The sequence below is a fragment of the Meleagris gallopavo genome, chromosome 7, assembly GCF_905368555.1.
Source record: "Meleagris gallopavo chromosome 7, MGAL_WU_HG_1.1, whole genome shotgun sequence".
Taxonomy (NCBI): Eukaryota; Metazoa; Chordata; class Aves; order Galliformes; family Phasianidae; genus Meleagris; species Meleagris gallopavo.
This window is the reverse complement of record NC_139410.1, coordinates 17,015,330-17,134,432: the sequence shown is the minus strand read 5'-3', so window position 1 is coordinate 17,134,432 and position 119,103 is coordinate 17,015,330. Positions and strand designations below refer to the sequence as shown.

Sequence of the window (119,103 nt, the reverse complement as noted above, 5' to 3'; positions counted from 1 at the left end):
GACAATCCCTCTTGTCCTATCGCTATTAGCTGGGAGAAGAGGCCAACCACAACCTCCTCTCAGGTCACTGTAGAGAGTGACAAGTTTCCCCTGAGCCTCCTCCAGCCTGAACAATTTCAGTTCCCTTGCTGCCCCTTTCAAGTCTTATGCTCCAGACCCTTCACCAGCTTCATTTTGAAGCAGAGCCCTGAAGATCAGAAGGATTCATACTAGACAAAAACAAAAAAACAAACAACAACAACAAAAAAAAATACCAAATAAACTAACAACACCCCAAAACAGTATTTGTTGTTACAGAGATAGCTCTGCAGCTACAGTTAGAAGTTGCTGCTCTTGGATCACATCAAAGATACAATATTACTACAGGCAGGCTGCTTCCACAACGAAATCCACAAACATTTGTCCACAACAAGAAACAACAGACTTGAAGGAACAGTTAAATGATCTCTTAACAACTCTGCTGGATGGCAGAAGAAAGGCAGGACAGTGATCATCACCACCACAGGCTGTGCCAGCACCACAGCACCAGGCAGGGGCTGAGGGCAGCATGGGTGTGCCCAGATCCCCTATGCAGATCTTCTTCCTGTAACACTGAAATGTGCCATGGAAAACGAATGAAGCCAAATTCTTTTGTGAATAGCTGACCTAATTACTGATACACTTAAGTATAGTATAAAAAAAAAGTACTGTATATACACACACAACATATGTTTTAACATAAATGAAAGCATCATAGTTTAACCAGCATTCTATATGTTCATATTATGCACACAGATACTAGGTAATAAATATATACACTGGAGTGCCACAGATGGTGGCGTATGTATGGTAGCACAAGTGTATAGAATCTGTACTCGTACATACGTATTTGCATCTGTATATGTAATGCATCTATATGAATATATATACATACACAAGGCCTAACGTGTGCACACTGTGGAGCCTGAGGTACACGACTGAAATTCTAGCAAACCACAGCACTTCACTCATGGTTAACCCACAGCACGGCAGACGCAGCTTACATCAGATGCTTTCAAAGGACGGGGCCATGCTGACACATGTTGCGGAGAGCAGCTGATAGGTGGGAGAAGGGCAGGCGCAGGGCACTCCTACAAACACCTCAGGCATCACAATGTAAGCTGAGGTGAAAGCTTTTAAAGATGACCCTAGAACACCTCCCCCATTCTGACCTCACACTGCAGCGCTGTCCCTGCACCAGTGCGTCTGAACAAACAAACAAAAATCCATAATGCAAAGGGCCCGAAAGCTGCTGGCCCACAAACACGGGGCACGTTGGGGAAAGGGGCTCAGGAGCCTGGACCGGCAGCACGAGGCCGGAGATCCCCTGCAGAGACCCTGCCCAGTCCAAGCCCTGCTCAGCGCGGGTCCAAACCGGAGCAGGTTGCTCAGACCCAGGCCAGCTCTTTAACAGCTACTTCTGCAGCCTCTCTAAATGAGCAACCTACACCAGTGGCTGACCAGCCTCACAGCAGAAGTCTTCCTATATTTAAGGAGGATTTCCTCCGTACAGTGGCCCTGTTGCCGGTCAGTGCTCTTATGTGGCTTGGCCTCCATGGTGCCCACTCCAGCAGGAACTTGCATGCTCTCAGGATCAATCCCAATCCTGCTCTCCTTGGGCTGAGTACGCCTGCTCCAGCTGCTTCTAGCACGCATATTACTCCCAACCACTCACCCCTCACAGCCCTCACTGCCCTGTGCAGGGAGCCTCCAGTGCCCCATCTCCTCCTCTCAGCATGAAGCAGCTGCTTACTGCCAGCTCACTTCTAAGGAGCACAAAGCACCACACTGCCCACATTGCATTACTATACCCCATGCACAGCCAACTGTGATCCTCACAAGAAGAAAGCAGCAGTGCTTCACCCCTCCTCATCCCACAAAAACAAGGGTGCAACTGCAGTATAAGCTTTGTTTTTCCGACAGAGACACCCACCATCATCAATTCCAATTTCTGCTTTCTGACCCTGACTCACAGGGATGTGGCAAAAATTCACAAACTCAAATTTAATTGCATACTGGATAAAGAGATACAAAGACATCCCTATGCTCTTCTTGAACCATTGGTAATTTGATACAAATTCATACAGATGACACTCCACATTTTAGATCAACCTTGTTGCTATTTTTTATACACTTTTAATTCTACTTGTGTAAAAAAGTAAGGGATGAAAGCCACAACAAACCAGCAGAACTCCGTGAAATGTTCCTAGCATAGCAAAAGCAAGGAAAGTTATTGATAAAAATGTGAGAGCAAAGACAAGCCTTTGTACAGAGGAAGTGCACCAGCTGAAAAACCATGGGGGCACACCAGAGAGCATCAAAGGAAAGACTATAAGTTGTTGAAAAAAAGAGAGACCAATATATTCTACCTGTGCCCAGAAGCGGGACAATTTGGGATTTGAATCTACAACGTAGCTAGTCTGGAAAAGGGAGAAAAAGAAAAAAAACACAAAACCAGCAGTATGTGCAGCAGCCGGGCACAGTGACTTCCACTAAGTGTTGTTTACAGTCTGACCATAACAAAACAAAACTCTTCCTATGAAACACTCTACAAGAATGATATGCCCTCAATTATCTTTTTAAACCTTAAATGCTGTTAAATTTTAGATTGAAATTGAAAAGATGCAATTGGTTAGGTTAAAACAAAAGCTTACGCTTCAACTATCTTAAAACCGACTTCGCTCTATCCTCTTTAAATCATGAAACCAGGTGTATTACATGCAGGCATACCAATAAGCAGGAGCAGGAGACTAGAGAAATGCCAACTAACAGAAATAACACCTTTGCATAAGAACTCACAGAAATTAGCACATCAGAAATCCAGTTAGCATCACACTGGAATAGGTTAGAGGAAGTAGCACTCCTTTGAACAGCCTCTCATACTTTCATGCCCTTCTTCTACTAAGGCATCCCAACCTGCACCAGGAGGCCACAGCAGGCAGAGCAGAGCAGGACAACCCCTTCCCTTGCCCAGCGCCAGTGCTGGCTCTGATGCAGCCCCAGGTGCGGTTGGCTCCTCTGGCTGCCAGGGCACACTGCTGACTCAGATGCAACTTTTGCCAACCAGAACACCCAGATCCCTTCCCGCAGGCCTGCTGTCCAGCCCCTGCTCTCCCAGCCTGTACACAGAGCCCCAGGGCTGCCCCATCCCACAGGCAGAATCCAGCACTTGCTCTTCTTCATGCACATGGTGCATGAAGGCGTCGGCTGATGGATGTCAGTCCACCTGCAGGCGACACCATTGAGCCCATGGAGGTGGACCCACCTTCAGAGGATGAGCCAATGGAGGTGGATCCACCTCGCTCAGGGCGGAGCAGGCACCACAACATCGTGCATGTTTGGAGACGGTGCTACATCTATTGGTGTGCATGGGGCTCTCGATTTCCATCTTGGTGTTGAAATGTGACCATCCACCAGAGAGCCCCTGCGCCAGCAGCTGCTCCCCATCACTCTTCCTTCCCGTCCTCCCTCCTCATCCTTCCCCAGGACCTCTCTCCTCTTCTTTCCCGAGCTCTGAGGAAATGGGAAAGCCTGAGCCTGGGTCCTCTGAGCACAAGAAGAAACCAGTGGACAGCTGTGAGCTGTGAGGAAGGTGAGCCCTGAGGAAGAAGGCAGCACTGGAACTGGGTCCTCTGAGCTCTGCCTGGACAAGAGGAGTCCAGCAGATGGCCCTGAGTTCCCTGCAGCCTCTAGGTGAGCTCTGAGGAAGAGGGCAGGACTGGGACTGTTATCCTCTGAGCTGCTGCACTGGGACAATGGGAAGAGTCCAGCGGTCAGCCCTGAGCTCCATGAGGCCTCCAAGTGAGCTCTAAGGAAGTAGGCAGGACTGGGACTGGCGTGCACTGAGCTGTGCCAGGACAAGAGCAAAAGGCCATCTGATGGCCCTGAGTGCCCCGTGGCACTCCAGTTAGAGACAGAGAAACTCCAAATGCAGCTGTTCTTATGTAGAAGCAAGGACCGTGATTTGCATGGGAAGAAGGGTTGGCAGTCAGCATGAAGGCTCATTCCAGTTGTTCCTTCAAGACTTTTTTTTACAAGTTTGGACCATAAACCATTTAAAAGGACAATACAAAATCATAATTGTAATAAAAAAGCTAAATCAGTAAGTGTGTCTCCATTTTTGGTACAATAGTGTGCACTGGGACTACTGTGACCCCTCTCGTTCTTCCCAGCACCAAATGACTTTGCTCTCTGGGGTGACAGCCCAGCCAGCAGCCCAGGACACACAGCAGCCCAGGGGAGACTGCAGGCTTGGCCTTTGCTGAGTCCTGGCCACACAAGGCTAGGGGGGAGCTGTAGGGCAGCAGAGGTGCCCCCTCCACATCCCCAGGAGTTTCCGTAGCTGCAGGAACTGTGATGGCTGCCAAGACAGAATTCCCAGCCCACCTGTGGCAGGCATCACTCCAGCTGCTGGATGGGCTCAGCACTCTGTCAGTGCCCAGCACCGCTGCAGGAAATGTGCCCAGGCAGCAGCAATAGGCATGAGTAGCCACAGAAGGAGATGGCTTGGAGCAGCACAGAATCCAGCATTTGTTTAGATGCGGCTGGCAACCCCAAGCTCTGCAATTTCCTAAGAAGGTCTCTCTGCCCTGGAGGGAGGTGATGGCTCCTCCTGATACAGAATACATACGCGCAATTTTGAAATAGGACAGTTATCTAAGGACAAGGGGTTTAAAGCTCATGGTTTTGTTTTTTTTTTTCCTCCCCTTAACACAATCTTTCCATTATGATAACCTGACTACAAACAGCAGATGTGTTTGAGTTACAAAGCAAGAAACTCAATGATGGATTTCAAATATAGGCCAGAGACCACAACACAAGAACACAGCTCCTGGGAGACTGTACTGTTCTATTTTCTCAGGCTTATAGTCTTAAAATGTGGAATTTTCCAGTCCAGTGGGGTAGGATTGTGGCAGTGGGCATGGGAAGTGATCGCAAAAACAAGAAGGATCATGTCTGCAATTGTACTCAAGCTCAAAACTGACATTATAGAATATTCTGAGCTGGAAGGAATCCTTAAGGATCACTGAGCCCAAATCCTGGCTCCACACAGGAACATCCAAGATTCAAACCCTAGGTCTGAAAGCAGCGTTCAAATGCTCCTTGAATTCCAGCAGCTCACGGCTGTGCCCACTGCCCTGGGCTGCCTGTTCTGTGCTCACTGAACTATGGTGAAGAACCTTCTCCTAACACTCACTGATCCCTCTGACAGCTCCATGTCATTCCCTCGTGCCCTGTTGCTATCACTCTGCTCCCCTGTAAGGAGATGTAGGCCTCCATAAGACCTTCCCTCAGCTCCTCTGCTCTGGGCTGAACAAACCCAGGGAATTCTCTGATATTTAACAAAACATGTTTTCATGGATTGGTATGCAGTCAGCAGTTCCAAAGTGACCAAGAAAAAGCTGACACCTGGGCACTAGCATGCAGGTGGAAAAGATGAAACCAGCCCAGAATTATTTTGAGCAGCTGCAACAAATTACAAACACCCAATTTACTGCCTGTGGGTACTGCTTTAAACTGCTACTAGCTCACAGCTGAGACCATTATAAACCAGTCTTTAGAACAGCAGTATGGAAGCCAAGAAGGAGCCTCAAACTGCTCTAAGACTGAGAAGCGGATGATCTCCTGTAAGCAGCCCACAAGCAGCACTGCAGCACAGTGTCATTAACCTGTGTTTGTACAGAGACAGAAGTGTTGTTGGCTTGCCCCGTTAGCCACTGCTGCTAGTCAGAGTAGAGCCAGGCACCCAGATTTCAAGAAAAGACAGAAGTACAAGTCTGCCTACAAACAAATCAGTTTAATCCTGAACCAGCTCCGTCCTTCCTCCTAATGTTACTGCTCAGAAAATTGCCTTTGGAGGTGGAGCAAATCAGCATGCGTTTTACACTTCAGTGCTACATCCAAAACGAAAAGAAACACCACCATCACATAAGTAACGATGCCATCCTCAGCACTCTTGCAGGACCAGCGACGCGCTGAGCAGGGTAACGTGGCAGAAGCAGCAGAGCGACTGCCGGGCTGGCACGGGACTTCGGCCGCCTGTTCCCAGCACAGCCAAAGGGACGTTCAGGGGAGAACAGGCCGCGTCTGGCGGTTAATTTCATGAGGAACAACCACAAGCATCCATATAAAAGCAAGCAGCGCGGGGCCAGACCCACCACAGCACCGCTCCGAGCGCCGTGCGGAACGGCAGGGTTCAACACCCCCATCACAGAAAACGCGTCAGAACGCCCACGATCACTCCTAATGACTTTTTCATCGATGTTCCGAGGTTTTCGCTTGAGTAGAGTAAGAACCTACCAAACACATCTCGTTGCCTCACACGCGCCGGCACGAGAGCCCTCACAGCCGTCGGCAGACCCACTGCGCGTACCTCCCGATTACACGTGCATCGCCGCCCGACCACACGTACCTCGCCGCCGCAGCATCCCGGCTTCGTTTCTGCCCCATCGGAGCACAGCACCTCCAGAGCTCACTTTCCCTCAGCGCCGCTCCGCTCCTTGCCTCCCCGCGCCGTGGGGTCCGAGGAGGTGCCCCTCAGCCCTGCCGCCATTTCCCGCTTCTCCCCCCTCGCCGTTCCCCCGGCCCCGCCCGCAGCCCCTCAGCCCTCCCGAGCGCAGCCGCCGTACCTTGCCGAGGTCGGGCTTTTCCTGGAGCGAGCGTCGCCTCTCGCCGGGACGGAGATCGGCGGCCGCCTCGGTAGCGCCGGGCGGGGTCTCCTCTCCTCGGAGCCGCCCTCTCCTCCGCCCCGCCGCCGCTGCGTGGGGCCGGGCCGGGAGGACGCGCGCCGCCTCGGGCACCTCCCCCGGCCGCGCGGCGGAGGAGGCCGCGGTGCGGGCAGGGGCCGGGGGAGCGGCGGGAAATGGCGGCCGGGCCGGGCTGAGCCGAGCGGGGCCGCACGGGAGGAACCATGAGGCTGCTGCGCGCCCTGCTGCGCTGCGCCTCCCCGGGCAGCATCCCGCAGCAGGTAGACTTCTACTCGCGCTTCTCCCCCTCGCCGCTCTCCATGAAGCAGTTCCTGGACTTCGGTGAGTCCCGCCAGGTGTCCCTGAGGGGCCGAAGCTCGAGACGGCCTCGCGCGGCCGACTGCCGCCTCTCGCGCGCGTGGAGGAGCCGCGGGCCTCGCGCCTGCGGCCCCGGGGCGGGAGGTGCTCGGCACGGGACGGCGGGCCCGGCCAGCTCCTGCGCTCCGTGCCGCTGCTTAACGCCGGCCTCGTGGCAGAACCGGCTTCGGCTTCTGCTTCCTTCCTCCAGAACAGAGCCCAGACGGCTCCTTACCCAGAGACAAAAGTGAGGCAAGGTTTAAATTCAGCTGGAAACTCGAGATCCGGCTGTCACAGAGGTGGTTTGGTGTTCCGCCAAGCTGCAGCGCTGGGGAGGAGCTGGGGACAGCTGGTACCGATGACAGCTGGTACTTGCTAACGCGGCGACCGAAAAGACACGCTGGTGAAGCCTGCTGAAAGCTGGCGGCACGCGGGCTTTACGGAGCGCAGGAAACTGGAACGCTGGCGGAGCGGGCGGCTGGAACCATTGCGGCTGCTCTGCAGTCACGTGCCTGTCCCCGGCATAAACACCAAGGGCTGCGTGCTTGGGAATGTGTGCGAGAGGGAGCAGAAAGCAAACGCCAAGAGCCAGGCTGGGAATCTGGCCTTGAAAATGAATAAATTGGCAGCGGGATGCTCAGTCTGACTGATGCTCCATGCTAAAACTGCAAATATCGCTCCCAGGGTTGAGGAGTACTTGGAATGAAAAGGAATCTATTGTAGGCGCTGCTCTGCTTCCAAGGCCGTGCAGAGGAAGATCTGCAAGTGATACTGGAAGGCCTTCATCAGTCCTCAGTGTTGAGCCATACTGCAGTAGGTCCTGTTTCTGTAAGCAGAGCAGCGTCATAAGCTGTATGTTAACGTATAACTAGTAAACAGCTGTACTGATCTTTATATTTCTGTAAGTAAAACATAACCGAGAACTAACTCTGGAACCCCAGACTTCCTACATAGGAAGATTTAAACAGATTCTTTTAAGTATCCTCTTGCTGTATCTGGCCATTCAATGTTCATACATTACAATAAAATGGACCCATGTTTACCGTTCCAGATTTTTACAGGAACCTCGCTGTAGTCTTTGCTGCTATTCTATTAAGCAAAGAACCTTGCAATTCGAAGTGAGTTTTGACCTCTATTGTTTTACTACTAGAATACCAACAAGATCATTTTTGCCTTAATATCATTATTTATTTTCAAGGTGTGGTATTTACCATGTCAAAAGGGAGGCCACTTTCTTGCTATTATTACCTTGACATAAGGTAATCTTGAAGACTGTTGTTTTAAAAATCTGCTTTTCTCGTTTTTGTTTCAATCAGTCTAGTAAATGAAGTATTCTGTAAGCAAATTTTGGTCTTAATTTTACACGTCAGTTGTATCTTGGGTTGTATCTGCGCAGTGTTTTCTGTAGGGGCCTCATCAGTTCTTTGCATAGATAGATTGTAACTGCATGGGGAAACAAAGCCATTTGCCCATTCACTGAAATCTTGTTTACCTTAAGCTGTCTTCTAATTTTGACCCAGGACTGTGATGTGACCTCTAGAGGCAAAGCTACTTTGCAGAATGTCATTTGCCAAGTGCGTGGGGGCAATTAAAGATTTTGGTTTCATTCTTATACTTTCAATTGCACTAGTTCATGGAATTTTTACCTGAGAATAGGGAAAGGCCAGTAACAGTCATGTCAGAAATGCAACCTGTCTAGGGAAAAGAATGAGGCTTCTGGGCAGAGCTTGTATGTAAACACTGTGTAGTACTAGTAAGCGCCATCTTCTTCTCCAACTTCCCCTTATCATATTGAAGGACTGAACTGAGCAAAAACACCAAAGAGATAATTCTTAGGAGTTCCCCGTTGTGACACACCAAAACTGAGGTAGGTACTTCACAGCAGTACACAACCTAGTTAAGCTTAGATACCATTGATGCGGCATTGCTGAAATGTCAGCATTTCTTACCCTCTTTGCCTCCCCCCTCCTCCTTTCTGACTTAGTAAAACAAGCGTTGTGGAAGTGAATTTATGCCTTGACTTAATAACTGTATATAAGTGACATGTAGACAGACTCCAGCAAGTAGCCTCCCATGCTGGTTTCATTTGCTTTTCATGAATGACGTATCGTTTCATCAGTGGTAGTTAGTCAATGTTCGCTACACATGAAACAAGCAATTTAATTAGATAGAAGTCTTATTTAAAGTTGAATGATACGGGGCCAGCAGTTCTTGCTGTAGTTACTCTTAAATATTCAAGATTGTCCTTATCTTTACAGAGCTGGTAGATTTCATTATGAGTTAATAGTTTTAAATCCAAGTGTACTGCTGCCTTGAAAGAAACATTGGCATACCAGACTGTCTGAGTCAACTTTAAAACCTAACTAGAGGCCTCTTAGGCAAGAACATAAGGGTATGTGTAGCACTTTACCATAAATGCTGACTTTAATGTTGTCAAACTCTTTTTTTTTTTTTTGGTCCCAGGATCTGAAAATGCCTGTGAAAAGACTTCATTTATGTTTCTGCGACAAGAGCTGCCTGTAAGATTAGCAAACATAATGAAGGAAATAAGCCTGCTTCCAGACAATCTTCTCAGAACACCTTCAGTTCAGCTGGTGCAGAGTTGGTAAGAGGTGTTACTTAATTCCTTCAAGGGTAACTTTCTTTATATACACAGCTGGAGAAGCAACTCATTAAATTCTACAGAAAGAAGTACTTAATGTGCTCTTCACATGAACATTATATAGAATGAGTAAATATCCCAATGGGACAGAAACTAAATTTGAAGACTTGGGAAAAAACAAACAAAAAAAAACCCTGCAGGAGCAATTAGATAACTGACAAGGGAATTAAAAATCATTAACTATTCATACTGTCGTGTATGAGAATTCAGTAATAACAAAAATCCACCAGAGCAGTGCTTAATAGAGAACTTACCTAAAATGAAGAAGCTAGCTGGAGAAACCAACAGAAGTGTCTAAATGCACAAAATGCTTGCAAAAGGGAATAGAAACTTGTCTAAAAGACAGGTTATTGCAGACTGAGAGTAAGGATGGAGAAAATAAAAACAATAGAAAGCTCCCGAAACCAGAGCACAGCAGGATCAATACAAGGCTATTAAAATTAAAAAACTGTCCTTTGAAAAGTAAAATTTGCTTTTAAGTAAGGAGTTTAAGCATCAATTTTTGCTAGATGGAAGTAAAACAAAGGGATTGCTTGGCAACTGCTAATGGCACGTAGTGTTCTGGAAAAGGATTTTAACATTAGGAGAACGGTCTGCCATTGAATGAGTAGGGTTGATTTGGTGACTGAGTATAAAAAGAGATGTCAGTGTAGATGAAGGCTCTCAAAGAAACATGAAAGCTTAAATTCTTGTGGTACTAAATTATATTGACAAAATGGAGAATTAATTCCACTTGGACAAATACAAAGCAGAGAGCAACCTCCTCCCCTTCTATGCTTACTCACAATCAAAAATTTTGGTGCAGCTGTGGATATTTTTCTGAATGTCAGTTTATGGACAAGAAGGCAAATAGTGTTAGGAGCTAAGTAACCAGTGTGGTAGAGGAGAATGTAACTGCACCACTATGTTAGTTCATTATTTCTCTGAATCACATGCAGTTTTCGTCACTCCATCCTGAACAGAAAAGTCCAGCAGGGATAATCAAAGGGCTGGAACAGTTTCTGTGCATGGGGAAATTCTTTGGCTTGGAGATGGCAGAAATATTTAAATCATGAAAAGGATAAATTGGATAAATTTTCTAATAACAGGAGCCAACTAGGGCTGCAAATAGGTGATCAGACAGTGGGTTTAAAATGGAAGGAAGATTGATTATGCATTTTAATTAAATTGTGGAATTCATTGCTCTGGAAATTTTGGAAGAAAACATCAGGAATGCATTCAGAAATATCTAACAAAATTCACAGGTGATAGATCTGTGGGATATATCAAACAAAATTACTTAGATGTGGCCAGTCTTAGAGTATTGCTAACCAGAGGGAACCAAGGAGGTATATTAGCACTGGTCTGTGTCATGTTTCTTTCATTTAAAGGTATGTCCAAAGTCTTCAGGAGATCCTTGACTTTAAAGACAAAAGTTCAGAAGATTTGGGGGCTATTCACAGGTAAGGACCTGTCATATATATCAATTCTAATGTTATATATAAAGACTGGCAGGAAAAAAAGTGGCTTAAAGAAATTTCAGCTATCTTCAGTTATCTAGGTAAGAATCACAGTAACGTTATCCCTTACCCCCTGGAAGGATGGAACACTCAAACATGGAACAAAGCACTTTTATGCCATATCATTCTGCTCTTGGGGCTTTTTTTGTTACACTGAGGAAGCTATGAATACATTAAATTTAACCAAATTTTTACCAGTTCTTTGCAACATTGTCAGTGCTGTATGGAACTTTTCATCTGTGGATTGGATTTCATGATTATTGGCTGACCATAGCTACCATTTGACAGGCATGGGATGATTTGCATGAACATGGTTGGCACAGTTTTCTCTGCTTTTGGCATTAATCAATAAAATAATGGTAAGTAAACAGTAAGTGTTTAAATCATCACCACTGGTGGCACCATTATTGACTGAGTGCAAGTTGCATGGAATTATTTATATGCTATAAGGACTGGGCTGTCTTCTCACTGCAGTAGGCAGACCCGTGGTACTTCTGTACACAACCGTCTTCATTTTCACGGGCAGATACTTAGTTTGCCAGAGGATTAAATTCACTTGAAAATGAACACCTAACAACGTATTAATTTTAGTTTTACAGATACCGTGATAAAAATACGCAATCGGCACAATGATGTAATTCCTACTATGGCTCAAGGAGTAATAGAATACAAGGAAAGCTTTGGCATTGATCCAGTGACCTCACAGAATGTGCAGTATTTTTTAGACCGTTTCTACATGAGTCGCATTTCAATTAGAATGCTCCTTAATCAACACTGTAAGTGCTGTTGTTGAAGGGAGGGGGACACAGTACCTGTAGTACATCAGTATTTTCCCTTCATTTTTAAGTGCTTAATACTTCTTCAACACTTCTTAAAAATATTTATTAATGAGTCTTTTAAATACAGTAAATATTAGAATTACAGATTGTCTTTAAATTTGTGTTTAGCAAAAATGAAGATATAAACTAGAATTGTAGAAATTATGTTGGATATTAAAAAATACTGTCTTTTTTTGGCAGCTTTACTGTTTGGTGGAAAAATTAATCCAGCTCATCCAAAACACATTGGAAGCATTGATCCTAGCTGCAATGTTGTTGGAGTTATTAGAGGTAAATCCAGAGAAGAACAAGAATTCTGAAAACTTGCATGAACAGAGTCTGAGAGCCAATATGCATCTTGGAACAAAAATTTAAATTAAAGGGTTTTCTCCTAGAAAACATTTTTGTGAGAAGATACAAAGTCTCACTGGCAGTGCACAGTGTTTTCAATTATGGTTTTCTTCTTTGCAAACTGTAAAGGGGAAAGGAAAAACCAGAGGGGGAAATGTAACTTTCTGTGTATTTATTTCTTACAGACGGCTATGAAAGTGCCAAGAGTCTTTGTGATTTATATTACATGAGCTCTCCAGAACTTGTCCTTGAAGAGTTGAATAGTAAGTGAATGTGGGATGAGACACTTTCCTGAATGTAATGATAGCTGCTTCTGAATTAGCTGGTAAAATGTTCTCTTTTCACTTTTTATATAGTTAATATGTAGAAATCTAATATACATTTGGATATTATGTCCTCTACTGCATACTTTTTAAAAAAAAAAACCTGACAGAAGGCTTCCCCTTTTCCATATTACACACTTATACTTGCAGTCAGATACAACATAGTCAAGTCACTTTAAAAAATTACTTGAGCCCCTTGTTTGTGACTTGAAAACATTTGCAACTGTATACCTGTGACCTCAGAGGTCTGCTGCCCTTCCCATAGTCCTGCTGAATGCTAAAGAGCCTTTCTAACACTGCTTCCCAGAGTGCTTCTCAAGTTAGTACAAGTTCAGACAGACCTACGAAAACAATCTAAGTTGCTTCTACAAGTAAATGAAAAAGCCAGTGTACTCTGGGCATTCCCATCTAGTGGAAGGTGTCCCTGCACGTGGCAGTGGGGTTGAAACTAGATGGCCTTCAAGGTCCCATCTAACCCAAGCCATTCTATTAAATTTTCTTTCTCTTGCAAATTCTCTTAACAGTACATGTATACATGCTGAATTACTACATAGAGGTTGCCCAGTTTTCCTTTTAAATATTCAGACTTTTTTTTTCTGCAGTTAAATCACCAGGACAGCCCATGCAAGTGGTGTATGTACCATCCCACCTCTATCACATGGTTTTCGAACTTTTCAAGGTCTGTTGAATTACCATTACACAATTCTTTTACACAATTTGTTTGTTTAGTAAGATTGTATTTGTTTGACTTTCTGAACCAATTCTAGATAGCAGAGTATTTTTGCAAATGCAAGCTTTTAACATTTTAATGGTGGGAAAATAATTAAAAGCTGTACTATTTAGACAAATAATAACTGCATAGGAAGTGACTATCTTTCTCCTTTGCCTAACAACTGAAAACTGACATCTCGAGTAGACAAAAAAAAAGGTCTTAAAGTGTATAGAGTTAATAAAGCAAGTGAGAATAATATTCGTAACTTTGGGGACACTTCTAACATTTGTAGCAGGCCCTATATAAATTTCTTCTAGGAGATACTTCTATCCTAGACATTTCTTGGATCTTTGTGTCCTATTGCATATAGAACGCATTATAAAGATTTCTACAAATTTAACATTTAGATGTTTATTCTAAACAGTTTTAATAACTCTAACCTGCGTAATTCTAATAAATTATACAAATCTTGATACTGAATAAACCAGAAGTATTCAAAAAATTATTTTAAAACTATATTTTTTGTCCCAATTCTGAAATACATAATAAAATTAACTTACTTTCCTAAATTGATCTTTGTCTTAAAATAATAAACTAAGAGGTAAGAATAGCCTTTAAGTTCTCATACTTGAAAATTGCAGAACGCAATGAGAGCCACCATGGAACATAACGCTGATCGATGCATTTATCCTCCAATTCATGTACATGTCACCTTGGGAAACGAGGATTTAACTGTTAAGGTACTTACTTCTTGTTACTATTATATCAAAGGTTATTTTGATTATTGTTTTGCTCGTGCCTAGCTTATACATGACCATGACTGAAAACAAAGCGGCATCTTTCTGTAGCTGTCATGGCAGCATTCTGTAAGCCAAAATGCTCTACTGAAGGTGTGAAACAACTCAAAAAAGAGAAATAAGCATTGTATATTCCATGCCGACTAAATCTGCCTGAAGTACGGTTTTGCAGACTAATATATTTTTCATATGTACGACATTGATTTGGATTTCAAAGATCAGTAGCAAGCACTGGCTTAGGTTTAACAAGCCTCTAGTAAAACAACTCTTTGGACTTGCTCCTTCAGCAATGAGTTTTAATATATTGTCTTTCATTGGAAGTAGTTCTAAATAATAAAGATGAAAAGTGATGACAGTACCTGTCACTTGTTGAAATCAGTAGATATAAATATTAATTTCAGACGAAAGAGTTATGAACAAGATAAAAGCAACGCAAAATTTAAGTAGAACTTTCAAGAGATTCTGGATATTTTTAATGATGGTGTTTTATTCAGTTGGTTTACATAAGGAATGATAGGGAAGAATTCATCTGTTTCTTGCTATAGCTGAGAGGTGGGAATTTAAGAAGACCATCATTTTCTAGGGACAACTTTGTATTATATTTTACCTGAATTTTCTCTGGATCATTGTTTGAGAGATGCTGTCTTTTATAAAACTCATTGAAGAACATAATGCTACGTGTTTCTTCTTGTTCCAGATGAGTGATCGTGGTGGAGGTGTTCCTATGAGGAAAATTGACAGACTATTCAACTATATGTATTCAACAGCACCGCGTCCACGTGTTGAGACATCTCGAGCTACACCTTTGGTATATGAATCTTTTATACCTTGTCATTTTGAATGTGAGTAATAATCACAAAAGAAACCATTCAGCCAAAGTCACGAAGTACTGGTTTTATACAATGTGTATGACCATTTGGATGTTACAGCTTAATTCAAATATTTTCTTGAAAAATCTGGTAATTTTATGAAATCCTAAATCACTAACAACTATTTAAATGTAAATACTCTGTTCTTCTGTATCAAACATAGAGACTAACTACATCAAGCAGAACAACTAGCTATACTGCATACAAATGCAAGACTCTGAATTCTTCTAATGATCACTGGAAGAAAGGGGGAAAAAACACTATAGCATCAGTTTTGAATCAAATCCATAGTTTCAGCTGTGCCATGTAGTCAGTGGTACCATTCCCCAGTAAGAATGACAGTACACAGATATGATGGGGTAGATGAAGAATCTACTTCAGCCTCATGGTCTCATGTGAACTTAACATATGCATGTGAAATACAGTAAGAAGCTCTGAACAGCTTTCTTGAATTTGTTCTCTCTGATAGTAGCACTGAAAATGTAGCACTTGTTAAGGAGTTTTAACAGTTTTCTGCGCTTAGATGACTGTGCAACTCACTAGATAACAGATCTTGACATAAAACCAGGGTAGTATTCTTAGAGAAATTCTTTCTCAAATACAGTAGATTAAATACATATATGCTTAACAATTCAGGCTGCATCCTACTGCTACAGACAGGGCTTGACAGAATTGTAGCACAAGCTATAAATTCTCATTAGTTTCTTCTTGAACCTTCTTCTGTATACTGATGATGAAACATACCTGACTTAAGAAACACTTAAGATCAGCAGCGCTGTAAGGCACTCAATACAGTTTATTCTTGAAAAAAGCTACTAAAATACAAGAACTGTTATCTAGCAGCTCTGTCTGTCTAAGGAATAAAACAGTTTTCTCCTCGTACTCACAGGTTAACAGTGTTTTTTTCCTCTTTCTGGGGTGAATTTCTTACTGTCAAACATTACTCTTAGACCCTCTGTTTACCTTTTAAATTAAAAGCTACCAAAACCAACCACTGACTGATACTGTTAATAAAAATATACTTTTTCTCCTGAATCAGGCTGGATTTGGTTATGGCTTGCCCATATCACGCCTGTATGCACAATACTTCCAAGGAGACCTGAAACTGTATTCTTTAGAAGGTTATGGCACAGATGCAGTTATTTACATAAAGGTATGATATATCATTTCACTTTACCATTCTAATTTTATCATCAATACTATTAGTGAATCTTTGTTCTGTTATTTTTTCATTAAAAAAAAAAAAAAGTTTGTTGTGGTCTTACCTATTTACAGGCCTTATCAACAGAATCAGTCGAAAGACTTCCTGTGTACAATAAAGCAGCCTGGAAACATTATAAAGCAAACCATGAAGCAGATGACTGGTGTGTGCCAAGCAGTGAGCCAAAGGACATGACTACTTTTCGCAGTACATAGCTTTTTGCTCAACAGTTCCTAAGGTGTATGTATGTCACGTGAAGGGAATTTAAAAGTCCCTGGTTTATATCAAGATGCTGAGCCACGTTTGATCTGTGAAAATCATTCTAAAGGGAATAACAAAGCTTAAATCTACTACTTTCTTTCCTGGAATTTAAGAAAAAAAGTAATAAGCTGTTCATACTTTTTACAAAGGTCATGCTTAATTTGTTCCACCTTCTATTAATGACTACGTTCTGTAGTTAAATCAAGGGAGCATTACTTTCAAGTTTTATAGAGACCAATGTAACCTATTTCATATCTACTGAGAAATGTATTAGGTCATATGATTACAACATTTTTTTTAGTGGAACTATTGAAAAAGCTTGCCAGAGTATTTTTCCATTATGCAGTGTTAGAAGATTAATGAATCATTCATTTAATAAACATTAAGGAGCTTGTTGCTGTACCTTTGCACCTGTATGGAGCTTTCTGTTTCTTGATTTTAAATATGCTGAAGCCTAATTTTGCAAAGTTAGAAATGTTATCTATACACTAAACATTTTTTTCCACAGCTTTAGAAACCACACATAGGTCTTTAGGAATAATAGTTTAAAAAAAAAGTCAGTTCTAGCTGCTACCACTGGTATAATGTATCTCAGGTCAGTGGTATCAGTAGTATTTCTTTGGTGGTAATGTGAATATTTAATGTGTGATAAACTTACCTTTCCTTGATTATTGTGAATTAGTAAGTAGCGTTTGCTTGTGTACAGTAAAGGTTTGCTGTCTTACATTTGCTTATATTTCTATAGGTAATATCAAACCACAGTATCAGTGTTCTAGCCCTAGTGAGATCTCAGACTCTGAGGTATGTCAGGTTACAGCTGTAAATTAAAAATATTTTTTAATAAACATTTTTTAAACGTTACTGTTAGTAGGGAATCTCTATTAATTGGATAATAGAAACTACTTTCTCAGGAGTATTTTAAAATATGTGGAATTAGCAGGTTTTGAAAATACCTTTGTAGTTGTGGTGGGCTTCTGGCTTCATTTATCTAGTAGCTCGAGGTCATACTATAATGCAAATAAGCTAAGCAGAACATGTTCATCAGGCAAAGGCAAACTGTCAGAACACTGGGGATTGACCAACCATTACATTTCAGGTACACAGTCTTTCAGTAAGGGATTCAGCTTCTCTTAATGGCTAGTATTCCAGCTTTGTTGAAGTCAAACTCATCTGTATTGTATTTTTATATCATTCCTGAGCATTTTAGGAGTGAAACAGTTAAAGACCTTTAGAATTAAGCCTTTTCCCTCAGGTAACTCATTGCATATACTCTTGTAATTTAGTCATGCAGCAGACATGCATAATTGCTCTCAGAAAGTGTGAGCCTAAATTTTACTAGGTTACTTGTGCCGTGCAGAGCACAAGGTGAGATACCACAAGTGAAGGGCATAGCTGGTACATGAGAACTTGCAGTCACGCTGTTCTAGCTGTAGCTGAGCCGGGCTAAAGATTATCACCTGCTACTCCCTAGTGTCAATTTGCAAAACAATAAAATGCTTTTATACTCTTTTCAAGCTAACATGGGTCACTTTAACAGGAGGAAGTTACAAAATGGCTACATATGTAGTTAAACTAACACTCGGAGGGAGGATTAAATAATCCTAACTAGAACAGTACAGTTAGCTGCTCTCCACTCAAGCTTGGGGACACTTACGTCCCTGTTTTATTTTCTGACACGGACATGAGTTCATGACTGAAATCTCTTTCAGTCTGCATGGCTAAAACGAGGGGAAGATAGAGCTGCTCTCTTCAACCCTGTAAGAGGATGAATGTGAGAAATTCTACATATTGTAGAATGGGCCTTGTACAAAAGTTAGAGGGAGTGTTTGCAGCTATTTGCTGAACTAAAGCTTAAGGTTACAGCAACAGTTTTTAAAAACAGCTCTGAAGCTGAACATTCTTCTAGCTCTCTTGCAGTTTTAAATATTTAAATAACTAAATTGAGCAATTTTAGTAATATCTGGGAATCAAAAACAAAATCACTTTTTCCCTGTGAAGTTCTTTAAACATTGGTATTGAATGGTGGTATTGAAATAAAAGCTCTTTCATGCTCTCAGCTAGCTACCTATTGAATTCTGATTATTAGAAAGATTTGCCCTGTAATTATACTCCTCTCTCCTTACCCAACACCCAAGTGATTGTGGTAAAAACACAAATGTAGCAGTGTATTGCTTTACAGCATTTAACCCTACTCATGAGTTTGATCAATTAGTTTTGATTTATATAGAAGTTCAGAAGGTGATATTTTTGTTTAACATTTTCATTGCTGTAACTGCAGTCATCATTACCACAGTTTACAGTGAAGTGGTGTGCTAGCTCAGCAATCAAAGTGCTGAGATTAATAGTTTTGTATGAAAATGAGCTCAGTCTTGCACTGTAAAATTAATCTTTCTTTGTGTTAATTTTTCTGAAAGAATCACTACACTTATTCATTAAAAATGTTTTTAAAATTACACTTTTGGTTGGGTGATTTTGTTCATAACTAAACAAGTTCTGTAGAAACAGACTTCCTATTCAGCATCTCACAGATGTTGAAATCCGTGGTCTGCGATAAGCTGTTCTTATGCTCGGGTGCCAGGTGAATTTAGCATCTCTGCTATAGCCCCGAGTTGGCTGCAACAGCCCTGTATGCAAGCAAGTCATCATTTCCACTAGTCTTCCTGAGAAACAAGCTCTTCACTGAGTGCAGCACTGAACTCAGAAGACTTAAAGAAAAGAGATAACACACAGATGTATTCCCTGCTCTGGCTGAAAGCACTGAATTGAGAAATAGACATCCTTGACGGGACAACAGAAAGCACAGTTTCAGTTGTGCAATTCTAAGCATTTGATAATTCCGTACTTCTAGTTCCCTTTATCAGTAGGGCAGCGATCCTCCCTGGTTCAAGGTCTGAATTTGGAGTACAAACTCAAAGCTACAAGAGACAAAGTAAATAAGTTAATTACATTCTCAAGATTTCTTAATGAACACAACTGAAAATAGAGCCTTTCTTTAGAAGTAATTATTACCAAGATTCTTAAACTTTATTTTGGAAATGTATAGTGTGCAGAAGCATTTTCACACCATCCCTTTGCTGGAGTTCCCAAGACAGTTATACAAAAAAAGGAAAATAAAGACTTGTGAAACACCAACAGTGAAGTTCATACATTTAATTACAATGAAAAACAGTCCATAGATTTAAAGGAGAACTTGGTCCACATACACAAATGATATAAGTTTTGTTCTAGTCCATTTTATGGTGGAATTGATACTTTGTTTCTGAAATAATCTAATTAAAGAAGTGCTGTTACAGTATCTATAAAACAGTATGTAAATATACAAAACACCCAATTCATGTTCTAAACTACATGGCGTATCAAATCCTCCTTTAAAGAGAAATAATCTGTAGTCTACAATTGAACATATTTAAATACAATGCAGAAACCCAGTGCTTCAGTGATAGTTTTTCTACCGTTCTTCCCTTGATATTTTAAGTTTGAAAAACAGTAAAGTTTAAAATTAGCAAATATATAAATTTGGTCCGCAAAAAACTTGTAGCAAGTAGAAAAGAGAAATACATGTATTGCAAATCGATCTTATTTGTAGCATAAATCTATAAAACTATGTATTATTTAGGAAAAAATAGGTTAAAAAAGATCTTATTTATAGGTTTAACCCTTGTCCCAATATCATAAAGGTAGTGTACAGAGAAATTAATATTATGATTAGTGTATGTAGTTTGTGAAAACTACTTCATACTTCTTGTTATTTTCTCAGTAAATTGCAACACATGGAATTCAAGAACAATGTGCTACTTCAGTGGACTTAGTGTGAAAATGAATCATCCCAGAAATACAGGAATTTAAAGAAAATACTCCATAAATTTGAAATACATGCTTTCTTAAATTAATTTGACATTACTGTTTTTTTTTTGTTTGGTTGGTTTGTTTTGTTTTTGTTTTTAAACACTTTTCTCTATACATCTTTAGTGGCAACAGATCAACAGACTGTCACAAACTGAATTTGTTGGCAGGATTTTTCTATTGTCCCTCTACCAGATTCAACTCTATTAAATGCTAGTTGAGTAATATTGGAATGATTTTAAATATAGTATTCTACTTTCCACAAATGTGTAGAAACTTCAATTAAGAAGGCTTATGAGATCTTAGAAGCACAAATATTACTTAAGGCGGGAAGTTAAATTACTATTAGTACAGGCAGTCAACTAGAAATGAAAATACTGAAAATATTTCATTTTATTGGGTTGTAATGGGGAGGGACTATAATTAAAAAGTAAAAAACAAAAACAACAACAACAAAAAAAAACCCAACAAAACAAACCTAACATATTAAACTGTTGCACTTTCCCTTCTCCCCTTAATTGTACAATTATATACAAACCTGCTGGATTTCCTCAGAATGATACAAGTATGAACTAAGATTAAAGGCAGGGTCACATTAGCAGCTGGATTCAAGAGTGGTTACCACTCTGGCAGTCTTGCGTACTTCTCTCTCTTTCTTCTGAACTTTTTCCTTCTGTTTTTCCAGTTTTTCTTGTGTTTTCCTAATATCCTTAATTTTTTTCTTTATTGTTGATCGGTCATTTTGACTGGAAACTCCCAAAGCCTTTAAGGGTTAAAAGAAAAAGAGCACTTTGTTATTAGTTTTTCCAACAGCACTATCAACAGTACTTAATCAAGAACAGTTTAAGGAGGGTTTTTTTTGTTTTTTTTTTTTAAATATATACTGCAGAAATTTATATTCAGTTACTACTCTTAAACTTCTGTTAAACACTTTTATTTTTTTTTTTAATTAGGAATGCTGTTGAACTCAGTCCAGCCAGCAGTGTTTTTTAAATACTTGAGAAAAATCCAGTCCATGAAAGCTCATTCTAGGAAGTTCATGTTTCTTTTAAGGTTGCATCATGTAGATTAAAAGAAATAAGTAAAGCAGCTTAGTAACTAAAGACATCTTCACTACCGATGGTGAAGACTTTAAGAGTGTTAAAAATGAAGACCAAACCAAGTATTCACATAAAAGGAAGATGGGTCAGCTCTTTAAAATCTGAAATCTTTGGAATCTTTGTGTCATTCCTGAGAAGAAAAATTTGGAGGGGAAAAAAAAAAAAAAAAAAAGGGCAACCACAACAGCGGTTGAAAGTCTTTTCTGGCATATAATTCATTCCTTTATGATAACAAAGATCCAGTGAGGGCTAGTGGTAAATAGAAAATAATTGCAACAAATTTCCACCTTTCCTAGACATTTCTTGTTTTGATGATGTAATACTGGAATTGTGTCTGTTAACACCAGTGAAACATGTCTATAAATGTTTGGTACGCTAACACTGCACTCCATACCATGGCAATGCTTTTCTTTAGCTCAACCTTCATTCAGAGATTTCTCTTCTGTTTACTTGTTTGCGTATTCTATTGTCTGCCAAACTTGATCACTTACAAGTACTGAAGATTTTAAGGTGTATTATAAAAAGCATAGTCAAGTGCATGGCCAGTAATAGTGCACTTTGATATTTGATCAGCAGATGGCAGCATCTGATTCCAAGTTATAGGTAGCAGTATTGCACCTTTTTGGAACTCCTAATAACATGAATTGTAAACTGAGTTACAAGCATTACCATCCCAAATTCCTCAGTCAGACATTCATTTGACAGGCCAGTAACGGTATTTCTTCTCTGTCCGAGGAAATATTTGATTACAAGATACAGGACATTGAGTGTTGAAAGTCTATTCTAAAAATACAGGTGCATTTTAGAGACTGAAGTTGGACACAACTTTTCCTCCCTAAAACACTCAAAGCCTGTTACTACTACTGATCATTAACAATACTTTGCCTTATGCTAGGATAGGCAAATAAACCTCATTTTAGTTGCACATCTTGCCTGTCAGTAAGACAGGTAATCTACTGAGAAATAAAAGCTTAAAGTATTTTCTAGCATTGTAAGGGACTCAAACCATGCAGCTTCCACAGGCAAAACAACTAGAAAAGGCTTAAAGGAACGATTTAATGTTTTAATTTTTACTTTTTTTTTTTTTTTCCCCAGCAGAAGTAAAAAATTAAAAGCAGTTAAAATGTCATCACATGCAGTTTTTGTTTTCGCGTTTGAAGAACAGATATGAAAGAAATTTAGATTTCTAAAATTGCATCCTGCAATTCTATCCATTTTACTTGGCTTGATCTTGTTTTGATGACCTTATACTGAGATTGATTGTACACGTATCAAGCTCTCCCTTGGGGATATTTGCTGATTTTTATTTCCTTAAGATGAAGCCAGGAAGATATACCTTGTAAAAAGTCAAGCTCTTATTTATCAGAAAAATACTATCAATTATTAAATTCTCATCTAACTATAGTCTCAAAGTATTTAAAAACCAAAACTCTGTCCCTTAAAACAAGAGTCATGAAAACAGTCACAAGAACAGCTGAATAAGCAATGAAAATCATACAGTTACAAAACTATCCTGAGATATTCACATACCTTTAACTTATCACTGTCGAGTTGCATTAACTGCTGTCCATCTACGTTCATAGCTGTAAACTCTGTAATGTACTGCTCCATGTTCATTCCCATTAGCCAGTGGCAAACTTGCTGTGTGGTCCATTCAGAGATCGGTCTACTGTGCCACTGGTTCTGCTTCCCTGTTGTTGTGAATTCATCATCTAACGCCTAGTCAATTGAAAAAAAGCCACTGTAAGCAGTATTTTACTTATGCTGGTTTCTAGTTGTCAATTGAATCTGGGTAACAAAGTATATTTTTAAACATACTGTAGCTTCAAAGGGACATAAACTGTTGAGGTCACAGCTTATAGTCAGCTTGCCTAGGAGTTTGTTATAGACAAAAGGACAATGCAACAACATTCAACACAAAGTAAGTGAGAAACAGAGAACACAAATGGTTTTCTCTAAGAAACCACATTTTCATGAAAACCATTCTCAACAAATAGCAAAGCATTTGCTAAACTCAGTGTATGCAAACAACCAACACGTTCTATTAGTCAGTCAAAGTGGCTCAGTCCCAATACTAGATACTGGCCTATACAGTGTCAAGAAGAATCAGTCAAGTAGCACTCAATTGTATTACTGACTGTTTTTAAGGAAATCCAGAATACAATTCTAGCAGTCAAGAAATCTGACAACAATTCTAAGTACAGTTTTACTAAATGTGGAGCACTTCTAAGGAGCAAGAACAGTTTGTTCTTTCATCTGATCCCATCATGTCATCAGTGTAAAGGGTCTGCCTAGTAGGCCATCTGTGAAGAGCCTATAGCATTCCACCGATACTACATGTCTCCAGCACACAGAACAGCTCACAGCCTCCCTTTCAAATTGGCTTCTGAGGGGGAAAAAGGTACTGCTGCTAGTCCTGAAGCACTCTTTCACTACATCACAAGAGAAAAGCTACATAAAACAGAGCTTAATATCTCTACAGCAGGAATTCTAGTGTGACACTTGAATGAGATCTCTCACTAGCTTTTTATTGAGTATGGGCTGCATTTAGAATTGAAGATGGCTCTGTTAGGTAGCTTCCATAACTTATCAAGGATGTTTGTAAAAGCATCTCAAAGCACACCTACTTTGGACATGTAGGTCAAAACACATCACACAACATTCGTAAATGTGAAACATGACAAAAAGCATCTTTCTACAAATGAATTTGAGACGTGACCCTGTATGTTTCAGGTGAGCAGCTAACTACAGCTTCAAAATTGGAAGCTCCTTGGAGAGCTAACTGCATGAACCTAAATGATTCCAGCAATCACATGAAAGGTAGTAAGTCTTAGGCCCATCACACGGTCTGACACACAGTCAAAACTGGACCTGAGAGATCAGAAAGGCATAATTGATGTACAAGCACAACTTAAAACTTCAGAGGACTTCACGCAATTAGAAATGCTTTCGCTTTGTCTGGCCTATGAAACAAAGGAGAGTGGTAACTTTAGGAGCTAGTGCAGATGCACAGGAACAGAGTTGTAGAGCAGAACAGTTTAGCAGAGGTCCTAATTTCTATAGTACAAGCATTTCAAAGGATTTTTTCTTTTTTTAACCTCAGAATAGCTCGAATCTGGTCACAGACTCAATGGCCACTAGCAGTTGGAGCACACTGGGAACATTCAAAGTGTGTGCTGATTTCCAAGGTGAATCAACGTAAGACAAATGGGACAATCCAGAAATTTGCTTCAAAATGGAACAGCTAATCAAAATGCTAATGCAGACATAACAAATATGGATACATTGGCCCTCCTGATGTTCAGAAGAACAGTAATTTTCACAAAATCAAAAGGCTTTAGGGAAGGCTTTGCTTGAAGTGCTCTGTGCAGCACTTCTATCAGGAGAACTGGAGAACGGTGTTTTCTTTGCAGGCTACCAAGATTGGGGTGCTTAGCACAGAAAAAGAAGATAGAAATTACAACAGGAATTTGAAAATGCCCATTTCTTTTTAAAATCATTTTAGATAACAGTACTCCTCAACCTATAGCTGTAATACAAAATATATAGTGGTAACTTCTTTTGTCTTATACTAGCGAGTATTTATGAATAACATACAAAAAATACAAAATTTTTACACTTCATGTTTGACCTTTATCTCAGTACTGTGTGGTCTATCAGCAGTAAGAAAGAACAAAAAAAATATACTGCCAAAGTTTTTTTCTACAAAGGCTAAAAATTATACACATTATATTTACTATTTTATTCCAGTTGGAACTTATTAATTTTACTAGAGCTATGCTAGCCATTAAGCTTCAGTTACGTACTTTCAGAGTACTGCAGATTCATTCCTTTCTCCAGCTGAATGCAGTCCCCTACAGAATGCCAAACAGTTCTCGGCACCAGCTCCTCCATGCAGCATGGATTGCATCAGCTAGCAGTCTGCACCACAGAAGTCCTCCAGATGGTGCTAATAATTCCAACCATACTTTCAACATACTAGCAAACCCTGTATTTCATATTAGTAAGGACACAAGCTAACATCATAAAAAAAATTGTAGCAAAAAGACAATCTGCCTTAAAAAACACATAATCATCTCCTCAGATAAGTGAGGGAAAAAAGGAAAACTTATACAGTATAAATAAGACTTTTTCCTACTGCACAAAAGCACAATCATAACTTTTCTAGGTGTATAAACAGGAATGAGAGAAGTGTGGCGGAACAAGATTCAGAATATTGATTTTTGAGTAATGCCTACTGGTCATTAACTAACACTCTCCCCCCTAGAACTGTTTACCTTCCAAAGGTAGTACTGTCCCAAGCTATTTGTACATCAGTGAGTTTCCAAAACAGTCACTGCTGCAGCTGCCACTACACATGAATAACTTCAAATTCAGAAAGCAGAACTAGACCTACTTATGAAGAGTGGAAGCATGAAAGAGCAATGTGCTCTCCTGCATGAAAACGTTAGTGATTCAGTAGGCAAGTATGGATGGACACCCTGAAGGTATTTAAGACAAAAAACACAACCTGAGGAAAAATAAATGCCATCACACAATTTAAGAAGTTAAAATCTTTGAAAGAATAAGACAGGTTACCACTAGCTCGCTGGACAACCAAACTGAGGTGCCATTGCTCTGCCTAGCTGACTGCTGACCTGTCACCACCAGGTCACTTTCCCAAACTGTACGAGAGAGTCTGCCCAGAAGAGGCTGATTCTTCAGTGCTGTTCTCTTCTCCACTTCAAAGAGGTGTGTCCATCTCTAGTCCTTTAACGATTTCAGGATTTGTAGGGCAGAATGCAGTGCTGCTTATTTATAGCCTTGTTTTAAGACTGTTTTGACTTCTACACATTACCAGATTATTTTCACCAAAGCCTACTTTAATATAGCTAGTAGCAAACTCATTTATTAATTACTATTTTTTTTCTTTCAAACATTGTCACTATCAGTTTGGCTAGCCCTCCAGCTCATTTCTGGCTGCATTCAGATTTAACAACTCCTAGTCTATAAAGCATTTAATTGATAAAGACGTCTATCAGTCAAACACCAAATGAGACAATAAATGAAAACTGTTATTATATTAGTAGATTTCAGGTTTCATCTGTACAAAAGAGGTCTCCACAAACCTGCGCTGAGGTGAGGGTACAGTCAAAAATGTAGTTTTCGTTCATCCAGAAAGTGACTTCAAATTAGTGGAACAGAAACGTGTTATATTGTAAATTAAAAACTGCAACTTGATCATACAGGGTTCATTCCAGTTTTTGTGATACAATGGGGATCAAAACACAAAGGCCAATATGGGGCATTCCAGTACATGTTCAATAATGACTCAGGATTTTTTACAGCATTCTTCAACATTAAAATATGGAAAGAGTCATCCAGTTTCATGTTAAAAAAACAAAAAAACAAAAAAACGGGATTCTATTAAACATGCTGTAGTATGAACAACATCAACAAGACACAGATACACACTTTGAAACTCACCTCATTTGAAGAGAAGGTTAAAGTGTGTGAACGACCTGACAGATTTGGTTCTGTCACTAACCCTGAAAGTTCACAACTTGGCTTGCTATGGTATGTATCATCTATGACAATTCTACTCTGCAAACAAGTGGAAATAATGTTTTATTAACTCACTCCTTGAAATAGCAGATCATAAGATGATATTCTAGTTATTTTGATTTTTGTAAAAAAAATATAAAATAAAATACTGTGAGTATTATTTTTAGATCACATGTGAAAAGCATTCACTGGAACATGCTTCAGATCGTTTTTTGTTTAACTTCTGAATTCAAAACCACCACAACAAAATAAAAGCAACATCCCCGATAAGAGGACCTTGTGTGGAGAATCAGTCATAAACTGAAGTTATATAGAAGTATATAAGGAAATACACACAGTTACTCTGTCAGTAGGCACAACACTCTTGGGGAGAAGCAATCTAAGATTCAGGTAGTGGAACTGCTTGTGGTGGGTTTGTATTCATGTGAAAGCACTACAGATGTGCTTAAGATGTTGTTCTATCAATGAGATAAAAACTGAAGTTCTAATTGTTTATGGTCATGAAGACTTACATATCGTATTTGCCCACATCCAAACTACTGTCGTAGGCAGTGGAACAAACTGGCTGTCTTTGCCGAGTGTGCAATGAGAAGAGGAGTAGCAATGAGCTTTCAGCAGTTTACAGATCAAGGTTTAAATTAGTTCATGGATACAGAATGCAAAGCTTGCCTAAGGACAGAATCTATAGGACTCCCCTGCTCTGTGTTGCTGTTTATTATAACAGCTTCAGTTTTGGGGTGGCTACATTTGAGACACAGAATCATGCCATTTGAAAATCACCTTGCTATGCAAACCTCCTATATAGATATGAAATATCTTTAGAAGCGTTTTTTTCTTAAGTAATACACTGTGTCACAAGCTATATTAAATCTTCTTCATAATTAAAATACAAATTGTAAAAACATCATTAAACTCCAATCACTAAGATGTGTTTACAAAAAAATGGTTCAACTCTAACTATAATTATGCAGTTCAGCAATCTGAAAAAGTTACTTTCAAAAGAGCAAGTTCTTCTGAAATAAAAGATTTTGACAAATATAATCTTTTTACAAAGGAATAAATTTCCAGTTTCAAGAATACTACATTGCATGTAATCAAGTTAGAAATATAACTAATTTAAGAAGTATCATATTGAAAGAATGTAAAATCTTCATAGCATTTACTGTTTACATTCAGTGATTACTCTTGGTCTTTCTTGAAAATCTGGATCTCCCTGTCTCGGCAATAGCGGCAGGATCTGGGTTCAAACTGAGTCATTAACAGCCACGAGCTGTTCAATGGCCCCAGGTTACCTGGCCAGCCTGGGACTCCAGCTGAAATCTATGAAAAAAGCCAGATGCTAACCTGAAGACTTCACATCACCTTGGTAAGAAAATCCTTCTAAAAGAAAACAAACGTGTTTTGCAGGATATTTTCTAATTTCACTACCTCAATCTCTATTTCTCAGATCCCAATTTCTACCTTATTTTTCCTTTACTGAGTGAAAAATAAATCTGTTGGAAGCACGTTTCATATTTCTAGCTTTTAAAAATCTTTAGCACTCAGTTTCACTGCCTACAAACCATAAGCAATTATTTACCTTTATTTCTGAAGTCTCTACTCAACTATCTAAACTTTGTAAGGATGCCATACCATATATATGTGTAAATAATCTGAAAACCCAGATTAAGTTGATTTTAAATATACTTTTCAAACATAATTTATGCATCTATAAAATAACTTTTTTGAAGTTTTCTTTATTGAGCACCTTCATACTTGTTTTCTCATTTCAGTTTAACCTGAACTCTGAATTTTCTAGATTATTCTATCTTTGGGAGTGGTAACTCAATATTTTCCCTAAAGTATTGATACACACTTCCCACTCTTCACACAAACAACGACCACAAACAAAACAAACCACAATTTGACTCTTTTTACTATTCCATCATGCAGTGTGACATTCTACATGATTAGTAGATGTTTAACTTGCCATGTAGATTATTATAATAACTAATTACATTAGTTAGTTTAGGTGATTTAAATCTAATAATATAATTAAAATCTAATTGTACTCGATGTTAGGAGCTTCTTCTGTCTTTTACATGCAAAAATTATTACCAGAAACAAGATTATCTTTTGTCCATCAGTCTAATCTGAGCTACTCTCAACTCATAGAGAAGTGTATTGAGGAGCTCTTATTTTAACCTCCCTTTTTTCATTCCTTGCAGAGAAATTGTGAACAATTCAGAAACAAAGTTGTATTATGGGAAAAAAATAAAATAAAATTGAAGAGAACAGGATAACAGTCAAGCCTCAATGTTTAACGAGAAAAAAAAAATAAAAAGAAGAAAACATAACCAAAATAAAAGTATTTCAGTGTGTCAGCACCAGTTGTAAAGCATTCTCTCTTCTCTTCTTCCTGCCCCAGCTCAGGCTTAGATTTCCTTTTAAAGACTTAGAGCCAGTTGCAAAGACTTTTCATTTCTGAAGAGAACTTGAATAGAAGAGATTTTGTGGGTACACTTCTCAAGATTTAAGGTACAGATATATAAGTATATATATCTTATATATACTTATATACAGATATATAAGTAATTTACTCCACAGCATTCTTCATTGCAAATAAAAATAAAACACTGCATACAACTTTACAGAAGATAATCTGGAAGAGTGAAGAATGCAAACAGTATATACATGTTTGTACTGTATTAGAGAACAGGCTGAAATCAATGGGCAGATTACGTGAAAGGATTTCTTCAAGAACTCTAATTTAGTTTTCTGAAGCTAAACTGTCTGCAAACAGATCACAGGATTTTTGTTTCCTGTGTTCCTACTTTTCATAAGTAACAAGAATTTGATTCAAAGCTTTGAGGGCAAAGTTTAGTATTATTTTAAGAGAACAAGATCTTCCAAGATGCAGTAATTCCAAGAAGTAAATTTCACAGAAACAGGAAACAGTTTAAGTATAACTACAGTTCTTACACCATCAATCTTAAAACACAAATACACAAATGAAACAATGCCAAAGACTCAATGGCTTTAGAGTCTTACATGACTTCTACTTTCTACTTCTACCTCCTCATTAAGAAGTGTTTTCACCTTATATATGATACCACAGGCATAAGAGCAGAAAATACTACCACCATGAAAAGGAATGTTCTTTCCTTAAATTCTACTAAGGTAATTTTGTCCCTACCACTACATTGTTTTAGTAAGAAAACTCACTGCTGAATGATCAGGCACATTTCCTTCTCAGTTTTCAAGTCTTTTCACCACCAATTAAAGATTTCTTATTTATAGCAGAAACATAACAGGTAGGTTAGAAACTATGAAGCTAAGTCTTTCCAAGCAGTGTTTACTGTTACATGTTAAGGAAAAAAAAAACAAACAAAAACAAACAAACAAACAAACAAAAAACCCACAGCAACAAAAAAACAACCACCCAAATGTTGCAAAGTGAAAACAGCTTGACTTTGGAGAGGCTGTACACGATTTTAGGATCATGCATGATAATCTGTTCTTTGACAGGGTCAGCTTTCTGTTTTACAAAGCAGACACATAGCTAAAGACTACTATATGATTCCAGCTGCTGATTTGTAACTGGCACTAAGGAAAAGAGCAGAGCAGCTATTACATACTGGAGCACAAGACAAAAGCTAAAAATAAAACAGTAGGCAAGAAACTAGCAGGAAGGTTAAAGTGATAAAAAGCCTGGAAAAGCAAACAGATGAGAAAGAGATGGTATTAATTCAGAGGAATGTGAAAGGGAAGAGAGAGGACTTAATTTGGTAAGATCTATGCATTTTTAATTGTTAACTAAAGTACATATAGAAACACACTAAGGGGTGCTTGTAGCAGAAATGCAACAGGGGGATTTTTACTATGTTTTGAATAGTTACTTGTATCAAGCAGAAAGGAGGAATTAAGAGGTGAAGAACCGGTTCTTCTGAGACAGTGACTCTTTGAAAGCTAAGCCACTGAATGTTTATCTACACAGAAAGTATCTTGATAACTTTGCTACAGCCTATTAAGACATTCTCTTCAATGTTGCTCTGGCAATTCTGCTATCTTTGGCTTATTTATGAAAATGTCTTAGCTTCAATAGAAACACAACACAGGAAAGTATAAATATACAAGTCACATGCACACACTGAACAGTATTCTGTAAAGGACAGCTCTACTTAAGGAATTAAAGGGTTCCTACTCCTATTAAGTTTTTATAATAATGCGTGGTTCTAAACCCACTGTTTGTATTTTTTGCAAGCTCATACACCATATATGTGCAAAGCTTAATCATATGACAGCCACTGTAAATTCACACTAAGAAATCAGACAGTAGTTTAAAAACTGTTTCATGATAGGATTTTAGTGCACTTTATATCTTCAGACATGGAAAGCCAACTTGTTATCTGGCAGTTATGCAAAACATCAGCAAACTCCACAAACTACAGCCCAGCATGTTTTTCTCTCTAATAACATTTAGGAAGAGAAGAAAGTGAAATAATTTTTTAGAAAATCAGAGTGAAGAAGTGTGAAACTTAAGAACAAACTTAGTTTGTGAGGTTACTTAAAATACTACAGTTTTGATTCTGACAAAATCCAAGGGAAACAAGAATAAAGGTAACTTGTTAAGAATATCAGTAACAGTCTCAATACTGAAAAAAGTTTTAATGAAACATTTAGACAGCAAACATATTGTTTGTGGGCATCTCTTTCATGTAATTTTAATCCCACTACTGCCAATGTGTAAACAAAGCTACAAAACTGGGACATTACTGAAGGTTTCACTAAACTTTTTTACTTTTCACAGCCATTTCTTCCACATAATTTAAACAGTACAGATGGGATTTCTATGGTTATATACTGAACCATGTAATCTCACTGTTAAAGTTTGGTTAAAGTGCTTTAACTTATTAGAATAGTTACTCAGAAGCAATTTTCTGGAAGAGAGTTCTATAGATGTTTCTCTCAGCTTTAAATACTTCTCTTAAATGGAATACTTGCACAGACTCAAGCTTCTGCAGACAAGTTTACAAGAGGTGATATCATCCAGGTCTGCCAACAAGATTCCACATACTAAGCACTATACATTTTACTTTGTCAAGATGCAGCACTTAAATATTCGAAGCAAAAATTAGTCGTCTTTACCTTGCTTCTGTTCTTGTCTTGACCATGTTCACAACTGTCCTGTCCACTCTGCGTAAAGTGCAGACTACTACTAGAAACCTGAGGCTCTTTGTGACTGTCTCCAAACCACGAGAAAGGCATGCAAGTGGGAACAGGAGAATCCGAATCTGATGCAGACAGATTGTTGCCAGAATCATCCAACAGTTCTCGAGAACCTCTAAAATAAGTTAAGTTGTTTTTAAATAAAGCAAAAATGAAAGCCCACAAGAAACAAGTGAACAAAAATATACACCACTCATTTGCACCTGTTTCATAGCACAGTTGTTATTAAGAATGAAAACTGAGACTTGCCTTTGAATATCCATGCAAAATAATTTGGGTTATTGGTTAATTTAAGATCCTTTTCAATATTTCACAAAATAACTGAACAGTTTCAAATATTTGATAATTCACACAACATTCTTTTCCTTTCTAAGTAAAATACAGTTTTAGTATTTAAGATAGGTTTTAAGACTAACTTGTTATGAGCCACTTTACTATGTAACCTTGATTTACTGTTTCCTATGCTACCCTTTTTACTTTAAATACTTTAAAAATTTAGTTCCACTTTTTCTTATGTTGTGAGATCAGAAGCTCATCTCCATTTTCCTATAATAATCTTTACAGAATTTTGCCACTGCTCTATTTGAATATACTTTAAGGTCAAATATTAATGATGAAATGAAATGATTTCAAATAAATTCTTAGTTAAAAACGCTAGGAATTCAGCACATATTACTGAAACAAAAAGAACAAATACCTGCTATCCAGAGAACCTCTTACACTTTCTTTCTCTTGTTTCTTGCCCTTGCCTCCGGATTTCCGTAATCCACTGAAGTGAGAAACACAATTTTCATGTAGCGTTTACATTTACACAGTGCAAAACTTTTTTCAGTCAGTTTCAACAGTTATAAATTTGTATTGTTACACAGAGCATGATTTTGTAGATTATGCATGCAATTAATATTGTCATTTATATTTAACAAACCATGACCAAATCCTGAAAATTCCTTTCAAAAAGTCACATATAACCAAGATAAATACAGAAAACACCCAAAGAAACTTAATATTCAGTGACTCAACAAAGAGAAAGAACATAATTTTACTGCTATATAAACGTCCATGAATCAGCACTACAAGATTTTCTGAACGTTTTCTTTTCAGAGAATATGATGCTACCCAAAAGCAACACTGAAAGCCATTGATTTCCAAACTAACACAAATCAATCTTACCCAAAATCTGGAAATCGCCTTTTGGACTTCCCTGATGATGTTCCTTCATTTGCCTCTACTGTTTTGTCTTCATTTTTTTTCTCTTCTGTTTTCCATAGGGGGGTGAAAAATAAAAACTTTCTAAAAATACTTGGAAGTTTCAAGTATTCATGATGAAAATGCTTCTAAATAAATAAGATCCTAAAACCTGAGTAACAGTATTTACAACATTTAGTTGTCCTTCTACACTTCTCTCCCTCCTCCTGGGTCAGCAGCTAGTCCAGGCTAGCTATTTGGAACTTGGGCTAATGTATGCCTGCTGCTAGCTACAGAAAGCACATCTGACCAGCACACTAGCCAAAACATGGAGAGTAGCATTATGAAGATTTTTAAGCATAAGCTAGGACAGAGACAATTTCTAACGACGATTATATCCTAGAGATATGAAATAAGGAAAGTAGGACGTATCTTGTATCCAGGGTATTAAAAGAAAACTTTTGTCTGAGCTGTACAGTAAAGACAGCAATTATAATCCAATGATTCTAAAAGATACATTAAGAAGCTTACATTTGTTATCTGATCCCTTTTTCTTGTAATTTATGAGAAAAAAAACAGCCAAATAGTTCTATCAAACAATGATTAGTAGTGAGTACAGTGATCATAGTCCCTTTAATCTCTTCCTAGTGAGAAACAAGACAGATGAACATTACGGGGATTGCTGCATTGTTCAAGATCTGTATGTTGTTTAAACATCCGCATCACATCTGGAAAAAAGGCCAATGTTAAGTTTTGCTGAGAACTGTATATCAGTCAAACATATATTACGTTGCTTATGGTGCCAGTGTTCTGCAGAAATATTTGAGGACCTTTAGTGACTGTAAATAATCTGTGATGTAGCTCTCCTCTATCTTATGTCAAGGCAACTATTTAGACTCTTTAGGTTTGTAGTTTGAGCTGTTATCAACTGCATAATTGCTTACATTTATTCTGTAAATGCCTTTTAGATCGGACTTCAAAAATGTAAAGTTGTCCAGCTTTTTGAAATATCAACATATACTTAGAAAGGAACTTTTACTTAGTCTTTGTTAAATACTCTGCCTTCTTTTGTTCATTTAATACCACAGGCATATGCTGTGCAATCACTATTGCTCATGCTAGATGAAGATTAGACTTTTTTTTCTTATAACAATTTACATAAAAATTTATGTTTACAGATTGTTCAAATTTGGAATTTAGTTTGAGCAATCCTAATATTTGAAAATTTCATGTAGTGATAAACTGAAAACAACATAAATAATAGTCAAGATCCTTGATTAGTCAAGATCTTTTAAGAATGGAAGCTTAAAGTAAGTATTCTAAGATTAAGACCTAGATGAAGAACGTAAGTAGCAAAAGCAATGCAGTGCTCCCATGAAAAAAAAAAAAAAAGACATTTATTTAAACTGGAAGAGTTTATGAATATCAGCTTAATATTTTCAGGAAATTTAAATATTCAAATATTTTTTACATTCTATTTACACAAAAAATACTACACAGATATTATTGTTTGATACTACTCTGATAAACATGTACATGAAAATAGAGTAAAAAATAAATTCTAGTCCTTAGCAGAATGCCTTGAAACGTCTGGCTGACATCCATTCAGATCTCAAAACATCTTACAAGTGTGATTTAAATGAATTTTAAATTTTTCAGACATTTAAGGGAGCCCGATCCCAGCATATTTAATGGACATACACAAGTGATTTTGCAGGTCTATTGACTATTCTCAAAAGCAACTCTTTTAACACAGACTACATTAGTTCAGTAGTGTCTTGGCAAAGGCCAAGAATTTGGCTCCGCTTCCAAAGCTGCTGTTTGTCATCAACAGACACTCTTCTCAAAGAAGAGGAACTGACTTGCTATATATAAAATGCAAGCAACAATAAACAAATTCATATCTCAGGTAGAGCTGACAAGAGAAAGTTACCATCTTGATGTCCATGCTGGAGGGCTTAAACGTGACATTATGTGGACAAACATTCAGTTTTAACTTCCTTTAAATCCTTAAAAACTTGCAAATTGCTGTGTTTTTTATTTGTTTTGTTCTTACTAATCATCAGGTTTTGAATACTATGAATGGCAGTCTCTCCATAACAGTATAATAACAGTTGTTAGTACTTCCTCCTCTTTTGATCCATTTAAAGAACTATGTTCACTTCAGTATATCTAATGGAAACTCAAATAAAAGAGAATAAAATGGTCTTACATACATTCTTGCTAACTTTAGACTTTCCTGAAGAGTTAAGAAATGGGTTTAGAACAAGTAATTAGTAGTCAGTTCCTTTTCTTACTAAATAGTTTATTGCTCAATAATAATTTATCTCTAAAACTATAGCTATTCCAAAGTATTAAAATAACAATAAAATCTTAGGTCTTACCCTTGGCCTCTTTTCCTTTCCCTTTTATTTCTCTTTGCTTAACGTTCTTGGTAGACCCTTGAGGAGAATTTGGAGCCATCTCTTCAGGAGTAGGTGAATGAGTGGTGGTTGTGCTGTTTTCACTATTTGGTTTGTGTACTGGAGAAGAATGTGTGGAAGCAGAAGGACTTGACTCTAAAGGACTTTCTGTACTTTGTGTTTGTTCAGGCTTATCACTCTTTCGCTCTATGTCATCCAAATGAGGCAGAGTTAATTTTTCACTTATTTCTGAGATCTTCGTTAGACACAGAGTAGAAACTTCTCTGCTGATAATAGCATCTTCTGAATCCTCATCCTTCAAGAAATTCAGAAGTCACTTTAAAAATGTGATATGTAATCATTTAATTTTATAATTTTTCATTTAATCTTTTACCATGATTTAAGGATATTATATGTTATGCACAAACTTGCTCAGTTCAGAAAATTACAAATACTTACAATTTTAGCTTGATGAGTTGCATCTAAATGACATAAAGCTAGTTTTATAGGCTTCTATAAGCTTTTGCACATTCCAGATCACCTTTATCTATACAATTTAGAAAGATTCTAGTATATCTTGCCTATTCCAAATTGGTTTTAAAACCCTTTCAAATCAAGTAATGCTCCTTCTGTGACAGGTTCTCTCATGTACCAGTTATGTACCTTTGTATCTACAACTGTTTTCCCCCCTTCACATCCTGCACTCGTGCTTATTCTCACATTAAAAACTCTTCAAGACTCTGTAAACTCATGAACCAGTTGTTTTTGGTTTTTTTTTCCCCCTCTTCTCTTTTACTTGCTCCATTAAAGGAGACTAACAGTTGATGCCTGGAATCTACTTCAATTAGAATTTTATTGGCTATGACACCAATGTGTGGATAAGTACTTAATCATGATACCAGCCAAGATGGTAGGCTTGTCATGGAAAAGAGCCATCTTCAGAGAGAACATAAATACAGACCATATGATTATCTTCTGTCAAAGAAAACTAGAATAGAATCACACTACAGGCAAACTTTTCTGGTTTTCTGTACTGCTAGCAGATGAATGAGAAGAAATAAAAATACAGATAGAGACTTTAAGAGCTATCAGTGTTACACTGCTATTTCATAACACTGAATTACATCCTTGAAAAAAAATTTATAACGTCTAACTTTCAGCTTTCTCAAATAGAATGAGAATGCTGCTATATATTTTTATGAAAACACAAAGTCAGTAAAATCAAATACAGAATTCATGAAATTGCAAAACCAAAGTCCCCAAGTTTAAATTCAACCAAGACGCCTGAAAAAGGGAAGGCTGAAAGTTAAGGGGACACACAAAAAGGAGCACAACACCAAGAGAAGTCCTAGATTGATACAATTATTATGAATGAAAAACCACGCTAAGAAAAAGTAACCATTGTATAAGTAGAAATAGAAACAGAGGAGAGAAGTAGGTATTGTTAGATGCACCATTGGGAATCTAAGTCCAGACAGAAGGACAAAAGTTAGATAGGGCCACAAATTGTGGTAGAACATTTTACTGCTACATTTTGTTATAGACTTAAGTGATTACATACAGAATAAAATATTTCAGGAAAAGTTTAGTTTTTGAAGAATATTTCTAATTATTGATAGCTTGTTTCAGATGAAGGGATTGCAGCACAAATAAGCACGTTCCCCAACATATCACTGGTACTATGTCAGAATTTTTCAGTAAAAACAGCATACAGTAAACTTGAATACCTCTTTGCTAACTTCAAACTAACTATGCGACAACAAACTTGCTAGAGATCACATACATGAATCTGAATAAGGCTTTTCCACTTGACACACAGCATAAAAATCTCATGCTTTGGCACAGTCTGAATGAAGCTTAGACATCACTTCAAATTGAGAAGACGAGTAAAACTGAATATATGTTCAGGCTTTTGAATGCCCAGTTTTCTACTCATATTGGTACCTGTATATTTGCAGTCTGTTGTCCAGCCCCAAGAGATTCTTTCAGCTTTGATCGAGAAGGTGGCTGGCGTTTTACTTTCAAAGCAAGCTGAGCTTTTGCTTTGTGGGCACTGGTGTCTAATCTGGGAGTATCCCCAACAAAAGCATCAAAATCTGTAACAAATACGTACTTCTTTAAAAGAGTATTAGCATGCAAGTTCTCCAACCTACAGTTCAGAAAAATATTCAGAAGCTAATCAGCAGATGGAATAATTCTGATTTACTAATATATGACAATACCATCTTTTATAGTGCTGTAATATTTTATCATTGTGGTTAAAAATAACTAATTTGAATTTCAACCAGATTTCTTCAATTTTTTTTTCTTAAAATAAAATCAATCAGGATACCATTGTATTTATGTCTTGAATACTTAATTTTATTCTCAAACTGATGAGAATTTATGCCCCAAATATACTTTCTTTTGAGATAAAGATCCTTTAAAAAGTACATAAGCACCAACCAAATCTTGTTAAAATATACGTCTCATTTGAAACACTGTCTGATATTTGATAAAATTCTGGGAATAAAATTACTACAAAACTTAAATCATGAACTATGGTTTATATAAAAACTTTCTACAACCAGCAGAACTGGACTTAAACTGAAGTATGTCAACAATTTAGCCTTGCTAATATTATTGGTTTCACTACTAGAGAATATGAGGAAAAGTAAAGGTAGTCATTTCCCCCCTCTCCCCCCCCTCCATATTCTACATAGCATTTAGGAAATTCTGAAAATGTTGGAGGACCTCTTATCCAGCAAGATTATGGTGTTTTTTAAATAAAGAAATCACCACACACATATTAACACCCCCTAAGTTCTGTTAAGTGCAAATCAAAGATCTAACACCTGCTTACCAGAAATTAACATCTCTGAAGAATTTAGTCTTTCCTGTACTGATTCTGTTTCTTTTTCACTCTCTTCTCTCATCTTAGACTGCTCATTATGCTGGCTTGGATTTTGACAACCGTCTTCCAATAAACTCCCACTTCCAAACATATATGGCATCTTCTCATAAACTATTAGTTTATTTTCAAGCTCTGAAATCTGTAAGAATTGAAGTGTAGAGGTGAGACAAATCCTCAAGAATGCAGATATTTGTTTTTAAATATAACACTGCGTTACCTTTTCCTGATACATTTTCAGCTGTTCTGCATATTTCTGGTCTCTCTCTTCAAGTACCCTTAAATGATCCTCCTCTTTTTTCATAAACTCTATTTCTCTGGTGAAAGAGAACATACATATATATGAAACAATAGTATGTAGAAAAGTAGAAAAATACAGAAAATAAATATGCCCAGTTGCATTTATTAAAAATCTTTCTGCTAGTAAGTACATTGAAAAAAAAAAATCAATCTGTACTGTGTCATAGATTCATTAATTTCAGTGTCACAAAGTGATGCATATATTTGTGTATATAATATTTACTTTATTCACAGAATAAATCATTTATGACACTAATTCACTCTGGGCTGAAAGAGAAATACTTTGCCTCAAAAACTGGCAACCAAGTTGCACATCAAATATATGCAGAACTCTAATAACTGGACCTTACTTCTACAAACATATGCACCTGCAGTGTACTACAGCATCTTCCTTCCAAAAGCTATGGTAGATTTTTTTTTTTTGTAGAGAAGTAAATAATATTTTAATTTTCTACTTGGTTTCTCCTAAAGAAATTGCAATGATAGGCTATACTAAAAACGAATAATGATTGCCATAACGAAATAGAAATAAAAGCTACTTTTTCCTGCAAGGTAGAGTCAAAAGCAGCAGCAAAACTTCTGAAAAACCTTTTCAGAAGTTGACTGAAGGTATGGAAGAATTGTGCATGTAAAGCCCACTGCCAAATGACAAAAAGCGTGTTAAGCAAACCACATCTTTACATATTTTTATTAGTTTTTCCTCATGATGCACAAAATACACAAGAAAGGAAGAGAGACCTACTTACTTTTGTTGGTAATCTTTGAGCAGTTTCTTGGCCTTGTTGTATTTCTTTTCAAGGGCATCACATTGTTCTTGAGTTTCTTTAAGATGCTCATTTACTGTTTTGCACAAACTCTGTGCTTCTAACCAGTATGTCTCCAACTTCTTAATTTTCTCTTTGCTTTCCTCTAAGTTTTGCTGAAGTTGGGCTCTATTTAATTTCCATTCATTTTTTTCTGCTTCAACAACTTCTAACTAAAAAGATTAAGAATTAATAAAGTAATCTAAACTAAAAGATGAAACAAAAAGTACATGTTTAGTAGAGAACAGTTAATAACAATATCAATAATATCAAAACAACACAGAACTTATAAAGAAATCATATCAACTCCTCCAAACCCTGCTACTCCAAGTAAGTTTTAGAACTCAACTCTCAGGTGTCTTTTACTACTTTCTCATTAGCATTGCTTCCTTTTAAAAGAGTTAAAATTAGTAAAATCTTTACTGTTATTTATGTTGACTTCTTAAATAACTTGCCATCTCCTACCATCCCTGGACAACATATTTTGACATAGTTGCAATCCAGCATTTACTTACTGCTAAATTTTCAACTTGCCTTAGATTACATAACTATAAATGGTATTGAAGGAAGTATCTTACCTAACAAATTCCTTAAACAATTAGCTATCCAATTAATTTTTATGGCATTTAGTACTAAACATCACCGATTTCTTACTCTTTGTAGCAATCAATATGGCACTCTCAATGGTTGGAGTTACAATTTCCCCTCCAAAATGCTTTTTGGCAGTGAATGTTCTTGTATGTATTTGAAACAGTATAAAGACAAGCTCCCCTTGGTACTACTTTGTTACCAACAGCTTGTTTAATATAGCTAATGAGAACAGTAGATCTTCCCCGCAAGTTTGATAAGACAAGGGCACCTTAACAAAGTATTATATACCCCTGGATTGATAACTAACAAGAAAAGTAAGCAATCCCTCAACAAAGGAAAGAAAAAAGCCCCCTTCAACTTAACAGCAGTCATGTTATAGAACTGAATAACTGAATGATAATCCATGTGAAGTTCTCTGGGCCTGGCCACCTATCTTGGGGATACTATTTGCACTAGGGAAACTGCTGCTTGTGAAATCAGATCACCTCCTGATGGAATAGAGATGTTGAAAGGATGAAACATACAGTGAATTTAAAAAAACAATGAGGCAAAAGAGTTATACTAATACCAACTTTTTTTTTTTTTTTTTTTTTTTTTTTTTTTTTTAACCAAACCATCAGGAATACTGCAACAAGAAATACCATCAGAAAGTTAAATCAGAACTATCATAAGAACACAAAGTTTCAGCTGCTGTGATTCTCTACATTCAGAGCTCTAAACTTTTGCAAAGTGCAGGAAAAACTCCAGTAGATACTGTTATTCAAATTATTGCAATCTGAAGCTTTATCTTTGCCCTATCTCCTGCCACCCTCCAATGGCATAGTGTGACTCATCCTAGAGCACACATTCCTTGTTAAGAAAACACTGAAGGGTAATGGAATAAAAGCAGCTGCTCATCTACAGCAAATATTTCTAGAAACAGACTCCATCAATGGAAAAAGTGGCAAAAAGAACAAGAAACCTTTTCTCAGATAACTCAGAAGTGTTGAATCAATCCTCACTGGGAAAAACAACAACAACAACAACAACAACAACCACCCTACTGGAAAAATCTCTTTCCTCAAAGGTGGTCAGAAATGTTGGAGAGGTTAAGATGGGAAAGAAGGTAACAGAAATAACTTTCTGGTAACAGGAAGTCAGGCACTAACCACTACCTACAAACACCAAATCTATACTCAAAAAAACAGGTTCTCTGCACTGAAAATATTCTCTCACTTGGTTGCAATCTTGCTTTATAGAGTGCCAGCTAAGTTCAGTTTGATGGTAAGCAGTAATACTGAAGCATTCATCTTAAAATGGCACTTTTCCCAGCCTCTATTTGAGGATAGGTCTTCAGAAATACCTGTCTTGCTGAACACAGTACACACAGCCTCAGTCCTAAAACAGATTGCTGTCCCTTGCATTCAGCTTATTCTTGGTAAAATTTGCTATTAGAAACAGTAATTAAAAAACAAACAAAAAAAGTTGCTCAGTCACAATTCTTTGAAAACTTACCTTCTCCTTCAGTTGATTCACTTCAGCAACTGTTACTGCATGTTTTAACTGCAGCTGAAACAAACAAATAGAAATTTGCAGGAGCACACAGGAAATGATACTTGAAATGCAAGTTTTAAGTATTTGTCTGATCTCCCTCAGAAGTCAGATAATTTCTTTGTCAACTATAGAAGAAGTAATCATGAACTTAAAAAAAGAAGTAAAAATTCATCATCACCTATAGTATAGAAAAAATGTTGAGTTTTTAACATTTAGATAAGTGAGGAGGTTAAGATAACATTTCAGTGTTCTAGGAAAATGAGAAGGCAATAATGCAGTTATGACAACAACTTGTACATAGAATCAAGTAAAAACGTAACAGTATCTTTTTTTATTTTTACCTTATCAGCACCGACAAATAAATACACAAGATTTGATTTGAAAGTAAGCTTTGTACTTGAGAACAGAAATCTTCATAGGATAGTTACAGATGGATAAAGGCTACACCTGAACCAAATGTAAAAATTACTTTTAACGTGACAAGGAAACAGCATGCATATGAGTGTAAAGGTTTTTCTGACAATTGTCAGTTATTTCTTATATTTAATTTTCCATCTATTACCCTGAGGGACCTTTTTACTTTTTAGTAAGGCATAATATACTGAATGTTAAAATAGATATATCTTAAAATGTTAAGATGTAACTTAAAATCCATAACTGAAATTATGTTAATAACAGTGTGGTAATGATTCTAGCTGGGAATTCAATAGGACCCCAAGTAAATATGACACTTTTAAAGATGCCATACATAGCAGCTGTGTCTCTCACAGAGAAGATGTAAATGCTCTCTATTTGAATTTTCAAACTGCTGATCACTTTCTCAACATCAGTATTATCCAGAAAACAAACTTGAGAAGGTCTGCAAATATTGATCTTTTATAAAAATAAGTATGTACAAACAGCTTCTGAAAGTGCCAAGCTGAGACCAGATAGCTTCTTTGCAGTGTATTTTTCTTCTCGAGTGAAAGTCACAAGTACTTAAAGCTACCAAAAAGACCACAGACCCCTACATGGCAAACAGTGCACCGCTTAAATCCCAGAATATAATCCACAGGCCTGAATAAGCCCAATAAGCTCTTTAATAAACCCACTGGGAAAACGGAAACCAGTTTTCCAATTGTGTCAAGTAGGGAATCATATAATGGAACATCCTACTGGTTCATAAGTAAGTTCTTTATTTCCAACCTTTCCCCTTCTCACCAAAATGCAACAAAAACAACAACAACAAGCAACAGAGGGAACAACTTGGAAAAACCCTCTGAACCAAAATCAGATCTATCTCCAGAATCAGCTACTTAGAAGTTGGTGACTCATCAACTTCAGCAACCCTCGCGATGTGGGAAGTCTATGTTTAAAGGGACATTTGTAAGAGAAATTTACTGCTGCCAGTGGGAAAACAAACTCAAAACCACAATGATAGGGACATGAAAATCTCATAATATTCAGATTCTCCCTAGTACATCATGAAGAATAGTTAAAAAAAACTGCTACTACTATACCTCTTTAAATTTAAGAAGAGATTGTGCTGAATCCATATCCAGTGGTAAACTGATATCTTCGTTTTCAGGAAGATCAAAAACTTCCACAGATTTTTCATGTAAATGTGATTCATACGTATCATCATCATCATCATACTCATCATCCTGGAAAAAAAAAAAAATAGAAAAACATGACATCCAATAACATACACAGTTTATAACACAAAGACAGGGATTTTCTAGGAAGAATCAGAGGAGGATGACAAAGATGATTAAGAGCCTGAGAGCAACTCCCACATGAGGAAAGGGTGAGAAACCTGGGTCTGCTCTGTTCAATAAGCACATGGCACCTAGGCTTCCCCCCAAACAAGGGTTGATGGGCAGAAACCAGAAAACAGGATGTTCACACTAACACAAGGAAGACCTTCTTTACTGTCAGAGGGATGGAGCTCTGGAGCAGGCTGCTCGGAGTAGTTGTGGAGTCTCCTTCTCTGGAGATATAAAGGATCCATCTGGATTCCTACCTGTGGACCTGCTGTAGGGAACCAGCTTTAGCAGGAGATTGGACTTGATCTCCAGAGGTCCCTTTCAACTCCTACAGTTCTGTGATTAATGCAAAGAACTGCAAAACTTCTTAACTAGTTACTAATCCTATTTACTTTCCTCTATCTGTGATAACTTTTAAAGGAGATTTGCAAATATTTTCATCAAAATTCCTCAAAAGAGAGTTAAGTAAGCCACGGACAACAAAATCCACAGCTTGTGTTTAAAAATATCTTTTGGATTATTGGTGAATATAGCAAGTAGTTATAACTGCATACTTTGATAAAGGTTGTGTATTAATTCTGTATTTTCTCTTTTAATAAGCTTGCCTGTTTTATCTTTTTTTTTTTTTTTTTTTGCTTCAACTTGATTCAAAAAACATTCAACCCATTTGCAGAAGTAATCGTATGCTTTAAACATATGTGTGTGTATATGATGTTTTACCTGCTCTGTATCATCATGAGCATAGTGCTGCTCATACAGACATCTCTCCTGCTCTAAAGTCTCACTAATGAGGCGGGCTACTTCACTCTGAGTCCCTGGCTTCTCTCTGCCAATCAGAAACCTACAAAAGAAAAACAAATTACTTTGCAGCAAAAACTTAAGAGATATTTAAGTGGTTAGTTTGTCATACTACTGCCCTCAGGAACTTTCCTGTAAAATTTTCAAGCTATAGTTTTGTAGTCCCCATTAATGAAAAACTACAATTAAACAGAAGGTATGACCTGTTAGAAAACAACACATACCTCACTGTGCCTTTGGTGTTTTTGAGTACAGTGGCTGCAAAGAACTGAGTAACTCCCACTAGACTTATGCCATCAACTTCCACAATCTGATCATTTACTTGAATTCTGCAAAAATAAATACTTTAGATATCAGTTCAACAAAAATATTTGACTAGATATATTTATCATGTCAGTAATCTCACTTAAAACTCCCTACTACCTATAATAAGAAACTTTGAGTACTAAGCATTCCATTGCTTAAAACTAATCTCCTGATCCTTAATTACTATGCCTATCAGCAATTAAAAATTATATATAGTGTTTGCCTTGATATTTTTATACTATCCACACACTGAATTGATTCTAAATCGCAAGCTTGATTTTGTAGCACTTCTACACGTGGACATTTTCTAAAATTTTCTCAGACATGCTGTAAGAAAACCTCTTGAAAAATGTCCTATATTAAGTAAAATAATTGCATTTTTAAAATTTAACATAAACCAGCAATGTAATATTTATTCACTTGAAGTCAGCTTTTGTAGCCTTATTCGCAGTATTTGGCATATCAGATGAAAATGACTGGAATCAGTCAGAAATGTGCAGAAAACCGTAATCAATTCAGTGGAAAACTCACCGTCCATCTCTCTGAGCAGCTCCACCATCTGTTATTGTTTTTACAAAAATGCCCAGTTTTTCCAGCCCCTGATCAGCACCGACTCCCATTCCAATAATACTGATGCCCAAACCACAGTCACCTAAGGGATTAAAATATTTAATATTAGCCACATAATAGATGATACAACACTAAGCAGTAGTGAGGGGTTTTGAAGTGTTTCAAGTCATTCCATGCAAAAGATAAAAATATGCACACATTTTAGGAATAAATATTTAACGCATAAATATATAACACATTAGATTTTTTTTCAAGTCCAGATATTACTGAAAGCTTTTATGTTTTGTAGTTATGACTTCCTATTAGATTCAAAGTTTCATGGAACCTGAAAGAGAATTTGAGTTCAAAGATTTATGAATTGCATATACTCTGGTGCAGACCAGCTGCTCATTAATGTATCCTTCCTAACTTCAATTAGGTATGACAGTTTGTCTTTAATGGAGGACTGTTCAATTAAAAGTCATTACATTCAACAGAATAGCTATGGATGAAAGCTGCAGCCTACATTCAAAAATTCAAGAACCAATTGCAGCAAAAATACAGTTTACAATTGCTTTATCTTTTCTTCCCATAGTATCTCTAATATTCAAGGTCTGATTCACACCTTTTTCAATTTCCACAGGAAATACTTCCATTTTTTCCACCCTTTTCTCAAGTTCATATTCAGCTGAGGCTGCCACAGGGTCAACTTCTTCGTTACGTCTATCATAATCTTCATTTGAGTAAGTACTGAAAACCTAAGAAAGGTGACAAAAAAAACTAGCTTAGTACTTTCTCAGTCCCTTCCAAACATGATGTAATGAAAGAAAAATCATAAGGAAATTAAAGTGGTATTTCTAGAGATCCCATTTTCTAAACAATCATCAATTTAATGGATACTGCTGCAATATAGTTTCCAGTTACATAACAACATTTCAGAAGTTTCAAAACAATCACTTAAACACTTTTTGCTTTGTAAATATAACAACTATATAAAAGAAGTCAAGGAAATCATAATCTCTTTTTGCTACAGAGTTAATTTTTAGGACTACATTCCCCCAAATCCTTTGTTTCTCCCTTCCCCCAAACCATCTGCCAATTACAGAGCCTCCACCAGATGTAAATTTCTGATTTTGCAGGGAATCATATGGATACCCAAGCAAAGGAAATGCCTTGTTACATACATTACTATTTTTAGTAGTCACTCCAACTGAATTTCTGAATTGTTAAAAGATAAATAAACAACAAAATGAATAATGAGTATTAAGACAAATCAAGGAAAGAAGAAGGAGCTACACGCAACATGCTTAATTTCAGTTATCAGCATGTTCATTAATCACACACAAAACCATACGTTAGAGGTAAGTCATATTCCCCCTCTTCAGCTATGGGAAAAACAAGGTTTATCTGCTCAAGTTTTTTGCAGGCACTGAGTGTTGTCCTCAGTATCCCTGCGAGACAAAACCAGTTACAAACTGCAGCTGCAATCTCCCTAATCATGAACGCATAGTGCTGACACAAAGTTCATTTACACTGGCCTACTAAGGTTTTGCAACTTTGCATTTTCACACTCGATAGCTACCTAAAATCATGTAAATATGACAGGATTAACTGTAATTAGATAGTAATAACATTTTGCCAGTGAATTTATATGCGGTAGTATACAGTGTTATGTCTTCAGACATAGAAAAAGAGATTACCAAAAAGTAAAACCAAAAGACTGATAATAACTCAGAAATAGCACAGGCAACCTTCCTGATGCACCTCCAGATTACAGCTGGAGAATTGTTCACAAACTGCTGTGTGCCACAAAATATGACTATGGATTTAATGGAGTAGTTCAGCAAGCAAGAGTAGATCCACTTGGTAGACAGCAGGAGAAACTCATTCTCAGAAGTCTCGTTTCTTGGAAGGCTCTCGTAAACAGGGAAATGAATCTTCCTAGGTCTTGTATACAGGTAAATAAACCAACAAACTCTTCCAGACTACCATCCAGACACTAGAGGGCAACAACTGGCAACAGATAGACAATGGTTACACTGAGGGTCTCCCTATTCTATAATCTTTACAGAAAAAAATGCAACGTAGACAAAGAAAGCCATCCAAGAAGCTTTATTTTACCACTACCAGAAAGAAGTTGATAGACTTCTTTGAATTAGTTTACCCCTAGCTCTCCAGAACAGTAAACAGTAGAAGAATTTGAGTTTCATGGAGTACAGTTTTCCTTTGGAGCAAGACCTGTCTACTTTGGTTCCTTTACATCCCTCCCCCTCCCCAATAAATAAATACATAAATAAAAATCAATGTCTCCAAAGTAGTAAGAGAGATTCTACAGTAATCATGAAAAATGAATAGTAAAAACAAAAATGAAGATGACTAATTATTTGGGAGACACTGACCATCTTTTTTTTTTTTTTTTTTTTAATTATTTTCTCACACACAGAGCACAAGATGGTGTGTGCAGTCACCAGCAAAGGGAGGACCACCACCTGCAGCAACAGCCTGGAGGCTGCTGGAGATTCAGGGGGAATAAAGTTACACTACTTAAAAAGACTGAATGACATACAGTTCATGCTTTAGGCTGCCCATCTGGAAGTTTTAAAAATTATGAAATATTTTTCCAACTCAAAAGTAATAGCTTTGTACTTGAGTGTCTCATGGAATTTGCCCAAGTTGATGCAAAGCTGATGCACTGTAACAATTCGTCACCTGATTGGAACAGATCATAGAATTTAAAAGCAGGTTTGAGTTATATTTGCTATTGTTATACATAGTATAAAAATGACACAGACATGTGAATGCAGATGAAGAACTACTAACACATCCTCAAAACAGCTCCTTGAGGAAAAACCTATCTGAAATCAATTGTGACTAATCTATTAAGAGAGAAAATCGTACTTGTCTCTTAAAATGACAGATGGGAACTATGCATGACCACTTAAATAACATTCTAAAAATCATAATCCCACAATAAAGAGAAGACAGAGCTGTTTTTAAAAAGTAATGAAAACTGAAAAACATTTTGAGGGAAAACATGAATTTATAAATAGAAGAATAGCAATACCAGTGACATACAACTGGAAGACAAATGTCGCAGTGACAAGAAGAAAAGCAAGAGCACAGTAAAAACCCCATAGTCAAGGGCAAAAGGCAGACGTTTTTACTGTGTACATGAGGAATCATAACACGGGATTTACCTTTTAGCAGACCAAATGGTTAAGTTGTTGACATTAACATAAAAAACACAGAACTGTTTGGTGAGTGTTTTCTGCCAAGCAGCAGAAGCAGTATTAAACACAGTTAAAATGTGGTTAATAAATAACATAAATTACAAGTTACAGAGTTTAGAAGATTGATGAGAAAGCTAAACACAGTTCATCCCTGCACTGTGTCTGGCAGGCTTTAGTCACTGAATCAAACACATTAGGAACAAAAGAAATTCTAATCTTACTATTTTAAAGGCACTGCGAGCTAGAGACAAAAAAAATTATGAGTGAGAAAGAAAATAACAACAAGACAAAAAAAAATCCCACAACAGTATTTCTTTTAAATATTTTTTTTTCTTTTAGAAGTCAGGATGATGATAATTGTGTCACTAGGCTATTAATAAGCTAACCATTATAAAAAAAAACACCCCAAAACACTACTGAAAACAAGTATTTAACAAAGTGTAGATAGCTTGTGTTTACCTTCCTTAGTGCTGCTGGACTGTATAAATATTTAACTTCCAACATACCTTCAAATAGCATGGCAATTCCCAAGAACAAGTTCATTTTTAAAAATGAGCAGCACTGAGGACTCTGACATTAAGCTGTCTGACCAAGCTGGTATTAAGCATTATTATTAAAGAACAAAAGGCAGGAATTACATAAAACTCAATCAAGATTTTAACAGAAGTTAATCAAACAATTCTGATCTACATTTTACAACGTTACAGGTTATAACAATAATCATAGGTTGGTAAGCTGGTTGTTTGTAACACACTGCCCCAGGCTGCTTTGATGATGTTACCCAGCTCTGGCTGGCAGCAACACCAGCATGTACTTACTGACAGATACCTGCAGACTGCATGAACCTCCATTTCTTGAGGTTGACAGGATGAGTTGGAACCTCCAGAGGTTATACTGGCCAACCTCCCAGCTCTGGCATGGCCAACTGATCTTGGGCTCAACTCATTTCTAACAGAGATGCTTAAGCAAATACAAGTTATTGTCTCAACACCATAGAAAACCAAGTGAATTTGAAAGTCTTTTATCTTGTTACATCTCCAGAAGGTTAACTGGTTAACCTACCATTGATACCTTCTGGACCCAGTAAAGCTAATGAATAGTGGAAAGAAAGCTGATCTGAAAGAAATAATTTCTTTTACACTCAAGTCCTCTTTTCTTCAGAATGAATAAAAAAATAATTTGAATCCAAATAAGTTCTCACAAAGTGCTGAATTTTTAAGGACTACTTTAATTCAACTGCAAAGATACATACCTGGAAATTTTCAAATATACACTTAGTCCTTGAAGAACAAATATATATATATATTTGGAGACAGAACAAATTGCATTTATTACGCCAAGAAAATGAATCACTTCTGGAATGCAAAACTCAGCTAATCTCTGGCTAAAAGATGTTACCATTCAGTTACTGCTACCATACAGAACTGAAAATTTCCATCGTAACACTTCAGTGCTGTCACAGAAAACAGCATTATCACAGAATAACAACAATAATCTCACAATTCAAAGTCTTAGAAGTGCTTAAGAAGTCCTCCTCATAAACTACACACATATTAGCAGGATGGTATTTCTTTAAGAAGGAAAACTCATGAGGAAGATTTGCTTGCACAAATCTCTGCTGTCAAGTCACAGAACACAGCCCAAAGACTTCCACACCTATATTCATTTCTAGTAGAAAGATTTGTTTCTGCACAATCAAAAGCATAATGTTACAAACACAATTAAACAGTAAAAATCAACAACTGCCTCAAAGGGTTCCCAACTCATTAGAATAGAAGCAATTTCAACATCACTTTTAAATTCTAATGCAATAATATCTGTGGAGAAGCATAACCTATGACAGCAGTTAAAGTAACTCGTAATGAATTGGGAGAGAGGCACTGTAGTGTTACTGACACCTGCACCTTGAAATCTTGCCAAGCAAAGACTCAAGCAGTTGGTTCATATGTCCTCTGAAATTCAATTCTTACATTGACCATTCAAGTTTATTGACACTCAATAAAGCCACACAATCAAAATTCAAGTTATGGTTTCAGGAAAATTGCCTAATGATGAACTGTTTCAGCTTTTTCACAGGATGGCCTTTGGGATGCCCGGTAAGACCTGAAGTAGCCAGGCAAGCATGAATAATCATTTGAAACAGTAGCACTCAAGCAGGCTGAAGTATACCTACACTTAGCAGTTTACTCTTACAATCTCCCTCTCCATTTGGAATAGACATCACATTACCACTACATTATTCCCTCTGTTTCTAAAAGCTACAAGGTTACCTTTTTTTGGCTGTTATTTAAGTGATGAGTGACTATCTGTTTTAAATCACTTCATGCTATCAGATGTTTTGACCAGAAAACAGAGATACCTGGTCTGTTTTCTGGTTTTATTGAAAAATAAGTAACAAACCAAATTCAGGTTTGACTCAGAACAGTTGGTACCCGTTACATGGGCTGACACTACAAATCATTCCATTCAATGTAGCATTTCCTGTTACCAAACAGGTGGACTGGAGGGCTGTGCGCTTACCTGCTTAATCCTGTGGCTCTGCTAAACTAATTTAACAAAGCAAACACACCAAACCAACACCACCACCAAGTTAGTTTGCATAAAGGTGTAAGGGCAGCCTTGCTCCAGATCCAAACAACATTTCTCAGCCAGCATATTCAGCCAGCATCATCCATCCTGGTTAGCATTTCCATCCCCTGCCTGTGCTGTCTCCTCAGCCCCACTGAATGCCCAGGCTGGCACGTCTGCCCCACAGCACCTCCACCTCAGTTCTCCCGAGGTCATACACTTCACAGTTGCATGTTAGAAAATGGTCAACTACTCATTTCAACCTGTTCCTAAATAAAACACATGGAACAAATAACAAGTACGGAACATACTTCCAGTTTATCAAATTAAGTAAATCAGCCCTTCAGCTGATGTTCCTCTATGCCATGGAATGCTTTTCCAACCACATTTTGGAGAAGTAAATCCAGAAATTTTCTGCCTAAAGAAGAACAAGTATGGCAATTACAGACTGTATTTCCCAGCCAATCTTTCCAGCAATTCCCAATCTTTTAATGAGGGAGAAGGGGAATCAACCCACCAAATCCAAAGTAAGCTGTTTCATCTGTTGTTGGCTAGAGAATAGACATCCCAGTCCATATCAAACATACAAAAAATATTCAGTTAAGTGACAAAATATTTTGTCATTCCAACTTGAAACTCAATTCTGCAAGCATCTCAAATTCACAAATAAACCCAAGATACTCACAGTACAAGGACTCCTATTTATGAAACCTTATAGCAAAGGGAACATCTGAATCAACTTATCTGAGATAATCAAAACTACAGTAATGAAATTTTCCCACTCTTAAAATGAATTCTAATGATGCTGAAAGCAGAACGTCAATTAAAATGTATCTGAAAGCAAGTCTATTAAGCAAAGATTTAACCACAACTACTTTGCTCTCTGCTATCAAGCCTAAGTATAAAAACTAACCTAATAATTATTGTTCTGCCGTTGGTCACATTGTATTCAGTTCCTGCTCAGATGATTAAAACCCACAAATACTGAGAATTTCTGAACAGCACTAACATGTCAAGAACTGTGACAAGCTTAATGAGTTCCCTCATGACTCCACTGACATGGAGTCACTGACATGACACCTACTACACTGTTTTGTCTCACTCTCTTCCTCCTTCCAATCTTATGTTCCCACTGTCCCATCCCACACCTAGCACTGGTCTCTCTTCCAAAGATACTTGAAACGTCAAGTCAATTTGTGTTCTATTTAGAATGATACAAAAGGTACAATTTATTTTTTTCCATTTCTCAAGTAAATTATGAACAAGTTTCAGCTATTGCCTGCTTGTGCTTTCACATCAGTCTAGGTTGAGTAGTCTCAGCTGCTAATAGCAGCAGTCATCACAAAGATGCTTAACTGTTGAGCTAATGAACTTGTCTCCTACAAGTCTGCCTATCTGCCCACACTCTGCATAATCGCCTTACCTCCCCTGCGACTCCTGCATCCTCCTGTGTCACCACCTCACGTTTGGCTGGACTACATCTCCAGTGAAACCCACAAGTGACTCCACCTCAGCCGTTCCTCCCTTCTCTAACCCATCGCTGCTCTCCCAACAAGACACGGCATGCACAGCACTGCTAGCTACCAAAGCCAGATAGAATGGCAAATAAAGCTGCAGCCCTGCCACCACTGAGGACATCAATCCACAACACTCTTTTAGAGGTGCCAATTTTTCTCAAGATCAGGCAATACTTAAAAAATACTTTTAAAGATCTCTCTCTCTCTTCCATCAAATCCAGATGAAACTGCTAGAAAGTTAAAAGGTGGAAGGACTGAAAACTCATAACCTCACGTCCTCTTATTTGTCTGCTACATCCAATTGGACAGCTAGTGTGCCATTTAACTGCATTCAGTGAATAGTTTGGTCAAAAATACACTGAGATATAAATAGAAAGAGACAAGCTGCTTCAGCAATGAGGCAAGATAGAAAAAGAATTTATTTCCTTTTTCTGCTCAGATTTGGATTTTTATGTACAGTCCCATACCTCGGCACCAGCCTCTCTCCCAAAGACTCCTGAAATGCCAAATCCACCATTGTAAAACACACATATCAAGTATTTCCTGGAATCTAAATAGAAAAACACTTCTGATAAAAAAAAAAAAAAGCCAAAGAAAGGCATACTTCTTTATGGAAAGCTGAAATGTCATAGAAACAAAAGGTCTCAATAAAGACCACAAATGCATAAGAAATACTGGATGTAGAATTTTCTTAAACCAGATGAATCTATATGCAGAATTGAATGCACTTGTGCTTCAGAAATATTTTCTGACTTCCAAGATGACTGAAATTTCAATAAAAGTTTAAAAGTTACCTTTCAAAAAATAAACAAAACTCGCCCCCCAAAACCCAACAAAAACAAAACAAAGAATTAAAAAAACCATCATATTTTCACAGGTAACTTCTTCCTCCAGTTCATACCATGCTTTTGGTTTTTTAACCTCTTACACTGCTAAATCTGTCAAAGAGAAATGCAGCACTCCCAGATGCAAGCAAAACACAACCAAACCATGCTCAAAGCCAGGGGTATTTTTTGAAGAAATTGACTGAACGTTACTGTGGAGAGTACAGTAAGTTTGAGATAAAAATACAAAGTAAAGTTGTTGTAGGACAAGATTGTTCAAATATAAGTGCTGGAACACCGATGCAAGCAATAAACAGAGCTTCAAAACACTTAAAATTTGTAAATTGTTTCATCCTTAAAAAGATCTTTAACAAAGCCTGATGGAAATACACTGCCGCTGCCAAGAAAAAGTAGATGACTTCCCACATGCCAGACAATTCTGTTCGTCTACTCTCAAGTTCAATTTCTATTTTCCTAAATCAACCTACTTCCATGTAATATACCAATCTCTTAATGCCACACAAGCATCTTACTGAAGTGCTTCAATGGCTGACAAACAGTCGACCATTCATGCAGTCATCAATTACTCTCTAATTACAATGACAACTGAAGACTATCCAGGGTCTGGGCATTTTCCACCAGTTAATGGATTTTGCATTCTTTTCTGCGTACAAAATCCAGAAGCGTAGAAGTTACAGTTCAAAAGCCAAGGGATGTATGATGTTGAAGCACTACTCCACAACATTTTGTTAAAACAATGATTGGGAGAGCACAAGTTGATTTAGAAAAATTGTGTATCTCCTAAAAATGGTAGCATTTATAGATAGGCTGTTACACATTAAATCTAGCTCAAGCCTATCTTCATTTACTGCTTCATTAACTTCCACAGTAAGCAGTTCTGTAGTAAAAAGATCGAACAGTGTGCCAGGCTGAACAAGACTGCTATTTGTATCCCAGCTAAACACAGAACAGCTCTATTTTGATGTGTGAGACAAATGGCAATATTATGAAGGATTTGCAGATTCCCTCAAGAGCAGCTGATACTTGGCTGGTTAGAACCACACACAAAGTATGAGACTGCTTTTAATTTCTTCACATAAGAAAAAAAAAATAACGCTCAACCGTAGCAAAATATAAAAGCCTTTATGAAGTTTGGTTTTATTTTTAATTTAATTGGTTCTTCACTTACTCTTGAAATAAAGTATTATTCATAGAGCTGGGGACAAACACCACCATGCAACTTAAACTGGTTAACGCTGCAAATCAAACAGACCTACGGAAGTGAATAGTAGCTGTATTATCTTTTTGGGTTATCAGAGCTACAGAACTTCTAAGGATCATAAATCATTACAGAACTTAGTCACAGTGCTATTCAAGGTTTTGAGGACAAAGTTTGATATGGTCAGAGGTAAAGACAGCTGAAGAAGCCAATTTGGAAATGAGTGTTTGTTTTACCAATGGAAAGTTTCAGGATTACAAATGTCAAACTGCACTCTGTCATTACATCTGTGTTAATTAAAGCCTTTCAAGGTGATCACATAATTGAGAGTGAGCTTAATCTCTACATATACAAGTATAAAGGGATGACAGCACAGTTACCTGACGTTATTTGCACTGTTCGTATTGCTGATCAGTTGTGTGGCTTATTTAGAAAACTTTAGGACAAATACAGCACGCTTGTGGATACCTTGGACAGCTGAGTGTACTTTACATTCCTTATTGGCTTCAGATGTGGCAACAAGGGGCTAAAAAAGCCCATGTACCACAACACAAACCCAATCTGGCAGTGTAGTTCTGCTAGTAACTGCACAGCATCACTTTCTTCACAACTGCAGGAAAAACAAATCACTGAGCCACAGTGCTCCTTAAGGGCTGCAGAGATCACACAGCAGCACTCATGTCACCTATGTCAAGTAAGAAACCTTTCCCAACATTTATCATCAGCTTCTACAGAACTGAAGCTTTTATTTTAAAAATCTCATCTCCACTCATTTTCACAGGCACAGAGCGACTCCAAATAACATAGTATTTATGTAAGTGTTCCATCATTCCTGAAATTATCAGTTCAAAATTACGTGTTCTTAAGGCCCACTACAGCTGTCAACAATTGCAGCTCCGGCACAGGTCAGACACAGGGCTAACAGTATTAGCTTCATTCCACATCCTCTGGGAGCTCCCATCTCTTTCTTATACTCAAAGGCCCTGTCAATATCACAGCTGAGAAGAAACTTCTCAATACAGATATTACTCTCTCCATTACCTACACCATATCCCACATTTGTGTTGAGACTATCAAATGCAACGGTCACAGATCCATCATTGCAGAGAACTCAACTATTTTAAAACACACTTTTTCTCCCCCAGACATCTTCTGAATGTTTTGAATTTTCCACCTCAAGCGGCTGCTGCATAGCAGCTGTAAAACACAGAGCTGGCTGCTTTATAGCTGCTACACAGCTACACTGGGAAGAGCAGCAGGATGGGCCAGACCACAGCACCAAAGGAAAACAGCCAAAAAGCCAACTCCAGCTTGGCCCCATGCAGGAAGGTCTAGGAAGGGGAGAAACACAGCCTTCTCTTCCAGGGCCATGGATAGCTGGAACAACACTCACATTTCAGTCACGCTTACTTGTCTAAATAAAGCTGAAGGAAGTTAGCTGGATACAGTTCTCACTATGGCACTGCTGGGAGCTGTGGCAGGGGGCCAGAAATCATCTTTTTTTTTTTTTAAAACCACTTGGGATTTTTCTCTTTCAACTTAAGATGCACTAAAATCTATCCATAAAGCCAAACAAGAAACCTATTGTACAAAAAGAGATCTAAAGAGAAATTTCACTGCTCATACTGCTATTAAGTATAATTTATTCTGTCAATCCCAAAGTCAGGCATTATGGCAATAACCATGTTATCTTAACACAAAAATACTAACAGTTGCTACTAAATCCATATTTTGGCTGTGCAATTGATAACCTGGCAGAGGCTGGTTCTGAAGGCCTTCATAGAAGCAGCTACAGTCAAAGGGCACTGGTTACCAAAACCTGAGATTTGTCTACAGGAGAGCTCCCATCACAGCTGGCAGATTCCTATTAATGCTTTGAACTAAACCTGACACTGACATAACAGAGAATGCAGGAAAAGCCTGTCACAATCACTGCTTCTGTAGGACTTCAGCAACAACAGACGCAGCCTACAGCAAGACAGCATGCACCAGCAAACCAAAGAGCACTTCTAGCAGATGACTTGCTGCACTCCTCTCGGACACTGATGCACAGAAGCACACAGAGAATGGATTGGTGCCCTCTGGCTTTCCAGCAGCCTTCACCCCATTCCTTATGCAGCTCCCAGTAGCAGCACTGTCCCCCCTTCAGAGCTCCAGGTCACCACTGAGACAGCGTCAGCCACAAGAAAGCCATATAAAGCCATCCTGCCTACAGGACTATAAGAAACCACAAGTAACAAAACTTGGATTTTGCTATACACAAACATCTTCTGGGACAGCACTGGTCTATCTTTATCAAACTGGGAGCTTCATGCTGCAAGAAGTACAGGAGTCAAAGTTTTTACGTCATTCTCATCAGTACAGAGAAAGCATAAAAACTGCTTTATTGAAGATGATGTTTTTTCTTCTACTATTACATGAATGAAAAAATACAGTTGAGAAAGCCTGGACAGCTTCCCACTCCATCTTGTTCCTCATCTCCCAGTCCTCTCAAACTTCAGGTGGGATGAGAATAACCACAGTCAGCAACAAGACTACAGGTACACAGGATTTGCACTACAGAATGACTTCATTCATTCTGTGGGTGTTTTTGGTGACTGAAGAACAGAACCCTCCATCTTCTCAATTTGTTACCACTCTAACTCGCAGAGCTTCTCATTATTAAGTCATTATATTATTAACACTGACTTCCACAATTTAGTGACTCGAAAATATTCATCACACTAGTACTCCTAGAGAACATTCACCCTGCCAATATAAATATTATAGACATTACTTGTATTTTAATAAATATTCTATATATAGGTAATATTGCAAAAAAGTCTATAATCTTAAATAATAGGAACAAGTAATTTGATATTTTCCCACACCAAAGTCAAAAAACATTTGAAATTGTATCTGAAGATTATTTTTAAAAATTCTGTACAAAAAGTAAAACTAAAACAGTTCTTTCCAGAGCAACACCACAATTTTAAGCAAATGAAATCAAGCATTAAGGGCCACGTGTCTGAATTTTTTTCTAAAAGTTAGTGTTCCTAAAGATATTCATTAAGCAATAAATCTCATGTGCTTTACTATGCTACCTCATGAAACTGCTGTGATTTAGAAATCACTTGTGACAACTTCCACTTCTGTCTTTTTCAGAAAACCAAGCAGTTTAGAGTAAAAGCCACGTAGTTACATTATCCAAAGGGCTTTTACAGGTTTGAAAACAAAACAAAACACATCCAAAATATATTTCCTGGGTATTTTGGATTGCAAAACAGAAAAACAAAACAAACCTATAAAGAAAATTCAAATGTACATACCTTGATAGGAGCTGTTGAGAACTTGACTTTTCGGTCTGGCGCAGGATCTTCCTCTTCAGAAAGTCCAGGAAACTCCTCGTACTCACTGTCATACATATATTCCTCCTCTTCCTCCAAAATTTCGTTGTCTTCAGGGTCTTGGTTCTCTGTATCCCTATAATCATCAAAAGCTGCATTTTCTATTCCAAAAGCACAGAAGCCGTCCCTCTCCTTTTCTACTACTTGCTCCTCTTCTTCAGTATCCCCCTCTTGCTGTAGAACATCCTGAACTGGACCATCTTTCACAGACATCCCATCTCTCACTTCTTCCTGATTGGTTCCGTTTCTTTCTGTAAACTCTTCTACTACATCCAAGGAATAGCTGCTCCTCTTCCCTTCTTGTATTTGATATTTGAGTGGTTGATCCTCATTAACAACATGACCTTTATCCAAACCCTCTTTTCCATGCCCTGAGGTTTCATCTTGCACAGACAACTCCACAGAAGTCTCCTCAACAGGGGAAACCTGGGAAAAAATAGTCTCTGTTCTCCACTTTGCCTCTTGACTGGATATACTGCTCATATCCTGTAGGCTTCTCTCCAGTACCACTTTCTCTCTCTTGTCTTTTTCAAATACTTCACTCAGCCCACCTCTGTCTATCACAGGCACTTTGGTGGATGCAATCTTCTCTGGACTTCTTTCAGCAGTAGTAGATGAATCCAAACTGCAGTGGCTTCTCAAAGAGCCCTGATTCAGGTCATCATTTTTGGAAATTTCTTTGGAATCTTCAGTATCACTGTCACCTAGAAAGCTTTCCAGCCTCCTAGAAATGGGCCCAGCATTCAAGAAGGAGGTTTTGGAACCATTATTGGGATGCTGCTGCTTCAGCTCACTACCTTGATTTTCAACCTTATCCAGCGCAACTGAAGGACTCACATCTGTATTAAAATTGAAGTGGTCTACCACACCGCTACAATCAGAAGCTGAACCATGTCTCCTCTTATCTTCACTTCTTTCACATTTGCTGGGAGAATATCTGTCCACAGAGCTTCGTTGTTTTATATTTCTCTCAAACAGCTTCCTGGTCTCCGAAAACTTTTCTGCCAGGGCAACTTTGTCCAAGTCTGCCTCATCATTGCTACGTAGGATTTTATCAGCAGTAGAAGGCACAGACGACGAATCCACAGGACTGCTGCTGGGGCCAGTATTTGTATTAAGAAGATTGTTCTTTTGGATCATGAGGAAAGATGTGCTACCTGGAGAAGGCCCATGTTCTGCTGCTGTGGCCCGGCTGATTAATTTCGTCTCAGCAGGTGGACTACTTTCACAAGAGGGTGTGGAAGCAGAGCCTCCCATTTGCAGAAACATACTTTTGATCTTGTGAACTCTATTGCCATAAGTGGCAGCTCTACCTCGACTGTGCGGATCATTTCCCCCCCCATTGGAAGAGGTGCTCAGCTTCTGCTGCAAACCCGTTTTGTTGGAAATGTTTTCGGTACTGTTCACTCCATCAAAAGAGCATTTGATAGCGTGGAAGTCAGACTTGTAGGCATTTCGGTGAGGAGAAGCACTTCTTAAAGTTCTTTCCCCTTTGCCTTCAGTTTTCATCATCGTCAGAGAGCAGCTCCCTCAGCTACCGAGGAGCGGAAAGGAAAACTCAGAGGCACCAAGCTGCCACCCTTCAACGCCGTGCAGAGCGGATCCCGCAGAAGAGCCTTTTCCTCCTCAGCCGGCCTCCACGCTCACACTCAGACGGGCTGCGCCGGTGCATACACGGAGAGAAAGAAATCACAGCGCGCGTACGGCCACATCGGATGTTATCTCCGCTGCGGATCACAGTATCCAGAAGGCCATCTGCAAGGGGACGCAGAGTTTTAATTAACTCGGGACCTCGCCAGCGTGTGACACGAATCCCGAACTCGCGTTGCCGGGCGGGAGAGAGGCGCGAGCCCGGATAAAGCCCATTGTGTCCGCCGGGACGCACGGCCACGGCTGGCGGCGGCCGCCCGGGCATTAGCCCCGAGGGCTCCGCGGGGCGGCGGCCGTCCCCCGCGGCGGCCCCGGCGCCGGTTGCCCGGGCCGCGGGACCGCAGCACGGGGAGGGGGATGAGGCCGCCGGCCCTTCCTGCCGCCCGAGGAGGCCGGGCCGAGGCGAGGCGGAGGGACCCGGGTGTCCGCGGGCCGCCCGGAAGCGAGGGAGCCGCGAGTTTCGGCGGCGAGTCGGGACTCCCCCTGCCACGCCAGCGCCTCCGCACCTCGGGGGCCGCCCCGGCACCTCGCCCCGAACTTTCCGAGCCGGCCTACCTGGGGGCGGGGGTCCCGCCGGCTCCTTCCCCTCAGCGCTCCCAGCCGCCCGGCGGCCGCGCGCACCACGCCATCGTTACCCGCCGCCCTGCGCTCCCCACGCCGCCTTCCGCCCGCCCCCGCGGCCCCGCTCCAAACCGCCTGCCCGCCCCGCGCCGCCTCTCACGCCGCTCAACGCTCTCCTCGGCTCGGCTCGGGCCCGCCCGCGCGCCGCCTCGCTCCGCTCGCACACAAAGAGAGGGAGCGGCGGGCGCGCCCTCGTTCCTCTCTGCGCGAGGGAAAAGATGGGCTGGGGGGGGCGAGGGCAGCCCGGGATCTACCACGCCGCGCGGGTTGCGGGTGATACCAAGTCGGCGGGACCGGCGGCCGTTAGCACGGGGCGGGGCGGCCCGAGGCCGCGAGGGCGTCGAGGCGAGGGGTGGCGGGGAGCGGCCCGGGCCCGGCCCGCCGCACCCTCACCGAAGAACGCGGCCGAGGCGCCGTCCGGGCCGCCCCCGGGGAAGGGCCGCGCGGGATTTTCAAAGCCCGGCGCAGCGGCCGCGGTGCTGACGCCGCTCCCGACTGAGGGCGTCCCGGCGCGGATAGCCGGAAGTAAAGGGGACGCAGCATCCACAGACTTTTCTCCCTCCTTTTTCAAATCCACACCGTTTCAGCGGAAAACCCCCTGACAAGCACGTGGCGCCGGGCAGAAATTCTCCCCGCCGGTGCCGAGCGAGAGCCCTGCGGGCAGCGGCGTGTCGGGCACGGCTCTGCGGGGCCGCCGGGAGCCACGGAGCGCCTCTGGCAGCGGGACTGCGCGAGCACGACTGCCTCAGTCCATATTACGGCGCGGGCTGTGAGCCATCCCGCGGGGTGCGCGGCTCGGGTTACTGGCCAGAAGCTGCTTCCACGTAGCGTATGTACAAATCGCACACAACGATCAAGAGAGCGCCCAAAGAAACCGACAGAATGCCTGGAATCGGGAACTGACACTAAGCATTAAGAAGAAGAAATGCAAGCAGATTCTGTATTTTTGCCCTGTGGGAATGTCCAAAATTTGATGGTTTTTCATTCCAAATTCGAATAACTGAGTTTCCAGAGGAACAAACACTTGAGAAGAGCCAAAGTGGATTTCATTTGTAGTTACCAGACCAGTTGTGAAATTTAGACATTCTTACAGACATCCACACTGGCTTTTTCTAGCACTTCGTTTTTCTAAAACAAAGGGGGTATGAAATTCTTGAGACTTTCTTCCGTGTTTTCAAATGTTTTTGGGACATCAGTGTTCACCAAGACCTGCCTCTAGCAGCCTAAGGTGCACCCTGAAGCACTGCTTTAAGTAACGTTTTACAATAAGTAGTTTCAATCCAAGAGTGACAAATGTTTCACATGTTGAGAATAATATATAGTTCTTACCTAGAACAAAGTAGCAGTGACCTTCCTCCCACATGTCCTGAGATAGTTCTTCCTGGCGCTCCCAGGCTGGGCTGAAGCTGCAAAGCTTCTGCACCATTTCCAATGCACTGTGCCGTAAGAGAACACAAAGAAAACCTCCTTGTACAAAATAAAGTAAATACAGGGTTGTTCTGCAGTTTGAACGCTGGGCAAAGACCATTCTGTGCACTGTTTCGGGAGCTTGCCAGCACGTAGGAGGCAGTTCAAAGGAAAACAAAGGCAGAGCTCAGGAACAACATAATAACAGAGTTCAGCTCCAACCTGCACCCAGGAAAGTGAGAGGCCTTTGCACAAGGTGCCTAAATGAGGCTGCAGCAGGAACATACTCTTCTGTTTTGGATTCCCTGTGCTTCAGGAAGGTGGGATTACAGAACATAAACGTAAACGTAAGCACACCAAAGATACCTTTATAAGGGGAAAAAAAAAAAAAAAAAAAAAAAAGGTCTTATTCTACCTAGGATAAGGTATGTAGGTTATTTAGGCTAACTATGCTGGCTAGAAGGGACAACATTATCAGGACGGACTGGTTTCTAGTGAGGAAAGACTGAACTGTACTGTAGGTGAACTGATATGAAGGAAATAACAGAACTATTTACAGAAACAATGACTAACAAGATAGATGAATTCAAGATAAGTACATCTGGAATTTGAGCAAGAAATTTGGGAAGGTGAAGTAGCTTGGGATTTCACCATAGCTAAAACTGCAGTGAAACCCAGGAAGAGCAACCTAGAGATTCAGTCTGTGGAGGTAAAACAATGGTGAGTAAGCAAATGGTTTGCACGGAGAATTTTGTCAGTGGAGTGTATTCAGGAAGGGCCTCGGCTGCTCAAAATCTTGGGGAAAAGGAACGTATTGTAGTATATGAACTCATGAACCCAATGAAAACAGACAAAAAGGAAATGGTTTCCAAGAAAAAGAAGATTCTGTAAACTTGGTTGCTCAAACTGCACTGAGGTGAGATTTGTTTCAGCATTCACTCACAGACCACCACTAGTACAAGAATTACAGTATGTGATGGTAAAGTAGACCAGATTTTGGAATGGGATTCCCCTAGCAGCTTGCATTTTCTGTAGAACATTACAATTGCACAGCAGGACCCCAAAGATTACAAGTGTTGTGGATGAAGAAACGCTTGAAAGACAGGAGCTAATTAAGTTTCACTCAGTTCCATTCAAATTGTGCTGGATAACTTGGTAATTACTCTGCTGCGTGCCAGCAGCACCACAGAGAAAGCCTGAAACATCACTGTGTTTGTCTTTGCTATTGTATATGATGATACATATGTTCAATATTTCTTTTCATTTCTAAGACTGCAGCCCCAGTATTTGGGGTAAGTCACTGCCTGTTCTGTGTTTTGCTTCTTCTTCCTCAAGTTGAAATGGAGCTGAAATGGCAAACAGCAGTGCTGTAATCTGGGTGGTTTATTCTTGTTTTCTCCTGCTATTGTCACCTCTGAGCCTTCCCCATTCTCCCATTTCCTTTGTTTTCAGCTGTCACTTGAGCCAAATTATAAAGAAAAAGCCTTTCTTCAGTAAGCACAATCGTGCTTACTGAAGAATGGCATATTTTATAGGTCTGAAAGAAAAAAAGAAAAAAATGGGCCATTAATACAGGCCCTAATAAGAGTTTTATTTTTTAAATTTGCAAGTACATTAAAAAAAACAAACAAACCTTGTTGCAAGCAAACTTCAGTTAGAAAGCTATTATGGTGATTTCTGAGTACTGACACTATGATCTAAGTGTCAGTGCTTAACACTCAAGTCCTCAGCTTTCATGTTGTCATTTCTGCCTTATAGCAGGACTGACCTCTCTAATTCCCAAACACGTCTGTTGTGCAAAGCTCCAGGGAGGGGCAATTCTGTTTGATAATATACATCAATGCCTATCTAATGTATTAATTTTCATAAATCAGTACTTCATTTCCCACTTGCTGACTAAGAGCTGGGCCCTTTAGGGACGGGGTTGTCTGCAGAATGGTAAATCCAGCTAGTAACTAGTTCCTCCTACAGCCCACCCAGCGTGTTGTTTCTCAGAAATCCTGTGAATTAATACCCTGACTAATATTCTGGCCACAGAACCACAAACGGTAAATGAAGGTTGATGGAACAGCACTGAAACCTGCATTGAGTGCTACTGGCCTGCCAGCACGTTACCAATGATTTCTGCAAGCTAACATTACTTTACATCACAGCTCCAAAGCACACTGGCGAAAACACTGGAAGAATCTCTTGAGTCCCGAGTCTACAGAGCCTCCTACTCCCTTAAGCTGCTAAAAAAAAAAAAAAAAAAAAAAAAAGCCTGACTAGAAAATGCTTGTGATTTTGTGATTTTCCTCAACTTACAAGCCCCATTCCTGAGGCATCCAAACCCCCAGAGTCACTTGCCACACTGGCAAACTCATGAAAAAGAAAAAGAAAAAAAAAGCAGCAGGGATATGAAGAAAGATGCCATTGTAGAATTCTGTGAACACTGGTTTGAGAACATACCAGGTTTCTCAAGCATAGTAAGCAGATGTTAGCGTGACAAGGAGGCAGGGGGTCTTAATAAGAGCCATCCCACTGAATGCTTTTCGAGCAGAAAAATCTCTCAGTGCATTTTTTGGCTTGATAACTGGAGCGCTGATGACATGGTTTAATTGAATTCACAGGAATTTAGCAAATAAAGTTCATGACTATTGTCTATTTCACCAATTTCCAAAGCAACAAAGCACATGCTGTCACACTGCCTGCATGTTTCTGAGTATCTCCTACTCTGTGGAGACTTTTGAAAACTGGCCAGCTGGTTCAACCAGATTTGACACTGGCTAAGACTTTCCAATAATAATTATGTTCTAACAAGTTTTGTAAAAACAGGCAGCCAGAGAGAGGAGGAAGAGAGACCTGATAAGATCAGTCAAGGGAAAGGTAAGAGATTGCTCCTTACAAGCCCCTGCAGAATCCTGCACAAGTCACACAGGAGGAAAATGATGAATGTGTATCAGTCATAAGAAAAGCCTCATTTTGAAGTTGTACCTTTTTAAAAGTGGAAGTCAGTCAACCAAGAGACACACAGTGGGAGGATAACTGACATCTTTAATTCTGGATTTCACAGCACAATTTCTTATTCAGAAGCATTAGTTTCTGTTTGGCCAAGCAGTTTTTATACAAAACCCAAAGTGTTTCCGTAAAATCTCTTAATAATAATCAAGAAAGCTCTGAGAATGATTTGAAATAAGTCCTGGTCACACTGTTACGTGCATTTAAAAAAGAATAAAGAACATCTATGTTGTTTCATAGCATGACTAGGAACTCGTTCTGTTAAAATGCCTACCCAGAAGACATATATGCTTATGTACACCTAAAAAGGCACTTAAAAATGTATTTTTGAGTTATAAGATAACCTCATAACCTTTGACAGACTTTGACTCCTTACAAAGTATCTTAATTTTAACCTTCACATTTCCCAGTCCATCTGAAAAACAGACACATGTATGCAGAGATTACATTTAGATTATAATTTAAAGCCAAACCAACGTAGTTTGAAAGCAAACTAGAAACTTTATAACTGCTTAGTTTTTAAATTGAACTAGCACTTATGTCAGAAAGTGAAAAAGGAAGAAGTACGATCTCACAGATGAGTAAGTTGTTTCCTTGAGTTACTTACAATTTCAAATAAATAAGGCAGTATTTTGAAATTCTGACAGTACAGGAACTCCTTAACATTTCCAAGACTCAGAATATTAAAAAAAAACCAAACCAACTAACCATCAACTAATAATGTCACAAAAGCAGGAGAAAAGTATAAAGCGAATTCAGGTTCAAAAATTCAGTTAGCTTCTTTAATAAGTAAGGTTGATTTATGTGAGCGATAATTGTGGAAAATAACACAAAAATGAAAGGTGGAGATAAAAACAGAAGGTACAATGTAGGTATATACTATACATAACAAAACAAAAACAAAATAATTAAGATCTGTTACGTACCAGGAAAATTTTTTAGTATGATGTAAGGAACTATCAAGAAAACATGCCATTTCCAAGCTTTCTCTAGACAGAAAAGAGGAACCAGATGCCCACTGCAAGATGTACCTGCAATTATGGTAGATGAGTAAGCAAATGGCATTATAAGAAAAAAAGAAAGAGAAGCATTTTATGTAAATGCTAAATTCTCATCAACATTTTCAGAGAAATTATTATCAGTGGATCTGTAAAATAGCTTTAAGGGTGTATATATATGTGCGTGTCTATACAAACAACAGTAGTTAGAGCTAATTTTGGAAAGTTCAACTAAAAACATTCAGTTTTTCCTTGGAAAATAAGTCCTCATTTAAAAAAAAGATTAGAGTACAAAATAACTGTAAAGAAAATTCTTAACATTAAGACAGATTTTTTTTTAAAGAAAAATGTGAGAAAACCTATTTCACTTAAGCTATTTTTTTTTTCATTTCTAAATTAGGTTTTGAATCCAATCACACATTGTCCAGATCTAGCAAGAACTAACTACCTTATGACTGAAGTCTTTCCTACCATAACCCCTAGAGTAAGAGGCAAAAAGAAACCCACACCCTCCAAATCCAAGCAAAAAAGTAATCTCTCAGAAGCAATCACCAAGCTTTGCACTACCGTTATGAACTATGACTGAAAAAATACATTGTGGGAGAGCAATTTCCTCTTCAGTGCCTGGTGAATAGCAGGCACTACCGCTTTCTGAACTGCGGAGAGATGTGCCAGCCACCTGTTCGAAGGTATTATCTAATTTGAAAATGTCTGTCAGATGTTTGTATTCAACTGTCACTCAGAATAGTTCAAAGAACTTCATTATCTGCTGATGGGTTATCACTGTTTCAATGCTGCTACTAAGGGACTCATCTTGACAGCTGATTGACTGATTCAATTAGACACATTTAAGATGTATATCAGTACCCTGTGGAAAGATAAACAAAGTGCCCATTCCTTTTATTGGTAGGTGGAAGTTCCTAGTTTAAGGGGAGCTGAAACCAGCCTGGCTGATTTCCTAGATTTCACAGCTGGAGCTACTTCAGAATTACATTCCTAGGCTTTCTGACTGCAAAGCTGCTGGCTTATTTTGTACTTATTTTTGGAGCAGAAGAATGAGAGGCTATTCACGATGGCTTTTTAATTTAGGAAATACCATTAACAGGCTACTACACTAAGGGACTCTCAAACAAATGCACTCTGGAAACAAACTTAAAAGATTACTCCTGTAACATTGTTTACATTATTTTCTAAATACACAGGCCATATTCTTGTAGTAAAAGTCAGTGTAGACATACCCATGTAAGGGATGAAACATTTGTTTCTGTATCTTTATTTAAGAAGAAATGTAGTACTACTAGTAGCCATAAAAAAAATTATCCCTCCAAAAGCTTCTGTCCTGGCCTTCAACGCCCCCTTACATCCCTATCCTTAATATTTCCCATTATCATTTTTAATAAGGAAAGCATCTCAGGGATTAATCTGAAGCACGCTCAAATCACAGAAAAATCACTTTCCTCTTGAAATAAGTGTGCTTTTGGTGAGGTTTGGGTCTGTTTAATAACAACTGCATACTCAGATGGCATATCTTTGCCTCCAAGCCAGCACTGGACAAGTGGTTATCCATCACTGATGCAATCTAGAACAATGAGCTGGAGAAGTAGCAGCAGTCCGCTGGCACTCAGAGGGCAAGTCCCAAATGTAACAGCATGGGAAGAAAAGCTGGGTGACTGTCAAGCATGCTGAATCACAGGAAATTAAAGAGAGCTTCAATTTTGTTATAGACTTTCCCCACACTGGAGTTTAAGCCTCTAATCATGGAGCTAAATAAGTCTGAGCCTGGAAAGTAATACTTTAATATGTTCACAACAACTACAGTTAAGGTTACAGAAAAGCTGATTACAGCAACTTGTTTTAAACATGAAAATAAAACCACAGAGCTGCTCACATGGATGTCTTATGGGACGAATATGTGACTACAGAAAACATCAAACAAAAAACAAGATGTAACTGGAAGGACAGTAGAATCGACTAGAATCAATTGTGCCTCGAGGCACAATCTAGCTCTGATGTTTTTGTTAAACCTCTAGCTCTGGGTATGTATTCACAGCCCAAACACCAGACAGCTGGTGATCACAGCCCTGTGGTGAAGCATGCTAGCAAAATAAATTATCCTGTGTTTGTAATGACATCTTTCCAAGGAGTGGTATTTAATGAGATTTTGGAGGTGTCTGTCTCAAAACTTAGACCTACCAGTAAAGAGCAAGTCCTAGTGTGCTACTCATCTGTCCTATTTCCATGTCAAAGAACAACCTGGTGTGCCTTTGCAAAGGCTGCTTTAACGATACGGATGTGCACTGGAGGATTTTGGCAGTGAATCTTTCCAAAGAGTCTTTCCCCAGTTCTTGGGCTGACATACCATACTACTGAGCTTATTTAAGCATCTGCCAATTTCTTAGTATCAGAAATAGAAAAAAATTCCTCATTCCAAAGCCTGTAAGTTTTTTTTCCCCAAATTTCCTCTGTCTGAGATGTTAACCAGGCAACATTCAGCTTTGCAGTAATAACAGCTCAATAACTTGTCTACTCATGCTTTAATTCTTTGAGAAATAAGAAACTTTTTTTTGTTACTGTTTTCAACATTTATTTTCTGTCCTGAAAAGCTTTTGAATACAGCCTAAAATTAGAACTTTAAATGAATAAAAAGTATATTGGGAAATGCATGGATCATTTAACATTCATTGGTTTGACTTTTTTTTTCCTGCATTGTGAAAGCTTTGCATAAGCAAGGATCTAAGTCCCAGGTTGTCAGGAAGGATAAAAAAATCAGTTCCATAAAACTAGCATAATCCTTAAAAACTATTCCAAAAACAGTATCTTTGAAGCCTGTGGAAAAGAAGTTGCATTGGAATAAATAGAAACATACCATACTCTATAACTAATGAAGCTGCTTTCACTTAACATTCAGTTCATGTTAGACTTTACAGATGTTCAAAATGTTAACTCTGCTAGAATTAGACTCTCCACATTTGGCCTCACTGTGTAATTGGGCTCCTCTGTGAGCCACTAAGACTTAGTTCTCATTCTGCAAAGTGTTTACGTTCTGAAACTAAAAAAATTGCACAGAAATTCTTTAAGTCACTGCCTCTTCAAAATAAGATACCGTGACTCAAAACTCCTTCAAATCAGTGCAAATATACTTAGTCACATATTTGTGGTGAGGAAAGTCATGAGAAGAAACTATAATCAACCATGGCTGTGGTCCTTGCTGTATTTCCTGCATCTTGTAGTCTGTTCACTAACCTTGCCTTTCTGTAAGTTGCTTCTGGTGCTTCTAACACTGACCAAAGCATCAGGATAAAAAAATAATCAGATCACTCTTTTCTTCTCACTTTAAAATTAATTGAATTAGATACACAAAAGAAGAAAATCTCAATTCAGAACCAGATGATTTTTTTTTTAATGGTTAATTGTTAAGGAAAACTTCAATCACTGAAAAACTATCAGCTTCCCATGGCAGTTATTTCTGGGTTGTCTTTCTTGGGTTTACAGAGTCCCTGGTCTAAGGAGCAAACTTTCATATAGATACTAAGCCTGAAAATCTACTCAAACACTATTTTACCCAGCGGGTGCAGCCACTGAAGTTGCCTCATCACATCTCAATGAAAACTGTCATTCCATGGAACACATTTCAATATACTTTCTAAATTTTCTATGTGTCACATAGCTTCATTTTTTATCTTCATCAAAACCTGTATTTTACCCAATTTTGGAGGTTTCTTTCTGTTATGCAGTCATTTCATTAGCCTGTCTAGACAACAATGTGAGGTCATCATCATACCATCTGTTAAACTTGTTTGACTTTGTGTGTTCACAACTCATTTCAGTTCAGATGTTACTATAACATCCTTACAAATGAGGGCAAACCAGACTAAATCATACTTCCCAAGCAAACTACAGGTAATAGATCTACTATCACAGGGAACAGTACTATTTAATGGCATACTGTTTAATCATAGGTTTATTACAGATGTATTTAGAAACCCTTTCAAGCTGATCTTACAATATATTCGTTTTCATCAAATCAACATACTATGAATGAAATGAAAAATGATCTTCCTCTTTCTATATTGCTCCTGTACTAAATTTTGCAACCTTAATACTTTTAAAGTAAGACGGATTACTTTGCACAAAGTATCAAATATGTAGTCACCTCTCTTTGATCTGATTAGTGCCAAGATAGTCTCATCCCACGTATTAGAAATAAGATTATCTAGATAGAAATTTAAGAATGCTGGCATTCTATTTCTTGACCTTCTGAGCTAAGTTGCAACAATAACAACAACAACAAAAAAAAAGCAACTAAAATTTGAAGAGTTCTAAGTGCAATAAGGAGACCAATAGGTATTTCCTGTTTATGACTTCATCCAGATTCTCCCTTCTGCAGGTACGTTTGAAATATTTAGTCATCCACCACTGGCAGATAATTCAGCAACAGAAGTGGAAGCTTCTTCTGCACTTGTTACTCCTGCTCTATTCTGGAATGACAATTTGCAAAATGGGTTCATTTCCCATTTTCATTTGGGCTTTTTTTTAATCTCTTAAAAATCTGATCCAATATCACAGAGCATGAGGGAAGACGGTTTTTGGATAATGCAATGAAATGTACTCACTAGTCTCTTAGAAGTACATTAGTGGTGCACTGAGACCACTGAAGTATTTTCAAGGCTAGACATGAGCCAAATAATAACAACTTCAACTTTTCAGAGGAATGTCCTGGGCCGAGAGATGAGAAGACTTTATTATGTATAAAGATGTATTTAGCACTACTCTTCACAGAGAACAAAAAAGCCACTGCTGTTTTCTCCATTCTCTGTAACATTTGTAATTTGTAACCACCAGTGACACAAGAATCTGTCTTATGATCTATGGAGTACTAATTCCTCTTGCATTTGCATAGAAGGATGCAGAAATAGCCTTCGCAGTGACATACCTATTGCTACATGCCCACTTTCCTCTTACACTATTCCCTAGGCATCTGCTGTTGGCTATGGTCAGAAACAGGATACAGATCATCTGCTACTGGCTATTGTTGGAGTCAGGATCCTGGGATGATCTCATGAAGTTATTCTGGTGTTTCGCCATTCCCTGGGTTTTTGAAAGGTTGTTCTTCAAATATAATATATATGCTGGGTTAGCAAAACAAGCTGGCATGAGAGGGAACGACTTAAGGAAGAACTTACCCTATGCTGATTTTGAGTGAACACTTAAGCAAAGTTTTTAAGACCTACAACTAGAAGTGCACGAAGGTGCAAGTACAGAGCCAGACCAACACACAGGAGTCAAATAATTTATAGGTGAATAGTTTTAGCTAAACTAAGTGAATCCATGAACATACACTCCAACAGGAAATAATTGTTCAGATCGTAGACTGTTCAGATAGAGATTAAGATGAGAAAAAGGAGCGAATTCACATAAAAGTCAGCATGTTTGAGTGAAAGAGAATTATTTAATTTATAGTACTGGTACAAATAAGGAGAAATGCTTGTAATCTGAGAACAGATTACAGAAGAAAAAGATTTTGACGTTCTTATTGACTTTGAATTGTAACTTGCATATGCCAGTCCATAATCTCACTCAGACGAAGTGAGAGGGAAGGCATTGCTTAGTGCATGTTGTAAAGGCGTCAGTTCTGAGGGCCACTCTGTTCTCAGGGCCAGTATGAACTGATACCATTTTTAGGAGACTGTGATTTTCAACTGGCAGGAAATGAATGAAATGAGGGGGGAAAAAAAATTGATTTTATGCCAGTGTCTGGGATATCAGTTCTGCCAACTGACTGTCATCTACTAGTAGCAGATGTGCTATAAAAAGAGATGAAATTTATTGTTAGCATGTTGCTTGACAGCCAAAGCCAATTACAGAATGAAGAATTGAGCCTCTTTAATAAAAGAATTTGCATATGGAAATTACATTTATTTCCATATAGTGATCAGTATTTTCAAGCTGCTTAAAAAAAGGCTTAACTACACTCATTTTATGTTAGTATGCATTAGCATAACTCCCTACTTCATGCACTGTATAGAATTTTTCAGTATAATGTTTGAGTCTGATAGTTTATTTCTCACTGGCCATACATTACGCTTCACAAGCGTTTTCCAAAGAGAAAATACATTTTTATACCTCATATAAAAGCGTGCAATTATTGTCAGAGAGAGATTTTTTAACCCTACAAAAAGTGCTGGTATTTCTTGTTTGAAAAATACCCAACATCTTGTTTGAAAAACAGGCCTTGAAAATATGAGTAAAAAAAACCCAACAAACAAACACAACAAACTGAAATGAATCCTTAAGTCTGGTGAAAAGAAGACTGAAGGAAGGCGTAATAACTATTTTCAAGGATAGCATTGCACTACTTATTTCTTGTTCTCCTCTTAGTGGGCATCATAATATGCTAAAAGCAGCAAGGGAGACTTGGATTATATGCCATGGAAAGCTTTCCAGTAGACAGAAATTGTGGAGCACATGAGCAGATTGTCAAGGGAAATGATGGCAACTTCACCGCTGAAGTTTTTTTTAAGAACTTGCAATACAAGCATATCTTAGAGTGCTTTAGGGAAAACCAATTCTATCTGGGACAGGAGATCAAATATGTGACTTCTCTTGGTCTCTCCAGTATTAATTTCCTGGAACCCTTTGAGGAGTCCCAGTGTTCCCCACCAGAATAACTGTGAACTGCTAACTGTAAACAAAACACAGAGTATACTTTGGCTGTTTTGTTGCATCCTCCCAGGCAAAACACTCCTATGTCTGACCTAACCAGGCAGGTGAGCCAAAATCAGTGCAGCTGCAGTACATTCTTTTTTCCCAAACAAGTCTAAGATACCCTAAAGTCATTGCTAAAAGCCACTGACCCAGTCTGATCATCTCACTCTCCAGTTACTGCCAAATCCTGTACTCCAGCTTCACAAATGCAGGTTTGCCACACTCAACGCATTCTGAAAGCTGCTGCAAGGGCCATTTTCCCAGCCTGCTGCTTTGACTGTGGCCCTCAGCGACTGCTTCTCCATGATGACCCTGTTTGTTTCAGCCAGCAAAGTAACCATAAACCCCAAGGCAGGGGTGATACGTTTTCAGATAATAACTATTCAATATTGGCACATTGTTTCAACTATTTGCTCAATAATGAGAAATTCACTACAAACTGATGAAAAAAAAATAAGAAACGAAAAGGAAAATATTTGTTAGATAACCTCTGCCTTTAGGCAGGTTCTTGTGATGCATTTTCAACCAGAACTAATTTCTAACAAAGGTTTCTATTTGTTAATAATTCCTAAGACTGGCTAGGGAGTGGTACAAGAGGAGAGGAGTAGGCATGAACAAAAGAGGCTTTTATTTTCAGAGAAAATTTTGGATGTTTTTCAACTTTTACTTAAAACCTTTTTTGTCTGTAAGGGATTTTTCTTTTTCTTTCTTTTTTTTTTTTCTCTTAAATAATGAAAACTCAGCTCTCAAAAGATGAGACATACATTTTAGAAAAAAAAAAATAAAATACTAATGAGAGTAGACTGCCACTTAGAGCAAAGTTTATAGTAAATATTGGATCCCGCATTTCAGGACAATCTCTGAGGAAATTTTTTCCATTTTCAACACACATTGCTACTTCTTTTGCCTTTGCCCACTAGCATGGACTAGAAACAACACAGGACTTGCGTCTTCCCCAAGGTGCCCAGCCCATAGTGTGCTTTGAATAGCTGAAATATGGCAGCACTGCACTGAAACGGCAGTCACATGAGACTTTTTGAATTTCCAAAATATAATTGTGCTTTTGCTCCCTAACATAAGTATTGTAACAGTAAAATAATATGTTGCAAAAAGAGACTTCAGAAAAAGCTACTCTGCCGAATAGAACTCTGTGAGATTATTTTTTCCAGGGTAACATCATTCTTTGCAGGTCTATGAGACCTATGCTTATCACTTGGAGAGTATCATTCAACTGTCTCCCCTGCTATCTCTACGTAGTAACCCCTCCTATGGAAAAATATAATTTTACTACCTCTCTGACTTACTACTGATTTAGCTGGATACAGCTTCAAAACGAATTGCAGGCTGACTGTAACACTCAGTTCCAGCTGATTCATTCTGTTTTGCATGAAAAGCACTGGGAAGATCACTAACACTGTGAAGCCTTCATGTAGTAGGTAGACATTTGTTCATGTCACAAATTTGATATAAAGTGGAAGCAAATGAAAAGCCAGGAAAAGGGGGGGACATGTAGGTTAGAGCAAACAAAACAGTCACAAACTGACTGCAGTTGATAGTCTGTCTTACCACTCCATTCACATTGACTTTTAGGGTGTAAATGAGTGCAATATTTGGTCCAATTTGAGAAGGTTGGGCTTCCAACCTCCTGTGTATGTGTATGTGGATACTAACAAGCTGCCATTACTTTTTACATTTGAAAAGAAATAGTGAATAATACCTGGAAGGTGGGAGTTGGAGAGGAAGTATTCCATTATTCAGGTTGCCCTTAGTAGCTGCTGTAAAAATGCTAGGTTAAAGAACAACGGGAAAAATATACTCTCTTATTAAATGCCAAACAAGCTCTCAAATTAAGAGGTATGTGAACTTAATTGATGAGAAGGCTCAGTGGGTGCCTTGGGAAGAAAATGCACTAAAACACCCAATTGCTAGGTGTTTTGAACAAAGTGCTGAAAGTTTCTGGGGTGACTTGCACCCTTTCTGACTTGAGTAAACTTATCTTGCTTTCTGGGATACTTTATGTTACTAAACAACAGTAAATTGCGTAATATAAAAGAAGAGTTCTGTTGCAGTTGTTGGAAAAGTGAGCATTTGTGGGTTTTGTTTTGTTTTACTAGCAAGTCAGCATAATACACAGTCAAGGGGAGATCCCCCTCCCCAGTCCAGAGCAAGTTGTCATAGCATACTCCTTATGTGGCAATGGATTTTAAAATCAATTATTTGTGTTAATAATTAAAAAGAATTTAAGATGGCTACAGTTTAACGTAGATTTAAGCAGGCCTTTGTGGCTAACGAACAATGTGAGTATTCAACACATACAGAACACAAGTATGCATGCCCAATTACAGAAGAACTAACGTTGAATAGAAATTTCCAAACATAAAACACATTAGCAAAATTATACAATTTTATAACCAATTTCTGACTGTGACATAAATGTTCATAATGAAAAGGAAAAGAGGGGGGGAAAAAGTACAAGACTCAGAAGAATGAGTCAGAATCTGATTTGGTGCTGGCAAATATCCAGAATGTTATAACTGATTTTGGTATAACTGAGATTAGAAACTCTCCCACGTAGTACAATAAATTGGCCCAGGAGATGAGAAATAGAATTCCAACTCATTTTGTGATGGCTATGTGATAACACTGGTGAGCTGTGCAAAAAGCTTGGTAAGCATTATGCAGTGCACAACCATATAAAAATAAATCCTCAGAGCAGCTGACATTTGATGAAGGAGATGAATTCAACAAAGTATCTTTACATCTGAGTAGGAGGCAACAGGCACAATCTTTTTCCCAAACAGCTCCAGGATGCTAAATAACACTGATGGGATGCAAAGACGCTGAGCATGGAAGAAAGATTTCTGTGTTCTTTTTATGGAATGTGAAGTGTCATTTCATTTTGTATTATCTTAAGTCAATGTGTTAATTTCTTTTGAGACACCCACCCACTGGCAGTGAAAAATACACAGTGGATGTCTGAGTTGGGTGGTAGGAAGAGTGAGGCTTATTAACATTTAAATAGATCTATCTGAGCAGTAAAATGGATATGCTAAGTAAATGGGTGTGCCAAGGAAACTGATTCTACCAAGTGGACTAAGACGACAAAGGATCACTCGATGAAGATGATGAGAGTCAGCTTTCAAAAACAATTAGAGCTTATAGAAGGAAGTGTCACCCATTATTTTGGGTAAAAGATGCAGCACTAGTAATTTATATGATAGACAGCAATTGTAGCTGTCAAAAAACAAAACAAAAACACAACACAACAGAATGAGGAGATAAAAAGCAAAATCAGGAAGGAGGAATTCCAACAAAGTTAAAAAAAAAAAAAAAGAATGCTCAAGAGTAACAAGAAAATGGGAACATGAAAATTTGCTTTCAGTTGTTTCACCAAGGTCTGCAGACCTGCACTAGCTGAAATGTCTGGAATCTGCACAGGTTTTGCAGCTACCATGTCCCTGAGGACGGCAACTGAGAGAAGAGCATGTAAAGAGACGAAGATCTGAAAAACCTTTGCTTGCTGCAATCATGAAGAAGGAATAGCACGTACATCCTATCCTGTGGCTCTGAGTCAGCTCCCGTTTGGTTCCCTTTCTGCAGAAAGAGTTGTGAGAAAGTTGATGACACTGGAGTCCTCTGAGATCCAGGTGCAACAGCTGAGGAGCCTCTGTAGGGTGCATCAACAGCGATGGGAACAGATGCTCCAGTGAATTTGGAACTGATTATCTTCCTATCATATAAGAGCCATCTAGAAGTCTAGCATCATACTGGTTAAAGCAAGGACATGCTAAAGTAAAAGTCCTTACTTATAAAGGGGTATTTTCCCCTTTAAAGCAGATACAGCAGATGCTTATGGTCACAGTTAGCGACAGGGTACAGTAAAACTAGGAAGCCTCAGGGAAAGTCTTAAACTAGAAACAAAGGGAAGGAAACACTTCCAATGAAGAGAGAAGAGACAACTATTCTAGCAGGCATGGAAGATTGCCAAGCAGAGATCTGCCACAACAGGCATTGGAAGTCTTCAAATGAAAAGGCCTGGGAAGCACTGCAATTACTGTGCCTTGGTTCACCTCACATGCTGCAAAGTTCAGAAAGCTATCACGTGTTTCTTGAATAGCACGACTCATCAGACTTCCAGAATTGTTTCTAATAAGAAAGCTCAGAAATAGACTCATAAGTATTAGCGAATCATCAACTCTGCTTTATTGCAAGCAAAACAAAAACCCGACACTTCTAACATACGAGTTTTAGTTCATAAAAATACTGCATACGGTCTTCACAATTCAGAAATTAAGTCTCATTTTAGCTTTTTTTAGGTCAATATTTTAAGAGCTTTACTTTAGTAAGCTAGTGGCATTTAACGGTATTAACATTTTTCTGTTCTGACTTTTAGATTCACTTAATAATGAACTTACAGCAATATCAGAAGTTTAACTGCTGAAGACTCAACAACTGATACCAGTAGTATAAGGATACACAACAAAAAGTAATTTACAAACTACAACTTCAAAAGTAGAAAGCAACACTCAATTAGAACATCCTATAAGGAGACCTTCCTGAAAACTCCTTTATCAAAAATTGCCCATAGAATTGCTCAGAAAATTTGGGTGACTTTCCTTTTTAAACTTATCACTCAGTATTCAATTACAGTGTATACAAGGGCTGCTCTGAAAGTAATGCCTCCTATTTTCTTATTTTGGCCCATGATGTCAGAGGCAGATGTATGACAGTAAAGGCTGAACCTGTCTGTGAATACTCCATTACATGGTGTTGCCATGTGACAGATGGCAGCAGAGGGGCACACTGACAAAATAGCATCTGACATGGAAGTGCATATGGATAAAAGCGTGCAACTGAATTCCTCCATGTGGAAAAATTGGCATCCACTGACATTCATTGATGCTTGCTGAATGTTTATGAAGACCAAATAGTGGTTGTGAATGCAGTGAGGCAGTGGGTGGTGTGCTTCAGTAGTGGAAACAGTGATGTGGATGACAGGCTACATTCTGGACAGACATGAGACCTTTACAAGCGTGGCATGGAGGCTCTTATTAATCATTGACAAAAACACATCACTAATGGTGGTGACTGTATTGAAAAATAGTGTTTTGTAGCTGAGAATTTGTTCTGTCAGCTAATATTATTGTGCTCTTTGTATCTGTTGAAGTTTCTGCAGAAGTAAGAGGCCTTACTTTTGTAGTGACCTACATATTCAGACGCTTATACTATGAAAACTATTTTTTAATCTTCCAAAATTATATTTGTTCTTTGGAAGACAATGTTTCGTGAACTAGAGAATACTTGAACGCTTCTGTAAGGAAAGATGAGAAGGATTTAAGACATTTTGATCATTTTTACCATGCAAAGTTCTGATACAATATGAATGCTTTCTTCCTTGAACAATGAATATATTAAACTATTATCTATTCTAGTGATGTTTAACAGAAGATTTCAAAATATTTCTCACCAAGAGGAAACAGTTTAAGACGAGAGTGTATTAAGATAACTGGACTCTCATATGAAACCTATCTGTTTCCCTAGGAATCACAACCAAAAGGAAGACTAGCTTTGAGTACAGTTTTAGAACAGCTCATAATCATTGTGCGGACTGCCAGCATTTCACTTGCTAAATAAACAAAGTTCACAGTTGAATTATTGTACTATACCATATGCTTGTTGATCCTTTGGAAAGGTTGAAGGATCTAGATATTTCAGTATCAGTCACCTATCATTATGAAATCTTTCTGGTATTTCTCAGTGTCTTTCTGGATTTATCTATGCTAAACAATGTTAGTTTTTGTCACTTTTCTCTTCTGAATCTTGAGTGCACAAAAAAGTATTGGCCTTGCCCCATACTGCTATCTGGAGCATCAACATATACATACTCTGCTTATTATGCTATTAATATTCATAAATGGGCAAAACATTCCCAGATCCTGACAGATATTTGTCAAAAGATTACTGTTTTCATACATAACCCATAAGCTAATTTCTGCATAGCCTCTACTTTTAAAGGCAGATGAGAGACAAAACACGTCATCTGTGGTTTGTGGTTGGAAGAATGCTAACAATTCTGTTAGTTCATTACAGCTACAGATGTCAAACACCGAGGTGCTTACAGGTTATTTCCAACTTAAAGTGTACAGTGAGTGATTTAAAATACTGCTATACTTAAAACTACAAGCAGTTTGACTATGATCTGTATCACAGAAAAATGCCATTCTACAGTTTTCCGTTTGCAGAAAGATCTAATTATACTTGTGAGGCTCAGATGTTTTCAGAAACCAAAAACATTTCCAGCTATGTTTCTGGATTCTTGGCTGTGCTGCATCTGTTTACACAGCTCCACTGTTGCATACCCAGAAGCCAATAGTGCTAAACATGGAGAAACTATCTGTGACCAATACTGGTGCAGGGCTGACTTTCTAAATGAGTCAGCCTTGCTTTTACTCTACACTCTTTAGATTCTGAGATATGGAGTGTCTGTCCTGCTCTAGAGACATTACAGGACCCTGCAACATCTTGCATAGCTGCTTTGAGAAGGCTTAGAGGAAACTGCTCAGAAAGGTCTCAGGACTCCTTCTTGGTCAGTGGGACTGACAAACATTTGTTTGGTTCTACCTGCTGCATACAGGTACTGCCAAGAAAGAAGCATAACAATAAGATCATGGCATACCTTTTTAAGGAAGGAAAAACAAAACAACAAAAAAAAAAAACCCACACCAACACAAGACACAACAGCACTGTTAGTAGTCATCAGGCCTAGCTATACAGAATCACTTTAGAAATGCCTGGAATATAGAATAATCATTTTCCCCTATTTGTATCACTCATTGTCTATTTTGTGAAAGAGTTGATAATGAAAGTAAAATGTTAACATTTAAGTAGAGATAACTATCTTTTCCCTTTATAATATAACAAAATATGGCTGGAAAATGTGTTTATTCTTGCAGAAATTAAGTAACCTCCACCTGGAAAAAGTGTAAAATGGAATACATTTTTTACAGTTCACGTGGCATAGCCAGTGCCCGGACGGCTTGCTTCATGTCATATCCAAGCACGGTACAGCAACACGTTAGTTTTATATGTCAACAGGACTCTGAAAGAAATCCAGGTTGATTCCTGAGACTAAACTAAACTTTTATTCTTGTGGTTTGCAGTTCTAGAAACAAAAATCACTGTTTTCTGTTGTCTCCGGTTCAGCAGAGTAGGGATTGATGTGGTTTTGTGGTTTCCTTAATTGTAGTAGGAACTAACCAAAATACCCAGTTGGTCCTCTTGCTGTGTCATACTCACCATTACTTTTGTTGAGTCATTACTGCACATTACAATGTTAAAAGGAGATCCCCTAGACACCCTTTTTTGTTGTTCTTCTTACTTTCATTATAGCTAACTTCTCTTTTACAGCAGACTTCAAGCTTGCATTGTATATTCAAATGTCATTATTAAGTCTGAACATATCATAGAACTATAAAAATGTTGAAGATTAATCTCAGTGCACAGTTTGACAAGAAAGAAAGCATCAGTTCTTAAACATTCTTACCTCTATACATGTTGCTTTGAATTTATTGGTGATTATGCCTCTTCACAGCATCCTCCTCATGCAAGCTGGACATCTGAAACAAAAGAAAGGAAACTAAATTAAATGTTACTCCCAAAACTCAGTTAAATAGAACATATGTTTTCAGATATTTCATCAAAATGAAAAAGCAAACTGAAAGTAAATGGGAAATTACTAAATCTTTAAAATACTCCTGATTCATAGAAGGGTATTCTAGTAAAGCACCATTGCTTTATTTTCCCCGGGCATTTGCTACTCCCAACAAACAGTGACAGGATAATAGGCTAAGAAACTTTTGATCTGAACTCATATGGCTTTTGGAAAGGTGAAAGAAAACTCTAGTGCTAAGCCAGAAGAAACAGAAGCCTTATGAAGGGGTGTTTGAGTTAAAAGCAATTCAAACACAACTGACTTTGGAAGAAAAATCTCAGACGTTCCAGAAAGAAACACTCTGTGAATCAGTCCAATACTAAAAGAATTTGAGACAAGAGGAAGCCAAGGCACTGTATCTATGATGATCTCACAGACATAGACAAACATCATATGGATAACATTTCTGGCTAGGGCTAAGGTTCTGCAGATTGGACGTTCTTAAAAATACTGAGTATGAGTTCGCCATGGATGTAGCCAGTCAGCAATACCAAATGCACGCTGCAAAACCTAAGACAACCTGCTGTTGGAAGATAGATATATTGCCGTGTGAGATTAAGAGCAAAATTTCCAATAACACAGGAAAGAGAACACAACGGAAACTTTAAGATTCCCACTTGTTCTCAGTTCAAAGTTAATATAATTCTACTTATAGCAGACAGAAACACATACCTTGTATCACTGGAGTAAAACTTATGTCAATATCTGTACTAGCTACTGACTATTAATATCACATTAGCAATCAAATAATTATCACTGCAGCGTGGACGTGATTTAATATGTTCTGACAACTCACAAGTGGCCCATTCTCGCCCTTTGATTTCAAGCCCACCATTTCACAGTTGATTATGAAGAGTTAATGGAAGAGGACATACCAATGACAAATAGTTGATATAAGCTATACAAGATTAAATGAAGTCATACTGAACATTGAAGAAAACAGTCAAATAAACTTCAGAAAGCTACAGTAGTATAATCTGTTCAGAAGTTCTGTGGTATGAAAGATAAAAACCTTAATTTTAGATGCTCTGTGAACTGAAGAAAACGATCTCTGACAACTTTAGGTGAAGCAAACAGAGAAAAAGCTACAAGAATGCCAAAAGACTGGTTTCATAGCAAGTGGAAAGGAAAACTTCCCAACAAAAAGTAGCCAGCAGTCTCTAAGGTACAAGATCATGCTAACGTAATTTGTCACACCCAGTCCTAGAACTTTAGGAAGAAAAGCTATTGAACAAAACCACATATGACCTTAATTCTCTTTAAGGGAGATGGATGCAGAATGTGTTATGACACATCATGACAAACAACAGGTGCAACAGGTTCCAGCTCATCAATCCATCTCAGTGATGAAAGAAATACCTTTCCCCCAAAATTTCCTTCTGCACACATTAGACATCAAAGTTCTAGAGAGCACAGCTGTTGAGGAAAAGTAATTTCCAAGATAAAGTTAGGGGAAAATATTTAATCTTGCTTGTAGTAAATTCTTGCCATTCTGTTGAGATGCTCCAGCCATCTATATTTTGAAGCAAGCTTGGAAAGAAGGCAAGAAGCTCTGCCACCTCGGACAAGAAGTGACCACTGTTGTTCTTGTATGGATCTGCCTACTTGCAATACAGCTGGAGGGTGTTGAAGCTCTGTGACAACTCCGGCTTTTGTCAGGAGGGTAAGGCCCCGCAGTGCTGGGCCAGAAGCTGTACGTTTTCCAACTTTTGATGCCCAGGCAGCATAAAAGAAGTGGTAGGCAACCTGACCTGAAAACAACAACAAAAAAAAATGAAGCAGCGGGAGAAAGGAGTGGGTAGGACTTGATGGGACAGGCTGTAGACAGGAGGCATCTTGCATGATATGAACAAGGAAATAATACTGCACAAAGCAGGAGTAGGATGTGACTCAAAGAAACCTCACTTCCCAAAATTCACAGGAGAACCCAGCACATCTGTGCACGGGTTTACAGACGCAGCAAACATCTTTGAAACCCTCTGGCAAAGGAGGTGGTCCAAACTAGAGAAAATTAGACTTCTCTAGTTTTCTGCTGTTCTTTGCACTCAACTAATAAAAGCTTAAAGTAGATCTAAAGGCCTGGTATTCCTGATGATCCTTTGCAAGCACATAAGCCACAATCATACTTCCAAAAGTTAAAAATCTATCTTCATCTAGCAGATTTTGTTTTTGTAAGTGCAGGAAGTTTCATGTGAATGTTATATTTCATGTGAATGTTAAAGTGAAATTAAATTGATTGTAAAATCAAGCACTTAAAAATTATAAATAGTCAGAATTAGAGCTGTCTATGCAATATTAATGCATTTAATTTTAGCATTACCTGGATTATAATGTAATTTATAATTGCAGGATCATATATTTTCCCCTTAATTTAATTCCCTTGGGATGGATTAATTCAGGAAAAAAAAAAAAAATCTGTTTGTGAACTCCAACATGAACCACATATTTACTAAACCCATGAGTCAGCTGTGCAGATAGAGCCAGGATTAAGCATAATAAAATCTTAGAAGATTATGAATTTTGCTTAGGAAGAGGTTGCTGTTTCCTTAAGGATCAGAATCTAGTCTTAGACACACATACATAATTTCTTATTATTATTCTGGGATAAGGAACAACCATTCAAACTTCTTTCTGTGTCCTCCACAGGGATTTGTTAGGTTGCAATACCAACTCATATCAGTATGAAAGATCATGTTTCTAAAGTTCTTATTTTGCTCCTTCTACCAATAGTGTGACTAAGTTTGATCCAGTGTAAATTTTGTAATTGCAGTAATACACATCTGTCCCCAGTACCATCTCCTAAATCACTTGCTCCACTATCAGACTCGGCCCTTCTTTGTGGGTCCCACACAGTCGTGCCAAGTGCTGTGACTGCACTGCTGTCTCTGTCCTCTCTGCCACCAAGAGAGGTAGTAGAGACATAACTTCATTAACTCAGCTTTCATCAGAAACAAACCAGGACTGCAGGTGCCTTTAATAGCATATGGAAAATGGCTATCAGCACTGCTCCTCCAACGAAGGAGCAGCTGTGTGGCTGTGGAGATGGCTTTCTTGGCCAAAGCTGGATCCTGCTCTGCCCTCCCAAGAGCAGTATCCTCTTTGAGTGACAAAGATGTGGTGAGTTTGCAGTAGTAGAACATTTCCATGAAAACAATTATCCTTTTTATAGTCTAGTCAGCACTTAACAGCTCAGGCAGAGTACTAGGCTAGAGCTGCTGCACTCTTCTGAACAGCAGATTTGCACCTCGCCAGCCTGGACCAGAAGCTGAACAAAACACGTCTGTCTGAAAGTGCTGCTTCTCACCAACCTGCTGCAACTCCTGCTGCATCAGCAGTGCTGAGCACTGATTTCTGTGCATGTCACTGTGTGTGGTGAAATGTCCTGGCTGCAACCAACACAAACTCTAATTTGTGTTTTTGCTCCTGAGGAAGTTTCTATCTCCCCTTCAAAGGGTGAAACAAACAGTACCTTTTGGCAGCAAGGTACTTCTTCCAGTAATGTATAAAAAAAATATTTTTCTCCCTTCCACTGAATTCAATATCAAATTCCCAGTATTGAAGTATCAACTCCCTCTCACCTGAGTTAATTTGTATTTTAAGTTCTGCTTTGCCTTTTCAGCCTTTTAAAGCTGTCATTAGGATGTTTACCCAGTTCTCCAATTTATGTTTGCTCATTTGTATTTGCCTATATAAAACATTGAGGCAGCTTTAATAAACGAGCAACAAATGAAATTCATAAATGAACCTCTTTTGTGAAGTTAATATAAGTTCTTACGCCATTGTCCAATACAAAATCTGACTGACTCAAGTGGGAAACATTTTCCACTTACCTTTCTTCATATATCCATACTCTTTACTTACTATTTAAAACTAGATCCTTCACAACTTTATCAGGTTCATAAACTTTTATTTGTAAAATTAAGGGACTATATCGGATTTTTTTAATCCTTTCATGTGGCTTTCTCCACCCTGAAAATGTACAAAACCTTCCTTTTTTTAATGTTTGTCCTTTCATCCACTAAAACAATTTTTTTTAAAGCTAATTTCAGCCCCACCTCTGTTTTCACCTGCTTCTCAGCAATGCCTGGTTCTTGTAATTGCCTGTTTCCATCCCAGATGCACCACCATGTGCCTGCCTGGCTCAGACATGTGTGGGTAATTGGCCATGCAGGTGTCCTTGTTCAGTTACCCACTGTTCCCACTTAGCAGCCTTGTATAAAGGTCACACAAATCAGTTCAAAGGGAAAATATATTTCAGAAGCAGCCGTTATAGAAGTATGTTTGGGATACAACGCTTTGACGGAATTGTTCAAGTACTAGTTTTAAACAACCACGTGCAGGTTTTGTGACCTGACTCCTGGTCCTTCAAATGCTGAAGCATTCCAAGTGCTCTGTAGCACATAGTGAAATATGTGAACAAATTTCATTTAATTCCAGTTGTGAATGTTTCTATCAGCTGGTATGCAGATGTTTCAGACTGGCTAACATGAAGCAAAATAACTGCCATTAAAGTTTCCACATCCACGTGACAAGAAGTTTGCAGTAGAAATCTACTGCCTGCTCTAGATGGTTAGGCCACACGAAAACTTTATTTGCATAATCCTTTGTTCTGAACTTCATATCTTAATTCCTAAAGACAAAAAAAAAAAAATTATTTCAAGCTAAACAAAACTGGCAAGTAGTGTACGCGCACATCCCTGTTCCTTGCTGCTTTCTCAGTTGTTTTTCTTTTCTTTGTAAAACAAGCAGGAGAGGAGCTGAAGCACTATCAAGTCAGGGTGGCGATGTAAACAAATCAGAAGAGCAATTTATTGTTTTGCTTTGCATGGGTACAATGCCCCATACACATGCAAGAAAGGAAAGTCTGCCTTTGATGCTTTACATAAGAGTTTGACATGTCAATACATGCCAAGACAGCTGTATAATATACACAGCATAAGGGTAAACAGCAAGTTAAAAAAAAAAAAAAAGCAGGTAAACTTGCTTGTTTGGTATGTGTGTGAAAAGCATAAATACCACATTGCTCACATTAGACATGCTTATACTCTGCTTATTTGCATTTGTTTTCAGCTAGATCACTCCACACAGATGTGGCTGCAAACAGTAGAGTTAATAATGCCTAACCAGTATAATTCAAACAACCCCCCTGTAGACAAACATCTAAAAAGGCACTTATCAAATAACACACTGCTGTTTCCTAGGATTATTCCTGTAACTGAATATATCTGCAGAAGTCCAAAGACTAGCAAAATGTTAAGAAAGTTGGATAATGAAATCAATCAACTGCTGCCCTCCCTTCTGAATCACAAACCTCTGGCTTAAGTCAGAACAAATGCATAGAACTGATTACACTAATGATAACCTGTGAAAAGTTTGGGGCTTGTCCCTCTTGAACACAAATGTGAGTACTTCAACAGTGGGGCTAAGGAGGGATGCTGTCAGCCCTTCTCAGAGACAGGGCCAATCAGTCAGCCAGCTGCTGCTCAGTATTGTCACAGGAGTGGCTGGGAACAGGGCCTCTAACCACCCACAGGGACAGCCCTGCTCTGGAGTGTTTATGTGCATGCATTTTAAGATAACGGCAGGCTTAGGTAAATAGCAAAATATATGTTCTAACTTACATTAGTATTCACTATATAACAAAAAAAAATTATCCTTATTCAGTCTGGTCTGTAGCAATTGGACAGAAATGAGAAAGATGTTACAACAGAGGTGTGACGATGGATGGACCAACACGACAGAAAGGTGCTATAAAATAATGGAAAAAGATTGCTCACCCATATCAGAAGATTCTAGGTTTGCAGGGAAAAGACCAAAAAGAGATCTCCAGAAAAAGATCATTCCCTGACTGCCCCAGTCAGCCCTTAAATTAGGTCTAAGAGAGTTGCAGTCAGGTTCTACTGGTGGCACACCTGAATTGCCTTCACCTGTGCTCCCAGGGCTGACCGGGTCCTTTCCCCAGGTGCTCAATCAGTGTTCAGACTGTGACTCAACTGTTCCCATGCACTGGTTGTTGTCTACTAGTATTTTCTGTCTTGATGATCTGTTCTCTTAAGCATTGTTAAAACTGCTCACTTTGGTACACACACACACACACACACACACACACACACAGAGACATCACTTTGGTACACACACACACACACACACACACAGAGACATCTGGCAGGACTTGGCAAGTGGGATACCTGTAAGTTCCTCACCTATGCTGAGGTGGTACTTGTGCTTCTGGTACTTGTTCTGTGTCACTGGGCACACTGGAATGTGCTTTTTTTTCAATTGAAAAAAGTAGGATAACTACAAGAGATGTCTTTTTTTTTCCTTCAACTAGGAGGAAAAAATTAAGTGCTGGATTGTAAACCATCTCCCTTTGACCTCCTTCTGTGACTGTGTTTCTGACCTTGACAGGCACTTTATCACTGCACTGCAATAATGAAAGAATGAGAGATATCAACATGACACGTAGTGGGTAAATGGTGTCCAGCCACCTCACACCGATTCTTTCAGTGTTCTGCTCTTGTCTCCTCTGCAGGAGTTGAAAGATTAACCAAGTGCCTACGTCACTAGTGGGGAAAAAAAAAAAAAGTATTCTCATTAAATAAACAAGGAAAGGAAAATGTTGAGCCCATTATCCTGAAAGGTGCATACTACAGAAATTGTCTTAGTCAATGCAGTTCTCAGTTTCAATGTTTTGTGTGTAAAATCTGTGTGCCTGCCTGAAGCACGGTGATTGAAACTGAAGGAGGAATTTAACCACTCTCATCTTCTGTTCTTGTGACACTGAGACTGGACGAGTGTGTTCTTCTCTGCAGCCTTAGTGAAGCCCAATAGTTCAGATAGAAGAAAATGCAAAGCTTCTACACAGATATTTGAGGATTGTGGGACATGGCCTCTCATTGCATTTTAAGAGGTACCTAATATTTGATGAAAATTCAGACATTTTCTGTTGTGTGGTATGCATGAGTCCAGTAACAGGACAGCACACACAAAGCAGTCTTGATGAGTGATCCAGAATGCTTATGAGTTCTAACATTAACAGCCCTTGTTACTGGCCTAGAGACTTGTTTTAATCATGAGACTGATGCTTATCACATTATATGATACGAAGGGCTGTGGCTTCCTCAGGAAATGGAGGTAGGCAAGGAAATAAGCAATAAGCCCTGAGTCATCACCTGTCTGTCTTTGAGAAGGACAACAAGGGCATGGTGCAAGCTGGTTGTGTATGGATTCAGGACTCCCTTCTTAACTCCATTAGTGATAATTGCTGAAGACAGGAAACTAGATGTGCTTTGAAGAAGTGTTCCAAGGTTAGTTCTATCAATAGTATTTTAATTTTTTTTTCTGGTATATATTTGTATATCAGAATTTATAAACAGTGTATTTGTAAATGGAATAATACTTTGTTCCAGTTTTTTTGCAAAGTTGCTGCTGGGTAACAGATGATGCATTCTTTTGGAAGTTGAAGATCAGTGGTATTTCTTTTCTGAATAAGGAGTTGGACTGGAATTTTGTAAGAGAAAGGTACTTAGCCTAGAAAGACATTGAAGCAAACTCCTTGTTAATCTTCACTGTACACATTTTTCAAAAAAGATTTGCTGTGAGAAGACTCAGAAGTAAGCATTTTAGAAAATGATTAAAAGCAAACTCCACTTCTCAACATCCAGTTTATAATTCTTCTGTGATTCATAGGTTCTATTCATATTACTAGTTTGATTTCCTTACCAGCTTTTCTGACTCAATTGTTCTTTATTTTCCAGTCTTCCTGTTCTCACCTTAATTTGCAAATCTGTGGTGCACTTCCTTATAGAAGGCTCAAGGGAGATGAAACAAAAAGTAAAAGTAAAAGCCCAAATCCTGTTCCGTGGCTTACAGTAACTCATGTATAATATAAACAGTGGTCACTCCTATAAAAGATTTCAGAAGAAGGGCACGCATCTTTGTTAATGAGTAACATATTGGAGGGCAGGAATTGTGTACCACACTGGCATGTGATATTTTTGTTGCATATTATATTTGTCTTGTATGTTACTCAGGGGAGATAACAATAAGTGTAGCAGGAAGACATGCTTCCTGACAAGGAACTCGACACAGTGAGGCCAGACAGTACCAAATGGAGAAGAAAGGGATCTGTTGTCCCAGATGTCCCCTTGAGACTAAATAATTCCCATGGTTCTTATGTGTGACCTCCGAAACCACTTGGTTTTATGGAATCCAATCTGTGATTAAAATTCATGTATTGTAGTTAAATATATGTAACTAATGTAAAGAAAAACGTTATTCTTAGATAAATTAGTCAATTTGGAGTTATGAATTTAAATTAGAAGGCACAGAATTAGGGAGTGTATGTTTTGATTCAGCAGTGTTTGAGAGGTTTGAAAAATTCTTGTTTCTGGAAACAATGAGATAGAAAACCTGCTTGCAGGTTTCACAGTCGATCTCCGGCCAGAAAGGATTCCTGTCAAGTGAAATATTAACCGAAAGGAATGCAGTTTTCTTAGGGCAGTGAGCTCTTGGCTTCAAGAGAACTTTAATGCAGAGTTAAAGTGACCATTTAAAAACATACATGCATCCAGAGGATTGGATGGCTGTCAGAGCAGAACAGGATCCTTCTATCTTTCAGCTGTAGTTTACGTGTTTGCAACTAGTCTGGTTCTGCAGTGCTGAAAGGTAGTTTCCAGCTGTACAGTGGCCAAATGTCTATGGCTTTGCTTGTGTCATTGCAGCAGGCAGGTGTTTATATTACGCAAACTATCACAGCAGTTGATAGCTTTATCAGTAATCTGAACATTTCAGGATAGAAAGAGCTCAAGGAATATTTCCTTCAATTTTCTTCTCCTGGAGAGTGGAATCTCTTCTGCAAGTTATGTTCTTCATAAGCAGGCTCAGATTTACACTGGGTCCACAACAGAAAAGGCAGCCTGCTGGATGATAGGTATATGGTCCCAAGTCCCATTTCTTCAAAGCACGTGCTAGATCTGCCAGCAAGTGCCAAGTTCAAGCTACATCCATTGAACCAACCCTTCAGATACTTGTTACTACAGGAAATGGTTTTTAGGCCCCAAGAGGCATTTGTGTTAGAATGCCAAAAAACCAGCAGAACAACTCATTCCTCCCGACAAGTGAGAAAGGCTAAGCCTCTTAACTACAATCCAAACCATTATGTTCAAGCAAATCTGGGTGTTTCCCTGATTTATTTATTTATTTTTTTTGTTCACACGGAGATCCGTATACCAAATATAACATTCTGTCCTTGGGCTCCGATCAACTCTGAAGTGTTTTGCAGGTGTTCCTATGTACAAATGGAGGAGACTTGTGTGCTGGAAGTCACAACTATGGACAATTAAAAAAAAAGAAAAGAAAAGAAAACTTTTTTTGTCTGCAGACTATGTTTCTTTGTCTTAGCACCCTTTCCTCCCCAGTAGCTCGATAACACAGCCTAAGTATAGCTGCACAATACTGTTTGAAGTGTCTCTCTCTTACCCAATCAAATCCATTCTTGGATCTAATCTGGACCTTAAAACCAAACAGTCTTCAAATAAAGTCGAATAAACAAACAAATGAATTCCTCTCCAGGGAGCCCTGCTGTAGTTCCAGATCCTCTTCAGAAAAAAAAGGAAATCAAATCAAACAAGCAAGTGGGGATATCTCAGGCTTCTGGCACAGCCAGCAGACCCAACTTCTTGTAGAAGTTTTCTTGGCTTGAGGAAAGGCATTGAGATTCTTTTCCCTTCTCTACTGTGCCTTTTCTGGAGGTAATGGGCTAAAATGCAACAGCACTGAGGCTCCTTCTCAGAGAGCGTATTTGAACGCAGTGTTGCTTACTCTGAACTTTTCCACAGTAATATCCTCTCTCTTTGTCAGCTCAAAACAAAACATTGTCCTCCTGAACATCTTGTTTCATGAATACATCAGTATTCTTTTTTTCTTTTAATTTTATTTTAGTAAGTATACTTTTAAAGAAGTATAGCTATAGAAACACTCAGGACCTTTTGTCTTTCATTCCAGTAGACCAGCACGCCACTGATAGAAGCTGATATGAAGAAGCATATTCCTTGTTGCAGTATTCCTTGTCAGGAGGAAACTGCCTGTGTTTTCTTTGAAGTAATTGCACTTTCAGAACCCTTGTGAAAGCACACTGAATCCTTCATCAGAGAATAACAATTCCACTTAAAGATTCTTGTCTTTGTATACAAACATAATAAATAGAGGAGAGAAACTTTCAGGAATGCCTTAGAGGAGAAGGTGGTGCTTTAAAGCTCTTTGGACACATGAGTTTTTGGCTTTGGAACAGCTAAACTTGGGCACACTTCACAGTTAACTATGGAGATACTAACAGTAGATGGATTCGCTGCTTTTTGTGGTGGGTTTCTGTCCACTCATAGGCTCCTACAGATTTGTTAAGACTAGTATCTTCTTGACTAGGAAGTTAAGCAGAGGGAGATGGGAGGAGGTAAGCATTACATCCCAAATCCTATCCACTTGTGGCGCTGAAATGCCTTTCCAGCCTAAATGATTCTATGTCTGAATATCTGAATAACCAATCTTCTTTTTTTTTTTTTTTTTCCTCCTAGTTCCTGCCTAGCTAGTTCTGCTTTGATGTTGGTGTAAAAACACACACAGACACACCCCAAAAAACAACACAGTGGAGGTGATTGATGGATAAATTAATTAATTGGACTTTGCTTTGCTTAGATATAGGAGATAACCCAGAACTTGTAACTGGGAGCAGTAAATATATGTGCAATAAACAAATAAGAGAATCTAAATTTCAAAGAGATTCTGTCACCTCCAAATTTATGGAAATGCATCCTGTTGTTTTGTCTTCATGATGAACTGTTTATCTTTTATCATATTTTTTGTGATCTGAATAGAAACACATTCTGGCATCTGTTCTATGCCAAGTTACTCTTGCTATGAAGACACTTACATTTTATTGCATTGGGCTATTTGCCACTTTATGTAAGCTACACCAGCTGCTCTTTCTATTGCACAACAGATTACTGTATGCAGCATTCTGCTTTCCTCTAAAGCATATAATGCTTTGTGAAATCCAGATAACTAAGTCTCTAGGAAGCGATTGTAAGTTATATTAAAACTATGATAACTGAGAACAGAAACAGCCTTGAAGAATATACTGAAAAGCTGCTACTCTAAGGGAAGATTGTGGTTGTGGGCAGCTATTTTTTTTGCAGTGAGCGATCTATATTCTTACCTTCTTTTCCTACTACATTTTCCTAGCATTTGCTGGTTTCCTTAAAATTCGACCTACAGCAAACCATGGCGAGAAATAATAATAGTAAGCTTAAACACAAAGCAAATTTCTATTTTGATTTTTATGGCACTGAAATACTCTGAAATCAGTTCAAATCTACTTGACAATAAATCCCCTGAATCCTCTTTGTTGCATTTCTGTGGCAGGCTTCATTCTCTGTTTTCTTGGCAATCTTCTGACAGGAAAGAAGCACTATGCAAATAAAAATTCCAAATGATACTCATAGTGGGAAATTGTAACACAATTTTTCATGATATCTTGGGTGGTATAGGTCAGATCATGCTATCAAAGAACTAAAATGTGTTCCTTTCCAAAGGTGGAAACTTTTTCTCAGCTACATTTAAAAAAAAAAAAAAAATTGTCAACAGTAGTTGATCTTTGCTATTTTTGACAAGATATTGGTTGTTAGCATAGTCATGGGTATAAGGCTGTATAGGCAATGATGCTGCTGCTGCAGGGAAAAAGTCAAAGTATAATTGGTCTGATGGTGTGCAGAGAAGTAGCAGGGATTGCTGGTAGGGATAGTGAAAACTCAACAGTGTTACAGAAACCTGCCAAATCTCCATTCTCACTGCAGGGAGCTCCTGTGGCTGCCAGTGAGTAAGGAAAACAGATGGCTGTTGCTTTTGAAGCCACTAACACATTCAATTCTCCGCCTTTTGTGTATTTCTTTCTCATTCCCCTCAAGTTTCCAACTCCTGCAGTAGCTCCGGGAGCAACCAGGCATTGGTAGACACATTGGAAGGCAGCCACACAGGCGGGTGAGTTTCAGCTGAAGATGAGGGCTGCCTTGTTTTGTTTTTCCTTTTCCCCAAACTGCCTCTACAATTTGGCAAAGGGACATCAGGATTAGAAATAGTGGGACTGGAGAATCTGCCAGAATCTATTAGAGGGAAAGAGGCAGAGCTATAATAAATGGGAGATGGAGCAGTGCCAGCAGGATTGTGGGCGTTGGGGTTTGGCTGCAATTAGCATGGCTGGCCAAACATACCCTAGCATGGACGCTCACAGTTACATGCTGAACAATGTTCTGTGCTTATTTTCAGTGGGGTATAGCTCTTACCTGTAGGTGGAGGCCTTGAATTTTCCTCAAAATCAGGAATGATGTGGATCCTGGTATGCATATAGCATGCGTCAGGTAAAAGTGGGTGCCCAGCATGCTCTAAATCAAATCTCCGAATCTAAAATAGAAGAGCATGGATGGAAAATAAATTAATGTTTGTTTTAAGTTTATGTTTCCATTGGATTTCAGCTACTCCAAAGGACTGCAGGCCTTTTTTTTTCCCTTAACTTTCTGCAGCTTCTATTATGTTTGTGTGCTGGTAAGAAGGACAAAACACCAGTTTGAAGGATGACAGAAATGTGTAGGATGTTTAATTTTACTTTTAAAACAAGCTTACTATGGGAGCTTGAAAAAAGATCCAGGCTTGGACCGAGTTAGCAGTTGAATGAAATATGTATGCATGTTGACATGCAGAGTAATAATGGCATATGACTGATTTGCCACCCATGTGAGGAGAAAAAATCTGCCACTGTGCAGGTTTTTCTGACTGTTGATCTCAATCAATGACTGATTCATGCTCCTGACAGATGTTTCTGATTTAGGCCAATGAAAGCTTATGGGAGCTTTTTCTGAGGCTTTGAGGGAAGTATGCCAAGCCAATCAAACCAGCAAATTTGGAGTTCAGCTTCAAAATTGACTGGCAAAGCTGGATGATTTCCTCTTGCAAAAGTTGTGTGCCATCATGATTCTACGACAAGCTAGAAATTTGATAATAAGTATTGACTTGCTATTTTCACCATCTCCTGCATTTAATCGTTTAGTCACTGTTGCTATCTACCGAGTAAGATACTAAAGCCACTTAATCAAAAGGCCTCTCTGGCTTGCCCAAAATATCATACAATTCCCAAACCAGCAAAATAAGATGGGCTAGCTGCCCCAGCTACGTGAGTAATTGTAGCAAATATTTCTAGACACAGACACTAAACAAACTCAAAATGACTGTGCTAGTGTGTTTGTCGTCAGAAACTAGACCCTCCTTTTTGTCAGCAATGTCGCTGCCAACACTGCATACTCACTGCAAATTTTCATCAAATTTCATCTGCTCGATGCTCAAGTCCAGTATTTGTCACATTTTTAGATAGGCAAAAGCATAATATCTAATTTGTTTAACTTCTTCCTTGTAAAATAGTAAAATTTCAGAAAGATGCAAAGTTTTGCAATTTCAAAAAATGTATCGAGGAACCAACATTCTTCTTTTGTTACAATCCTCAAAAATGATTTGACAGCAAATGTTTGGCATAGAGCTAGTGGGAGTCCAAAGGGGTTTGGTGCATCTCTCCACCACACTGCACGACAGTGTTCCCAGCTGATGGGATGGGAAAGCGGCCTGCTCCATTTCTTCCACCCTGCAGTTGCATCTAGCCTTGAATTTATCAATTCAGGATTTCAGAAACAACTTTTAAGAAGCTAAGTGAAAAATGTAGAAAATATTTCATGAATTTCACCAATGCATCCATGAACAATGCTCTGGGTATATGAGTATGTGGAACTCAAACTTTAAGTTGGATTGCCAAATTAAGAGAGTGGATTAATGAGGAGACTGTGGAGAACAGTTGCTGCTATGGAGTCACAGATCTTCAAAAGAAGCAACTAGATCTTTGAGAAAGATGGGTCTTTTTCATTTATTCCTGATGGCACGGTTTTTCATCATTCTTTTGTACGCTCTCTGGTTAATGGGAGTCATGTGGGAAAGATAAATTTAGCATAAAATAGACATAATGCATTAAATCACAGAAAGAAAAAAATCACATTAATACATCCCACTGAAGTGGTATTTATGACTCAGTGTTAAGGTAATTTAGAGCTATACATCAATATTTTTTATTAGTTCTGTAGATCATGGTCCATCAAAGTATCACTACGTATATACCAAGACAATTGGAACATCTGTAGACAGTGATAAAGTCCACTTAGAATTGAAATTATCATTCTGTAAAACACATAACATTTCTCAAGAAAGGTTGTAGTACAGATGTAGATGTTTAATTCATAGCTTCCACCTAGGGATGGTCTGTGATTAAAGCACTATGTTATTTCCTTGCTAGCAGCTCCAATTACTGACACTCCTTTGGAGTCTTTGAACCTTCAGGTTGCTGAAGGATCTGATGCAGGGTGCAAAACATAAATGAACATTTGAAAATGAGTGGCAAGGGTTTTCTTGGCTCATTAACAATACCATTGCCTAGTGGAATTTGAAATAAGAGAGGCGTTGTTTTGTTTCTCTTGGCTCTCAACAGCCTTGAAACTTTATTTTTTATGTTCTATGTTAGTCGACACTAGCTTTATTCCCTTGCATAGAGAAATGACATTCTCTCCAAGCCCTCTGCTTACACTACTGCAGAGTGCTATGTGCCATAAGAGATACCGGACCTCCTAAAGCACCTCTGGACCTTTCTCATGCTGCTGCTAATTATTTTGATCTCTCACAGCCTCTGTTTTGAGAGATGAGCTCATGTTTCAGATCCCATTTTGTGCAAGCACATTTGCAAATGTGTTCAGTTTCTTTTTGGTGGAATGAGATATACAACCTTGTTGCTCTCATGTGGTTGCAGTACTTGGTGATGTTTCTGTGCAAGAACATTATCATTTGTTTGTGTGACTGCTCCTTTAACTTCCTCATGCGTCCAAGTGTAATTTTTATATGAATTAATATCTTGCAGAGGGTGAAAAATTCTGTCAAGAAGTGCTGTCCCTGCAAAGCATTATTAGCTGGATCGACAGTAAGGCATAAAAAAATTCAGGAACATTGAAATGGGGTGAAAAGCCTCATCTTTTTTTTTTTTTAATTTTTTTTTCCATAGTCTCCCACTGTCTTTTACTCAGCATCTGAGGAATGCTGAGTAAAACCTCGTGGTGGTGGGCTTGGGGTGTGACAGGAAGTCATTTTGCCAATCTGAGAGTGTGGGGTAAGTTATCTGACACCAACATAAAATAGAAGGTAGAGGAGCTGATTGTTTCCTCACTGGTTTGACTTTGGGATGGGAGGATTTCTCACAGCTGGGGGATTTGGTAATCTCCCAGATGCAGGCTTTGAACAGAAAATGCACACCACTGTCAGAGCGAAGTTTCTCAGGTCTAATATGGGATTATGGTGATAACTGCATGCTTTAATGAAATCTCATAGCTGGGATTTGAGAAGGAGCTGCTCAGAGCATGCCAGTAATGGCTGCAATGATGAGATGTGCAGCTCTCAGCACTGCTCAGAGCAGAAGGCAGAAGGCCAGCAAGCAGGCAAAGCTTCTAAGCACTGCAGAGATCTTACAGCTTGGAGATGTTCGTAACTAGATCATTATAAATGCTGACGTGGTAAGGTCATCTGGATCTATCTCACAAGCTGCATTGCATACAGTAGCGAGGCACTTTGTGTAGACACAGAAACCTATTTCAGTGCCTGGAGGGGAAATAAAAGTCAAATGCTTAATAGAGGCAGTGTTCAAATTCACAGTGAGTGTGAAGGAAGGAAACTTGTTTGAAAATACTTCTAGAGATAATGAGTGGAAATCTGCAACAGTTACTTTGAGGGAATGAGAAACATTCAGTCATCTCCCATGATTTCTTCGCTTTCATTTCCCATTCAGAGTTAGAAATGGAGGAGATAAATACATCTCATGGATTTCCCCTGTCACTCAAGTTGTGATCTAACATAACTCTACTCAGAAAGTCCAAAAAGCTTTTGTTTGTTTTGATCACAAAGAAAACCTTTGAACTGTGACATCTTCAGGGAGAAATGTGTTCAAACGATGCCAGGAAACAGCCTGCACTGTCTGTCCTCTTTCCTGCACTGCAGCCCACCTCTAGGCTGGACTTGGCTACCAAAGCAATCCCTGCATACTTGCCTCTGAGTGCTGCCAAAGTGAAATGTTTTCAAGATAATGTGCTAAAATCCAAGAATGTACTAGTTTTCCCAGTGAACAAACACCCCTGTGCTCAACCAAGTGTTGTTTGGAAATGTTTCTTCTGAAATGTTGGAAATGTCTTTTTGCTATAACAGGAAGCTACTAGCGTGCTTCTGATGTATCCCTCTTCAGTTTTAGTGTATGTTTATTATTAAAAACAAGCTGTTGAGATTCAGAGTCATCCCAACAATCCTCCCTTCCGTGATGCCCTGAAAGGTCTGCTTATGTAGTGTAATTCTAACCAACACAAATTCTTTCTTCCCGAGGAACATATAGATAAAGGACTGAAGTCATCACGTGTACACAGGACTGCATGAGATTCTTAGCTGAATATCCGCTAGTTGCTACTCTTTTTGGATAAATTCCAACAGAAAGATGATTGACCCTTGTACCTTTTCATAAATCTCACTTCAGTCATTCTGTACAACATGTATTTAAAGAATGAACATAGACATAATTAGAATATAAACATCAACACTAAAACTATTTTTTTCTATAGCATTCATTAAACAACTCCTTCTTGGTTACTTCTGTAGTACTGCCTCATATTTCTACACAGCATCTGGGAATATAATTGCACTGGTTGCTTTCTATGACTGATAAATACCATGAACATTAACATATAATCAGTAGAAATCATAATCATATAGTTCTGTTGTTTTTGGCCAGTGTCTTTTTCATGCACATAATCTTATTTTTTGGAGTGCACAGCCCTTACACAAAGTGAATGGTCTATTTTCTTTTGCCCTGCGTTTCATTGCTTAGGCTACAGTAATTATGCCTTACTGGTCTTCTTTTACTTACATTACAATTACTGTTGTCACCATAAAAATATGACCACGTACGGGTTCTTAAATGTCATTATTCGAAAGATCCATTCTTAGGCAGCAGCCAAGCTTGCAATGAAAGGACTATTTTGATTACAGCATTTTAGCATCTGGCTCAGCTCATCAGGTCTTTTGGGATGGTTCAACCTAGCTGCTTAAATCTACAACTGGTAGCACAGCTGTTGCAGACTCCAGCAGTAGATACACAAAGTGACCACAAAGATGGTACTCCCCGAGAATTTTTTCTTTGAAAATAAAGCAGAGGAATGTCTTTTAAAGAGCACACTTTATATTGATATTATCTATCTTGTTGCCTACTGAAGAATTGTTTAAACTGGTGCTTGCAGGAGCTTAGCAATTGCTTGTAGCTGATGTGGAATTCCTGGTCAGTCAGGATAAGGGCCACCTTTCACTTTATTATGGTTTTGAAATCCCATATAATGATATATGTCTTTAAAGTACAGATTTAACACTGCTAGACAATAATACCTTGCAGAGATTTGTAACAATTTCCACAACACCCCTGAAGAAATGTTTACAGAGATTATGCTTTGTACTAGCTGAAATCATGCTGATGAGGGTTTGGTGACAGAACATTAAGAGAACTATTAAGTGATAAATATCATACAGGCTTTGTTGTCTGTCTAGCTGGTGAACAGTGAAGAAAGAGGAGGAGGAGGAGTGTGTGGATGAGGATGGCTACTTTGCCCAGTAGCCAAGCTGACAGTGGTTTCAGAAAGAACATATCTGTTTTTCTCTGAGGGGCCTCCCTGAATTTGCACTTGTGGTTCATGTAGAAAGAATGTCTTGAATCCAAAATGCTAAAAATTGTAATGGAGTTCCTAGATTTTCCATACATTTTTGTGTGGACTGCACCTTTCCATTTTAACAGGCACGGGGTTCTCAGAAGTGGCAGAAATGCTGCTAGAAGTGAAGCTCCAGATGAGCTATTGACTTTATTTTTGCAGAGTTCTGAGTTTCAAGAAAATTAAGCGATGGATAAATGGGTCACATCCTTGCCTGGCCTTGGGGCCAGCTGCCACTCTGCATACATGAATGCATGAGTCATCTCAATGCCTAGGGGAGGAGGTAGCTCCATCAGTGAGGGTAATGCGACAGCTTGCTGGAAATTAGAATGGAGAGAGGGGCTCTGCAGAAGTTTATGAGCAGAACAGGTGGCAGAAAATAAGGGGTAATCACACATTTTAAATTAAAAAGAGAAAATACTCTCCTGGGGCTGCAAAGCCCCAAAATCTTCTGCTAGGTGCAGGAAGGCTCCTGTGAGATACAACGCATTGGCCACCTAGCAGCCGTCTTCTGGCAGTCTGCCTCTGTAACTAGGAATACTACTTATTTAGGTTACCACGGGGCAATATATGCTTCACTGAATGTCCACCTGCTGCAAGTGTATGTCAGCAGTCAGATCCAGAGAAGCCATTGCAGGTGAAGTGGATTTCGGTTTTTGTTGTTGTTGTTAATCTTTGTGATAGGCTTTTGGAATATACGCTCTATTTTCTTGGCTGCATATACAAAACAAGCTGCACAGTCTTGCTTCTTCTGATAAGAAGGGATTTAAGAATGCAGGATCTCAACGACATGATGCAATGTTCTCAGATCTTTTTTCATAGAATTACAGAATGGTTTGGATTGTAAAAGACCTTAAAGATCATTTAGTTTCAACTCCACTGTGATGGGCAGGGACAATTTCCACTAGGTGCCCAGGGCCCCTTTTAACCTGCCCTTGAATGCCTCCAGAGACGGGACATCCACAGCTTCTCTGGGCAGCCTCTTCCAGTGCTTCATCACCCTCTACAGTGAAGAATTTCTTCCTAGTATTTTCTTCCTAATATCTAATCTAAATTAATCTTTCAGTTTAGAATCATTACCCCTTGTCCTATCACTGTGCTACCTGACCTTGCTCTCCAGCTTTCTTATAGAACCCCTTTAAGTACTGGAAGGCCACTGTAAGGTCTTCCCAGAGCCATCTCATCTACTGACTGAACAAGTCCAGCTCCCTCAGCCTTTCTTCATAGGAGAGGTACTCCAGCCCTCTGAACATCATCATGACCTCCTCTGAACCCCCTTCAGCAGGTCCAGGTTCTTATGCTGGGGAAGCCAGGGCTGGCTGCAGTTCTTCAGGTGGAGCCTCATGAGAGTTTCCAAAAATATTCACCTTTAAACTTTTGCTACTAGATGGATTAATTGGCCTAGGGAAACAGATTAGCACGCTATTTATTAAAATAGCAGTGATCACGAGCAGCTGTGCTAAGTCTAGAAAGCAACAGAACTTCTATTTCTTACATGCATATTATTTGTATAAGGGAAAAAGAATGAAAATATGGGAAAGGAAAAAAATCATTTTCCTGCATCATAAAAGTCTCTTCAGGTCTCACCTACAGGATGTCTATGTGGTAGACCCCATTGTTGCAGAGAAGATTTTATCCTTTCAGGCAACTTATTTAGGTGCTAAATAGAAAGGCAAAGAAAGGAATTTGTCAAGATCCTTGATTTCATTTATAGTATTTCATCATTTGTCTTTGCTTCCAATTTGCCCTGCAATTGTGCTCTTTCTACTTGCCTTATACGAACCGTTGCAAGAATCTTTTCTGTACTTTTCCATTTTTCTTTGTTTTTTTCACTTTCTTTTATTTTCCCTGCTTGCTGTTCATAGTGACTGACCACTCAACTTTTGAAATATTACTGACATTCTTATTCTCCTTTTCACTATGTGCCTCCAGCACTCCAGCGCTGAAAGTCAAAAAGCCAAGGCTCATGTGGCAGGTGGGCAAGTGCTTATTTTGCAAATATATTAATTTGCATGTGAATGTGCTCATTTACACACAAATGCTTTCATTCATACCAATAAAAAGATACTCTCCCTGTGCACCATTTGTGCAAACAAAAACTAGATTCATAAAAGCATCCAGAAAAGTAGGGGAGAGGTCAGGTCTTTTGTCATTTTGGGTTTGGTAGTAAGGCTCACTTTTAGATACAACGTTCACTTCTAGTAAGTGAACACCTCTGATAATATAACCAAAATCCTATTTTCAAGTACCGTAGATTTTAAAACTAATTACTGCACAAGATAAGAGTTTTCTTTCCATGAAGTACTACCTAGTGTAGATCTAAAATAGTTCTGATGCAAACTGTGACCACTGAGAACTACTATAAATTAATGAAACAATAACTAGATATTCAGAAGGTCAAGTACAATTTTCTCCTAAAAATGTTTTAACATAGACCAGAAACTCTGAAGGCCTTTTACTATGTTTATAAAGGTAGATTAAGGAAGCATAATGTAACAATGAGCTTTTCTGAAAAAATACTTTTTTTTTTTAAATCTGGAGCCAGCAAACATTTTTTACACTTATGGTAGGTAAATTGATGTATGTTGTGTCATTGTAATAGCCTTTTCTCAAGATAATCTGTAGCATATACACCCTCCTTCCTTACTTATATCAGGAATTACAGGTCAAATGCAGGAAACCCAAACAGTATTATGTATCTGTAGAATTTGGGTGTTGCCATCATCAAATAAGAGGGTAACCTAAGAGATGAGGTCAGCCAACGCTTGATAACAGACTACCGGCAACTTATTTTTAAAGTGGTTTGTATTTTTTGAAGTGGTTTTTGGGTGTGAGGGAATGGGAGGAAGAATTATTGGAGGAGAATATTTGCTTAAGTTTTGGAAGCTTCCTCTATGAAATAAGTGCTGAGACATTCAAAAATCTTTCAGATAATCTAGTGTGACTGCCACTGATCTTTGTCATAAGAAATCCCAGGGCCTGGGATCTGTCACAGGAGATCTTCTCTGGATGCTTAAAGGCTTCCTTTTAAATTGTTTGTCACGGTTCTGCTTGTCCCAAGATGACCTGCTTCGAAGAAGATCTTGAGACATTTTTGGTGGCTCTTATAACATTTCATACAAGATCTTAATTTTGTTCCTGGGTTGTTTCAGAAGAAAGAAAAGATAATGGTGGGACAATGTAATTCTGCAGCACCAGTTTACTCCTGTCATGTAGCACCTCAGGGCATTCAGTTACATTCCTCAAGACAGGAGCAAAAGATGAGTACCAAAGATGAAGATATGGAAATGTTTGTTAATTGACTTCTTGTACTTTGCACTATGTCTGCATGCAATGACCCATTCTTCAAACTTCTACTGGTTCAAAAGTTATGGTGGTTTTAGGGTAGTCAGTACACTACAAATGACCATAAATATGCTACAGTTGGTTCCTTCACAGCAGAAGATTGTAATAGAATTCAGTAAAACCCTGTCTCAAACTTAAAAGCCCTCATTAGGGAAGATTAGCAACCAGAAGTTGAGTATCAGGATGGTGACAATAGGGAGATCTCGCAGCATCAATGTAGGTTAGCAATCTACTATTACTTCTGATAAAGACAGAGCTAACAGCACATCAAGTAGAGAGTGATGTCATAAGATTGTACTAAAATCCACTTAACTTACATAATTTTCAGCAGTTAAATATTTGAAGTGGTCTAAAGTAGAAGCAGGCATGGAAAAAGTAAGATCCTGCCTAATGCTTTGCACCTTCTCAGAGACCCCTGGTAGCAGCGTAGTGGAGCTCTAACACTTCTATAAATCTAGCACATTAGCCAGATAATTTAAAGTCATTACAGTCAATATGCGTTTCAAAAATTCAAGGAAAGAATAGGATGGGGTTACTCCTGGCCAGTGTTTGGAAAGATGAAAAAGAAATAACAGGAAGATGTTTCAGAGCTTTTTCAGAACCACAACTCAAAGGAATCATTATAAAGTGAAGAAGTAAAGGCCAGTGTCGCCGCCTTGCACAGAAGGATCTAAAAAGTTTTTGTATTTTCTATCTCTGATTTCATTACTCCTAATAACTCGTTTCCTGATGGAAGGTAAAGAGACACCTGAAATACAGATTTGAGTCCTTTTACTTAAACCTTTATCCCTTTGTCATGGTAGTTTTTTTTCTTCTGTAGCCCCATTCATCTGCTCTACTGGAACTTTCAGTCGCGCGGTGTTAAAATATGGCTGTTCTAAGATAATATGCATTAACTTTTAAAAACCTGTTATATACATAACCTATTGTATTAATATAAAACGTTAAGGCCATTTTTTCATTTTCTGGGAATGGCCCATTACATTGTGAGCAATCTACTCTTGCTTTTTTAGAAAAGACTTTGAACTCAACACAAAAGGAAAATATAATCATGTACAACTATAAAGACTGCTTTTTTCCCTTTTGTGCAGCGTAACAGAGGTGGATAAGTAGCATGGTAATGAAGAGATGGACCGTCTTTATTAGCACACTCGGTGAAAGGGTTCTTTTCAGAACTTCAACTTTTCTTATCTTCTTAGTTTTCATGACGTCTATTTGGACTCTTTCCTTTTCTTGACTTTCTTTTAAATATGTCTAACAGACTGGCAAAGCCAAGCCAGTTCATCCTTCTTTCCAAAGAACACTAGATACAAAGTCTAGTGGTTTAGATGCTTCCATAAAAGTTTTTCATATATTTAGAGAAGTACTGCTGCTTGCATTTTTAGAAACTAGTCACATGCATATCTCAAAGTCATTCTTCAATTTCTCTATAAACAAACAATTAAACCTTTGCTATGTTTTAATACTGTAGTTAAAGGAAGCTAATGAGATAGGAAGTTTCTTTGAGTAACAAAATGGAACTAGAAATACCACTTAACCCTCTGCCCTAGAAATTGGTTAATATAGTAGATTTGTAGAAGACTGTTTGATGATCCCTTGCCCTCTTCTACAATGTGATCTACAACCCCTTTTTTTTTTTATGTTTCTGTGTTCCTCCTCCATGCTCCCTATTTTCTGATGTTCCTCCTACCCCTTCTAGCTTCAGTGTTCTTTGTTATATAGGCAGCTCACTTTTAATCTGGCCCAAGCTAAAAAATATCAATAGACTAAAACAAAATGGCTGTATGATTACAAAAAGAAAAACACACACCCCTGTAGGCAGTACATGAAAACTACCTTTCCTACTGCCATTCTGATGTAGGGGCAAGTATTTCACCACATTGAGCTCTTTGCACAGATTTGATGTTGAAAAATATTTCTCCAAAACAGAATTACAAAGTAGATATTTTTGCCAAGTCTTACAATTTTTTAAGAAGTTTTCTTCATTGTTTAAAAGTGCTCCTTAGATACAAGCACTACATATAGTTAAAATAGCCTTTTCCCCATAAATTTGAAAAAAAAAAAAGAGGAAAATGTTTTCTTTCAAACATATTGTATTGATTTTTTGGACATTTGAATTCAGGACACTCATTCCAGAGGTGCTCTATAGTTCCTTTGGAGTCTTCAGCTATATTTGACTGGTCAGAGAAGTGAAACTGTTCTACACTTGATAGTGGGTGGGAAACAACAAGCTGTAACTTGTACACAACACATGTTCAGAACAGTGTAACAAGTCCTGACATGTTTATTTCAAACTGCCTGCAAGATGCATAAAATCTTTCGTTAGCTGTCAATTCCTACTGTACTCTTACTAATTAAGCATAGGAAGTACATTACTGTATTGAAGGAATTCACTTACTGATACAAGTACTTACCTGGTATGAGGCTTTACAAATTATTGTGAAAGTTTTAAAAATAATTTATTATATTGTTAAGACCACGTCATTTAAAAATAACATACATATATGGTTTGCTTTTTCAAAGTTCCAAATTATCAGACTCTCAATGATGTGCAGGTGTATTGATTAAAAATTATTCTGAAGGTAAAGCAAAACCTTGTAAATTCTCTGCACAGAATCCCTGTTGCTCTCCCTGTTTTCACTTATTGGCTGCAGCCTATGCCAAACCTTTTTTTGTTAATATTTCAGTTGGTAGGAGGTAAGGCATAAAAGTTAGCATCACTTCTCCACAGGCTGTAGTATCTTTTCCAAGGGTTCAATGAAAAGAAAATTTTCTCAGACTTACTGCATGCACTACATCTTTTCTGTGTCAAGTGGTAGGAATTTCTTCCTACAGAAATGAATTTGAAACTGGCAGTTGAGCAAGAAATGTTGCAACCGTAACAATGTTGATTTATTACAGTGCATACAAAGCTATCTTGTTTTTGTCTTGTGTTCTGGTGAATTGAGCCTGCGCTATCTAAAATTAAACATGTCAATACACTGTGCATTACATCTATTCACTTGCATTTAGAACCAGTAACCCTCTCAATTCAAATGAACTTCAGTACTTGCTGCTCAGTCCTTGGCAGCTCATTGGGTCAACAATATCGGTTTCTGCAGCAATCAGCCAGCTTCAGATCCATCTGTCTTTTGTTCCTTATAGAAAGCTTGGCTAACCCAATAAGAAAGCGCCGCATACTTTACACTAGTCTAAGCAAGACCTATGACAAGTATACTGAACATTCAGGAAGTAAGGTGATTGAAAGCAAAGCACATGGGTATGTTCCCTTTGCTCAGAAGTTTCCGGGAATATGCAATTAGCATGCTACAAAATATTTAGTGTAGCCACACCCATTGTAACACTGCAATACACATCCCAGCAACAGCAGAGATAAGATACGAACTTTTACAAAATCACTTCAGTCATCATACTCCACAGTGTCTGTCTTTGAAATCTCATGTCCAATTACTTGTCAGAGGAAAATTCCTATTGAAGCACAGTACGTATGGACTTTCTATGTTTTAATTTTTATAGCGAAGAAAACAAATTTTCCTGTGTCTTCAATGCAATAAAAGCACTCCATGTTTGAACAATGGGACAAGGTTGAGTGCATCACTAGACCTGAGCTCACAGATTTTCTCACTGAGTTTCTAGTTCTTGCCTATGATTGACTGCACAGGTCCTTTCTGGCTAGCCTGAGAAAACAGCAAGGATAAAGCAACTAACCCCTAAACCCATTGCTAAACAGACTGAATGAAGCTGCCACAATATTTTGTGCATTACTTATACAGATAGCTCAATACCTATCTGATTCAGGCACCAGTTCAACACCAATGCTTTCTGAATGCATCTGACCTCAGTGCTCAGGGTCTTGACTGACAGGTGAGAGATCCTGGGACAGTAGGTTCTCATCTGCCATTGAGCACACCTTGCATACTGCTCAGGTGCTGTGCAGCTGATTTGTTTTGCTAAATTGCTCATGTGCAAAAACTTCAGATTTTCCTTCTCTCTGAAACATTTCATATACATTTTGAGTTCCTATTCACAAAGATACAGAACAGTAAGAAAAGGGATCAAATACAAAGCAAATCACAGATTTCCAAATGAGAAGGGCTGAAAACCTATAGCTATGTTCCTTTATGAAGAACAGGAAATAGATAATATAGAACTACAAAAAGTAGGTAGACAGATTTGCTACTTTCTATTACTAGTTCCCACAATTTAAGAGCAGAGATGAAACAGATAAGCACTATATATTTAAAGGCTAAGTTAAAAACTCACGAAATGTATTTTAGATGCAGTATGTAGATAAAATGAAACAATCACTAGGAGATATCTGTAAGACCAATGGATTAGCAGAACTGAGGAAAAAAATAAATCATTTGTAAAGGATAATAAGAATACTCACAAGTACCAAACCAACCATCAATGCAAGTATTAACTGACTGAGCTATAAATCAAAACCCACCTATGTCCACTTTAAGGTTCCTTTGTATTTTCTCAGAACTACCTAGTACTTGCCAGTTTTAGAGGCTGAATAATGGGTTGGACAAAGCAACGATTTGATGAAGACTGACAAATGCAATATTTCTGTTCCAGAAGAGTCACTAAACAGGCTGATTTCTGCATTCATGCTACTTTAGCATTTCCCCTGAGACTACTGACAAAGGTTATTCCTTCTGGCAAATTTATTTACTTATTGTGCAGCTTTCAAGATCTTACAGAAAGATGGGCTGACTACATGTATTTCTCTTCAACCACGAATGGTGACTCTCATAGACTACGAATGGAAATGGCTACTATCCAGGCTACTTTAGGCTTTGTAACACTGATATAGAGTGAAAAGAGATGAATCAGACTAAATTGTACAGATAGCTGAACTGCCAAATTCACGCACTGTGCCTCATATTTTTGTAGACGAGAAAAACACCAAGACTTCTCTCATAGTGATTTGTTTAATTTTCTTTATCTCAGTTACAGTGGTAAGTATCCAAATAGGGAAATGAGGTTAAATTTGGCTCAGCTTCTGAAAATTTGAGTTTGAATTTATGCTTCAAAGTGCAGCTGCAGTGTTGCTGTGAAATATGCTGCTATAACTGTACATCCTCAAAGACAGAAAAAAACATTTTAGATTTTAGTGAAAGATAAAGCTGCTGGCTGAAAGATGACAGGCTGCTATAGCAATGTTGTTTTCTATTGTGCTAAGTATTTGCTGTAGTAGTCTGTTCACAGCATTTAAATACAGAAATATTTCATTTGAAATATAAGCTTAGGTAAGCCTTGGGTTTAATCATTATAATGACAGAATTTTGCAACTGATTTGGATTTTCATTTTCAGCTGAATGTAATACTATCTTATGAATGTATATTTTATGCAGATTCCCACAGATACTTGGGATATATATTTACACCTACTTGTTTCTATACAACAAATAATCTACTTGCTTATTTCTGTGGAGACTATATACAAATTTTGTAACACTGAACAATGGCAACAGATTTTTTAAAAAGCAACTGAAAAAGTGGATGCGATCTATTATTATTCCCTTTCTTAAACCTTGTTCTAATTGTCAAGTTATTTAAGTTCATGTAGAATATAAGTAAAGTCTGGATGAACGCACTAGACTCAATGCTTGTTTAATATGAAGCCTACTGCAGACAGGATTACATTATAAATACAGAGGTAACTTTTTTTTTCCTTAAACATTTCAATCCTTTGACCAAAAATAATGTGAGGCAGTATGCTCAGCTTGAAAAGTTTTAGATCCCCGAAGTTCTGGATAACCAGAAATCCTGTTTTTACCACTGACACAGTTAAATATTCTACATCACATATGTAAACTAAAACAGACAGGAGTATAACTGCAGGTTAATAGTACAGTTTTTGCTTACTGCAGTGATGACTTTTAGCTGATCCTGGTTGAAATGAAGAAACTGTGCAATAATTTACTAAGCGTAAAAATAGTTTTGTTACTGCTTCTTCTTGTAAAGAAGATGAAAAAACATCTGGATTTCAAAACAGATAAGTGTGTTAATTTGATATTCTATACCTACTTGTATGTCAGTAGTTTTCTATGAGTGGGGAGATAAGTATATGAGGCTTAACTTAGTATTTGGAGTTCTTCCTATCTTTTACACACCCACAGAACTGGAAGTATTCCATAACTTTAAAAGCAAATCTGAGGTTAAGAAAATAGCAGTATTATTATTAATATGTTCTGGTTCCAACAGCTCTATATCATCACTGCTTGCTTTAAAATTGTATACTTGCAGAGGGCATGTACTATTCTTGAATTCTTTGTTGTTCACTTCGAAATCAAGCTTAAGTCTGGAGGTGAGGGAAAAGTCTAGAGAAAGGATTAAAGAAAAAAAGAATAGGGAAAGAAAAGGGAAATAGCTACAGGCCATACTGATAACATGAACCCACTGGTGACCATCAACTTGTGCACATACTGTCAGTGAATGACAAAGTAGAACAATCAATACAAAATACCTCTATAACAAAACTTATAATAATATTATAATAAAATATAATATGTTAAACTCTAAACTCAATATCTGATCCAACTTCCAACCCTAAGTTATTAATTCACAATAAAATAGTTTTTAGTACGTCGAAAGATCTATATGAAAAACTTTGTACATGATTATCAGAAACAGACGCCTACCTAAACTGAAAACTTGTGCCGAAAGGAAAGAATAGAAACTGAACACGAACAGAATCAGAATCTATCCTTTCAGACACTGTATACCCAGGAAATTTCACAACTTACAAGAAAGTTCATATCTTGGCAAGTTAGGACTCTTCTCAATGAATCACAGAACTGCAGATCTGGAAAAAACCTCCAGAAGCAATTTAGACCATCCTTCATCCCAGTAGTGGGTTCAGTTTCATCTCTGGCAATACTGACAAGCACTTCCTAAAACACTTTGATTACAAACAACCCACAATCTTTCCAGGCAATCTATTGCAGTCTTGCAGTACATATACTATTAGATTTTCTACCTCTTAATATCCAATTTTAAACTTTGTTCCAGTTTATTATTTCTTGCCTTGTGCAAAGTAAATAGGAAAAAAAAAATACAATTCTCCTCTTTACAATGGCTTTTTATATCTTCAAAGATTGTTATCATGTTGCCCCTGGTCCTCTCATGTTGAAACCTTCCCAAAATACAGTGCCCAAAATCAGACTGGTGCTTTAGCTGCGGCCTACACAAAGAGAAAGCAGAAGCAGTATTATTTCTTGTGCCCTGCAGCTTACTCTCCTGTTTGTATCTTGCAATTATTTGGCCTTTTTGCTTCTTCCACCCCCCCCCCCTTGTTAAAAGCTTTTCTGTTTTGCCAGAGAACTTAAATGTAGACTTTCACTAATGTGTTCTAGATACTCCCAGGACATAGTTATTTTTAAAATGTTAAAAACAAGTTCTGACTCTAATTTTAACTTTCTACATTCTGTTTGTTAGCAGCATCACACATGTTGCCAAAGACTCCAGCTGCCTTCTTTTAGTCATTTTCCAAAGCAATACATACACTCAAAATGTTCTGATTTGGCAGCCAGAGCCTGAATGCTAATGTGTAGAACAAAGTGTATTATATATTTATTGTAAATAACTGTGTTCACACATCTTTGCATCTAGGCTTCTGCATGGATGCACATACACAAACAAATTTTATATTCCATCCTGCTGGAAAGTAGAACATACTACATTGTAGAGAATAGTAGAGTAGATACACAAGGGTTGGAACTTGGCTAGCCCGCCTTACAAAGCCTGCAAATAGGGTCCATTTTGCATTTGTTTTGGTGGAATCTCCTTAGCACATTTTAAGCAGCTGGATGTCAACACTGCAGATTTTGTTCAGCTAGAAGCAAATCTGAATTTTTAAGTCTTTGAACTCTAACCTCTTACTTGGATGGTTCTAAAAATACCTCACAGTGCTATTTGTATATGGGTCCACATGTTTCTCTTTGTATAAATGAAACAGCTTTACACGTTTTCATACCATGTTCCCTTAAAAATCTTACTTGACCTGTAACTCAGAAGAAAGAGGTACTGCTTCATTTAAAAATATCATAAATTTGTTACTGAATTTAAATTACAAAGCGATGTTTATAACTTAAACTGTTAAGTTCTGAGAGCACTGTCAATAGATTTAAATGACTCCTTTTCCCTTGAGTATGACAATGGATGGATGTGACTCAAATGTTGGTCCAGACTCAAAGAGAAGTGTATTACAGGCAGCTGAGTCCTACATTTGATGGAAGAACTTTTCAAATTCACAGAGGCTTACAAATGCCTGTATGATATATGTAGATATTAATATCTAAACTCTTGAAATCGATTTCCTTCTGGAGAAGGAAAAACCATACTTGCTTGGAACAGACTGGTGTCGTAGAGATGAATCAATTTATCTAAACATAACCTTCCATTAGGTGCTATAAAAGTAGACATGACTTCTCCAAGTATTTTCTAAAAATGTCTGTATACAAATGTTCTGACAGACCAGCATTCACTTGTGATCAACTGTCACATCTTTAACATTAGATGCATTCTTGAATATTTCTGGAAGCAGAGAATGGATAGCAATGTGTTTTAGGCCTCTAGAAGTCACCTGGAGCTATACAATGGGAGTACGTTACCTTATAAGAAATCCAGATACTCTCTTACAAAAACATTCTGCCAGGATGCAAATCAAAGACAACTATAAGAGGGTTTAGAAATCTATTAGCCTTGTCTGCTGGGAAACTTGGCTACTCGTCAGTCTCTCTTTTATACTTCTGGTTCTGAGTAATGCTTTCACTTCTGGTCGTGTGAAAACAAATACCCCTGTATATTTCCATGAGATCAGTACAGATGCATTCTCATAGTTCAGTGCAGATTGCCTGACATTCTGCTGAAAGTGTAATTGCTGAATCATCACTGCCTGTTCATTGTGACTAAATCCCTATTACCTTTTGAAAAACATGACTCATTTTGAAGGACACAAAAGGTATTTATTATTGTTACAGCTTCTTGGCCTACATGGTTATCTCATGAGATTCTGCAGATTGTTTCTGTTGGAAAAGAAGTTAATGATAAGAGCAGAGGATCTCTGAAGAGAATGTATGAAGATCTGATTTTGAGCTTCTGTATCTGAACAATGACACTGATTACTTTTGTTTGTAGCTTCACTAGGTTTCAGTTCTAAATGTGTGGATTTTTCTTCTAGCTATCATTCTGCTGTTGCTATTTCAGGCTGTATTTCATGTTTTCTTACTCTTTTTTCCCCCCTCATTTCTTATGTTTCTCTTGTTCCTCCCTTACACAAAGATATTTCCAGAAATCATTTCTTCCAGGTGTTTAAAATCACTGCTCACATGCAACTTTGAGTGATTACACAAGTTTGCACTGTTAATTCAAGTCTCTCTTTTTTAATTTACCTAGAAGATATTTGTTTCAGTAGCCTAATTTAACTTGACAAATGTATGCTACGTATTCTGTTGCAGGTTGGAAGAAAAAAGCATGATGCCTTTAAGTACCATCTGGACCACCAACTCAAATTTAACATCACAAAAATTCAGTCTTCTGTTTCAGGTATTATGCCTTATCCCTCTGTCCAGACCAGAAAGCTTGCTATAAACATCAGATTTTTTTTTATCTTATATGCAGGTTTCAGAACTGTCTGACAAGTCTATAAATAATCTCTTTTCTGTGCACTGACCACCCATCTGCATAAAACCTTACAAGATATACTTTCAAAAGCATATCAGTTCTGGACTCCAAAAGAAAGTGTGGAAATGAGAAAAATTATGCTTGGGACGTCTCAAGTTACATGACTGAAGAGGTTTTGTGTGAGGCCAAAAATTAGAAGCAATATCTGCAAACCAAAGAGGTTATGCAGATCTAACATAGGCAAGCTCTCTGCTTTATGTCTATTCTGACCTTTACATTGGCTTAGGTGTTTCATTGTCATACTGCTTGCTGATGAGTACATTCACAAGGAGTTAAGATGTTTCTTTGGTATTCTAGATAAGAAACGTTAGATATGTTCGAGTCCCTTGAGTGAACACCTGAAAGTCCCAAGAGACAACTTCCAGGCAGCTTTCCCTTATTTCCCTAGCCATCTCACAAAGATTTTTCCCTCCATGTTTTTGCTTACACCACTATTCACCTCTTTTTCTTCTTCTCTATTCCCTTTGCTTAGATCTCACCTGAATTGGAAACAAATGCTTCAACTCCAACTGTAGTCTGGCCTATTTCCTTCCCAAGCTCCCACTAAGCTCTAATTACCAGTTTAGTCTCTGACTCTACTATTCTTAAATAATCTATAAAGCATCCAAAGCATCTCTTGATCTTTTCTTCTTACCCTGCTTTACACAAATGCCACACTAGCATATGCATGCTTCAACACTCTGCCTCACTTGCTGTCTGTGCCTTTGTTTCACTTACAAGGAGGTAGGAAGTTGTTCCAAAGATGACCATGCTTTTGTTCCCTAGTGGGCTGAGAGGCTAGGACTTGACTGTGGGAATCACAAAGCAGAAAAATGCACAGTACTAATATTTTAAAATGAGACAGTTCAGCCAGACAGTGGCAGTTTACTCTTTTTTCTGGCCATGACTCAGACTAAGCCAGAATTGCAGAATGTGCAATGGAAATTGCAAATTCAATGGCTACAGGCCAGTTAAATTTATAACATGGTCAGTGAGAACATCCCACTTGTCTAAGGCAGATCTATTCCTTGCAAAGCCTGTGTTTTGTATGATAATAAGAATAAAAACCAGACAAATAAAAAAAAGCTTTTCTAAATGACTTCCAAACCACAACTTCCCAGCATAGTTGAGATCCTGCTAGACAGTGGTAATATTTTTGGGCAACGTAATATTGAAGCTAACACAATGTTGTTGATTGCTCTCTTCCTCCCCCCTTCATATCCCCAGTTCAGCAGCCTGTAATTCTAGCACAGGTAAATCCCATTCTCAGTGGGATTTTCACCTGAGGATTTCGTAACAGTGGTTTTGCAAGGCACATTTGTAGCAAACAAGTGCCAACCATTCCTCCCTTCCACTGCAGGGTAGTTGTGTTACAGTGAAAAGCTTTTAACTATGAATCTGACTGGATTGCTCAACCCCCCTAGGAGACATTCCTGAAACATGAATTTCAGTCTGGCATGCTGAACACTCTGTTCCTGCAGCTGCTGCAACTGCTGACCAGAGCCTCTGTAGTAAGAGAGGACTTTAAGACAGCAACAGCAAGGTAAGCCTGAGAGGGTATGGGAGAAAACAGTGATGCTAAATGGCATTGGTTAAAACCTACAGCATAGATTTAAGAAGTGCTAAGATGTAGCAATCCTATATACAAAAACATCATTTACTGACCGTAATTCTGCTGACTACAATTTCCTAACTGCATCGCCATTCTGTTAATCAGAAAAATAGAATAAAAAGGACACATTTTACTTTTTCAGGTTAATTTAAAAAATATTTATATAAAATCAATTAAGTTCCATCCCGTCCTATAACATTTTCAGTGATGATCAACTTGGCATTAAAGATTGCCTTTTCTGAACTGTCTGGTTCATACATTTACTTAATGAATGTAAGTATGACAAGCTGCTTATTATGGAGTTGCTGTCATAGTTTTTATTCATTCTCATAGAATCACAGTGTTGGCACTAAGCTCCTGAAATCTTTTACTTTTGTCTCAACTCCCTGTCCAATTGAATTGAAAAGTCCTTACTGCAAGTGCTAGTTTTCTTCTGGAAAATAACATCATTCTCTAATTTGAGTGTATAAGGAAAGGACACAAAACTCAGTTTCTTTTGATGGATATTGATTCCTATCAGTTTTTTATCTGATGCCAATTATTAAGTTCCCATTGTTCTTTCCTAAACTGAATATACCATCTGGAAATTAGCATTTTAAATACTGTTAGCACAAGTTATGATGCCCTGTGTTCAGAACTCTTCCCTCCCTGCCTTTCTAAGAAAGCAGTTCTAGCAAACCACAGCAAACTTTCTTATTCTATCACATGTGTACCAGAACATCTGTATGATCAACTTTTACTTCTCTTCAGAAAGAGGTAGGTGCAAATCTAAACAAGCTAATGGGAGACAGGATACATAATAAGGTGATTCATCTCTCTTTGCTCAGCAGACTGAAAAGAAAAACCAAATGTTTCCAAAGCCTTGTGACACACACAGTCCATACCCTTCACTTCTGAGAATATTTCAAGGAACAGCAATGCTTGAGAAAATCCCTAGAACTGTTTAGCAGCATCTTTCACGTAATCAATTATAAGGACACTCAGGACAGAATACTGTTCAGACAAGCAAAACATTCTAAAGCACAGGATTTTTAAGCTGTACTGGAAATTAATGGATAGATAGGAACAGTTCCAAGGCACTTACCCATCACTGTAAAGTCACAGACTACTAGAAAGTGTTCATCCAAGCTCATAGGAACACAGGAGTCCCAACAAGCTGAAAGAAAAAAATGGGGAAAATGACAATTTGAAACTGGAGTCTACAAAAACAGTAACTGAAATAGATTATAATAAAAGATCAAGTAATGGAGTCAAAAGCATGGGAAATACTGTGAAATAAAATCCCATGTGAAAGAAAAATATTCTTTATAGCTAGACTGGAATCAACTTAGATCGCTATAGCTTTAGGAAGCTATTAAAAGCATGCTGGGTTTTGCCTTGGTACTGTAACTCAAGGAGTACTCCCACCTATCATCCTTGCAAAAAAGCATTAACGTTGCACGCATTTAGAAATGCACATAGTCTACCATGGCATTTTTATTTCTCTGAGAATAAAAATCACACTTTATTTGCTATTTATTTCAAAAGACCTTCCAAGAATATAGTGTAGGTCCTGTGACAGGCCCATTTTGCACTGTTTGTTTTGCATGGTCCTAAACAGCTGTCATCTCTGGGGTACTGAATGTGATCTGAAGGTGTTTAACTGCATCCTCATCCAACTCAGCTGGGAGATTGGGCAGCACTTCTCCTCAGAACTCTAACATCCATGAGCAAGACATTCTTCACATGTGGGCCAAGAAGTAGCACACAGTGCTCCAAATCTAGATGGCAGGCTATGCGAGGTGTTGCAGTATATAAGTGCCAGGGGCTGTATTTCTTCAGAAACCACTTAGGGCATGAAAGTGTATGTCAACAAAGCAAGAGCTCCAGAAATCAAAAAAGAATCTCTTTAAAGCTTTACGCATAAAAGACAATTGGCTTTAGAAGTTAGATTATTATTATTATTTTTTAAGAAATATGAACTTACAAAACTTCTTACTGAATGATCTGAAAGACATGAGAAATTGAAAAATGTGTGTCTCCACCTCTCTCCCTCTCTTTTCAAATAGGCTTAGGATATCAAGTACCCAAGTTCCAGGCTATATCAGGAAATCTGCCAGATCTCATGTTTCTGCTGTTTTCAAGCCTAGCAGGAGAGCCACCCACTTTCCCTTAAGACTGTCAATGGTCACAGGTACAGGCTGAGGGACACAAGCACACCCTGTCGGGTGCAACTGCTGCTGACCAGAAACATGATTTCTGGTTGAATTAGGAAGAGAACTTTCACTGGCCTGAAAATAAGTCACTAAAAAACTGCTGGACTGCAACCAAAGGGCAGGGATGAGAGCTTGAGGAGAACACTAGGCTTATAATTCTTGTATTTCTCATTTGCACAGTTTACAGTTCTGAAAGTTCTGTGTCCTGCTGGCAGGCCTCTCTGCACACTCAGCCAAGAAGCAGCCCATTTACTTCATTTTTTTTTTTAAGCCCTTTTTGCCTATGGGAACATTTAGCTAATGAAGGTAGCTGTTTCTAGTAACCATCACATTTTGTGCCTATACGATGTCATAGACAAGAAGTAGAAAGAGTTGTCCTCACCCACGTGTAAAAAAAACAACACTGTGAATGGGGAAAGTTATGGTGATTAACTGTGCCCTCCATACAAATGTAATTAATACACAATAAGGGAAAGACCTGTGTAAGGTTAATTACAATGCCTCAGGAACATGCATTATTCCAAAACAAAACAGAATAATCAAATGCCACTGGGTGAGAGCTGATCAAAATACATGTAGGTCAGCACTAATGCTGTGAGATTGTTCCCAGAACCCAGGCTAGATCAGGTATCTCATTCTACTGTCCAGTCTCTTAATTAGGTACTTAAAATATTAAATATTTAAATCCCTTTTTAACCAATAGTTGTAACAATTTTTTTTTTTTTTTTTTAGTGAAGCATAGAATGATACCTTCGTGTGATGGATTCAAGTGACTCATTCAAGTGATGGGTTACGAGTCAGCACAGATATAAGCCTGTATTTCTGGGATAGTGGTATTGCTTATGAAGGTGTCCTTCTAAACGTCTAAGTAAAAAAACACTCTCAATTTTATAAGCAAAAAAATATAATCACAAAACTTTTCTTTTTTTAAAGTTGTTCCTTATCTTGCTCTCCAAATGAAACTATGAAAATCTTGTGCCTTCTCATACAGCTATCAAACAGTTCTACTAGTTTTTGTTGCAGAGATGAGTCAATATGAAATTGGTTCATTTTGATATATAACATACTGCAGGTCAGTGAAATAAAGCAATTTCACTGGACAATTAAAGTGGTGGGTGAGGGAGAGGCAGATACCAGGTAAATTGTAATTCCAAGTCATGAATAACTGACACGCCATTTCTGTGTTGCTTGGATACAGTTTGTTTAGTTGGTAATAGAATTCACTGAAAATATTTTAACTTCTACTCCTGACAGCTACAAATGTGTGTTCACATGTGATCTTACAAACTCAAATAGCATTAAATGCATACCTGATATACCTCTTCACAAGTGAGCAAAAAATAGCAATGCCAAGTTGCAAAGTCAACACTGAACAATGCAATCGTGTACAACTAATTGCAAGAAATTCTCACTGGTTGGCCCATTTCTTCCTGTTAGCACTGCTCTGCCATACACAGAAAACACAGCCAATTTGCTCATCAGGCTGGCAGTCAGTCAGGTGGTACTAATGGCCTCACAAGGCTGGTGCTGACTTGAGACCAGTTCTAAATCTCTGCTCAGCCATCCCAGCTTACCAAAAAAGCAACTTTTCCTTCCAGCCATACCAATAAGGGCAACATGCAGAAGCCTGGCAGATGACTAGTGCTGACCAAGTGTTGCAAGGTCTGAACTGAAGGAAATATGAAACCCTGTGACCCTTACTCAGAATAGTCAAACTGCATCTGCTCTGGAGCCCTGTATGGTAAGAATGTCTCCATTTTGTGCTGTGAACATGTCTGGAGGAAAGGCATGGGGTAGAGATGACTTCAGTCTTGTTCATCTTGAGCTGCAAAACTGCCATGGAAAGATATCTATTCTTAATTCTACTGAGAAGAATTAAGATATGAAGATAATATTGGATTTAGATTGAGTTAAAGTAGCTGGTACACAGAAGGTTTGTTTATTTATACTGCCTGCTGAAGTAACTTACTAATTCAGAGTATTTGCAAGAACTCAAAATCCAAATGGAATGAACAGATCCATTGACAGCACACAGGCAAAAATGTATTATCAAAAGGGGTTGAATGACATATCATGTATCACATGTTGGTAGTACTCAAATATCTCTGGCATATTAAAGTTCTGATACTATTTCACAATTCAAAGAGTTGCATTCAGCACAGCAGAATTCTGCGAGATCATATTTTGAAAATCATAAAGGGGCCTAACCATCATGTTTAAAATTAGTTGTAGTTTATCTTCAAAGGTCACATTCACATTTTTATCTTTAAGCAGAAACAGTGAGATTTACTTAGTGAACTTGTGACTTAAACAAACAATTGCAAAAACATTCTCAAGCCTTCTTAGACTATGAGTCAAATTTCACATAGTTTTGCATAACGAAATTATGAGCTTACAAGCCATGATAAATTCAGTATATTTACTTAAAAATATTTTAGGCAGCAGTGGAAGCTCAGAAACTGCAACCACCACTATAGGTAACTGCAGATAAATCAGTAGCTGATAGAGTCTTCTAGAGCTAGATCTGTTATATTCAGCATGGGAAACCATTATTAAAAACATCAGTGAAGATCACCACCAATTGCTCCTTTCACAAAATGAGTCTTTCCTAATCAGAGTCAGTACTCCCAAAGCCACGTCTTTATACCCACAATGCAGGATGCATGAAATCTCACATTTCTCATCCTGAAATATCAGTGTTTCTTCTACTATTCTGAATACACAAGTAGTGCTATAAAGAAAATTGTTAAAGGGCAAGTATGCAGCCTAGAGATACCAAGAATTCACCATGATTTTTCAGTTTTAGTAGTTTTGCCATTTCTTAACCTGATAGTTGACAATTTATTTTTTTTTGTTGGCTTCCTTAGAACTACCAACCATGGAAGTGATAATCATTGCCTGCCACCTTTTCAAGAAGGGTGCTTTTGGCTGTAGTTAGAGATGACTGGTTCTTTTGTTAAGCAGTTTTTTTGGGGGAAATAATTTTGATTTCTACTAATATGCTTGCAATAATTGAGGAGAAATTAGTTTACTGTCTCTACCCTTTAGGTTTAGCTCTTTTAAACTGGATAATAGCAACAGACTTCTCATTGCTATTTTTATAGTGATAATGCAATACCACCTAAAAATGAATTACAGAAAGAATAAAGGAAAATCCATGATCACAAAGATTACAGCATATGCACACTTGATTATCCTATTCCACTGAAATCCAAGGAATTCTACAAGACTCTAATGCTACAGATGTGTAAGAATTTTCAGAAATAAACACTAAATGTAAACTGGTTTGTGTTATTTTAAATTGGTGTTAGATCTTCCTTGACACTTTAAAATAATAAAGTAACAGTGTTTCGCTTTCAATAATCTATGTTTCTCCATTTTTCTTGTTTTCCTCTTATTTGCAGAAGTGTAGTCTTGTATCGAAAGACTTTCTAATCCTGCTTCTGGAGGTGGGAGGGAGGGTTGTTATTTATTTTTTCCTCTGGTAATTACCAACTCGTATTTTCCCAGTGACAGCCAAATCTCCCTTACCTCCAGCAAGCTATTGTTCAGTGACTTGTGAGCCAATAGCTGTATTTGTCTTCAAAAAAGTCTGATTTTATTTTGCCTAATTTTTCCAGTCTAAGAAGATTTGCTATTTTTGTTAGAAACTGAAAAAGCCTGGTTTCACAAACGAAAGGAGCTGTTTTCAGATACTTTGTTTTGAAGAGGATTTCTGGAATTCTCAACATAAGCTTTCCAACACATTTCCCAGTCAGATAGCCTTTTCATTTCTGTTTTGATACATAGCTGTGCAGTTCACTTGGAAGTATTTATTCATCTGTCTAAAGCCAAATTTAATTATATTCATAGAGTGAAGAATAAAGGCCTGGACCATGTGCACCGGTGAATTCAATTCACTTTGCAAATTGTTTTTATGGTAATGTTGGAGAAGGTAGTACATACTTTGCAGTAGTAGAGACAGGGCGAACAATTCTATCCCTTGCAGTGGAATGTTAAATAGCAAAAACATTCAGAAAAATAATATGATATTTCTATAAAGCAGCACTAGGGTCACTTAGCTGATAGGGTCACTTGGATGATAAGGTCACTTGGCTACAGTCCTGAACTAATTCACATTCAGATCCCTTTTTACTTGAGTTATGAGAAACCTGAAAAGCTGTTTTTAAGACTGCACATAAACCCTACTTTGTGTACCATGACGAAATGAGAGGTTTCACTTAAAACTGAA

At 38.3% G+C, this 119,103-nt stretch overlaps 2 protein-coding genes and 2 long non-coding RNA genes across 10 annotated transcripts; 2 read left to right on the top strand and 2 right to left on the bottom strand.

Moving 5' to 3' along the window:
- Window positions 1-6,727: 6,727 nt before the first annotated feature.
- Window positions 6,728-19,007, top strand: PDK1 (pyruvate dehydrogenase kinase 1). Of its 4 annotated transcripts, none has more exons than XM_085228815.1 (11): window positions 6,728-7,046; window positions 9,525-9,666; window positions 11,094-11,165; window positions 11,814-11,998; window positions 12,242-12,331; window positions 12,577-12,654; window positions 13,317-13,393; window positions 14,068-14,166; window positions 14,921-15,065; window positions 16,132-16,245; window positions 16,342-19,007. In XM_085228815.1, the coding sequence occupies exons 1-11, from the start codon at window positions 6,929-6,931 to the stop codon at window positions 16,506-16,508; spliced, it is 1,287 nt and encodes a 428-aa protein (XP_085084941.1). In that variant the 5' UTR covers window positions 6,728-6,928; the 3' UTR covers window positions 16,509-19,007. The 4 variants fall into 4 exon arrangements, with proteins under 4 accessions (XP_085084941.1, XP_085084942.1, XP_085084944.1 ...); XM_085228816.1 differs by having other exon boundaries at window positions 6,743-7,046; window positions 14,921-15,031; XM_085228818.1 differs by having other exon boundaries at window positions 6,743-7,046; window positions 16,368-19,007.
- A 534-nt stretch (window positions 19,008-19,541) lies between these two features.
- On the bottom strand, window positions 19,542-61,712 carry LOC100551262 (neurabin-2-like). Of its 4 annotated transcripts, none has more exons than XM_085228813.1 (19): window positions 61,696-61,712; window positions 58,018-59,850; window positions 45,977-46,109; window positions 45,334-45,454; window positions 44,721-44,825; window positions 44,419-44,539; window positions 43,453-43,596; window positions 41,915-41,968; window positions 39,773-40,002; window positions 38,947-39,043; window positions 38,679-38,868; window positions 37,781-37,932; window positions 35,819-36,152; window positions 33,420-33,504; window positions 32,947-33,018; window positions 32,169-32,364; window positions 26,964-27,080; window positions 23,028-23,216; window positions 19,542-21,160 (listed from the first exon to the last, which is right to left on the bottom strand). In XM_085228813.1, exons 2-19 carry the CDS (start codon window positions 59,605-59,607, stop codon window positions 20,993-20,995), a joined length of 4,098 nt encoding a protein of 1,365 aa, XP_085084939.1. In that variant the 5' UTR covers window positions 59,608-59,850; window positions 61,696-61,712; the 3' UTR covers window positions 19,542-20,992. The 4 variants fall into 4 exon arrangements, with proteins under 4 accessions (XP_085084939.1, XP_085084938.1, XP_085084936.1 ...); XM_085228812.1 differs by lacking the exon at window positions 61,696-61,712 and adding an exon at window positions 60,467-60,604; XM_085228810.1 differs by lacking the exon at window positions 61,696-61,712 and adding an exon at window positions 60,301-60,442.
- A 3,140-nt stretch (window positions 61,713-64,852) lies between these two features.
- LOC146543980 (uncharacterized) lies at window positions 64,853-113,835 on the bottom strand. Its single transcript, XR_014884551.1, has 4 exons — window positions 113,762-113,835; window positions 92,520-92,637; window positions 80,017-80,089; window positions 64,853-65,801 (listed from the first exon to the last, which is right to left on the bottom strand). It is a non-coding gene; the product is annotated as an uncharacterized LOC146543980 (long non-coding RNA).
- Window positions 87,294-118,235, top strand: LOC104911734 (uncharacterized). Its single transcript, XR_014884550.1, has 4 exons — window positions 87,294-87,491; window positions 110,861-110,948; window positions 112,490-112,608; window positions 115,605-118,235. It is a non-coding gene; the product is annotated as an uncharacterized LOC104911734 (long non-coding RNA).
- The last annotated feature ends 868 nt before the right edge of the window (window positions 118,236-119,103 follow it).

Bases quoted from the DNA above. Each gene is read 5' to 3' on its own strand.
- PDK1 (XM_085228815.1), top strand. From the start codon at position 6,929: ATGAGGCTGCTGCGCGCCCTGCTGCGCTGCGCCTCCCCGGGCAGCATC. The intron at 9,667-11,093 runs GTAAGAGGTGTT...TTTCATTTAAAG, and splicing joins GTTCAGCTGGTGCAGAGTTG to GTATGTCCAAAGTCTTCAGG. The intron at 14,167-14,920 runs GTACTTACTTCT...TTCTTGTTCCAG, and splicing joins ACGAGGATTTAACTGTTAAG to ATGAGTGATCGTGGTGGAGG.
- LOC100551262 (XM_085228813.1), bottom strand. From the start codon at position 59,607: ATGATGAAAACTGAAGGCAAAGGGGAAAGAACTTTAAGAAGTGCTTCT. The intron at 23,217-26,963 runs GTGAGTTTCAAA...TCAATTGACTAG, and splicing joins TAACCTTCTCTTCAAATGAG to GCGTTAGATGATGAATTCAC. The intron at 21,161-23,027 runs GTATGTGAATAT...TAACCCTTAAAG, and splicing joins TCGACAGTGATAAGTTAAAG to GCTTTGGGAGTTTCCAGTCA.